Source organism: Drosophila busckii, chromosome 3L (assembly GCF_011750605.1).
Source record: "Drosophila busckii strain San Diego stock center, stock number 13000-0081.31 chromosome 3L, ASM1175060v1, whole genome shotgun sequence".
Lineage (NCBI taxonomy): Eukaryota > Metazoa > Arthropoda > Insecta > Diptera > Drosophilidae > Drosophila > Drosophila busckii.
The window spans coordinates 9,646,080-9,787,418 of NC_046606.1; the positions used below are offsets into that span (position 1 = coordinate 9,646,080).

The 141,339-nt window shown below is 40.0% G+C and overlaps 13 protein-coding genes across 25 annotated transcripts; 2 read left to right on the forward strand and 11 right to left on the reverse strand.

Annotated features, from left to right (window-relative positions):
* Positions 1-34,380: 34,380 nt before the first annotated feature.
* On the reverse strand, positions 34,381-36,522 carry LOC108599192 (probable G-protein coupled receptor Mth-like 8). The gene is made up of 6 exons (XM_017985988.2): positions 35,898-36,522; positions 35,689-35,845; positions 35,314-35,505; positions 35,037-35,255; positions 34,622-34,985; positions 34,381-34,565 (listed from the first exon to the last, which is right to left on the reverse strand). The coding sequence occupies exons 1-6, from the start codon at positions 36,423-36,425 to the stop codon at positions 34,517-34,519; spliced, it is 1,509 nt and encodes a 502-aa protein (XP_017841477.1). The 5' UTR covers positions 36,426-36,522; the 3' UTR covers positions 34,381-34,516.
* A 1,156-nt stretch (positions 36,523-37,678) lies between these two features.
* On the reverse strand, positions 37,679-40,460 carry LOC108598827 (probable G-protein coupled receptor Mth-like 9). The gene is made up of 7 exons (XM_017985579.1): positions 39,335-40,460; positions 39,091-39,282; positions 38,792-39,025; positions 38,583-38,739; positions 38,094-38,297; positions 37,953-38,032; positions 37,679-37,892 (listed from the first exon to the last, which is right to left on the reverse strand). The coding sequence occupies exons 1-7, from the start codon at positions 39,963-39,965 to the stop codon at positions 37,858-37,860; spliced, it is 1,533 nt and encodes a 510-aa protein (XP_017841068.1). The 5' UTR covers positions 39,966-40,460; the 3' UTR covers positions 37,679-37,857.
* Positions 40,461-42,044: 1,584 nt separating this feature from the next.
* LOC108600670 (G-protein coupled receptor Mth2) lies at positions 42,045-51,772 on the reverse strand. Of its 6 annotated transcripts, none has more exons than XM_017988368.1 (6): positions 51,747-51,772; positions 45,051-45,802; positions 44,378-44,993; positions 44,124-44,318; positions 43,047-43,255; positions 42,614-42,705 (listed from the first exon to the last, which is right to left on the reverse strand). In XM_017988368.1, exons 1-5 carry the CDS (start codon positions 51,755-51,757, stop codon positions 43,066-43,068), a joined length of 1,764 nt encoding a protein of 587 aa, XP_017843857.1. In that variant the 5' UTR covers positions 51,758-51,772; the 3' UTR covers positions 42,614-42,705; positions 43,047-43,065. The 6 variants fall into 6 exon arrangements, with proteins under 6 accessions (XP_017843858.1, XP_017843857.1, XP_017843859.1 ...); XM_017988370.2 differs by lacking the exon at positions 51,747-51,772 and adding an exon at positions 49,941-50,585; XM_017988371.1 differs by lacking the exon at positions 51,747-51,772 and adding an exon at positions 50,560-50,573.
* A 1,226-nt stretch (positions 51,773-52,998) lies between these two features.
* Positions 52,999-54,246, reverse strand: LOC108600678. The gene is made up of 5 exons (XM_033293495.1): positions 54,225-54,246; positions 53,809-54,137; positions 53,554-53,752; positions 53,228-53,498; positions 52,999-53,173 (listed from the first exon to the last, which is right to left on the reverse strand). Exons 2-5 carry the CDS (start codon positions 54,106-54,108, stop codon positions 52,999-53,001), a joined length of 945 nt encoding a protein of 314 aa, XP_033149386.1. The 5' UTR covers positions 54,109-54,137; positions 54,225-54,246.
* A 1,347-nt stretch (positions 54,247-55,593) lies between these two features.
* Positions 55,594-56,394, reverse strand: LOC108598121 (odorant receptor 85b-like). Its single transcript, XM_033293583.1, is given in 4 exon segments — positions 55,594-55,861; positions 55,926-55,949; positions 55,951-56,128; positions 56,183-56,394. Coding segments are annotated over 4 exon segments (606 nt in total). The 5' UTR covers positions 56,371-56,394; the 3' UTR covers positions 55,594-55,645.
* Positions 56,395-57,568: 1,174 nt separating this feature from the next.
* On the reverse strand, positions 57,569-60,579 carry LOC108600677 (G-protein coupled receptor Mth-like). Of its 3 annotated transcripts, none has more exons than XM_017988383.2 (10): positions 60,514-60,571; positions 59,675-60,012; positions 59,454-59,613; positions 59,219-59,401; positions 58,902-59,162; positions 58,758-58,840; positions 58,505-58,593; positions 58,244-58,438; positions 58,083-58,191; positions 57,569-57,974 (listed from the first exon to the last, which is right to left on the reverse strand). In XM_017988383.2, exons 1-9 carry the CDS (start codon positions 60,554-60,556, stop codon positions 58,083-58,085), a joined length of 1,461 nt encoding a protein of 486 aa, XP_017843872.1. In that variant the 5' UTR covers positions 60,557-60,571; the 3' UTR covers positions 57,569-57,974. The 3 variants fall into 3 exon arrangements, 2 of the variants coding, with proteins under 2 accessions (XP_017843872.1, XP_017843871.1); XM_017988382.2 differs by having other exon boundaries at positions 57,570-57,974; positions 59,675-60,177; positions 60,514-60,579; XR_001915195.2 differs by lacking the exons at positions 57,569-57,974; positions 58,083-58,191; positions 58,758-58,840 and having other exon boundaries at positions 58,353-58,438; positions 59,675-60,177; positions 60,514-60,579.
* A 342-nt stretch (positions 60,580-60,921) lies between these two features.
* On the reverse strand, positions 60,922-64,062 carry LOC108600676 (G-protein coupled receptor Mth-like). Its single transcript, XM_017988381.1, has 9 exons — positions 63,946-64,062; positions 62,870-63,380; positions 62,646-62,805; positions 62,414-62,590; positions 62,089-62,349; positions 61,956-62,038; positions 61,812-61,900; positions 61,556-61,750; positions 60,922-61,333 (listed from the first exon to the last, which is right to left on the reverse strand). The coding sequence occupies exons 2-9, from the start codon at positions 63,362-63,364 to the stop codon at positions 61,159-61,161; spliced, it is 1,635 nt and encodes a 544-aa protein (XP_017843870.1). The 5' UTR covers positions 63,365-63,380; positions 63,946-64,062; the 3' UTR covers positions 60,922-61,158.
* A 248-nt stretch (positions 64,063-64,310) lies between these two features.
* On the reverse strand, positions 64,311-68,224 carry LOC108601100. Its single transcript, XM_017989015.1, has 5 exons — positions 68,042-68,224; positions 67,497-67,962; positions 65,155-67,439; positions 64,900-65,097; positions 64,311-64,840 (listed from the first exon to the last, which is right to left on the reverse strand). The coding sequence occupies exons 1-5, from the start codon at positions 68,111-68,113 to the stop codon at positions 64,601-64,603; spliced, it is 3,261 nt and encodes a 1,086-aa protein (XP_017844504.1). The 5' UTR covers positions 68,114-68,224; the 3' UTR covers positions 64,311-64,600.
* Positions 68,225-68,458: 234 nt separating this feature from the next.
* Positions 68,459-71,239, forward strand: LOC108601048 (cell division cycle 5-like protein). The gene is made up of 4 exons (XM_017988940.1): positions 68,459-68,548; positions 68,617-68,882; positions 68,939-70,374; positions 70,429-71,239. The coding sequence occupies exons 1-4, from the start codon at positions 68,504-68,506 to the stop codon at positions 71,151-71,153; spliced, it is 2,472 nt and encodes an 823-aa protein (XP_017844429.1). The 5' UTR covers positions 68,459-68,503; the 3' UTR covers positions 71,154-71,239.
* On the reverse strand, positions 71,193-71,706 carry LOC108601049 (RING-box protein 1B). Its single transcript, XM_017988941.2, has one exon. It carries the CDS (start codon positions 71,651-71,653, stop codon positions 71,255-71,257), a length of 399 nt encoding a protein of 132 aa, XP_017844430.1. The 5' UTR covers positions 71,654-71,706; the 3' UTR covers positions 71,193-71,254.
* A 182-nt stretch (positions 71,707-71,888) lies between these two features.
* On the reverse strand, positions 71,889-81,566 carry LOC108600825 (tyrosine-protein phosphatase 1). The gene is made up of 10 exons (XM_017988617.2): positions 81,233-81,566; positions 76,986-77,378; positions 76,319-76,426; positions 75,337-75,429; positions 75,141-75,282; positions 74,232-75,081; positions 73,489-74,174; positions 72,811-73,429; positions 72,573-72,750; positions 71,889-72,508 (listed from the first exon to the last, which is right to left on the reverse strand). The coding sequence occupies exons 2-10, from the start codon at positions 77,133-77,135 to the stop codon at positions 72,419-72,421; spliced, it is 2,916 nt and encodes a 971-aa protein (XP_017844106.1). The 5' UTR covers positions 77,136-77,378; positions 81,233-81,566; the 3' UTR covers positions 71,889-72,418.
* Positions 81,567-81,821: 255 nt separating this feature from the next.
* LOC117134795 (translation machinery-associated protein 7 homolog) lies at positions 81,822-82,474 on the forward strand. The gene has a single exon (XM_033293686.1). The coding sequence runs from the start codon at positions 81,885-81,887 to the stop codon at positions 82,056-82,058; it is 174 nt and encodes a 57-aa protein (XP_033149577.1). The 5' UTR covers positions 81,822-81,884; the 3' UTR covers positions 82,059-82,474.
* Positions 82,475-83,062: 588 nt separating this feature from the next.
* LOC108600797 (protein trachealess) lies at positions 83,063-111,436 on the reverse strand. 6 transcript variants are annotated; one of them, XM_017988572.1, is made up of 12 exons: positions 111,147-111,436; positions 102,071-102,103; positions 101,864-101,911; positions 91,035-91,270; positions 87,974-88,041; positions 87,610-87,883; positions 87,333-87,454; positions 86,979-87,056; positions 86,265-86,458; positions 86,097-86,203; positions 85,890-86,037; positions 83,063-84,757 (listed from the first exon to the last, which is right to left on the reverse strand). In XM_017988572.1, exons 1-12 carry the CDS (start codon positions 111,434-111,436, stop codon positions 83,389-83,391), a joined length of 2,967 nt encoding a protein of 988 aa, XP_017844061.1. In that variant the 3' UTR covers positions 83,063-83,388. The 6 variants fall into 6 exon arrangements, with proteins under 6 accessions (XP_017844061.1, XP_017844062.1, XP_017844064.1 ...); XM_017988573.1 differs by lacking the exon at positions 86,979-87,056 and having other exon boundaries at positions 87,592-87,883; XM_017988575.1 differs by lacking the exons at positions 101,864-101,911; positions 102,071-102,103; positions 111,147-111,436 and adding an exon at positions 94,303-95,373.
* Between the last annotated feature and the right edge of the window lie 29,903 nt (positions 111,437-141,339).

Here is a 141,339-nt window from a genome sequence, read left to right on the forward strand (position 1 = left end):
GAACTGTGAGCAGCAGCAGCAACAGCAACAGCAATTGCAATCACAACTGCCACAGCAGCAGCTAAATAGCAGGTGCAACAGCAGGCGGCGCTTAATGCTTAATGCTAGTTCGTCTGCCACACAATTTGCTGACTTGAGATCCTTGCAACTGCTCGGACTTGCTGCCTGCCACTCTCGGGACGCTGCTCTGTAATTGTTGAAAGCAACGCGCGCCTGTCAGCAGTGCAGACAGCAATTGGCCACAAATAAAAAGGCTAAATACAAGTCGCAAAAGGACATGCTATATATTTTATATAATACATATATTAATATCGATATAAATGCTATTCCTTTTTTGTTTAAATTGCATAATTAATGCAACAATTTAAAGCATAAAACTATGAGGCAACAATTAATAAAGAAAAGGCTGATAGGAAATTCAGAAAGTTAATAGATTATTATAATGTTAATATCAATATAAATGCAAAGCCTTTTTGCTTAAAGCTAATGTCGCCTTTAAATAAAAAAAATGGCAAAAATATATAAATAAAAGGCTAATCGAACTCGAAAAAGGACAAAAGCAGCATTAGCTATGATTATGATGAATATTATTATATTTTATAATTGAATATTATGAGCATAAGTTTAATGTATTTTTGTTTATATTTAACAACAATTTAAAGCATAAATCTAAAAAGCAACAATCAATAAAAAAAAAGCCAAAGCAAAGTTAAGTAAAAAATATAATACAATATATACTATTCATATATGCATTTAATCATATTTTATACATAATTTATTATCAATATAAATGCAAAGCCTACTGGTTGCAATTTCGTCTTTGTTACGGATTTGTTCTCTATACGGAAAATGTCCAAATTGCCAGCACTGCCGCATGTCAGTGTCAAGCAACAGCAACAACAGCAGCTGCCACAACAAGAGCAGCAGCGGCTAAACCAAGATCAGTTGAACAAAACACAAGCAGCTGCGTACGTCAACATTTGTAGCAGTCACACCTGCCACGTGTTGCATCCACGCAACAGCTGCCCAATGATGCTCACAATTCAACAGGGTCTCGCTCTCTGGGGTTGCATTGCAATCCCTTTCAAGGGGCAGCCAAATTACATGACTGCCAGCCTGGCCAATGTTTACCTCCACTTACTTCCACTTTATGTGCCGCTGACAAGCGAACAGAAACACGTACCAGTGTTTTTTTTTTTTAATTTAAATAGACTGCAGGCATACCCTGCAAATTGCGAGATTAGAGCAGCAGCAGCTAAGGAAATAAGCTGGTAGCTGCTGCTGGGCCACACACGAGAGCAATTTTATATTTTTTATTTGTATAAATGTAAGCAATGCAGCAACCTTTGTGGCACTCACATTTGACTGCAGCTTATCTCGCTTCGATTTGTGCAGCAAAACAACAAAATTTCGCGCACCTGCCACAGGTTAATGCAGTCGCTTGTCTCGGCTCAGCTCCTGGCACATCTGTCTACCTGCAGCTGCAAACTGCAATTATGCTCAAGCAAAAGGATGTCGAGCTGGCAATTTCTGCCACTAATGAGCAACAGGACTATTGAGCCTGTGTCTTGGCTGAAATTAAATGAATTTAAATAGTTTGCTGCCAAACTAAACTCAAGTGTTGCCGCATAATTTTTAGAATATTCTGTGGCTGTTTGTGGGGCAGGTTGGGGCTGAGCGGTGGCGCATTCGGTTCAGCTGACTGTGCCGTTGACTGTGACTCATTGAGGTCGTGTGCGAATTTTTGGAATTGCTTTTATTTATTTTCAGCGTGTATTTATGCATTTGTTTTTGTATTTGCGCTGAATGTAAATTTGCTTATTTATTGCGCTGCGGCGACAATAACAAAATAAACTCATCGTTTCACCATTTCGCAGAAGCCGCAACGACAACATTTAAAATCAAAACAAAACAAAATAATTAAAATGAAACACACACAGTGTTTCGATCTTTAAACTGTCAAGTCATGCAACAAACTCAGTTGTAAACAATTGGGCAAACAACTCGATTAGAAACCGCTTGCTAATTAGCCAAGTCTCAATCCGAAGCCTAAACGAAAGTTTTCCGCGAATTTCGCACACTATGAAATGAATACATTTGTTTATATTTCGCGACTTCAACTCAACACAATTGCAAGTGCGACTGATCTGCAATCAAATGTAGCCTCAACTATTTTTATGGCGATAAACAAACCAAAGCAAATCGCAATCAACATACAAATCGTCTAAATATATGAAATGAGTTCAGTTAGGATTTTAACAAAATATCTTGGGCTTAACTAACTTGCAACAAATAACAAAACACTGACTCATGAATGAGCTCACTGCGCGTGAGTTTACATTTCTTGGAAGCAATGTCAATAACCGGCAAGCGAAGCGAGCGTTTAAGCATATTACGCATACGACCGGTAGGCATGGGCAAACTACTACTACACCTACTACATTATGCCAAAGCATGTGCGTATTTATTAACTACCAACTAACTCATCCCACATTCCACACACACTGAGCCAGAGACAGAGGCAGAGGCAGAGACAGAGCATTTGAAATTCTAGCACGTTGCTCTGGCTCTGGCTCTGGCAAGAATGCGACAAAGCATTGACAATACCAATAGTAGGAACAAAGCCAAAATGAAAGAGTCCACAACTCGTTCTAAGATTATTGGCCCCGAAAAGCAAAAGAAACTGCGCAGCAGTGAGTATTTCATCATTAGCTCATGACCAAAAACAAAATTTAAATAAATTTTGCAAAATCAGCCAAGAGACAACACTAAGGGGTTGTAGCCAAAGTTCAATAAAACTTGAAGCACACACACACACACACAAACTCTGTTGTTGTTGTTAACTATTTTTGTCTATGTAATTGAGTTTAAGTCGCAATAGCCCAGTTAAAAGTAGCACGCAGCAGATAGAGAAGAGAAACGAATCGAGTACAACGCCCTTGCCTCAAATGCGAAAATAATAAATACAAGAGTCAGTTGGCTACACAATTTGTTTAACACTCTCTCTCTCTCTGGAGTTTAGTAATATTTTTAATTGTTAGCTTGATTCTGTGGTAATTGCCCAGCCAAATTCCCCAAATGTATCCATAAGTTCGTTTCGCATGCTCGAAGCGTTTTTTTCGCCATAGTTGGTAATGCTTCTGGTACTTTGCGGACTTGTTGAACAGGTTCTTGGAAAGGGGCTTTACTTATTTATGCGTATGTGTGTGTGCGTGTGTGTGAGCAGCTGCCAAAGGGTGTAGCTAGGGGAGGGGCTGGCTTGTTTGGCTGTGAATTGGCAGCTTTTGGCCGAAGACGACATTAAATACACTTTTTGTTTCACTTTACTACGCTGCGTGCTCGAAACTCGCTTTGTTGACTTTCGTGTGCGTTGTTTTTCTTATTATTATTATTTGTTTATTTTACTGTTGTTGTTGTTGTTTTTTTTGGGGGGCTAGTGTCATTAACCCTACACCTGGCGCTGGGAACTCGCCGACGTTTTGTTGTGGTTCTTTCGCTTTTTTTTTCGGGCACGTTTGTTTTGGCTTCACATTCGCAACGTGCCCCATTTGGAGAGCGGATTGGACTACACACATGCCACGCAAAGTGACCACACACTGCTCAATTGGTGGCAAATTCCATAAACGTTCATTTACCCCCCCAAACAATGAGCTGCTGCTCATTCTCTCCCCACTTGCTCTCAAACGCTTTGAGTTACTTTTTGGCGCCCAAGTCAATAAACCCAGCAAAGCAAGCAGCAGCAACAACAACAACAACAAGAGCAATAATAACAAACGAGCGAGTGAAAAGAAAATGAGCAAAACACGAGTCGGCAGCAATAACAACAAGTTAATAAGAACCATAACAATAACAACAGCCAGATTGGTTAATAAGTCATGTAGCCAACACACAACAAAAAACATTTGGCGCCAAAAAATATATTGAGGCAATGAACTTTGACGTTTTGTTCCTTTGCTCAAGCGTGTTAGACGGCACTTTAAGCGAGCAGCAAAAAAAATTCAAAATAAATGGCAAGCAAAAGCTTTAAATATTTCAAAATTGTGTATGCTCTATAAAAAATGAAGCATATCGCATAGATAAATTTAAATGAAGTAAGGCCAAGACATGGGAAAATTTGACTTCCTGTTCATTTTAATTGCTTAGCCAATTTAATTGTCAACAGTTAGATTGTTTACAAATAAAAAAAAAACAATTATGCAAATAAAATGCGATTATTTTTTTGTAATTTTAATGACTTTTTTACGAGCATGTCCTATTCCTGTTACGCTCTGCGATCGCGGCAATTAAAACTTGCACGCATATGCGTCGTATACGTAATTTATTTATACGTGCAGCTTATCTGCTGCCGTTTTTTTTTTTGTTGATTTAATGGGGCATTGGCATTTCCACAAATTGCATAACGCACACAATCAGTTCCCAGACTAAATAATCCAGGGCAAGTTACAGCTCATGATCGTTAAATAAATCAAAGCATAAATATTTAACAAGCAAATGGCAAGAGATCAGTTTATAAATTTAAATAAATACGCATTAAGTAAGCAAATAAATTGTAAAAAATGTATTTATATATATAGTTAAGCATTTGCATGCTAGGCTCGCTTTTCAATGATTTCCTTGCTAATTTTCCTTTGCAACTCAAACTGCGTCGCTCGCAAACTTTCAGGCTCACTTCCTCACATTTTGTAGTTACATGTTTTCTATACCTGAAAATATGACGTGTAGTTTTGCATTCGTAACCCTGACCGCACCCTTCAAAACGCAGCACGAGCTGCTCTCCCACACCCCCTCTCCCCACGCTTCAGCAACTGACGTAAGGGGCGTCGGGCATGGCGTTGTTTTTGTTTTGGTTATCAAAATGAGGTTAACAAACGTTCCCAAGGCCATTTACTACACAGCTCGACGTCGGCTGTAATGCTCATACGCACACACACACAAACAAACACACACATTTACTTGCTCACTCGTTCACTGATTCGCACTTGACATTTACTTTGTAGTAAAAAAGCTCGCGTAAAAACGCCAGCAAAAACAACAAGCAACAAACGACAACAACAACAATAAAAAGCAGGAACAACAACTATTTTGTTGGCGTCGCAGTAGTTTGTTGTTGCTATTTAAAATGGATGCCAGGGCTGGACGTGCGGCGCTTTTTCCGCTGGGCTAGCGAAGTTGCTTGGACTCTGTGTCATTTGTTATTATCGTTGTTTTTATTTTAATGTTTTTGCGCATAGTATATATATTTTTATTTTAATATTTTGTTTCTTGCCATTGTCTTTTATTGTTAGTTTTGCGCGCAGCTCGTAAAAACGAAAAGAGAGGCGCGTGTTTTAATCATATTGGGGGCACGAGCATAAGAACCCCAAGGGGGGTGGGGGCGGTGCATATAACGCGGCGCGTGTAGACAAACTCAAGTGGTTGAGGCGTCTCAAGTGCATAAATATCAACAAAATGCATGCAAGACAGGGGTGTAGTGTAGACCCCCTTGCAAGTTAGTTGCTAAAAAAAATGAAATGCAATAGAACAAATCATAAAAGTTGGCTAGCATTTATATATTTATTGTTAAGTGTGCGCCCCCCTTTTACATGCTCACTACGCCCATGCACGCCCACACACATATGCGCACACACGGCGGCGAGTAAAAGTTACGACCTGCACATGCAGTTCATTTTTCATAGAATTTTTGTTCCTTTTTACAATCTATTTTATAGTTCCGCATACAGTTACACCTAATAGTAAACTTACAGTGCACACGCGCCGTTCTAAATCGTTTGTTTCTCAACAATATTTATGAGCAAAAACTTTTGGACATATGACAGACATCAGCGGCTTGATGACTGCGCTCTAAGCAATATTTCAGTTGAGAATTCAATTCCAAAGCGATAAAGTTATAAACTTTATTACGCAAAGATTAAACTATAATCAGCAAGCGGCATAGCTCGTCATGAACAGAACTTAATCAAGTGAAATCTAGAAATCAAAAACTATACACAGATTAAGCTAAAATTTGACCTTGCACTTAAGCTTGGCAGCATTGTTCAGTTGCTTTCATAACTTTTACTTACATTTGCTAAATTTCATTTCATTTCTTACATTAAATTTTGATGCGCTTTCATTTGTGGCTCGTAAAGTTTTTACTGCTGCTGCTCGTGGCTATAAGTGCAATCCTCGTTGCTATTGTAGTTGCTGCTGCTGCTGCTGGGCATTATCGTTGCGCATACGCCGCGTTGCACACGCTTTTTACAGCTGTCAACAATGTGTCGCTCTCTTGAAGGCTGCGGCGCTGTCATCACCCAATTGGGTAATTTCTATAGCATTAAATGTATTTCAATGTAATAGTCAGTGCTGCTGTTACCTGTTGCGTATACGCAACGTATGACTGACAAAGTCTTCAGTGCGCGTTAAGTGTCAAGCAAATGTCACGTAGCCGAAAAAGCGCAACAATTCAAACAAGACAAACACACACATTGTAAAAATCGTTTATGACAGCTGCGTGGAAAAATGAGGAAAATCCCAAGCGTACTCAAAGTCCTCCAGCAACTGCAATTGAATCATCAACCAAGCTATGGTCACAAAGACAGCGACAGCGACCCGCATCCTTTCGCTTCTCGACTACGACCATGTGACAGCAATTAACACCAAAGCCAAAATGGAGACGAAACTGCAGACGCTACAATCAAGGCTGACTGGCTGCCTGCCTGGCTGACTGGCTGGTTGGCTGGCTGGCTGGTTGGCTCGCTGGCGGGTGTGAAGCATTTTATGGCTGTTGGGGCACATTTAGTGGCAGCAGCCCCACGTTCATTGCTGCAACGTGCAACGTGTTGTGCTCTTGCCTGCGGAAATTGAATTTGCGACAATCTCCGCAGCTCGTTGGTTGCACTCACACCCAGCACCATCCCATCCCAGCTGAGCTGTCACTTAATGTGGCACATTTGTGCAATTGTCAAGCGGTTTACACGCACTGCCTACTGCGGTGCCAACTGATCCATTTTGGCTGCAACTTTGTTGCATTTTCCGAGTAATTGGTCAACATGCCACCCCCCGCCCCAGCCCACTCATAACTGACAGCTCTGGCACTTTCCCGGTATTTTGGCAGCTTGAGAAAATGTATTTATTGTTTTTATTTTGACGCGACACATCAGCTGTCAATGCAGGCCCCGTAGACAAGAAAAACTCGGATGTCATCTTTTATCATCGTCCCAACCCGGAAGTCTCAATGCCTGACACGCCAGCCCGAGCCCCAGCCCCAGCTCCAGACCCAGAAGAGGGAAAATGTTTTGTGACTTTTTTCTAATTGTCGGCATTTTGGGGAAAAGCATTCACATCTATTTCGGAAAATGCGCTGTTAAGTGGGGAGATTTTCAGAATTGCACTAAAGCTGTAAACAGATACTTAAGGGCGAACTACAAATTGTTGTTTTTTAAAGAGAAGCATGTGCATTAAAAATATATAAAGCTGAAATATGCTGTAGGAAATGCAGTTAACGAAATCTAAATTTATTTATTTAAGCAATGAACAGTCGATGGTAAAACAAAATTGTTACAAACATTATGCAATATTAAATTAAAATCATTAAGTTGTAGTAGTTTATATATTGTAAGCAAGTTACTTTAATAAATAATTTATGTGAGTATGTAAATGAACTTTAGCTGCTGATTTTGTCAGACTTGGTCACTTGTCAGCCACAACATTAAGATTGATTTTACTTAGCTTGCTCTATTGACTGTATTAATTAATTATTTTAGACGTAGTAATGATAAATACATGTCTGAGCTCAATTGACATTGGGTTCAACATTAAGTTGTTTCAATGCAAATAATAATTTGGGCAGCAGCTAATTGTTTTCTAAGATTGATTGCAATGCAAGTTGATTGACTTACAAGTGCACACGGATATACTAAATTAATAGTTAGTCTATAGAGTTGAGTGTAAAAATGTTAATTAGAATAAAAATGTAATACAGCTAAGCTTTGCATTATTTGTTAATAAATAAAATTTTAGCTCAATTAGTCAAACTATTTAAAAACCAATTTTAAATAATCTAAAATCTTCATATTTATATACAATTATTTTCATTTATTAATTTCTCAAAAAGTGCCGCACTATCTTTCAATTATTTTACAGCATTTAGTTATTGGGAAAGCCCAAAATAATTGTACTCTAATCATTAGTTCAACATTCAATAAAAATTATCTAATTAGCAATGATTACATTTGCTAATCATTATTCAACAGATATGCTATCAATTAGTCACTGTACAAATGTTCTTATGTACATAGCAATAAATAAGTATGTGATGTGGACTTGTTTACTAATTACAAAAATATTTATTTCTAAACTTATATATCACGTAATCCTCTCCGACATGCACTTCGCTTGGCTTGGACTCGTGATAGCGGCTTAAGTTACTGATTTGGTTTTTTCCCCAGATGACTTTTGTTTTGACTTGCAGCTTTACGAATTTCCCAGAATCTTGTCGCACATTTATTTTTATACTGTTTGAACAAAAATAACAATTTGGCTGAAAAATAAATGAAAACTACACAAATATATAAAAACACATGTACATCGTATGCGACGAGAAATAATATTTGCATTCATCAAATGAATTGGGGGCTTTACCTGCCAGCTCATTGATAAAGAATTTCATTTCATGGGTATGTAAGGCCATTAAACAAAAACAACAACAACAACAAAAGATTCACTGAGCGCAATAATAAAAACAAACTACATTTAAGTATAAATTGGCATTGGAAATGGTTGGAGACGTGCTTTAAACTGTTGTTGATTGTTGTTGTTGTTGTTGTTTCGATTGTTGTTGTCGCATTAATGGCCTTGGCTAATAAACCGTTATGCAATGTGCCAAAGTAGATAACAAAACAGAATAGCGAGATGCCAATAAACAAAAACGAAAACTGCAAAAAAAAAAAACTGTAACTAAAGCAAAGTTGAGCTTTGGACCCTTTGGAAATAAAAACGAACTCGTTGAGTTTTTGGTTAAATGCCAAATCATATGCCCAAAGAAAATGATGATGAAATTCTTATCAACTCAGGCATATCGCTCAGCTAACCCCCAGATTCTAAGAAAGGCTTTCTATGAGTTAATTTACAGTTGTTTCACTTCTCTATCAACTTTTGTCAGTGTACTATTTATGGATGATTATTTTTTCCATTGTCGTTGGGGACATTCTTTATTTTTTTTGTTATGTTTTTTGTTGTTTTTTGTCTCAGGGTTGTTTTTTTGATTGATTTCTTTTAGTGCTTTGTGTTTTGTGCGCGCAAGTGGCAATAAATATTCAAATGATTTTGTTTATAATAAACTAGCAGTAACTTGGGCAGGGCTATGAGTAAAGTTCTAGCGCAAACTTATGTGCAATACCCAGGCCCGGTATGGGGTATATCTTATCGAGCCCCCAACCCCAACACCCTTTATGGCCCAGTCATACCCCGTGGATCTGTAGCTGATAGTTATGAGCTCATTTCACGTTTTGCTGCTGCTGCCGCTTGTATTCAAATCATATCACATTTTTGTCGTCGTTTATAAATAGAGATAACGCTACCTTTACATGTGCCACGCCCTCTCGCAAGCGCACCCAGTCGTAGTCGTGGGATGGGATGGCATTGTTTTTATTGCGTCGTTTGTTGTTCATCAATGGCAATTAAAGTGGAATATGCGGAGGAGTACAAACATACACATAATTATCGATGGGGTCCACGCTATCACCTCAATTCTGTGAAAAATGGGGCGGGGTTCATTCAACTTTTGTAGCAGATTGAAACAGAAAGAAACTAGAATTGTTTATTTTGATTTGTGGTGCAGCAAGAATAGAGCACATGAAACAGATGACAGTCAAGGAACGTGGAAGGGGGAACAAGAACAAGAGACAAAAACAAAAGCAGGGTGCGCACACCTTGCTGCGTGGGGGGGACTATCGCGTATTGGAGTACGAAAGAGATAGAGATAGTGACAGAAAGCGCGCCAATAAACTTTACATTTCTAATTTTATGAACTCGTGATGGAATGGCATAGAAATGGGAAACCTGAGGGGGGGCGCGCGCTTAGAATTGATCAATTTACAAAACGGAACGTGAAAGCAACCAACAATAACAATAACAAAAATACAAATACATATACACTCGCGTACAGTTTACAACAAAAAACAACAAAAACCAGACGTCCACAGCGACGACGACGGCAGCGGTTTGTAACGGACAGGAGTAGGGAGAGGCAAAATGCCAGCAAAAACAGAGAATGAGATAGATACAAAAACAAAAGAGAGCCCGCAATGTTACGAATGTGTACACAAAGATAAGAGAGCAAAAGCGCAAAAGATACTTTTGCCATTCCGCTTCATTCCGCTTGGAACAGCGGCACTGGCACTAAAGAGCAACCACAAAATGAACGCATACGTTCCACAATTCATCGGAGAGCGTGCTCTTTTGAAATACAGCGCGCTCTTTGCGTGCCAATGCCAACTGTACTCATGAGTTTGACCCGCCCTCCCCGACTCGCCGCTGACATAAAAACCCCCGCGTTCAACATTCAACGGATCAAAATAAATCGTAAATAATTTTGTTTTCCTTCTACTTCGTTGTGCGGCGGCAGCGGCAGCGACGCTGTTGTCTCTCTCGCTGTCGCTGTCTCTGTCTACTACGCCATGGCCGTCTTTGTTGAATGAATGGAATGGTTGAGGAGCAACTGCACGCGCGTGTGTGTGTGTGTGTTTGCATCTGTGTATGGAGAGAGAGAGAACGAAGTGATGGCGCTGCCGCTGCTGCTGCGGGTTGTTGTTGTCGTAGTATGCAGTAGTATTTGAGTATTTATTTAGTCGCTTCTCTCTGCCTTTCTGAAATCCGATAAGCAGCGTGCGAGCGAGACAAAAGAATAACAAACAATTATAATTTGTGTGCGTGCGAAGCATCTCTCTCACTCACGCTCTCGCGCGCGCTCTCTCGCTCTCTGCTTGGTGTGTAGCGTGTAGCGTAGTTGTGTGTGTATCTGTGTGTGCGGAATGGGAATTTCACAACAGCCGCAGCAGTAATTTTACAACGCTAAATTGTTGGTGTCTGGCGGGTGAGCGGGCGGGCGAGCGGGGGTTGTCGGTCGGTTGTTTTGGTCGGCAGGGAAAGCAGCGGGTCTGGCGGTGGCAAGACGAATGTGTGCGCGTGTAAAAGGTCTCGTAACGAAAGGCGAAATAAAAACAAAACACTGAGAGAGCTAGAAGAAGCACATAACTGAAACTGTTGACGACCGATTTACTATTGTTGTTGTTGTTGCTCTCGTTCTTCTCGTTGTTGTTGTTGTGCAGATTGCATTACATCGTTGATGCTTTTGTTGTTGTTGCTGTTTCTGTGAAGTGCGTGCGGGCGAGCAGGCGATAAGCTGTATAGATGTTTTGGAATTGAAATCACAACTGTTAGATATGCAGCATTGATAATACTTAGTCCTTTTTAAATATACATATGTATTTTTTTGTTAGACTTAGACAATATGAACTGTAAAAACTATCAAATTTATTTATCATTTATTTATTTGTGCATAATGTAAACTTGGCTTTTTACTTATCGCACATCTTCAAGTATAAAACTGAATTGCTTGATGCACTTTATTTAAATCACTGAAGTATGCAACGTTTTTCATTTTTCCAGGGCTAGCAAAAGTGTCGTTTTTGATTAAAAAGATAATTAATTAATTTATTTGTATATTCCAAATTAGAATTCAATGCAAAAATTTAAGCTTTGTTGTTTTTCTTGTTAAATTATGGGTTTGATTTAAGAAAAAAATAATTAATTAGGTCAGCAGAAAAGACTTTTTAGTCATAAATTGGTACAAAATTATCTGGTTCTAGAATGTTTTATGTTTAAAAAATAAAAGTGATTTTTTGACGAGTTATAAATTTATCACATGTCATTTGGCTAACAATAAGTAACAGCATTTTAAGCTTTGATATTTAACTTTGAGCATCTATAGCAAGATAAGTTATGCTTATGCTTATGTTAAACTTAATAAAATTGAGTTTTTAGATGTTTTTATTTATAATAATTATACGTTGTGTTTCAAAGCCAGAATCAACAGCAACAATTGTTGTTACCAATAATAGAATTCAATTATTTAATTGAATATTTTTGAAGCGCTTTAAACAGATCATCAAGAGCTCATAAACTTTCAAACTTAATTGAGCGATTGCAACATGGCTAGAAAAACAAACTGATAGCATAAATTAATGTATAAATGTTATACTAGAAAGTAGAGTAAGAAATAGAAAGTAAATTACAAGAATATAATGTATTCCCCTAGATATTTGCTTCCACCCCTGCTAAACGAAAATCCATTTTGTTGCGCTCTAATTTCCCAACATCGATTCCCGTTGCTTACTGCATTAATCCCCATGATGGATGCGCCCCAGGTGTTAACACTAATCCCAGCAGTGCCAGAGTCGCTCCAGTCGACTCGAGTCAGTGGGGCAGGTGAGCGGCATCTGAGGCAAATGCCGCGCGCGCTATTTCGTCTCAATCAAAGCAAACGTGATCGGTTAGTGTCCACATCAATATGAAGTGTTCGTCTGTCTGCGCGGCGGCAAGTTGGTTAGAAGGTGGAGGAACAGCCGCCCCGCCCTCGCCGCCCTAAATTGCGTACGTGACAGTCATTGCGTGCGGCTGTCGGCTGTTGAAGTTGCTCGCTGCATTTTCATTATCATGTAAACAAAGCGATAACTCAGCCTGTCGACAGCCAGCCAGCCAAACAGACAGACAGACAGAGCAACAGCAACAGCAACAGCAACAACAATGACTACAGTTGGTTATTATTGACTTAGCCAATGCAAGGTGTCCAGGCTTCAGCTCCAGCTTGAACAGTCTTGAATTATTAACTACGCACACACGTGAGCATGAGCATGTGTGTGTCCTTCAGCTCCTTCTGCTCCACAGCCACACACACACTCGCTAAACGATCGTTTAGCACTGGAATTCGGAATTCTGAATGCCCCGCGACCTTTTGTCTGAGTTATGAGACATCCGTTGATTTATGACATTGAATGCTTGCTTAGATTTCCGATGATATCTTCACACCGCTTCAGCTGTGGTGCTGGTGGCTACCAGTAGGGGAACTACATAAGTCTTCCTCGCCCAGGCAATTGAAATTGTCATGCATACGCTTAAGTTGTTTGTCTTTCACATGCTTCTCCAATAAATTGTACGAGTGTCGCGTTGTTTTTTTCTTTGGAATATTAAGTTACGTTTCAGGGTTCAGAGCGTGAAAGCCGAACGCTAATATTTTAATCTAAGCGCCAGAAGTCACAAATAATTCACTCGTAGTTGTAAATAAATAAAGCTTAGATTCCAAGACAAATTGTAATTTATTCACTTTTGAAATATGACATAAATACATGCTTACTGTTTGAATTTATTTCCAATTTATGCTATGATTAGATATAAATAATAGTGATGTTATCATTTTAAAATACACAAATTTCAAGACAAATGGAATAGTTTGTACTACAAGAGTTAAGTATTTAAATTTAAATTAATAAATAATTTAATGCTGATATATGTAAATATTTATGGCTTCCAATTTATTTGAATATTCAACGGATAACACTGAACAATAGGATGAAAAACGGATGAGACACTGGATACAAAATATTTCATACAAATTAAATTCTTTTAAGAATTCGTATAAATAAATATTGTTGAGTTGTTATTTTTTTTTAATTATTTTTGCTTAATTTCTGATAATTCTGCTTGCGAATTTTTAAGATTGCTCCAAGTTTTATGATAATTTATTTTATATATACATAAATAAATAGTTTAAGTTATAAAACTTTTCCCTAAAATAAATGTAAAATGCAAATTTAACTCAAGTCAACTGGCAATTAATTATTTATTTATTGTGGCAATGCAAATAAAACAAACTTTAGTACGCAATGTTTCGCAATTATTATCGGCGTCGACGTCGGCGTCAGCGTCAGCGTCATGATCATTAGTTGCTGTCAATGGCCACCTGGCTGCCCACCTGGCCATTGTAGCGCCGCCGCCGCACACAGGCAAAGGAAAGTGTAAGTCCAAGTTGCAACTGCCACAACAGGAGGCAGCTCCACCGTCTGCCCCGCGCGCCTCTCGCGCCTCAGAGCAAATTTTATATGTAGAGCGAATTTATGTACTCAGCATTTGCATAAAACTAATTTTGCCAATGCGAGCAAAACTTAGCTGGCAAATACTCACACTCATGTCCACGCCCCAAGCCCCCGCACCACCCCCAGTCACCAAGCCAGCGACAAGGCTTACATAACTGGCCGCCGCCATCCAGAGAGAGTGAGAGAGAGAGGCGGGGAGCAGACCGGCAACACGACTGCGTGATAACGCCGGATCTGTTTGCACTAGGTGTTTGTTTCCCCTGCCCCCCATCCACCGCTCTTCACCTCTTTCTCTAGCTGCCTGCTCTCTAACTCATTCAAGCTGTTTTTCGAAAATGGATTAGCGTGGGTTCACATGAACCGACCAAATGTTTGGGTTTCATAAAATCTGACATGTTGCCCCACTTTCCCCCGCTCCGCTCCACAAGCATTTTTGCCACTGTCTGCTTCATTTGTCCACGTTGGCGTGAATAAATATGAAGCCCCCAGACGCAAACAGCGCTTTGGTATTAGCTTTGTGTTTTCTTATACACTTTGCACCCACAAATGCCAAAGGGTAGCTGCAAGTAGAGCAGGCAATACCAAATTTATGTTTCTATTTAATTACTTTTAACTGCTTATACCAGTTTGATAGCCAAAGTGTGTCTCAAGTTGGTTGCATCCACTTTTAGCTATGCGCTTGTCTTTTTTTTATTGCTCTGTTTACAAAAGTTCCCGCCAAAAGCGCGAAATTTTTGCAACGTTGCTGGCGACAGTTTGACAAAAAGTCGTTGCACGTGCTCCGCCGCAGATGCCACATTTGCTTAGTCTCAGTCCCGTTCCCATTCCCATTCCCGTTGCCGTTCCCGCTCCCGTTCCCCTGGCTGCTGGTGCCTGCACCAAGTGTCGCCGACTTCGATGTCAACTTACGACAACCGCCTCGAACGGGCATTTTCAATTAAGAGCAAGGCCAGATACGGCGGCTTCCCAAGTGGGCTGAGGGTTGGGGAGGGTCCAACCTGGCGCTGTTGCCGTAACCCGACACCCAGCGGCGAGGCCATTGCCTGTGTATCCAACTCAGCTCAGTTGTTGCTCCGTTGCCTTATCTCTCTGCATTGGGCGCGCAAACCGACAAATGCCGAGTTGCAGTTTTTATCGCTCCGAAGCGAAGGCATCCAAAAATATTTGGCAAAGGGATCCGTGGAGGGGGACACCGATTTTGGTTTGTTTGCTTTTGTTTTATGCAGCGCTTTGTTTGTAAACAAGCGAAATGAAGGCAACTTTGCTGATGTCCCATTTTTATATTCATCTCGTTTTATTTTTTTTCGGCTAGACCACATCAGCAGTAACTGATTTTGGATAGTGATGAGAGCGGGGGGGAGAGCAGTGACACTTTTTGTAAGCTCTGCAGACAGTTGGGAAATGCTTAAGCAAAAGGCACAGGCAATTGATCCTCTTACTAAATACAAAAATATATTATTTACACAATATTATTAAATATAGATTAAAGCTGCTTATGTGTATTGTAAATTGATTTGATATTCAGCTATTCAGTATTTTATTTGCTTAGTTTTAAGGCTCTTGCCTCATCTATAAAAATCTTCAGGTTTGTGTGAGTGAAAAACCCTTGCAAATAGATTTTTCCCACACATCTATTGATTGCATATTATTTATGGAGCAAAGTTGCCCTTAATTTTCAGTTGCCATTTTTTTTTTTTTGGGGCTACCTCGATCCGAAATTGCGACGTGCGTGGAAATTCAATGCAAATTCACATTTTATTAGCCCAGCTGCTTCAGCTTGTTGTCCTCCCACTACTTGTTCGACTGTCGCTGGTTTTTATATTTATTTATTTTTGATTTGAGTGCCAGCGGCAACAGCCACAGCATCCAGTTCAGCTCGGCGCAGAGTTATCTTTGTGCCTACGACACGGACGCGACTCGAACGGGGGCAAGAACTATAAATTTAATGCCGTGGCAGAAGCCTCGACTTTGAAACGATTTGTTACGCATTTCGTGTCAACTATGAATAAAATATTGGAGCAACTCAAAGCCACAGAAAAAACAGAGAGACACACACAAGGGATGAGGCATAGAAAAGAAAAAAAAAAAACAAAAGGCTACTAAAAAACTTTCAATGAACATTTATCAAACTAGGACGCATAATTTACATTTTATTAAAAAATTGCTTCGAATGGGGATAGATGGCGAATATATCAGCGTTCGGTTATGTGGGGATGAGCAATGAGCTATGCGCATTATAACTGATGTAAGTAATAACATTAGCTGATATGTTAGATTAATAAGCGCACTGATTATGATAAAAGTTTACACACTTATAAGCCAAGTAATGGTTTCGAAGCTTCGCTTGGCTAATATGCCTCACACTTTTTACTGTAGCGCATGCAGACTGAGCTAAGTATGTCCTTGTTACAGTTCTGACGCGACAGGCCCACAAATCAACCGAAACAGATCGAAACAAAAGTTTACAGCAAGAAAAAAGAAAAGGGAGCATGTTGAATGAAATTCCAGCCCAGCTTACCCCATACCCGAAATTTTCTTGTACTTTGCCAACCCACTTGCGGTCACTTTCAATAGCTTGTTAGGCAGGACCCCCCCCCCCCCCCCACCGATTGACTTTTCTTTGCGTTTTATGAATGGCAGCCAGCTTAGATTTGGGTAGCTGAAAACTTTGTCCTTACCCCCCCCCCACTCACCGATGTGAGTGTCTCCGGTAGTCGTCAGCACGAAAAATGAAAACGCATGGGCACGAAATTTCCGCTTCCGTTTCCCGTTGGCTGTCAAAGTGGCCCAGAGTCGAGACTACGCCAATACATGCGTAAAATGTGTCGGATACGCATGGGAAGTGGGCAGGGTGGGACACGAAAAGTGTGTGTGACAAACTGGACAAAAAATAAAGAAGCAGCCATGGGCATGGGCATGGGTACATCTCTTTGTTCGGCGTTCGGCGCACGCCATTCAAGTGCGGAAACGGAAGCAGTTCCAAAGCACACAGGACACAGCGCCACAATCCAAACACAATAAGCGCTTCATAAACGCCATTTTTCAGCAACGTCAAGGATAAACACACACACACACACATACTGAGATAAACACGCACCGCAGTCAGCGTCTGAAATTGGGTCAAGTTTGTCAGAGTGTGTGTGCGCTTTATAAACGGGACACAGTTTTTTCCACTTGAGACAGACAACGAGCCAACAGCATGCACTACAATGAAGAAGGGAATCCTCACACTCACACACACACACACACACACACACACGTATGCGAGGCGACTTTTCTTGTTAGCCATGTCGAGGCCAAGCAGTTGCCAATGCCACTTGGGCTGCTTGGGCTCGGGTAATGGGTTTGTTGTTTGCTCTGCTCCGCTCCGCCCCGCCAGACCACGCCCACTTATAGCCAAGCACTCTCGGCTGTCTGTTCATCATTTGGCAGGATATTCAACGCTTTGTCCTCGCCTGTCAATGCGCCTGTCGCAGGCCTCGTGTGAATCATGCCTTGTTTTCACAGTTGACAATTTTCTTTAAATAATTGCCCAAGCGCCAGCAGCAGCAGCAGCAGCTCCAACAACAACAGCAGCAAGGAATTCAGCAAGGAGACAAGATAAGAGCGATCAGCTTAATGCAATCTCAATTTGCTTTTTAAACTGAACACTCAGCTGGGCAGCACAGATTTTTATTTTAAGCTGCAGAATTTCAATGTAGAGTATGCGCTGATCTTAAGTCCAAGCTGCATATTTAAATCAGGCTCATAATAAATTTGCAAATTCCTAGTATTCAACTAGAATTAGAATTCAAAAAATGCATTCTGTTTGAATTAAATCAGGTTAATGCACTTAAAATAAAAGTGCAAATTGCATTTTAAAAAATAAATTAACTGAAAATCAAAATTAATCTATAAGAATGCATCTACACGTAATTAAAATTCAAATTGGAAGAAAATTAATTCAAAAATATCTAAATTCGAAATAAATTATTCAGTCGAATCATTAGTTTGAATGCTTGCCTTTATTTTATATTAATTATATTATTATTTTATATTTATTTATATTAATATTTAATTTCAGATTTTGTTGTATATTATTTTAAAAATATACGCATAATATAAATTTCAAAAATGGTGCAATTCAAATTGAATGTTTAAATTTCGCAATTGAATATTCGGTTTCGATTCAGATTCAAACACTCCCCCCTTTAAATTCATGTTTGACTATTGGCAACTCTCATGTTGATTGCGATGCACTAAATGATAAGTGGATAGCAGCGCAGGGTTTGGGTTTTGGTGGGGGGCAAAGTTCGCGGCAGTACCTTACAGCATTACAGTTTTTGATTGTTTTCTTTGTATGTGTATGTGTGTGTGTGTGTGTGTGAGTTGCTGAATGTCTGCTAAAATTGTTTATTGAAGTGAATTTGAGAGGAAAATTGCTTTATATTAAATGAAAAGGTCGACGCATTTGGCGTTATGGTAAAGAGACGTTACTAGCAGGCAAGTAAAATAAGATTTCATAGAACAACGCTAGAGGGGGTGGGGGTGGCAGTTCCAAGGGGTTGACAGGTGGGTGGGTGTGGCCTGCGTATAGTTTGCATTTGCTTTTGATGTCTAAGTGCTGTCGTTGTCGTTGTCTACGACTGCCCTAGAGGGAATACGACTTTAAGAGCAAACCACCCACCCCCATCCACACCCATCCACACTCATCACAATCATTTTTCATAATTGCTATGATACAGCAGCGATTTCTAGTAATTGAAATGGTGTGAGAGCGTGAGAAATGAAATGAAAAGAGATTGAAGTTTGGTCTGATTGCAATAGAGAGAACGATAGAAATATAGAAAGAGAGAGAATAACAAAATTTACATTTGCTAAAGCATTAATTTAATTTAAAACCAGCCTTTAATTATTTACTACACTTTAATTCTTTATATTAATTTTTTACTTAGAAACTTGCATTGTTGCATTTTTTGTGCTGGCAGCTTTTCAATATTTAAACAACACTCTACACTTCAGCTAACATTGTCTTGTGTTCCGCTCTCTTTCTCCCTTCTCCCTCTCTGTCTCTCTCTAGTTTTGTTGCTGCTCTTTATTCCTTTCGCAGTGCTGTGTAAATATTTTTTAATGCAAATAAAAGATAAGCTTGAAATTGTCTGTAACGACCTCAAAACTCCCACTAGACACTTCATTCGTCTATATCTCGCTACTCTATCGCTGTTCTCCCCTCCTCGCTCTCTCTCTCTCTCTTTCTGTGTCAGCGGCATGACGTTGCACTTTTACTTGCTGGTGCACAACACAAAATAATATAATGTAAACGTAAATCAAGATAAAATAATCGCAGCTCTAAAACGAATCGAGCGTAAGACATGCAACCCTAGCCTCCCTCCCATACCCTAACGATGGCAACCCTACTAAAAGGGGGCACCTGCAGGCAATCTGCTGTCTCTCTCTCGCTCACTGTGTCTTTCTTTTTTTTCGTCGTCGGCATCATAAAACCTTTTTATGATATGCAGTCAAAAGCCAAAGCCAAACAAGAAGTCAACTTGTAATCTTTATTGCAGATAATGTCAAATCCATCCAACAGCCCCCAGCTCGTCGCTGGGTGGATGGTTCGGTGGGTGGGTCGCCTGTCCGGCGCACGCACTGCACAGAGTTACTCAAAGCAACATAATCAGCAGCAGACAACAACAACAGCAACAACAATAAGAAAAAGAGAAATATAAATAAGTAAGAAACTGTTACGATAGCTTATCACCTCTATATATAAAACTCACGGACAAATTCCTCGAACCCAACCAATTGATTTCCGACCTGACTTCTCAATGAATTTCTTCACACATGTCGAACAGCCCTTACATGAATGTGTGTGTGTGTGTGCTAAGACTAACTTTAGTAGCCTTGCGCATTCATAAAGCTGATAGCAGAGCTCATACAAACAGTTATTTTAATGAATGATACAATTGCATTAGGCTAAAGTGTATTGAAATTAAGATTTAGGCAGTTAGATAAAGAAATGTAATAACAGCAGAATTTTAAATTAAATTATTAGAGCTGAATTTATTTAATTCTAACTTGGCTAGCACATGTAGAAAAGTCTAACTAAAAACTCAGTCAAAACAAAAAAACTAAACTTATGATGATTACATACTTACATATGTATGAATGTGTGTGTGTGTGTGTGCCCATTTGCATTTAAATTCAGGCGGGCATTCAATGAATTTTTAAAGCGCAATTTTAATCAATAGCTACATACTTTATTTATAAACAAACAATTTGAACGCATAGGCATAGGCGTAGCTAACACATAATTTAGGGGGCTTACTTTTTTGAAAACTATACGATTCTGACTTACATTCAAAGCTTTCAATTAAAAACATGTGAGCAGAGTTGGTTTTGTATCATAAATTGTTCAACAATATTTTAATTAATAAACTAAAATAGGGAGCGTTTATTTTAAATTTCATGAGCCTAAAAACGCAAAACATTTGACTGAAATAATTTTGTTTGACTGAGTTACAGCTTTAAGTTTGAAATCAAAATGAATATCAATTGGCAGCTCAGGCGTTTTAGTCAATAAAATTCAATCAATTCTGAAAAATTTATGCTTAAAACAAATTTGCATTATTAAATTTCAATATATACATTTTTTTTAATTTTTTAAAATTAAAGCAACATATTTGATAAAAATATCGCACATCTTTATATTTGCAAATTTAAATGCAGTTTTATCTAGAAATGTCTTACGAGCCTAACAAGGCATAAAACTCTAAGATCTGACACCATTTGGATAAGTGACAGCTTTTCAAAGCTTTATATGAAAAATGAACTTAATTGTTTACTATTTTGTCAACAATTTGGCTATAACTTATTTAGAATTGCAGCTCATAGTAAATTCGCAGAATTTTAACTTAAATTTTGAGCATCTAGGGGGGGTCTGCCTGTTACCTGGGCTACGCCTATGCGCGCAGAGCCTAAGCTAAGCTAAAATAACCGCACATGCTTGCCACTAATGCCACCCCGCGACTCTCGCAACGCTCTGCCCACAGGACTAACCAATGCTAGCGACCTGTTTTGACATTGTAGTTGTAGTCTGTGGTCCTGTTGCCTGTTGTCTGCTGCTGCCCATGCTCCCAGACATGTCATAATCAGCAACAATGTAAAGTGTTACAACTGGTAAGTTGGTTGGGGGGAGTTCGAGAGTCACAAGTATTGCTCCCATGTGTAACACAAAGGACACAACAACAACAAGCAGCAGCAGAAGAAGAGGAGCGACGCACACAAACTGTCAGCATTAAAAGCGCTTTAAGCCAAAAGCCAAAAAAAAACAACAAAAATAATAACAAAAACGATAACAAAAACAGCTTTTACATAATCGTTTGCCATAGCATATCAATAAAATTAGCATAACGAGTGGAGACGACGACCAGCTTTAACTCAAATCTACCGCAAGCTTGTAACGGTAAGCTTAATGCATATCAATGCTAAAGTAGCCACACCCCCCCACCCACCACCCAATCAACTCAGCAGCGACAACATCCTTTGGCTTATTCAGCTGACAGCTGTCGCTGGGAAAATGTCAGCATTTCTGACTGCCAGATTTTCATTGTTGTTGCTCCTGCTCCTGCTCTCGCTCTCGCTCCTGTTGTTGTTGCTGTTATTGGCGTCCAATTCGCGTTTTTGAAGTCTGCAGTCTGCTCTGCACGCCGGTCGCCCATCGTTGACAGTTGAAAGCGCAATTGCAATGTGCACCCACCCACACCCCCTGCTCCATCAAGTTGGCATATTAGAGCCACTGGCGGCAGTTTGACAGACCTAAAGTCCCGTGAGCTTGCTGCTCAGCATTTTGGGACAGCGCGCAGTTGAACGTTGAACGCTGCGCTCTCATTAATCGAAAATTCGCGCCAAAGTTGACGCTACGCACGCCGCCCCACCAGCCCATCAGCCCACCATGCCACATGCCGCTCCACCATGCCACAAGCACAACAGTGAAATTCCAACAGGCCTCGTTCCAGTCCAACCGACCCCAAACCAAACCAACGCAGCCACACAAAGAAAACAGCAAAGCCAATCGATATTTTCCCACAACACATTTTCCCTTTTCTCTTGCACAACAATTTTCATGCTGCTGCTGCGCGGGAAATCGTAGAGCAGCGCCGACCACCCGCTCGTTTCAGATTCCACAACATTCCTGGACCCCACCACAAAACACAATCCTGCAGGACTCAGGATGCGTTGTAAGCAGCAGCAGCAGCAGCTTCTACTCTTGTCGCCATTGCTGAACGCCGGCCACTTTGATTCGGTCTGCGACCATGTAACTGTAACTGTAACTGTAAATGTAACGGTGAACAGGCAGCAATGTGAGCACTGTGATGTGCTGTGAATATTCGCCCATCCAAATTTTCATTTGTTTCTTCGATCCTGTTTCAATTTCAACTAAAATAATGTTTTTTCATTCGTTACGTCAATTCTACAATATCGTATTATGTAATGTATTTAAAATATTAACAATATATGTAAATATTATTTTTAGACATTATTTTGGTTTTCTCATAGATGCATAAGAAGTTAGTTATTAGTTAGTTAGCTGGTTAAATTAATTTAATCAAATGAAATTATAGCAAAAATAAACATATGAAATTTAAATTTAAAATAATAACTCTGCTGATTAAAAGAAATAAAAATTTAAAAACATATTTAATCAACAGCACAAATAGCAAATAAAAACTTTACTTTACTAAATATTAATATAAGAAATTAAAGCAAAAATAAACTTTACATACGTTTGAATTCTATGCAAATTATTAAAAATTTTCATATTTATTCTCACTGCTTTTTGTACAAAGTTGCAACTAACTCAACTAAATTCACTTAGGACAACATTCAAAGTTATCAAAGTTAAAGGCTGTAATATTGATCTGATGGACATGGGCGCAGCACTCAACGGGGTGGGGGAAGGGGGATGTGCCAAGCATAAACATTATTGCTTACAATGTTTATTACGATATACGTTGTAGTTACTAACGATTCATTCATAAAGAGTTTTGGTCAGTTACATGGGTGTAAAATAGTCGGTGGATTTACCTTTGCGTTTGCTGAGCGCCGTGCAAGTTGCAAGTATATCTAGTAATTATATTGAGGCATAAATTTTCGGCGCTAAGCCGAGTGCCAACTGCCATGTGCCGAAAAGTAATTTGGAGTTTGGAGCGAAAAGAGTTGAGGGCGTGGAGCGCAGCAGAGTTCAATGGAGCTGAGTGCAATGCCCTGCTTACAACTCTCAGACAGACGGACGAACGGACTGACAGCGACGCTCTTGTTGTCGTCTGTGCGCCTGTCTTGGTACTTATCAGAGTAGCCAAAAATTCAACCCCCAAAAAGGATGAAGCAACGCCAGCAGAGACGAAAAAAAAAGGGCGCCCAAAAATTTTGTGTGTGCAGACAACTAAAAGCTTTCATGAGAAACTGCGAGCGAGAAAGCGAGAGAAAGCGTAGAAAGCGGAGCATGCAGGGTGGCCACTGATGATTAGGGCAGATGTCGAGCAAGCAACTCCTTTGTGTGTGAGCGACAGAGACAGAACGAGACGAGCAGCAGCAGCAGCAGCTTTGGGTGGATGCTCACTTTGGGTGTCGCACTCTGCCCACAGCTCTGCAGCTGCAGCAGACGTCTTTATGGCCAACGCCGTTGTTTTCCACGCTCGTCGCTGACTGTACTTTAGTCTGTCCTGCTGCTGCTGCTGCTGTTGCGCCTTAGCCTGGGCAACTTTCTGTTGCTTGCAGCTGGCCAACTGGTCCAACAATTGATTTGCAAAAATGCCTCTGGCCTGTTGCCGTGACACTTAATCCCCCAGCTCGTCTTTATTGAGGCGCCAGGCTTGGAGAGAGAGATATCACCAATTACTTAGCTACAATATCCAGCGGCGTTGTCAGTGGCAACTCTGCCAGCAATTAACACAGCCGCTTGGCTCGAAGAACAAAAGCCAGATAGATCATTAATAAGTTGCTCGCCAGCGAAAATTTGCAGCTTAAATATTTGCGCTGTGGCAACAAACTGTGTGACTAGCAAACATGAAACGTGCCCCAGCGCCAAACCGCAAAAAGAGTCCTTGCCTTTGATGAAAAAGGGTTCTCAGGCGAAAAACAAAAAGTAAGAAAATATTTTAAAAAAAAGTAGCAGAACAGCTTGTCAAATGATGCGCGCGCGTTTTGCATGTCAAAGCGTGCTAATAGCACATGAAGGCTTAAGGCTCGGTTCGGCTCGGGTCGAAGAGGTCCTGTCGAGAGTCGATAGCTGTTGAGCCCCTTTGAGCAGTTTGCGTTGACACTTGACTTTAAATTGAGCACCTCAGCACTCAGTCACCCAGCCCCGCCCCCACCCACTGGCTGCTGTCGCCAGCATCATAAATATGAATTACGTGTAGAAAAATTCTTTTTGTGCCACAAAGCTCAGAAATTTGCTCAAAAGTTTAATGCAATTTATACTTTTATTTTTTATTTTTTGGTTTTTCTTCAGCTGCTGCTGCTTTTGCTTGGGTTTTTTGTAGTGCAAACAAAGGCCAGGATTTAGCCAGGACAAAGTTTAGCAGCCGCTTAGCTTACAAAATGGCGGTGAGCTGGCGCATTTAGAGGCACGCCACGTTCCTGCCACAACCCACAACAAGACTTAGCCTGCCTGCCTGCCCAGGTGGCCAATACAAAACTGCAGTTTTGGAAGCTTATGAACTGGCGCATTAACTTTGATGAGACTTTTATTGCAGCGCGAGCGCAATGGCTAACCAGAGAGCAAAAGAGAGCGCCGAGGGGGGCAGCTCTAAGCACTCAACCGCGCTAACAACAACAACCACAGCCGAACCATTGTAAAAACAACAACACCATGAGCAACTCACTGAAGCGCCTTGACAGTCTTGACTGAAGTTGCAAACTGTAAGCTGCATGCAAATGCCTGCATCTCATATAAAAGCAATCAACATAAGAGATCAGCGTCCAGAGTCTGGTGTACACCTCCATTCCGCCTCGACTCATCAAATATGCAGCACTTGGCCAAATAGTTCAAACGCTTGACAGCGACGACTACATCAGATATTTAGTTACAGCAATATATTGAAGCATAAAGCTGAAACACACAAAGTTTGCTCTGCTTAAATATGTAGACAATGGGAGATTGCCAATTTTTTAAAAGTTACAATTGACATTATAATACTAAATTAAATATAAAATGTATGTAAATTGAAAGCCCTGACTGATTTTAAAACTACAAAGATTTTGCTTATTTATGTATGCAAAATGAATTAATATGTTAAGTACTTAAAAAATATTTTAAAGATAAAAAATATAATCAAATAAAATAATTAACTATTAATTAATTCAAAATATGTTAATGTGTCGCGCATTTTAGCTACAGTATTGGAAAATTTACTATTAATAAAACAAATCTGTCTGAAATATCCAAACAACAACTTACCTATATATATATTAGTATTGCCAAGCAATATCATATGATTAAATGTTCAACATTACCAACCTAAGCTATATTTAAAATTAATTTTTTTTAAATTGCTTGTGGCAAGTAAATGAAAATCTCGTAAGATTCTGTATTAATTATATTAATTATGATTGAATATTGTTATATTCTGAGCTTTCCTTGCTCTATAATTTATCATTTATAAATTATAGCTTATAAATCAGCAAAATTCTTGCATTTATATAAACCACAGATAAAAGATATTTGTAGCAAAAAACCATAATAAGTTTTATAGAAGTTAAAAAAAATATCTGCGACAATTTTCATGAGTAAAACTGACAGCAATTGGAATTTTTAATACCAATTGTTTCTCTATCACTTATACATTTTACTGATACTAAATGCTACATAATGTAAACATAATTATATACATTTTATTAGCATTAAGCTGAATCAGAAATATAACGAATATCTTATGGATTTATATTGCGTCAGTCTGCAGCAATAAAATCAAAGCGAGTTTAATGAAAACATTCACTAAATGAGTGTTCCCAGAAGAAATATAGCGCCAATGAATGTTGTTGGCCGTTGCATTTAAGCTTAATAAGTTTATAAATTTAAATTGAAAGCGTAGAGCGCCAAAAAAATGCGAAAAAAAAGAAAAAGTTGAGGCGGTCAATGACTTGATTGAACGATTGCAGCTTCCTTTGCAACCCTCAGTGACCAAAGCGTATCTCTGATTCACTCCAGACTCACACAGACACAGACATAGCCTAAACAAAGATATGTATGTGTGTGTGCATAAAAAACATGCAACACGACAACATTTTTGTTAATGCGACGCGCGGCAAAACTTTTGTCATGTTTTTTCATATTTTTCTTGATTTCTTTTATTTTTTTGGGGCTCTTGTTGTTGACTAATTTAGTGAGCGGAGTTCAATGTATTTCATAAATTTTCGACTAAGCGCTCAAGGACAATGCTGCGTTTCAAATAAACAAGCTGAAGTGTAGTGCAGCCAACTATGGAATACACTTTGGCAAGAGAAGAGCAGCAGCAACTTAGACAGAGAGTGGGCGATGGATGGCAGGGAACGTCTAATTGATTTGCTTTGATGAATGTTACATGCTTGAGTGCAAGTTTGATATACCCTATACTATAGCAAAGTGTATAAAAACAAACTCGCTATACAAACGTATTCGAGTGTGTGTGAATTTATTGAAAAGTGCAGAAGAATTGAACCCCAAAATGTGCTTTGGCGCGATCGTTGACTTTGAAGCGGCGATGAGGCTCATCTCGAGCGGAAGTCATAACGGTCAATCGGCAAGAAGAAGCAGCAAAAGAAGAAGAAGCAACAGAGAGACACAAACTGCGGCCATGCTGCAAGTTTAGTGATTTATGTTTGTGTATCGTCGTCTCAGGCAGCTGGACTAGGGACTAGGAGGAGAAGGCCCAAGAGCTGCTGCTGTTGGTGGTGCTGCTAGCGGTGGTGGGTGAGAGCAACTTAGCACCCGGTTGCGGTTGTGTTTCTGCTTCGCTTAGCGCCGTCTCATTGGGCGTCTGCTCGCTTTATGATCATTCGGCTGAAACACTATGCCCCACTTGAGTTCCCCCCGGCACTTTCTGCGGCTGCTTCCCCTGCCTCCCCTGCCTCCCCTGGCTGCTTGCGAATTTCATTGAGCGTCGAGTGTATCGGCAATCAGTAATTAATGGCTTTGTCAGTTTGCCCAAAGTCTCCACACAGCAGTGTGTATATAATTTTTTGTTTTCTTTTTATTTTTTTTTGCATTTTGCATTTTGTCTGCGATCCTCAAGCCAAGAGTTTCAACTTCTTGCCCCGCGATCAAATGCTGGAATTTTGTTGATAGCGCCGCCAAAAACATCCTGCTCTTGTGTTGTTGTTGTTGTTGTTGTTGTTGGACTGGCTATGTCTGCCTGCATTGTTGTTGTAGCCTCAATTGTGTTTGGCATTTTGCAAACGTCTGCACGTCTGCATATCTGACTCTGACTGCGGCTGGGGCCACAGACTGCGACGGCGACGGCGACGGTGACTGCGAGTGGGGAGCGGCTTTGGCGGTTCGAGAGACAGAGACAGAGAGAGAAAGATACGCTAAAGCATTTGCTTGCTATTTTTAATGTTGACACGTTTGAAGATCATTGACTTGCCTTGCCTTGCCTTGCCTTGCGAGGCGCAACAAACAGTAGACGGTCAATGTCCACTTGCTAAGCAGCCAATGTGCTTGGGCTGGGAGGGCGGGCGGTAGGCAGGTAGTGGGGGAATTGGGGCAGGGGTTGTCTCTCAGCTAAAGGGCATGGGTGCAATGGGGAAATGGCAATTTGAATTATGCGCACAATGTGTTTACAGTCTGTGGTTCCTTTCCTGGTGCGATGACAGGAGCAGTCCAGGAATCGCGCCAACCCAAGCAATTGCGCATCGATAGATCAGAGCAGCGCTCCCCAGATCACAACTTGCTTATAGAGATGTCTGTGAATGTAAAGAATGATGTTATTTCAAGTAATTAAGCGAAGAGAAGGAGGGGAGTGCTTTGAACTTCATAGATACTTCTTCATATAAATAAACTAAGCAACGTCTTGGATTTCAATTAATTCATATTTGTACTTTAATTTTCAACCATTTTGTTTACTTTTATGGTTAAAGATAATTTTAAAGGCAGTTGAGCTTTTGATATAACTTTAAACAAAATACACGAAAGTTTTTCCCCACGTTCTTACTGGATTTCAATTAATAATTTAGTTAAATTCTTATCAACTTTGTTTGGGGTAACACTTAAAAGAAATTTAAAAAGCAATTTTTATTGACTTATATAATAAAATTATACCAAATATATTTGAATAAATTTCAAAGTGCCTTTGATTTCAATTAATAAATGTTTGTACTTCAATTATCAACAACTTTGTTTACTTTTATAGTTAAAGACAATTTAATTGGACGATTTCTACTTCTACTATAACAAAAAGCATACACAACCACTTACTTCATATTAAATTAATTAAAATATGTACTGTATTTCAATTAACTTATATTATAGTATTTAATTCAATTTTCAACAACTTTGTTTAATGTAACATTTAGTAATTTAATAAGCAATTCTAGTGTATCAAAATAATAGAAAATGTATAAATGCTTGCCCTATTTACTTAGTCGTAAATAAAAAGAAGTTAATTGGGATTAATATTTGGATTATATATATATAAAAGATTGCTCACCCCTTATTTAATATTAAATCAAGTGGAAACTGCCTTAGCTTTCAATTAATAATTATTATATTTAATTAAATTTTGTAGCAACTTTGCTGTAACATTTCAAGGTAATTCACTTGGTTTATATATAAGGATTATACAAAATATTTTGGTTGCTCTCCACTTATTTACGCTAATCATTCTGGCCAAACAATTAGCCAGAGTTTTGACTGTTGCCGCAAAATCTGCGGCTCTGGCTGGGCTTTTACTTTGGGACTAAAGCACTGACAGCTTGACATGATGCACAACGCCTGTCATAAATCTCACCTGGGCTGGCTGTGCCGGCACTTGAGAGAGGGGCACGCCGACGTGGCTGGCTGCTGATGCTTCTTGGTGGTCAAAAGGAGCTCAAAGAAAAGTGCAAATCACTTCATTACGACAACTCTTACTCTCTCAAGTCTGAAGTCTGACTTTGAGTCTCTGTCTCTGTCTCTGTCTCCGACTGTGACTGTGACTGAGACTGTGACGGTGCATGCAACATTGTTGCGCAAGTCGCAAGTCTGCTGCACATCATTTGGCATTAATGGTGCCCCAAGCACAAACACAAACACAAATAGCAACAACAACAACAATGGACAACGTTTGCTCTGACCCGCAAAAAGTTCGGAATTTCTGCAGATCGCTGAGGAGTCAAGCGCGGGCATCGCAGGTTCAAGTCAGGCGAGCGTCTGGGCCTGCACTCTTTAGCTGGAAAGCAAAGAAACAAAATGCATACATATATATTTAAAAAAAAAAAAAAAATGTCGTCGGCGTCGTCTTCATTCTCTGATGTGTTCAGATATGCGCTTTGCAACATTGTTGCATGGGAATAAAGCAAGTTGCAAGCTGCAGAGGCTGCTGCTGTTCCTCGAGCTTCGCTTTAGTTGTGTGGGTATTTTAATTGAGTGCCACATGGCTAGATCGCGATTGCGCACTCTCTGAATGGATTATATGCCTTTATAATGATCACATTATGAGCAATTTTCGTTAAAGATCAATGGCCAGCCAGGCAGCTTTGCTGTAATTTTAATTGCTCGCATAATTTCCACAGTTGAAGCGATTATGCCGCATTGTCATAGAAAGCAAAACAAGAAGAGAAAAAAAAGAGCAGAGAAAACGCCACACACACAACAGAAATTCAGCCAACAAAACGGCCAAGGCAATGGCCAACAAAATTGTGTTAAGTATTTACACGCGCGTTGGCCATAAATGACAGTTAAGAGTTGAGGGCTTAATGGTTGCTCTACCAACCAAACAGATCTAAACAATCCGAGAGTCGAGATGTCGACTCTGCAGCTGTTTCATATAAATCTAAAAAGGAATTACAATTATCTTTTGTGCTGGTGAAATTGTCTAAGCAAATTTCAATTAAATTAAAATGCCTTTTGCACTCGGATAGTTTCCAGTACCAGGTTATAGAGCATTCCGCAGATTTTATGCGCCCAACGAGTTGAAACCAATGAGCGAACGCAACATTTAAGCCAAGCACGAAATAAATCTCAAGAGTCACACACACACACATGCACACACATGAACACCCAGAAGTATTAAAAACAAACAACGACCACAACAAATCATAAGCAACAACTTGTGAAAAATAAATTGAAAGAGATACTGCGCATAGAGCGAACATGTTGCCACAATGGACGAGACAAAGTCATATATACATTTCATTATTAAAGCAAAGGTGTCATTGCAGGTGAGAAATGGGAGCAGCTGCGTACCAAAACAAAGGTTCAAGCTAAACTACGCACCTTGCTCTGTAAGAAGCTAAAGCTGGACGCAGACAACTTTTAAATGCACTTTGACTAGCGAATCAAAAGAGATAATTAGAAAGTTGTAAATGGCAAAAGCTAGAGAACAATATAATCTTTCATTTCAATTTCTTATGCATCGGCAAAATATAATATAATAACTAAAGGTGGGCAGCACTAGCAACTAAGGCCATCAACTCCTTTAGCGTAGTAAGTTCGATTTATTTAACTTTGTAAGTATCCAAGCCTAGTGTATATATTTTATGGGGAAGATATCGTACAAACTTGCACACAACTTTAGAATACCCCTATGCATTCTATAAAAAATATATATCAAAGTGTATATAATAAATGTATAATAAATAAAATGTCGCCGTACAAATTCTATGGATTAATCTCATAGAGAGAACTTTTACATTTTATACATATGTATAAATATAATAAAAGTGGATATATTTATTATTGTACTTTCTAGCTACGAATAATTTATTTATTACTCAGCACTGGCAATAAATAACTAATGGATATTTGTTTAATACAAATTCTAAATTTTGTATTATGAACAGCCGAACTGGCGCTCATAAATCAGTATCTGATTAGTTGTTGGGCAACTGAGAAATAATGAAACACTCGCTATTAACATTGTTGAGGATCGTAAGCTCTGTTATCGCCATGACATTCCTAAACCCCAAGGCCCTGCCCCACTCAGCCCACAGCGCCCAACCAACACCCCAATTCACGTCAGTTGCAGGCAGTTGCACAAGTAAACAATTACCTAAAAAAAAAAAAACAAAAAACAAACAACAAATGCCATTTTGTTTGCCTACGTTATGGGGGCCGCGTTTTCATGAATGAATTTATGATTGTGCCCAGAGGGCCGTCGTTTTGGGCCTGGGCCTGGGCCGCCCGCTGCTGCTGCTGCTGTTGTGGCTCGGCATTGTTTTTGTTTTTAGACTTATTATCAAACACGCACACACATTTACACAAGCGCAACTAACAATTTGACTTATTTTGTGCTTAATTTTGTCGTCACACACCCACAACACCCAAAGCTTGGACCTGCCATACACTTGGGCAAATAAACATTGAGCCAGGGTAGCTTGGAGATAAGCATTAAATAAAATATGCGTATCTTTGCAAGCGCAACAAAGCGTATCTAACAGCTGAGCGCATCCACTTTTAACGGACTGCTGTCTCTTATTTTTGTTGATTCATAAATTATAAAACTTCACCACGTATTCAAACGTTTCTTTTATATTCGTTTGCTGTTGTTGTTGGAACTCTGTTCAATTGCTCGTCGAGCATTTATACACATAAATTATGTCAGGTTATAAATTCTCCTCGAAAAAATTGTTTAATTATAAATTATTTATTGCATTTGATATGCGTGCCGTGCCACGCATTTCAATCAACAGTAGCTACAATCTTTAGCTCACGCTAGTGCTAAACAAGTCATTAGGACCAACCGGAAATGCTACTAATTGTAAGTGCTGCCTTCCCACGTTACCAAATCGAGCGGAACCACAAACTTATCTAACCCACTACTGAACACAAAAGTAACCAAAACTTTTAAATGCCTCTGACAGCTGCTTAGCATTTTTAACTAATGGGTAAACCACGGATCCAAATTCAGTTGTGAAGAACACTTGCCATGAGAAAGTTTCAGTCAACCCAATTATAAGCAAAGATATAAATATTTGATGGCTGATAAAACGAATTAGTTGAGCAATACAAAAGAGTAAGACTAAAACGCAACGTTTAATATACGGAAGTGAACTTAAAGTGCTGATTTAAAATTTCTAGAATTTTCTTCAAGACTTGAACTTGTATAAAAATGTTAGCGCTATATGCTTTGTATTTAATATTGCTGAATAATTTTTTATTAACTAGCGTTTGTAATTTCCAAACACAAGCTCTCAACTCTACTTACACCTTTCGATATTTGCTGGCTGATAAAACGAATTAGTTAAACGATACAATTTAAAGAGTAAGATCTAAACACAAAACTTAAAATACGGAAGTGAACTATGTTTAAAAATTTCTTTATTCTTTATATACAATTAGGTTAATGATTTAAAGTTTATATCTTTTCATTCAAATGCTGCAATTCCCACTTACTCCTTTCGCTCATATATAGCGTTGCCCATTAGGAGCAACTAAAACGGCAACTGCTACTTAAATGTGCCATAAAAATAAAACATGAACCTGCTTTAATTAATAGTTTAGCTCGCTGCAATGCCAATGCCTCAGTTGACAAATAAAAATCATGGCTGGGGGCATGTGGGGGGCATGTGTATAAAAATTTCCAATCAAAGCAAGCTCAAGCTTTGTGCGCTACGTACCCATTAGAGAGTAATGCAGGCGTGCAGTCGTGTGGCCGTTGGGGCGTTTGGGGCGTGGCTGCAGCTAAAAAGCAGAGCTAGCCATTTAATGGCTTGTCTAATATCCTTTAACTGCCGTCAAGCCATTAAAAAGCATAAAGTCATTTAGTAATTAATTTTCATGTTGTGTCCCCTGGCCATGGGTGCTCAAGCTTAAGCTCTGGACCGCCCCGCTCCAGAATGGGGCGCGGCTCTTTAAGCAATACGTGGGTATTAAACCACCACAAGAGCATGCCGGCTGTGGTGCTGCTCCTGCTGCTCCTGCTGCTGCTGTTGCTGCCTCTGCTTTCAAACTGTAAAACAACATTTTGCATTTTTGCCTCGTTTGGCAAGTGCCAGGCGTAGTCTCCTACTCCTCTATACTATATACATATATGTATGTGTGTGTTTGTGTGTATGTGCACTTTGAAAAACGCGCCAAACATGTCCTACCTCGCATAAGTTTCCAGTGCGCACGTCAGGATGCCGCTGGCGTTGGTCAGAATGCAACGTAGCGAACGATGCCGCCAATGCTTTCATTCCAGCTTCCAATACTACGAATTTTTACTACGTTTTATCGATCCAAAAGTTGTTGTTTATGTACACACACACGCACACACATACATATATATCCTGAGAGTGTATCCTGTGAATACACACAACGCAGCTGGCTGCTGTACGCCCAGTCAAAAGAGCAGAGCAGAGCCGAAGAGCCATGGACTTCTATGAAATTGGAGCCGACGAGCAGGCGAGTGGGTGGAAGTGGTTGGGAGTGGGTGCTCTGCCACATCAAAAGAGCACTGAGCGGGATGCTGGCGCTCTCGTTTCACTTTCCACTTGATTCCTTGCGCTTGACAGCCAAACAGAGCAACTGTGGGCGGCCAATTGGGCGTTGGGCGTTGGGCGCTGGGCGTTGGGAGTGTGGGCTTGGTGCTTGGTGTTGGGTTAGCAATGTAATTGTGGATGCTGCACTGCATGCACAGGCTGAAAGTGGCGATGGGACTGAGTTTGTAGATGCGCCTGGCATTCCCTTGCGGCTGCCACATGCTCGGTCTCTCACTCTAACCCTCTCTCTATCTCACTCTCTTTTTTGCTCTATTGCTGCAGCGCTCTGGAGTGAAGTCGCGCGTCGTTCATTGACCTCTGATGTCAAACAAAATCGGCGTGCACTTATTATATGGCGCTATGGGTTGGGAGTTGAAGTTCCCATACGCTAAATGCAGTGTCCAGCAACCAACGTGGGTATGTATTGTTTACATTTTGAGCTCAGCTTGTTACATGCAAAATTTAAATATGAATATTTTCAAAGTTGTTTAGTCGATCGTTCAACAATTCGGTCGCGAATAACACAGATTTTTATAGGAATTTTTTGCATTCTGCAAGCGAAATGCGCACAAAAAAACGAGTGACGGAAAAAATAAGAAACGGCTTTCATTTGAATTTTCAAATTTGCCGCCAACGGCGAGCCAACAGTTTCTTTATTTTGTTCGTTATGCACTGCTTGCACGCACTGCTTGGATGATACGTGCTTACTTTTGGTATATACTGTATTTACAACTGCTTAGGCGCCTAATTTAAATTTGAAAGCAGCTCGCTCAGTAGACTGACGACATTGGCACCGAATTTTCGCAAGTGTCTTCATCACTGCAATAAATTTACATAAATAATTAAAATACTGAAATTGACTATAGGCTACTTACTTATTATATTCAATGCGACGCAAACAGTTTTGTATCTGTTGATTTTTTCCAATGAGCGCATAGAGAGCTGCGAATCCATGAAAAGCTGTGCAGATGCAAACGGCATAATTCAAATGCGACTTCTCTCCGCGATAATAATTGAGCGCAAATGAACTCACAAAGACGAACCAAGTGAGTCCAGTGTAGGTGAAAAATTTCCAAAACGAATTGAGGCGATTGCGTTCCATGGACTCGAAACTCTTTTCTGCCTCCAGATCGGGCTCATCGCTTATGCAGATTAGCGTGAGTATATAGAAGAAGCAGTTGATGGCACAGGCAATAAAGATGGGTGCATAGAAGTAAATCATAATGCTCCAGTTGCGAGCTAGAAGAAAAGATGCTGAGAAATTACACATACGCCATGTTGTTAACTTACGATCGAACCAACAAGTGTCGGCGCCAAAGACCAGCCTGGACTTGTGATAGCTAAAGCCTACAAAGAAAGACCAGCCTATGGCTATAAGTACAATAGGTCCAAGAATCATCCAGAACATGAGCTTAGTGAGCACGACGCCTTGAAAGCTCAGAAACAATTTAAACGATATGAAGCTCAATATATAAAAGGAGAGCACCAGAAACAGCAAAGTGAAGCTGGCTGCAAATCAATCAATAAATTAAGCATTAAAATTTATAAATATTAAGGTAACACATACGTAGAATGCGACAGGCGGCTGTTGACAGATTGGCCGGATTGTGAAGCGTCAGATGCGCCAGCAGGGCATAGCCAAAGATAACACAAATGGTGTAGGCCTTGATGGCAACGCCATAGAACGAATTACGCATACCCGAGCAGAGCAAGTGCACGACCAGCACTATAAACATGGATATGATGGAGATGAGCAGACCTGTAAGCAGTTAGCAAAATGCTTAAACACATGGCTACCAGTTTTAGTTTGATCTCCTCAATTTGCTGCTAACGAGCTGCCAATCAAACGCTTAAGCACCCGAAGCGCGAAAAGTCAAACGATTATTTTTATTACAATAACAAAAACATTTCGCGTGTATGATGCTTATTAAAAATAACTTACATATAGCATAGGTCCATTCGCGTACGCCCAATGAAAAGCGCAACTTCTCGGGTGCGCAGGCCAAGGGCTGCCAGCTCCAGCTGCGGTCAGACGCTAGTATCGGGGTAAAGCAATAGTGCTTGGTAAACAGCAGTTGGGCATGAATAATGGAACCATTCTGCATGAATAAATATGAGTATTTAATATGAGCAATTGGGCAAGGGGCCTACCTCGTATAGAGTCCAGTTCAAGTACTGCTCATCCTTGGTGACCGCATTCATTTGCTTACAGGGCGCTTCAATGTGGACGCTAAACTGCGCCGTCTGCTCCAGCTGCAGCTGTGTGCCATTGCTTAGCTCAACAGTCATGTGATTATGACCAGGCGGCTGTGGCTCAACCAATGCCGAAACGCAGGCGTGTTGATGAAGATCATAGAACTGCTCCGGTGGGCAGCAGAAGCGCACGCAGGGCTTTTGCTTGCAGATACACGCACGCAGATGCGTTGGAGCCGGCACGCGTATGCCATTCTCTATGACAAAGTCATAGGCTGTGACCAGCTCCTTGGGTATGACCATCCAGTTGTGCACATAGCTGCTGTTCATGGAACTGTCCATGGCATAGCTGCCTGTGATGTTGATCGTATCGATGAAGGCGCACGGATGACGCCCCTCCTCATGTAAATAAAAGCTGCACGTGCAGCGCTGACTCACTGAACAAATGACGCCCAACGCCAGCAGCCAAAATTGTGCCAAAGACATGATCTCTGCAGTTGGAGGCGTTAAACGATTTCACATACAGTTCCAATGTTTATGTTGTTTGCGAAATAATAGAAACAATACACACACGCACACAACTGTAAACACAAAGCACTTGATGATGTCTCGGGAGGCGCCGCCACAGATCATCCGCACCTGGCGCAGGTTAAACTTGAACTGTGAATTTATTTCCAAAACCAAATGCGCATGGAACGAAACGGAATATCCCGGCGGCAACCACACTGACACACATATTGCGGCTGGCCTTTTGTTTATAACAAAAACGCAGACAAATTAAATAGACAAAATTATTGGCCAAGGCATAGCGAACTGCAGACTACACTACGCTGCTCCTTTTCGTAATGTTACAAGCGCATAAAAAGCAAAGATAATGAACTCATGGGCGTAGCCAGCAGCAGGAAATGTAGGCCAACCCTTTCAATTAATTCAAGAACTGTTGAGTCCAACACTTCTATCTATAAATTTTTGACATTAAAGAACATTTAATTTGAAATATTTAGCTTAATCAACTTTAAATACGTTTTTGTAATTAATTATAAAAAGAATAGAAAATATGTTAGTTTAAATGAAATAAATAAATGTAAATCGATTTTTGTTATTAAAATTCTATAATTCTTTTAAGACAATTTTTATTACAGTCTTTTATAATTTTTATGTTACGCCAATGGATCATTGTAAAAATTGAATAAGAATAAACGGAAAATATAATGACCATGCCTTAAGAAATGTTTAATTTAATTTAAGTAGTTTATTGGCATTATCTTAGATGTATTTATTTACTTTAATAAATATATTTATATTTGAGCTTCACTGTAGCGAGTAGCGTCTTTGCAATTCGTTAAACTTGTCTAGAACTTGCGAATATGCTAAAGAACTAAAATAAGCTGCAAGCTTTATAGACATGAGGTCGTCAGCTAGGCAATATACAGCTCTCTCAATTGCGTCATTAACGGCACATTTGTTGCGTGCCACTTGACCAGGTGTTTGGGCCGTTCTGAGCCATTTGATGATTGTTTTTGTTGTGCATGTTCTTTAGTTTCTTTGCTGCTATACGTCATAAAAAAATATATAAAAAATGAATAACATTTTTATATTGATCAAAGTTAATGCAGTCGAAAATGTTAAAGAGTTTAATTAGATGCATGCTCTGATATTTAATAGCAGCGATAAATAAACTCAAATGAATTCATTTGCTTTAAAGTGCCATAAAATCGCAACTACAAAATGATTTAATATGCATTTCCCTCCGACATTTATTGCTCTGATTGTTTTGCTTTGCAAACTTAACTAAACGAAGCAAGGCAGCTTTTGTTTTAAATAATAATGCTATATAGTATAACGAGTCTTAATAGTGCACTAATTAAGTAAAATACGTCATATATAAAAAGTATACGCAGTGTAGACCACAGTTCAATTACAGTGATGTCACGGTTGACTTGTAGGGCGAGTCTATGGAAAAACGTTGGCATTATAATTAAAAACTGTGACTGCAGCTTGAGCTTTACTCACCCGGCGATTTGAGATCACCCTTCTCATCGAATTTATAAACACGCGCATTGATAATGCTCAAGTCAGTCTGACTGGATTCGCTGCAAGCACAAAATTTGAATTAAACTGGCTAAGCTTAAGCGTTTAACTTAAGATACTTACACATTAATGGCCCACCAGGAGCGCACATGCAAATTCTTGCCGAGCAGCAGCAAAAATCCAGCTATGGCCAGGCCGAGTATGCAGATGCCGCTCCAGAAATCAATGATGATGAAATGCTCACGCATGCGCGCCATGATGCAGACAATCATCTCACGTGTCCACACGGAGAAGACGCCAATTAAATAGGCTGTGAAGGCGTAAAAACTGCAAAAACAAAATAAAAATCAAATGTTAGTTGCAGTTGAAGATCTCCGAAGAGCAACTGATCTTTGCTTTACCATTTACTTGCCAAAGATCTGATCTGATCGGTTTTTTTGTAAAAAATGCAAAAGGCAGACAAATTAATTTTTCAAAAATTTATGACACTTAAGTAAATTAAAGAGTATCACGTTTTTAATTTAAATTCTAAACTCCCTCAATTGTCAGATTAGAACATTTATTTTTCCAACTACTGTTCATGTGTGTTAAGCGAGTGACTACTGTACTTACTGCGTCTTCATGATGCGCAGCTGTGTGCCCAGCACATATTGCGTATCCTCTGGCAGTTTGTAGATGGAGAAATAGGCTTTGAGACTGCAGCACAGGCTGAAGATCAGCAGCAGCATAATCGGCCCATAGTAGTAAATGAATATGCCCCAAAGTCTCACTGTTGAATAAATCAATTAATATAAGCAAGTTATTGTATGCAAAGCACTTACAATCGAACCAGCAGTAGTCTTCGCCTATGCCTGGCTTTAGGTGCTTAGGCAGCTGCGAGTCCTGCGCAAAGGATACAAGAAAACGCAGAGCAATCACGCAGAGCAGGGCAATGAAGTAGCTCAATTTGCGCACCCAGCTGCGTATGGAGACGAGACGGAACTTGAGCAGAAAGTCAAAGCTGCAGATGGCCAGGTAGACAAAGGATAACATAATACAGAAATAGGCGAGGAAACCTGTGAAGGCAACAAGCATGAGCATGAGTGAAGGCAAACAATGGATTGGAGTAAGGAGTAGTTACCAATATTGCGGCAGGCTTCGTGGGAAAGATTCATGGGATTCTTGAGCGACAAATAGACGAGCAGGGCGTAGCCCACAATGACAGTGAGCAGATAGTAAATGATGAGCTGGCCATAGTGACTCTTGCGTGCTTCCTTAATGGAGCCCAGCAGCGATAGTATAAATATATTGATCAATATAGCAATAATGCTGCCTGCAATACAAACATTAATCAATAAATAATATAGTATAATAGTTAAACTTACATATGGCATAGATCCAAACTCTGTAGCCTCGCTGAAAGCGTTCGCAGTTGAGAGGCGTTAGCTGCCACGCCTTTTTGTGCTCCAGCAGCGTAAAGCAGTACTCATCCGTGCTCCAGAGCCGCTCATCGCGTGCCAGGCTGCCATTCTCATGCAGATCCCATTGCCAGAAGCTGTCGTGCTTCTTGTCCACGAACTTGTTGCGACATCCGAGCTCAGTGCGCACTACAAAGTGATCGCTGATCTTCACCTGCGACACGCTGCGATTGCTGTGGGTGAGCTCAATGTGTGCCACTTGATGGGACAGCGCGGGCTTGCTGCAGTTCCAGCTCTCCGTGTTGAACACCAGCTCGCCAGGGCAGCACATGCTAATGCAGGGCTTCAGCAAACAGACGCAGCCGCGCAAATGCTTCGCTGCGCGATACTCAACGCCATCGATCACCTTGAAGTTGTACTCGGCGATGAGATTTGGCGGCACCAACACGCCTGCGTAGGAGTAGGAGCCATCCTTGAGGCGCAGACCATCGGTTATGTTTACAGTGTCTGCAAAGTTGCAGGGAAATTTTCCACTCGCTGTCTCACTTTTTGTGCCTGTGCTTAGCATAAAGCCAACGATCAGTAGTGACGCCCACATGTTGAGATTTTGCTAATTGTTCAATTAAACACCGTTGCGGCTGTAAAATCGCGGTTTGTTTGCTTTTAGTTGGTTGTTGGCTATGGTAATTGTTTTGGCTTTCAACTTAATTCTGCACGCCTGACGTCACGGCGACGTCGGCGTTGGCGTTAGCGTCGACGCTTGCGCAGCTCGAGAATTAAATAAATAAACACTGGGCGAGACGCGATCCGACCACAATCCGATGCTGTCCCAGCGTTTTGGGCGACACACACACACGCACACCAAGAACAACAACAACAACAATCGAATAACAAAAAATTGACAACGACAATGGATAAACGACGCTGACGAAGTCTAAAAACGGCTATGATTGCGACAACAATTCCAACAGAAATAAGTTTAGCAACAGCAGCAGCGTCCGCGGTAGTTAACTCTACTCTTCACTCTCTCTCTCTCTCTCTCTCTTTGGTTCTCTCTGTGTCGCATAAAGTGCCGGCTAGCCGCAAAGCACAACCATGCCGGGCGAGAATAAAAAACAGACTAACTGATTAGTCAGTTCAAATCAGTCGCCAGACCCCAGAACTCAGAGCACCTGGGTACCAAGTCTCACAACGCTTTCGATTGTGTGTCGAATTGGAATCTCCTCATTCAAAATTCACGCTGTTGGTAAGCTCAGCAACAGCAACAATAAGCACACAATCTTGTATTGAATGCCCACCCAACTAGATATGAGCGCGTGACTGAGATCGTCTGCCAAGTGCCGCTTTTGAAATGCCTCAAATTTTATGTTAACACTTAGCTTACAAGAGCTTAGCAATGACACACACCAAAAGCTTTTAGCCAAGACACAAATTGATGAATACAGTAGAGGCAAACGAATTTTGCTCAATGTGTACAGCGCGTATTTATATACAAATTTAAAATCATTAATGCAATGCAATCGAACTGCGAAATTAAATTTATAGCTAAATATTCGTTTAACTAAATTGCTACAGAACATTTCTAGTAAAGTACAAAAGTTCTTACAGCTGCAAAGAGTTTCTCTTTCATAAATATTTTCACTTTGAATAAATTTAATTTATATAGTTTCTTTTAATATGTTATTGATTTAAAAACTTTTTTCGCAACTTATTTTAAAATATATATGCTTATGTATATATTTTTTTGAATAACTTTGTTATTATTATTTATATTAAACGCTTGTTTTATTGAAAAGCGTTGTTGGCTTCTAAGGCAAGAATATTCTAAGTCGCTAAATATATAGCACAGGAGCATATCCTATTGAACAGAATTACACACTTAAGTTAGAAAGTAATACTATTGATTATGAAACCAATTTAATTTTATTATCGTTTCAGTAATTTTTACTTGAACCAAAGAATCTTTAAAGCCCAGTCTTCAAGCTATTTCCAAATTCATTAAACTTATTTTTAAATACATAGAGCTTAACAACGTCAACAGATTGAAATTATTGATTATTATTATTCAATTGCAATTTGTTTACAGTGTATTTAAGCACCCGACCCCAATCACACCCTACAGAGCTATAAGTGTCCACGCTTGCTGCCTTAACTCCCAACCACCCACACTTGTAATCTGCTCTCCCCGTTCTTCCCGAGTGAGAGCTGCTTGTGTCTTTCGTTCGAATGCACTCGATCGCTTTCGCTGCTGCGATTGAACCTAAGCGTCGCTGCTTATCTTACTGGAAGCTTACTGGCTTATCAGCCAGCCTCCCACTCATTTAAGCAAGTTGGTTCACTTGCTGTGAGGGCATCGCTGCTCAAGTCTTTCGTTTGCATGCGCTCGATCGTTATGAGCTAAGCGAAGGCGTCACTGCTTTGTTGTTGATGTAACGTTCCATGTGGGTGGTAACTGCGTTTTCAATTTATACACAAAGTATATACAAAAGAGGAATCAAAATTCTATATTGCACATCAGAGAATATTTTTTAAGTATTATTTTATCTAAACTTAATGATGGCTAAGGCAATAAAAAATACAAATTTGTAAGCTACTGCTTTAGGTATGCACTTTAGTTTTAATAGTACTATTAGCAATAAAAAAAAGTACATAAATTTCTTTGGCGTTTTTTATTTCATTGAAATTTACATAAACAATTTTTTGTAATTTTTGATATACATATATCCAAATACGCATGCGTGTGCGCTTAACAATTATTAATATAAATTAATACGTATTTTGTTGCTGGTTTAAAGTTAATCAAGCAAATTGATCTGTTGGCAGATTACAAGCTCAGCGTCATGTTTGGATAACAGCTATGGGTAATCCCTAGCGATGACGTATAGTGCATTTTAATAGGCTTATTTGACTTAACAGATTACAGTTTAATACGTGTGTGTGTGTGTGTGTTTGCCACGATAATCACTTACTTAGATAGTAAACAATAAACACATACAGACAGATATGCATATGCTTTGTATATGGTATAGATATAGATGTAGATATAGTGTCTTTTTTAAGTCTACGATATATAATATGGCTGCTGGGAGGTTCACCAGGCTATTCGATGCTGGACACGACGCAGTGGCGTCATCAGGGACTAGAACTAGAACCGCGTGGGCACGCTTCAGCGGAAACTTGTGGTGTGCTGCTGCTGCTGTTGATCCAAGGGGGAGGAGACCAGAGGCTTCTCCACCGCACTCTTCTCCTGCAGCGACAGATTGGCCACACTGCTGGACGTGGTCTTGGTCGAGTACTGGCTCTGCCGTTGATTGCTGCCCTCACGTGCGCTCGAGCATCTAATGGGGGGAGCAGAAAGCAAATTGATTAGTTGATGGGCACTATCGATTGATAACACATAGAGCACCGATAAGCACCCATAAATTAGTAGATAGAGTAATGAGCATGCAAAATAGTTGGGTGAGAGTTAGCAGGAAAACCAAATGATTTGATTCGGCGAAATCAGTTCGAGTTAAAACTGATTGAATTGATTAACATGCGATTGCCAGTCATATAACATAGATAGCGATAGTGAGGTCAACATATAAATGAGCAGTTAGTTCGCTGTACTTATTAGTGGGCATAACTATTGTTCTTGTTAATCACAGGCAAACTACTCGCCGTCTGGCCGGCGTTTTACCTTTTGAGATTTGTTTAAATTATTTTTTTGGATTGGCTTTGCCATTGCTGATGGCGGCCGCCGCTGCTGCTGGTGGTTTTAAGCCATGGCTAAGGTTGACCGACGTCTTCATTTTTAACTTATCCTGCTGTGCACTGCTGTCCGTTGTTGTGGAGTTGGTCGAACTCGAGTTCGATTGACTCGAACCGGGCGACTTTTGCTTGAAGAGTCTTCGTTGTGGTTGAACGAGTAGAACGATAACGAGTTGTTGGTACATTTAACATTACAGTTATATATATATATATGCTATATATGTAGATTTTAAATATCACTGGGCTTAGTATAGACATAACATTAGTTGGACAGTTTTGTTGTTCGTTATTAGGCTCGGTTACTGGACGAATTAAGTTAGCCTCGATTTTGTACGTTTTGTTTTATGTTTTGTGTGTGTGTTTCAAACTGCAGCACCTCAAATGTTGACGGCTGCAATTTGTATGTTGGGCTTAGTATCTTGATTTGAGCTTGGGTTACAATTTGGCTGAACGCGTGTACTGTTCGTAATGTTGATGTTGCGGTTCTTTAGCGCAAGCGATACCGAAAGCAGTCTGACAACGAAATACAAGAGAATAATTTGATATATATACAAGCAAAATTCTTCATTTTATGCATAGGCTGCAAATTTTCCTACAGTGCATGCAGAGAGACAACAACAACTGGCTGTTAGTTGATCACATTATACAACACTGAAAATGTTGCATACTAACGGTAAACGAGAACCCTAGACATTATGCGAGTGCAGCGCGCTGTTGTTGGAGTTGGAAAACGCATTGCGTATGACAACGAGCTTGCGAATCTGATTGGAGGCATCCATAAAGCGCTGCTTCATGGAGTAGCTGCTGCCCCCCATTGTGACGCTCTCCGTTTGGCGCAGACTGCGCACGCGTATGGTTCTAATTATAGATTGATATGGGATAGTTCAACAAATACAAAGTAAGTGCGTATGCTTGACTGCTGGGGGACTTACACAGTTATGAACTTACGTATAGCAACAATATACAAAGTGACTCACTCCAATGTTTATTTAGCACAGACACTTACCTGTTCGTTATCAGGTGCTTGACCTTCTTCTTCAGCACAAAGAGCATAAAGATAAGAAAGCCTTGCATGGCATTGCACAGATCCGAGACGTAGAAGATCTTGGAAACCTGCTTGTCGGTGCCCACAAAGTACGACAGAATCTCCAGAATCCAAGTGACGCCCATGATCAAAAACAGTCGCAAGAACAGTCCAAATCTGCGAAAACAGTTAACAGCTTAGCAGCTATGTTGTCAATTGATAAATGTAACGCTTACTTGTCCTTTTCGGTACGCAAATTCTTGGTGCTATCCTCCCTTGCAATAATCCTTGCCATTTCGCGCTGCACTCCGTGTATCTTGATGGCCGTCATGACAAACATCACCGTATTGGCCACAATAATAATCAATATGGGTCCAAAGAAGTAAATCATGGCCGACCAACTCTTCATGTCCAGCCAGCAGTACAGACCGCTACCTATGCCAGGCTTGAGATAATCGGGCACATCGGTATACTCCTGCACAAACATGGTGAAGATGAGAAATACCAGCGCAGAGCCCCAGGAGTACAGCGAGTAGAGCAGAAAGCGCTTCTTCTCCTGAAAGCGATTGATGCCGCGTGTGCCGCGGAAATTGTGCCACAGATCGAAGCTGATGACATTCAGCCAGAAGAAGGCCGCCATGAAGAAGAAGTAGGCGGTGTAGCCAAACATCTTACAGGTCATGCCATACGGATCCATGTTTTTCACCAACACCAGACCGCACAGCAGTGAGTAGCCAAAGGACAAGCCAAACAGATAAGAGACCAAGGACTTGCCATGCTGATTACGCAGCTCCGGCACCAGCAAATAGACGGCAATGGTCAACAGCATAAAAGGTACGGAGAACAGCATAGCTGCAGCCAAGAAATCCAATTAAAAATCTCTTTACGTTTATCAATTTGCAAGCTTACCAAAACCGTTGATGATCTTCACTGTGGAATCTTCATTGAGCGTATCACAGTTTGCCGGATTGATGGCGTAAAACAAATCCGTGCTGTTGACTTTGGTGGGCACCAGACAGAACTCGTTCTTATATATAAACACCTTGTCATCATCTCGGAACATTGTGCCATTCTCGAATATCCAGTACTTATCGTAGTCGTTGACCTCCGGCGCCAGCGAATACATTTCCGTGCAGGGCCTAAAGCTTTGCACCACAAACTGCTTATAGATGTCGACGCTTTCCACGCTGCCGTTCCTCAGCGTCACATTTATCATGGGCTCGGGCCACGCCTGTTGCGTATTGTTGTCCTTAACGCAGCGATTCTTGGAATAGATTTCGCCCCAGGGACAACACATGTTGATGCAAGGCTTCAGTTCGCAGATGCAGCCTCGCTTATGCGGTGCCACATCATAGCGATCGCCCAGATTCTTGTACACATAGTCATAGGTGCCTACATAATGGCTGGGTATGATTACACCCGCGTACTCATAGCTGCCATTGGGAAAACTGGTGGAATTCGTTAGATCCACAGTATCGAAGAAACTGCAGCGCGTGTGTAGTCCATTCCGTTCATGATAGCGCTCCTCATTGAACGCGTAGACGCCAAAGGAGTTGCCGGGCAATAGGCGAAAGACAACCAGGCAGACGACTGCGCATAGCGTAAAGCCGCAGTAGACGGGTCCACTGTGCGGCTGCATTTTCAAATGCATTTTTTTTGCACTGCAAGTAAAATAAACAAAAATTATTATACCATATGCTTGGCTAAGAGTAGATTTAGATAGTTGAGTAAATATTGAAAATTATTCTAACAGAGTTTATATATAGAGCATGGGCATAGCCAAGAGGTCAGCTAGGGGAGGCCATCCGAATCTCATTATATATTTTTAATTACCTAATTTAAATGATTGCTCACACATTTAATGAACAACAGATAAGAAACGACTGGATTGGATTATTTGGAAAATATTTTTTTATTCTTTAATTTGAATTTGACTAAAGGGAATCACCCAAAATATTAAAGTAATGACGTTTAGTTATTAGCATTAAGCACTAATTAATTTCAAAAATTTCTTTCATTTTAAATTTTATTAGCTTTCTGAGCTACAAATATTACGTTCCTTTTTTTTAGAATACAAAATTACAATTATTAAGCCCAATTTTCATCACTTAGGGAGGCGCCAAAAATGTAAATGTAAAGTAAATTAATGCTTGGACAGCTTAACCAGTTGTTAGTTAATTAGGACAACAGGTCCTTCGGGTGATGTATGCCGTCACATTGAGCTGCGGCAAACAATAGCGACACATGGAGCGGCAATGTACGTCATGTAGCGTCTACGGCGCCACCCGGGGGCATTAATCATTTCATATATATTTAAGTATGTCTATAGACATGGCACACGCACTGCACATTCATGAATTTGTCTCTGTTAAATTGGCATTTAGTGCCGTTATGTTTGTCAACAGCCAATCCATCCCAATAGCAAACTCTCGTGCGCAGTTTAATTTTTTTTATCGCCACTGTTGCGTCAGTTTAGTTTGTCGTATAAACAACTCCCACTTTTGCGGGCTAATGTGCCTGCCATAAATTTATAGACAATGCAAAAACAAAAAACTAAACTAAACATATTTCGCGGAACCCAATACCAAATGCTGCTACTCCACTTAACCCAGTGGCAATCCCAGAATAATTTGCTTATCGACTGACCACATAGAGTGGCTGGGGGTGGGGGAGGGGGGAGCCTAACTCATCGATCGCTAAGCATTTGTTTGCTTAGTAATAGATGCTGGCGGTGAGAGGTTTGTCGCGTGGGCTAAGCATAAAATTTATTAGCCCAATAAGTAAACATTAAGTATACGCAAGTATTTGCAGTAATTAAAATAATTAATCGGAGCACATTTGCTAGTATTCCCAATGCTGCCATTGCGAGCAATCAAAACAATAAAATCGCCCCGCAAACAACACAAACACATTTGAAAATAATTCAAATACGCAGAAAAAAAATCCAAATGCTATAAATTTGATTTATACCCGCATCTTTAATTTACGCCTGCCAGCGAGCTGTTTGTGTGGATAAGTGTAATAATAATTTTAAGCATTAGAAACAGCTTCGAGATCGATTTACAACTGAATCACAAGCAACTTGAGCAACTTTTAAATGAATCACAATTAAATTAAATACATGTTAGTAAGGTGTGGCGCGAAAGATTTGCAAATCATCTGTCGATGGTGAAAAAGTTTACACGGAGTAAAAGCAAAAGCCGTAGAACTTGCTTCAGTTGTGCTATGATTATTTCCTTTGATTGTAGATAAGATAAAGCTGAGGTGTTGCTTTAATGATAGACAAAGAGTATTCAACACTTAATTGTTACTGAGCGCTGTTTAGTCTAAATACAACACATGTTTATATTCAGATTTATGGAATATTTAATGTGTAATTAATTTGGCAACGCTGACAGCTGCAGATGGGCAATTAATTGTTTGCTTCCGTTTGACAATATACCAAAATTTATTTATGTTCCAGCACTGATAGCGCCCCACAGAGTTAACTGCTCGAGCCTGTTGTGATTCATAGTTTTTAGCACCTACAAACAAATATCTAGCATAATGGGCAGACACTATCAGATGTTCGTTGAGTGCTCCCTAATGGCAGCGCATTTAAATAATTATGCTTGCTAAAGTGCAGAGAGAGCCGCGTCAAAGAGTTATCAAACGCGGCTACTGATAAAGCGCGTACGTATACTTAACGGGGCGTATACTTAATATTGTATATTCAGCACATGCTTTGCAACAAACGCGGCACACATTTTAATTAAAATTACACCGACATTGTTTATATCCAAATAGGTTTATGACTTACACGGAAGTTAAGTATTCAAACATGAATAAAATTTGCAACGAATAAAGTTTTTAATATTTTTTTTTGCTGCTGGCGGTGTCGCAATAATGGAGAGACAGAGAGAGAGCGAGAGAGCGCGCATTGAACGTCATCATCAATGTGAATTGCGAATTGTGCATATTGTGAATTGTGTTGTTGTTGTTGTTGGAGGTCGTTTATCAGTACGCAGCATTGGTCATAACAAAAAACCAAAATAAACTAATTGCGGTCGCCAACAGTCAAAAGACAGCGAACTTGAACTGAAAAAATATAAAGAAATTCACCACAAAAGGCTGCGGTGAGTTAGATAAACATCATCACCTCAGAAGGGTGCGCATGAATGTCTTGATTATTTTCCAAATCAACAATAGATATATGCTTGGCCGCATGGCTTTAGCTTTCAAAGTGATTTTTATTCAAACTAATGTGTGAGATTCCCCGCATGGATGTTTGTGTATTCTAATTATGGGTTTGTTGTTGCTGCTGCGTGTGAAAATTCCATAAATATATGTATGGAAATTATATTTAGCTCTATTCAGCCGTAGCATAGTTAGACACGTGCCCTCCCGGGGCCCAGCCCAAAAAAAGATTAAATGTTTTAATTTATACATTTATTAATAGAAAATAAAACAGTATAATTATCAAAACAAATTATACGCTGAAAATAAATAATGCATAAATAAATCCCCCACAATATAAAAGAGAGAGAGCAGATAACTCTTGAACTTCAGCAAATTATTTAAAATTATGCAAATTCTTTTTAAATTAAAAGAGCTTACGTTATTCAAAAAACTACATAAATAATTCATAGAATTTCTTCTAGTTTTAATTAGATTTAAAAAGAATTCATTAGAAAGTTGCGGCTACATAGTTGAGCCATAAATTATATTGCTAATCACTAATGTTCTAAAACAATGCACATAGAAACTAAATGTCGCAGACATTTTTATTTTTACTAGATTAATGTAAAATTCTATTAAAAGTTGTGGCTTACTTAGAAACATCAACAAACATTTGTGTATAATAAATCATGATAATAATTTAATTGTGCATGTTTTCATTTCCAGCAAACTATAGTTCTGCTTAATGCTATAGCTGAATCTAGTGATAGTAAATGTCAAAGTAATTGCAATTAGCTAATTAAACTACAATTCAATTGCGCTTATCAAGCAAATGCACATGGCAACCAGCACAGGAACTCCCACCTGCGTGATAAACACAACTGAAATGCCACAAATTGCCATTCCAGACTGCTTATATATCATATTATACATATATGTATATAATGTGGCTTATTTACAAACAATGCGACGTGTCAAATGGCAGCGCATCAAACTAATTTTAATGCCAAGTCGTGCATTCTATGCGAATAATTCTCAGAGCCCAATTCCGAATACTTTGAAATAAACAAGGCAAACATATAAACAAAATAAGAAAATGATTTCAACAATTGCCTGGCCAAATGTACAAACTGTAAACAATTTGAATAGGAAGAAGAGTTGAGAGCGTTGCGCCAAGTTGATGAGCGGCAATCGGACTGGAAGCTATCACATTCAAGGTGAACTCGTCTGCTCATGAATTGGTTGGAGGACAAGGGACAACATACACACACACATGTGTGTCTGTTCAATTGATGAAGCGATGACGCAAAGTGCAACAAGTGTTTGATTTTAGCTTTGTCACACTCTTAGCGCACAGAACGGAAACGTTAATTAGCCAGCTAATATTATATTTAAGCTTTGAGCACACAAGTTGATTTGTTAGTTTAAATACTCTAACTAATTTACGGCTCGTAAAAATTTATAAGTGCCACAAGCATTTTATTTTTAACTATAGACCCTATTCTAATTAGAGCACACATCTGTCAACGATTAAGAAATATTTTATTTATATATATTGTGAGCAGCACTTAAGTTGATTTGGCGACGCTTACAAAGAGTTTGTTAGAAAATATGTGTTCAGTCTTATCTTTTTGCACTTACCCACTATGTCGATATATATAAAAATTATTTGCTTAGTATATAGCACAATATTTGCTTCAATCAAGTTATTTGTTCTGCTCAAAGTTATTTGTTGTTAATTTCTTGACACTTTAGGAATAAAATATTTCACACAAAATCCCCATTTTTTGTTGTTCGTAACTCCGCCGCATGCAAAGCAGCTCAACAGGTAAACGCCATTGTTTTATGGGTTCTCTTGAAAACGTTTGCCGACTTGCAATTTTGATTTAGCCTTGTTTTTATTTAGCAGGAAAGATTGCACAAACTGGATTTACGCTTTACACAAATTTGCATTGCTTAATTACTATTTATGCAAAATAATAAACACGTCTCTCACTTGAAGAAAAAAACTCCGTCACAGCAACATTAAAAATCACACACAACCATTGGGAGCCTGCTGGGAATTCCCAAGCAACAATTCGATCTGGTAAAGTTACACTCTGGGGCTGGGGCTGGGAGCAACCGGTTAGGCGCGTCTGATCAATTAAAATAGCAAAAACGTCTACACGCTATAATTTATTAATTAGTTATCAACTAACTCTTGTTTTGCCACACTATCAATTCAACGCTTTTCTCTATTTTAACTTTATGCCGCGCTCACCTTCCGTCAACCGCGACGCTTACGAACCAACTGAGCAAGAGCAAAAGCCCCAAGAGCACGCCCACGAATGGAGACACTGATAAACAAACTGTACGCAACAGTCGCTGTTAACGTTAACAGCCGCTGTTAATGCGTGAAGAAGTCGCTGAGCGGTAATCGTCAAGTTTAAATGTAAACAAACAATGCCAATGGTTCATGTGGAATAACTACCTGGCTCTCAATCAAATTAGTGCCCTCAGGGCAGCGATTGAGAGCTGAGATTCCAAGTGCCAAATGCCTTTTGCTCTATTGCATTGTTTAACAAATTAATTGACTTTAATTAGCCAGCTAAGGCTTAACATTAACAGCAAAGTGTGATCACGAGCAACACATGGAAGAGTGTGGACAAAGCGGACGGACATATGAAACAGCTGTGCATCTTATTAAATTGTTTTATGCAAATTTGTTTTGTTTTGAGCATGAACTCCAACTAGTTTGACTGACTTAAAGTGTCACGTAGGGAGTTTCAAAAATATGCTCAGGTTGATTAAATTTTAACTGTTTGGCGACTACGTGTCAAATGTCAGCTTTTGTCACACCATAAATAAAAAAATATTAAATGCTTTAAGGCTAAGTACTGTCAATATTCAGGTGGCCTGATCTGCTTAATCGATATCAAAATGGGCGCCGCACAATTGACAATAATTGGTTTTTTGGCTTTGAAAATAATTTGCATTTAAATTTGTATATACACATGTGTATATATTGTATAAATTGATTTTAATAAGCCCATCAAGTGTCGTTAACGACTGAAACATGCGCGTCTTGGCGGATCAGGGAGCGGATACTTGTCCATGGTATTCCCGATTTACATATATGCAGCTATATATGTGCGTATCTCCACTATATATACGATTTGACATTGTCGCAGACGAAAAGTTCACAAAACTGGTTTCATTTAGCATTGAATTTTAAGTGCCGGCAAGTACATAAGTACAAGTTTGTAAGTAGATTGTCAAAGATTCAATAAATACGCAAACCACAAAAAAAATATTAAGAAACAACAGCGAAGAGTCAACAACAACAACAACTACATAACTGCTCGTGGGCAGTCACACTTTAATCAGCAAAAGACAGAAAAGAGAGACAGGCAATCAAGGCACCAAAGGCAAAGCTTGAAGCTGATGCCAAAACAGCTGATTTCTTACCTTGGGTACATCTCTTTCTTCACTTGCAGAAGTATTCAAAACATTTGTTACATTTACAGCTAGCTCTTCTATTCTTCTGTCCCACTTGCACACACCAACGCACTTAGTAAATTATCTTAAGCAAATTTGTGTATTTAACTATTTGGAATTAACCACACCATACAATTTCACTCAGTTTATCGTTACGAACTCTCACGACCAAATACAAATTTGATTATCTTTGCAGTGCATAAGGTTGAAGCTTTAAATTTAACGTCTTTTTGCCTAATTAATTTTTGCTTGTGGTTTTGTTTACTTGTTTGTTTTAAACATACTCGGTTCTGCAGCCTTAACATCAACTCTGTTAGTTAACAGCAGTGCTCAAAAGCTTTTGTACAGAAAGCTTTCACGCAGTACAGTAGACATTCGGGGTGTGTTTTGCATTTAAAAATGTTTTATGGTCAGTTGTGAGAAATGTATTAACAAGCACATAAATGACTTAATACGGTATAAATTATTATAATATTTATAAAATTATTAAACACATAAATTTTTTATAATTTATAATTGAATTGCATACTTTGAAAATAAAGTTAGTAAAAAGAAACACAGTCCGTCTTTCTACTTTCAGATGAACGAATATATTTAAGAAAAAAATGCAATTTTAAATACTGGAACTATTCTCATTGGAACTATTCTTATATTCGACATGTCTGAGCTGTTCGATAATTATAAAAAAAAGAACTGCTAATCATTGTTATTTGCAATAATCAAAAAACATATCATAATTAACGTTGAATTCCATTCTATACAAATAGAATACTGTATAATATTATAGTAAATTGGTAAGTTATGAAAACATGCATATTGCGAGTCTGCTGTTGATTTTATTAAATGTGCTGCTCCACAATTAGTGAACATTCCCCCATTGAACTTAATTAATTCATTTCATTTAATTATTATGAGGCTGGTGGAATTTTTATGTGCGAGTGTACATTTGACGTAGAACTGCTACAATGGAGTAGGACTTGCTCATAATATATGTGAAACTTGGAATAGTTAGGCCCATGAAACCACCAGCGGTGAAGAGAAAAGGACGCTGCGCATTTATCATAACTATAAGCAGAGTTTGTTTGCACTTCTTATCGAGTGGATGCCAATTGCAGCCAAAAGCAGAAGTTGGTAGAGTTTTGCTCTGTAAATAAATGAAAAAATGAAATTTAATATTTCTTTAAGCTTTTGTATAAATCACCTCCTAAAAACACAAAGTGTATCAACAAACTGACACAATTAAGCAAAGTAGAGAGAGCAGTAGATCCATAATAACCGAGCTCTTTGATCCATCACCCACCAGCACTTGAAACGCTGTCATGGCCACGATTACAACTGATGAGACAAACTGCAGCATGACAGGCAAACTATAAATGCGCTCCACCTTTTGGCGCAAACTAAAAGATATAATATTAGCAATAATTAAATAGAAAGTAGTGCAGTTGCCTTACACAATCAGTTCGCAGTGGTATTTAACAATGGAGACCAACCAACTGTAAGGATCCACTTTAGTGTTGTTGAGTTCGTCGAAGGACAGGTTGAGCACTTTGAGATGCATGCAAATGTGGCCCATAAGCAATACGTTGAGATAGTCCACAGTTGTAGTACATAACGCCAGAAGAGCAACTGATATTCCCATATAGAAATATTGTACAGTGGGTGACAAAAAGTCTGGTATGCGCACTCTGTAGGGAAAGCGATCACCAGCCAAGCCGTCTGGAACTAATGATACGCAATAATTTCAAGACTCAACGATTAGCTTTTATTACAAACTTACAGAAAAGCACCCAAACCAGGCCCATTATACCCGGCAGTAGCACCAGGTGAAAATACATAAGCATTACCATCTTGCCTTTCATCTCAGATTTTAAAAAAGTGTGCACCTGTTTTTCGGATAGAACAGCTTCTCGAGTTATAGCGCTTAGCTTAGCAACAATATCCTTTAGGCTATCATAGTGGTAGTACGTATTTATCACCTAGATTACCAATTATGCTTTATATATTTTTAGTGGATTTCCAGCTTATAGTATACCTTCAGTATGTAGGCCACATGTGTGAGTGACAAGACCACATTTTGTGTCATTAAGTCCACATTGGTCCAAACGAAGCACAGATCATATAACTCAAATCCAACATAGCAGAAGAGCGCAAACTGCACACAGAATCCAAGTAGTAGTATCCAGTATTTCTGTAGACGCGTCTCCTTCTTCAGGCCCGTTAGAGGCAACCCAACCAAATGTGCCAGCCATAAATTCAATTCTATTGAACCAAGTCTACCAACTGCTGCGTTTGAGGGCAGAATGCGTTGAGCTCTTTGTATAAACTTTTCCATTTCTCAATGGAGCAGCATTCTCGCCATGTCTTTTATACGAAACAAATAAATATTGCGTGAGCTATGCGCCAGCCCACAATTTAAATAAGTTATTATTCAAAGTGTGAAGTGATTACCAATTATTCCTAAGAATAAGAGTGTTTATTACTGCATTATAATACCCTTTCATGCGTTTGGTTCACATTGAAACTTGTGCAATATAATAAAAGCAATGGGTATCTTTAAGTGGTGCAATTATTTAAGCAGCTCGAGTTTGTTTGGAATTTAATATTGCCTGCTGCCTCGCAAATCGATTTACGCCCACAATTTTTAAAGAATTTATTTAAAATTTAGCACACTCTCAATCGATGCCAAACATTTTATTTCATTTCATTTTTGTCTTAACTAGAGGTGAGTGCTTTGAAGGCTTTTACAAAAGCATAATTAACTTTTCCAGTGCTTCTTACACGCTCCTAGACACAGCCCAATAGTGTAATAATATATTTCGTGTATATAATTTAGATAAGCATATGGTTAACATTAACAAAGTGTTAATTTGGTGACTCCCTACACATTACTTGAACTAATTTATTTATATATACAACTATAACATTCAAGCTAATAGCTACACGTGATGTAACCAGTCGCGCCTGTCGTACAAATTAAAAAAATGTACATCTAGTTAATTTTAATTTAGTGCATTAATTATTTAAAGACACTGCACAAGTTTTAATTAATTTTAAGCATTGTAAATATATTGTCTCCATTTTTTTAACTTTTTCTCTATCCGATTGTCTTGCCCATGCTCTGCTTGCAAGGCCCAGACATTAACACATACGCACAAACAGGCTATAGCTATAAATAGTTAGTGATCATTTTCTTCAAAAAAACAAGTAGATGCATTAAAGTTGGGCGCATGCAACTTTTATATACACTTTGACAAGGGCATCGCAGCGAACACTCGCACGCACTCACAAACACATACACACAAAACGGCCAACGCGTCACAGCTCGTTGGCGATGTGGCGTCAGCAGCGACGCTGCTGCGATGTTCGTATGGCGCATCAGCAAGCGCACCCCGTTGTCTATATTTAAAATTTTAATGCGAATAATTCCTAAGTTATATACCCGATCGTCTTGAACTGTGGAAAACATGACAAAGCTTATATGTGATTTATTTTAGAGTTTTCCAGATTTTTTGTGTTTGATAATTAGTATCAAAGATCATTGTTCTTATCAGTAAAAAAAATACCAGTTGCTTTAATTTGCTCAGAAAATTACTCAGCAGTAAACAGAAATATATAAAAGCTGATTGCTTATAAATATTGAACTGGAACATATAACAGGTAACATAAAATAATAAGTATATTTTGTATAATATTTTATATAATATAATAATTTGTCTAAATTTATTTAGAAATGCATCTCTTTGTTTTCTGTGTAATTTGTGAGTATGCAGTTTGTATTAGTTAAAGAGCTGCTCCACAATTAGTGAACATTCCCCCATTGAACTTAATTAATTAATTTTCATTTAATTACTATAAGGCTGGTGGAATTTTTATGTGCGAGTATACATTTGACGTAGAACTGCTACAATGGAGTAGGACTTGCTCATAATATATGTGAAACTTGGAATGCTTAGGCCCATGAAACCACCAGCGGTGAAGAGAAAAGGACGCTGCGCATTTATCATAACTATAAGCAGAGTTTGTTTGCACTTCTTATCGAGTGGATGCCAATTGCAGCCAAAAGCAGAAGTTGGTAGAGTTTTGCTCTGTCAATAAATGAAAAAATTGAAATTTAGCGTAGATTCGTTTAATGCTTTTTGTTCTAATCACCTGCTCAAACACATCATTTGCCAAACCAACAGTATAAGAACAATTGGCAGAGCACGCAGCAGAGCAGTAGATCCATAATAACCGAGCTCTTTGATCCATCACCCACCAGCACTTGAAACGCTGTCATGGCCACGATTACAACTGATGAGACAAACTGCAGCATGACAGGCAAACTATAAATGCGCTCCACCTTTTGGCGCAAACTAAAAGATATAATATTAGCAATAATTAAATAGAAAGTAGTGCAGTTGCCTTACACAATCAGTTCGCAGTGGTATTTAACAATGGAGACCAACCAACTGTACGGATCCACTTTAGTGTTCTTGAGTTCGTCGAAGGACAGGTTGAGCACTTTGAGATGCATGCAAATGTGGCCCATAAGCAATACGTTGAGATAGTCGATAGTTGTAATACAAAGCGCCAAAAGAGCAAGTCCTACTCCCATATAGATATGTTGTACAGTGGGTGGCAAAAAGTCTGGTATGCGCACTCTGTATGGAAAGCGATGACCAGCGAAGTCGTCTGGAACTAAAGATACGCAATATTTTTGAGATTCACCGATTACCCTTTATTAAAACTTACATAAGAGCACCAAAGTCAGGCCCATAATGCCCGGCAGTAGCACCAGATTAAAATATAAAAGCATTACCATCTTGCCCTTCATCTCAAATTTTAGAAAAGTATTAACTTGCTTTTTGGATAAAACGGTTTCTCGAGTTATAGCGCTTAGCTTAGCAACAATATCCTTTAGGCTATCATAGTGGTAGTACGTATTTATCACCTAGATTACCAATTATGCTTTATATATTTTTAGTGGATTTCCAGCTTATAGTACCTTCAGTATGTAGGCAAAATGCGTCAGTGATATGACCACATTTTGCGTCATCAAATCCACATTATGCCAATAGAAGCATAGATCGTATAACTGAAATCCCAAATAACAGAGAAGCGCAAACTGAACACATAGTCCATATAGTAATACCCAGTATTTCTGTAGACGCGTCTCCTTCTTCAGGCCTGTTAGAGGCAACCCGACCAAATGTGCCAGCCATAAATTTAATTCTATTGAACCAAGTCTACCAACTGCTGCGTTTGAGGGCAGAATGCGTTGAGCTCTTTGTATAAACTTTTCCATTTCTGAATGGAGGACTATTCGGGTTATGTCTTTTATAGGAAATATTGTGTGACGTATGATATAAATAACTTATTATTGTTTAAATGGCTGGTGGATACCAGAGACAAGACAGCATTTTAATACCCTTTCTTAAGTTTTGTTCAAATTTAAATGTTTGCAATAGAACTATAGAGCAAAAGTGATTTGGCAGATCGAATTTATTTGGAATTGTAAACTATCTCCTCACTCAAAGTTGAATTTACGCCCATTATTCTTAAAAAATTTATTTCAAATTTAAAATGATCGATGCGAAAAATTTGATTTCTGTTTTGTTTTGTTTTAACTTGAGGTGAATGCTTCAAGTTAGAAAAGATAATACGTTCATGAATTCTGCCCAATGGGGTAATAATATAGTTCGTGTATATAATTTAGTTAGGTATATGGTTGACTTGAATAAAATGTTAATTTGGGTACTGCCCTCACATTATTTGAAGTAATTTATTTATACAAGATATATACTTATATTATAACATTCAAGTTAAAACTCTACTCATGATGTAACGTGCGCCTGTCGCCAGAACAGCATTTTATTTCTAAGGTAAGTTTATTGGTACTAGGTTTACTATAAACTCCTTTCGCAAAACTGTAGGGGTTAAAATATTGAGTTGATACAACGTTAAAGTTTAATTGATTAAAAAATTGTTCATTACGTTAATTTTAGTCTAGTGATTTAAATATTATAAAATAGTACAATACAAGTTACATTTTAGTTTGTTATAAATAATATATTCTCCATTTTTTTTAGCTGTCATCAGTTTCGATACGTTTGCGCTGTCAGATTGTCTTACCCATGGACGGCTTTCATGGATTTATCTAACCCTTTTGTAAGCACAACTTTTCTAGTAGCTTGGTTATTGAAATTAGGTTGAAGTTGCCTAAAATTTAATTACGACAAAAGCAAGTATTAGCAATGTGCACACTATCTTCAATGATAGAGTTTTATTCATACGAAAAATCTGTAGCAAAATATGTAAGAACTTTACCTAATTTAATATCCTTGGACCGATATTCCTTGCACCAGTGTTTCTTTCTTGCAATGCAATTTCTTCTTCGCAGTTTTCGCCATCATCAGTCGATTCTATACCCCGAATACTTAAACAAAAAATCCATTTAGAAATGTAGAGGACTTTCCTTAAAAACTTACCGTTCCGTAATTAGCTTAATAACGCTGGGCTTGAGCACAAAAATAATGAATATTATAATTCCTTGGGCATAATTGATATAGTCAAAGCACAAAAACACTGTGGAAAGTACTCCAATGTCCTGGGTTAAATAACCAAATATTTCCAGAGTCCAAGTTATGCCCATAATAACGAAAAGACGCACAAACAGGCTATAGCTATAAAAAATAAAATAGTTAGGGATATTTTCGTTCAAGCGATAAATTTTAAAATTGTTTAAGTACTTTTGCTTATAAGAATTGAGATGCCGCTGTTGGTCCTGCCCAGCCTGAACTTCATGATTCTTTTTTGTAGTTTTAATAATAAGACGTGCCTGTAATAAATAACTTTATGTAGTTATCCTAAAACATTTGTAGCATTCGTAGATTATTTGAAAATAAAATTTGCTGCCATAAATTTTGGATAAGCAATCAAGCATTTGAAATAAATAGAATTCTTCTGAATTAGCAACATGAAAAATAGTTGAGGATGTATTACCGTAAGAATGAACATAGTTATATTAAATATGAGCTGAAGTGACATGGGTCCATAGAGATAGATCATAGCAGACCAATCGTGAGCTGTTAATGTTCATAGATCAGATTTAAAAATGATTCAATGGGTATTATCAAAAGGGAATACTTTTAACCCAACAACTGTATATCGCAACTCCAGGCACTAACTGTTCTTCATTTTCTGCATCCAGTACTTTATCCATTGTAATAACAATAACAGTTAATAGCGCAGCCACGCCCCAAGCATAGAGACTGTATTTTCGGAACCTCGAGATCTGCGTAGTTCGCTGAGCGTTGTTGTTCTTTCTGTAGAAAGTAAGCCACAAATCAAAGCATATAACTGTGAGCCAAAGGAATCCTGACGTTACCGAGTAGTAACCGGCATAACCTAAATAAAGCTATGCATTAATAGAATGTTTAAAGTAACTATAGTTAAGATCTTACCTATTATCATACAGTTATTATGAGGCCAGTTTGTTTTCCATAGGTCGGCGATTAAAAATATATATGCCATTGTAAGACACAACATATAGCATATAAAGCATTTACCGTGTAAATCACGTAGCTTTGACAGTGAGAGATATACGACGATAGTTAAAATCAATCCAATAATTGTTAATATCATTACTACAAAAAAATTAAATTTACTGTCTAAATATATAAATATATAAATACTTACAAATGCTTTTTGACCAAAGTCCCTTCTGTTCGTCCATGCAATTGTGTGGCACTAGCATAACTTGCATCTCCTTATCGGGTGATTCTATTGCATGAGGCTGTAGACAGTATTCATGCTTAAACAACATCTGATTATCAAAGTGGCGTAACAGGGTTCCATTCTGCAATAAAGTAGTATTTTGATAAATTTCTTTATATAGCAAATATATTTGTTATTCAAACCTCAAATAGAGTCCAGCCATGATCTTCAACATTCGCAGCATCAAGATAAAAATGGTCTGAGCAAGGCACAGGCAAACTATCTTGAACAACAAACTCATCCAGTACATGCTTTCTCACCATTTGCCCATCAGCTTGGGTTACATTAATAAACGGATCAAAGTCAGTCGCTGCCTTAATATCTCCACTGCATTTGCGTTCGCCATCCACAAGCCTGAGGTTTCTATGGCAACAGAATCGCACACAGCTTCTCAGCCTGCAGGCACAACCTCTCACATGGTTTGGTACTGAGCTTGTCTCCCCATCCGCAAGAATCTCGTAGTCATATTCACCGGTTAGCTCTGCGGGGATGAGCACATGTTCATACAAATATGAACCATTTGGAAACTTTTTACTCGCCGTTAGGTCAACCGTATCGAAGTAATCACAATCGGATATCTCGCCATGGCCGAATGTTATATATAAAAGTACAATCCACAATTCTCTACGAATCATTTAATTATAAACTAAATATATACATTGATTATTATTATTTAAATTTAGGTAAATATCGAAAAAAAAAATACGCCCACCATTGCTTACGAATTGGCAAAATACATATGTACATAAGGTATTTACCATATAAGTCATTCGGCTTTCTTATGTTCACATGTTTTCCATTAAATACTGTACAAAATGCGTCATCACTTATTTACAGTAAATCATCAAAATCAGTAAGAGTTTTTAAAAATATAAAGCAGTATATTTTTATACCAAAAATTGAATAATATTTTATTAAGTCTTAAGTATTTAAGCTCTTAACTTGATGTTAGTTACTTTATTTTGTTTTTTAGTACACTCACTCGGTTGGTTCCTCTCTTGCTTGAAGTCTGATACAGTCTGCATGCATTGAACTTTGCTTCAGAGAGTCTCACAGAATATGACAACAAAATAAGTATACAAATGTAAGCTAATAAAGAGAGCTTACAAAGACGGCGGTCTGTTTTCATAAACAGGGGGAACATCAAAAAAATACTAAAAAGTATAAATAGAAACCATGGGCTTCATAATGTAATGTTATGAATACAGAGAGGCAATGATTGTCTAATCCCCCTACCTACGCCCTTGAACGTTCTCGTCGAAGAGATCCACATGAGCGTCTGTATGTATACGCAATCACGTATACGATCGACAAACAAGTTCTCTTAATATTAGGCTAGTAAGCAAAAAAGATCCCACACAGGAGCTTGAGGCATACGCATCCCTTGTGTACGTGTTTTGTTTTATTCTGCAGTTTTTAATCAGCTTAAATAGATAAATACAAATAGTAATTTGTTTAAGTTATAAATTCGTGGAATAATAAATATTATATGGCATTTCTCTTAAATCGCAGTTGCGCTTTGTTGCTCCAATCAACAGCAATATAAATTAATTTTATTTTATTGCTGCTAATTCGAGCTTAAGCCGCAATATTAATGCATATTCGGTTCGGTTCGTACATATTCGGTTCAAAGCTCGGAATTGGCAGAGCAATCAGAATGAGTCTCGTTAGCATTGGATAAATACTTATTATTCACCACTCGCAATGACTTTATATCTTTACGGCTGCTATAACGACTACTAGCCGATGTATATACCGTCTTCGACCACGGATCTTGCTTATTAATTTTCCTTTGACGAATTCTGCAAACAAAAAGGCTTTGATTAATTCATGGTATTTTGTAAAAGGAGGCAAGTTGGCATATTTCCACCGAAAGAAGAACACTTCTTCTTCAATAATGAACAAAGAGCCTGAAGAACTCAACAACTGGAACTTAAATAAAATTAAATCTGACATTACAATATATAATATTTGTCTTATTTAAAATAATAAAAAAAGTTTCGAGAATGTAAAATTGCACTTACCGATCTGAGATTAGTTTCAAGACACTGCGCTTGAGTACAAACATAACGAATATAATAATTCCTTGGGAAAAATTTATATAATCGAAGAAATTAAATATTTTGGACAGAACTCCATAGTTTTGAGATAAATATGAGAATATCTCAAAGGTCCACGTAACACCCATGACAACAAAGAGGCGCACAAACAAGCCATAACTAAAAATAAAAATAAAGTTATGTATAAATAAAAAATATAAATACGATAATCTTGTCTTACGTCTGTTTATCAGAGTTGAGTTTTTGTTGACGCTCCTGACGCAGTGCAAAGCTTCGTATCTCCTTCCTTACTCCCACAATTCGTACTGCCTGCATTCAAAATTTTATTTCTTAGCGGAAAATGAAATATATTAGCATACAATACCGTCAAAATAAACATCGTTACATTAAAAATGATTTGTAGTGACATGGGTCCATAGAAATATATCATTGCAGACCAATCCTCAGCTGTTAATGATTTAAGTTAGTAATTAATAGTTATAAAAATTAGACACTACTTTTTATCCAACAACTATAAAGTCCTGATCCAGGTAAGTACTGCAAGTGTTGCTCATTATTTTTATCCAAAACATTATCCATGATGACGACAATTATAGTAAACAGCGATGCGATGCCCCAAGCATAGATGCTATAGATTCTAAACTTAAATCCTAGTGTATGAACGTTGAAGCTTCTATCACAGAAACTGTTCCACAAGTCAAAGCTAACGACTGTCAGCCAAAGAAATCCCGACATTACTGCAAAGTATCCCACATAACCTAGATAAGATATAAGTTTTTCAGTTTTTCATGTTGAGAAATTGTATTTTAAAATATTACTAACCATTGAGCTTGCAATTATTTTCCATCATCTTCCACATATCCAAGAGCACTGCAGAATAAGCGACTAGCAGACAAAATAAATAGCATGTCAGACAATAACCATGCAGGTTTCGTAGTTTTGGTAGAGACAGATATACGACGGAGGTTAAAACCAGTCCAATCAATGTAAAGCAACACACTGAAAATAGTCAAATCAATTGAGAATTAAATTTCTTGACTATAATTCTACTTACATATTGTTTTGCCCCATAGGCCTTTCGGTTGTTGCATGCAATTGTGTGGCACTAGCATAACTTGCATCTCCTCACTGGGTGTTTCTATCGTATGCGGCTGTAGACAGTAATCCTGCTTGGACAACATGCGATTGTCAATGTGTCGTAGTAGGGATCCATTCTGAAATAAATTTTCCACTAAAAAGTAAATTTATTGCTACAGCAGATATATGTGGTATTCCAACCTCAAATAAAGTCCAGTCATTATCTTTATTATTCAGATTATCTAGATAGAAATGCGCTGAGCAAGGCACTGGCAAACTTTCCTGCACAACAAACTCATCCAGCACATGCTTTCTCACCATTTGGCCATCAGCTTGGGTTACATTAATAAACGGATCAAAGTCAGTCGCTGCCTTAATATCTCCACTGCATTTGCGTTCGCCATCCACAAGCCTGAGGTTTCTATGGCAACAGAATCGCACACAGCTTCGCAGCCTGCAGGCACAACCTCTCACATGGTTTGGTACTGAACTTGTATCCCCATCCGAAAGAATCTCGTAGTCATATTCTGCAGTTAGCTCTGAAGGGATGAGCATATGTTCAAACAAGTAGGAGCCATTTGGAAACTTTGTGCTCGTGGACAAGTCAACTGTATCGAAGTAATCACATCCAGGTATATCTGCTCTAGCTATGCCCATGCATGACAATGATAGCAGCACTGCTTTTATAGTTTTCATTCTTAAATTTGTTCAGCTTTGAAAATGCAATAAGATAAATTATAAGATATTTAAAGTGCGCACTTATTTATGCAATGAATGTTATTGAATGAAGAAAAATTGCATTTACTTTTTTATTGTGAGTAATATTGCTCAGAGTAAAGAATTTAGACTTTATTTACACTTAAGATAATTGTTGCACATGTTAATATCTGGAAATATTGTATATCTTTCAAGATGCTTAATAAATACTATACACTGCCTGTTATAATTATAAACAAAAGTATGTGTCACACAAGGTTCAGCCTTGTTGATAAGTTCATCTGAATACTTCAATATGTATTATGTATGTTACTAGGGCGTATCCACAATTTCAGTTTTATGCGAATTAAAACAAATTATGCAGCTTCAGATAAGATTACGTTAATAAACATATTTGTATTAAGTGTTAAGGTGTTAAGATAAATATTACAAATTTTATTGAAATAAAAGGATCAAGTCACAAAACCAAACTTAGTTACGGTCGGTACACTAAATGTACTAAAAATAGATTTTATATACTATATATGTATATCGTACATATATTATAATAAAAACATTACTTATTTTGTGCAAGCCCGTTAGCTTATCCGCGAATACCGTCGCGCTGGGGATTATACGAAAGACTGCTTGAATTTCTCACTCTGAACTCAGCTGATTAAATATTTTAAAACTAGCATTATTCCTACCAACATCGTTTTCTGTCGTGTTTGAAATGAGATTAAAAGTAATTTAAAAATATATTTATATTTTATATATTTATACTTAAATGAATCTGTTGATGTTTGGCTTGAAGAATTTAAAAGTTTATTTCTTATTTTAATATTAAAACAATTCAAGTACCTAAGTTTAAAATATATGTATTTTGTTTTTGTTGGCATACAGAACATTCATAATTTTAATTATATATACAAAATAACAACACCAGATTTACAAATGTATGTACACTAACAAAAAATAACGCTATTTGGTAAATCGAAGTTGATAAACTATAAAAACAACACTGCGGAACTAGCCGCAGCAGAAACTATCTTTTAAAACTGAACAATGACACTCATTGGGCTTAGCTTATGAAAGGACGATAAAGTTCTTATGTACTCATAGTTTTGGTATAGAAATCTCTACAGTGCGCATTTGAAATAGCGGCAACGTGTACTTAGCCTAAGCTTAGCTTAATTTATAGTTAGTATATACAATGTATTTGTAAGCTAGTAAGCTCTAAGCATTGAGAGCATTCTCTAGCGGCATTAACACTTTGCCAGTCTGATCCAAGCCTGTGGAATGTGCTAGCAACAGATTGCTTTTGACTTTAATCTTGGACGATTCGATGGCTGGCGCTTCGTGCTTGGCCTGATGAACCAGCAGCAGGCCGCGATTAATGCTCGAAAAATTGCACACATTACATTTGTGAATGATGGTGGACAGCTCCTGCTCCGGATGGCGTTTCTCCAGATGTATCTGTAAATTAAAAATATTTGATCAATTCTTCAGCAATGATCGAAATAAATTCAACTCACCCGATAAGCTGTGCTCTGTATGGCACGAAAGTCGCAGTGCGGACAGGCGTAGCGCTTGGACTCACGATGCGTGGCCAGGTGACGACGAAAGGCGTTATGATCGTTGGCCTCGTGCTCACATTTGTCGCACTTGAAGCGCTTCTGATCCTGGTGACTGCGCATGTGCAGCTTCAAGCTGCTCTTGGAGCTAAAGACGCGCTGCCAATAAAAATAAAGTTACTGAACGAATTCGGCGAAGATGATAAACAAACTCACTTGACAGTTGCTGCACTGCGGCTGCTCGTTGCGCTGCTTGCAGAGATGTTCGCGCAGCGTTTTGCGCTGCTTGAAGGCAGCGCCGCAGTCGTCACAACGATGCACTGCTATGCTGGAGTCCAGCTGGGGCTTGGGCATGCCCAGACCCTGTGTGCGATGCAGTCGGCGATGATTCTTTAGCTGCTTGGTGTTCTTAAAGCCTTTGCCACACTGCTCGCACTTGTAGTTGCGCTCCTCGGAGTGAATCTTGGCGTGCGTGTTCACCAGACGCGAGTATATGGGCGTCTTGAAGCTGCACAGCTGACAGCAGTAGAGCTCCATGTCAATCTCGTGTGTGCGCCAAAGATGCGTATGCAGGCAATTCCAGTTGCTGAACTGCGTCGACTTGCACTCGGGACAGATCATGGGCTGCGCTGAGCCCAAGGCGCCATTGTGACAGCGACTGTGATACTCCAAAGTTGAAGGCGATCTGAAGCGGAACATGCAACCGTCTATGGTGCACTTGCCAGCCTCTGGTACTTGGCTGACACTTTGGTTTGATCGCTTAGCTTGACCTGTGGACTGCCTGGCGCCATAAGGTCGTCCACGCACAGAAGTGCGACGCACTGTTTCCTCCGCCTGCACAGCTGCCTGTGTTGCATCCGCAACGGCGGGCAGCAAATTGTTGGCCACATAAATTCGTGCGGGCTTGCCATCGCCAGTAGTTGCTGCCGCAGCAGCTGGAGCAACAGCTGAAGCAGCCTCAGCAGCCAATGGTACTAGTGGTGGCACCGGCAAGCTGCTCAGGCTGCCTTCAGTGGACGAGACACTGGCAGCAACTGGTGATGTTGGCAATAGCGTAGGCACAGCCGCTTCTGTGCTTGCTGCTGATGACGTATAAAGTTGCGCAAAGTCCTTGATCAGTAGATCATCGGAGCAACTCGGCAGCTCCAGCTGAACAGCAGGCTGCTCGGTTTCGGCCACCGTCATGCTTTCGGTTACTGTCTCCTCCATCCAGGGCCAGCATTCCAAGTTCTGCGCCAGATCATAGCCATCGTCATAGCCAACCGACGGAGCTGGCACTGGTGTGGGCTGTACCGCTTGCAGTGACACTTGCTGCTGCTCAAAGTTCACTAAGCCCGACTCTAACACTGCAGTCGTAGCGCTGATGGGCAACTCCATGGACAGTGGCTCACGATGTGGCACAATGAGATGCTCCACTTCGTTGCGGTTCATTAGATTCAGCTCATCCACAGTGCGCAGATGCAGCGTGCCACGCTGTGGCGCCTTTAGTATGTCCACATTCTTAATAAAGATCTTTTGCTTGGATGAGCTCGAGCCCGTTTGAGCGGTGCTGGGCAGAAAACTCTCCAGCTGCGTGCTGAGCTCATGCGCAGGCACTGGCGCCAGCTCGCTCAGCTGCTGTGCGCTGCTGACAATTATTGCATGCTCAGCTGGCGGAGGTGTCGGCTCTGTGACCAGCTGTACGCCATTGTCAAAGTCCACGCCAAAGTCCAAGTCCAAAGCGCTGAAAGTGTTGCTGCTGCCAACGGCGCCAGCGCCATTGAGTACAGCATCAAAGCTGAAGGGCTCGTTACACATGTTGGCCAAGGGCGCAAGTGTGGGCTCAAAGCCTGGCAATGCACCCACCGATCCTGTGGGAGTGAGCAGCGCATCCGCATTGAAAACCTCAGTTGGACCTGTGACGCTGGAGACGGGCGCAGCAAAGCCCATATCGGGCAGCAGCATTGGCTCCTTCAATATGTCCACGTTGCGTATATAAATCTTGGGCTGTCGTGGCTTTTCTGGCTGCACCTCCAGCAAATTGTTGTGCACCATTAGCGGAGGAAGTGCCTGATCTGCCACTGTCGCAGTGGGCAGCTGAAAGTCATAGGGCAGCAGCGCTGGTTCCCTAAGCACATCGACGCTCTTGATGGATATTTTTTGACCTACTGGCTTCAGGCTAGACGTCACTGTATTGGCTGGCTCAACAGCACTTACATCGTCTAGCAGATCAAGTATGCTGCCCGCACTGCCGTCCACGGGTGAGGACAGCATAGGCAGGAAGTCTGGCAGCTGACTGACATCCTGCTCGCGATGCGGCTCCCGCAGACAGTCGACGTTTTTGATAAATATGCGACTTTTTGGCACTTGCGGCGCCAGCTGCTGTGGGCGCTTGGCGGCGCCCTCGCTGGACTTGTCGGGCATGGTACGCAACAGTGTGGAAATCTCTTGCTGTTCCAGCTGATGATCCGTGCTAAGATGCAAATGCAACACATCCATGTGATAGAAAACATTGGCACAGCCTACAAACAACAGTTGGGTTAATCTTCAAACGAATTTATCTATTATTGCATAATTACCCGGACACTGTAACCTTTGTTGGGTGTCCACACCGAAGCAGCTGCTCATGTGATTTTGCGTTTTTAGCTGACAGAGGCTCAGAAACGGACAATTGGGACATTTGTTGAGCGGCAGTTCGGTGCTGCCATCAGTGCTCATGGGCTTGGCTGTTGGCGGCGTGGGCGTGGCATTGGTGCGCTCTTTTGCCGCCGCTTCAGCCAGCTCGGACTTGATGAGCTCTGCCTCCGATTTGATTTCGGCTGTCTTGCGTCGAAAGCCATTGCGATAGCTTCTGTTCGGTTCGCACTGTTGCTGCAAGTCCGTTGTGTGTATCTGGACAAAGGGTATGCAACTGGCTTCAACTATTGCCGACGTCGACGTTGTTGTGGGCAACGACAAAAGCGCCTGATCATCCTCAAAGAAACCGCCAAAGCTGTCGTGTAAGGTGGACGTGGGCGTGCATAGCGACAGTTCTGTATGCGGCAGCTAAACAATTGCAATAACAACAACAATCACAAAGGGCGGCTCAGCATTATTTTGCTGCAATGAGTAGGTTAATGCTCACCTGATTGCCCACTGTGCTATAAAAGCTAGAGAACGCCACATCCACGTCTGCCTCGTTCATATTGTACAGCATTTGATAAGGTCTATTGTTGCATCTTGCAATTCCGCATTACATTTCGCCAACAAATAAAAGCATTAAAATCTGATTTGATATCAAATGCAAGGTCTGCACACTTAGCTTTTTTCCCGTTAAATACGTATCTATTTGCAGACACGTCATTGCCAGATGTAAATATCAAAACATAAGCAAAGCACAGCTGACCGATAACAAACAAGTGCGAGCAGTGTGGCAATAAAAAATTGCACTAAGTGCGAGTGAAACAAAAACTATCGAACATGCTCTCCGGCAAATGTACAGTGTTGTTAAGTGCGCGATTTTAATTGCAGCGGCTTACACTATTTTTTTTTATTGCCACAAATTTGCTCCATTTTAAAGTGAAATTAAATAATATAAAATAGCAACATGCCGCGAATAATGATCAAAGGCGGCGTCTGGCGCAACACTGAGGTGGGTTTGCTAACATTGCACTTTCATTTAACATATATTAACTAAAACACGCGTTTTGGTAAACGTAGGATGAGATTCTCAAGGCGGCGGTAATGAAATATGGCAAAAATCAATGGAGTCGTATTGCTTCATTGCTGCATCGCAAATCCGCCAAACAGTGCAAGGCACGTTGGTATGAATGGCTGGACCCGAGCATCAAGAAGACGGAATGGTCCCGCGAGGAAGACGAGAAGCTGCTACACTTGGCCAAGCTGATGCCGACACAATGGCGCACAATAGCGCCAATTATTGGACGCACGGCAGCTCAATGCTTGGAGCGCTATGAATATTTGCTGTAAGTATTGCATGTGATGTTGTAAAGTATAAATAATTAATATGGCTGTTCAATAGTGACCAGGCGCAGCGCAAGGAAGATGGCGAGGATACCATGGACGACCCGCGCAAGCTAAAGCCGGGTGAAATTGATCCCAATCCAGAGACAAAGCCGGCGCGCCCGGATCCCAAAGATATGGACGAAGACGAGCTGGAAATGTTGTCCGAGGCACGTGCGCGTCTGGCCAATACCCAAGGCAAGAAGGCCAAGCGCAAAGCGCGTGAGAAGCAGTTGGAAGAGGCGCGTCGTCTGGCTACACTGCAGAAGCGTCGCGAGCTGCGTGCTGCCGGCATTGGCAGTGGCAATCGGAAACGCATCAAAGGCATTGACTACAATGCGGAGATACCCTTTGAAAAGCGCCCGGCGTTGGGCTTCTACGACACAGCCGAAGAGCATCTGCAGAAGAAGGAGCCAGACTTCAATAAAATGCGCCAACAGGATCTGGATGGTGAGCTGCGTTCCGAGAAGGAGGAGCGCGAGCGTAAGCGTGACAAGCAGAAGCTCAAGCAGCGCAAGGAGAACGAAGTGCCCACGGCAATGCTGCAGAATGCGGAACCGGAACGCAAGCGCTCCAAGCTAGTGCTACCCACGCCACAGATTTCGGATCAGGAGCTGCAGCAGGTGGTTAAGCTGGGACGCGCTAGTGAAATGGCCAAAGAAATCGCTGGCGAAAGTGGCATAGAGACCACAGATGCGCTGCTGGCGGACTACTCCATAACGCCCCAAATTGCTGCCACTCCGCGTACGCCAGCGCCCTACACAGATCGCATAATGCAGGAGGCGCAGAATATGATGGCGCTCACCCACACAGAGACGCCACTTAAGGGCGGCATCAATACGCCACTACATAATCCGGACTTTTCGGGCGTTCTACCCAAAGCGGCAGCTATTGCTACGCCCAACACAGTGATTGCCACGCCCTTCCGCACGCAACGCGAAGGCGGCGGTGCCACACCATCTGGTTTCCTAACACCCGCCTCGGGAGCCTTGGTGCCCGTGGCCAAGACAGGCGCAGCTGGCAGCACTCCCGCCAATGTGCGCGACAAGCTGAGCATCAATGCGGAGGAGAACATGGGCGTCACTGAGACGCCAGCGCTGTACAAGAACTACCAGAAGCAAGTAAAGTCCACGCTACGCGAAGGTTTGTCCACGCTGCCGGCGCCAAGGAACGACTACGAGATTGTGGTGCCGGAGCAGGATGACAGTGAACCGATGGAAACAGATGCTGCACCCGCCATCGAAGATCAAGCCGATGTGGATGCACGCGTGCTGGCCGAACAGGAAGCCCAACGCAAGCGCGAACTGGCCAAGCGTTCCCAAGTCATACAACGCAGTCTGCCGCGTCCCATTGAAGTCAACACCAAGATACTGCGACCACAGGCGGAGAAGCAAAATCTCACCGAGCAGCAGCAGGCGGAGGAGCTAATAAAGCATGAGATGATTACCATGCAGCGTGAGTAAACTTGTCTACTAAAGAAGATCAATTTCTAAAGTTTGTTTCTTATAGTTTACGATTCTGTGCGAGATCCGGTGCCTGGTCAGTCACAGCAGAAGCTAGAGCAGCTGCAGAGCTACTTCAAGGCCAATCCTTATGAGGAGATCTCTGAGCAGGAGCTAGCGGATGCTAAGCAAATGCTTGCTGAAGAAATGGAAGTAGTCAGAGAGCGCATGGCGCATGGCGAGCTGCCGCTGGATGTCTACGCTCAGGTGTGGCAGGAGTGCCTTGGCCAGGTGCTCTATTTGCCATCGCAGCATCGCTATACACGCGCTAATTTGGCCAGCAAGAAGGATCGTTTGGAGTCGGCGGAGAAACGCCTGGAGACGAATCGACGCCACATGGCCAAGGAGGCCAAGCGCTGTGGCAAAATTGAAAAGAAGCTAAAGATACTCACAGGCGGTTACCAGGCGCGAGCACTGGTGCTCATGAAGCAGCTGCAGGAAACCTATGCGCAAATTGAACAGAACTCTGTGTCGCTCTCCACGTTCAAGTTCTTGAGCTTGCAGGAGGCGGTTGCAGTGCCGCGACGCCTTGATGCGCTGCAAGAGGATGTGCGTCGGCAGATGGAGCGTGAGAAGGAGCTGCAGCAAAGGTATGCAGATCTGGCCCAGCAGCGGGACTCGCTCTACGAACAGATTGAACTGCATGGAGGTGAGCTTCCCTCGCTGCCGTCGCCAGCGGCGTCGTCGTCGCAACAGCCGACCACCGAGTCGACCGAATCAGATGAATCCTAGAGAGACACACACACACACACACACAAATAGAGTTAATGCATTAAACATGTACTTTGCCCAAAATATTTAATATATGCTACAAAAAAACAGAAATGATTTCTTTAATGTCCGTATTTTTGATAGACCCACTCCTTGTTGTCCAGCGGACAGACGTGACGCGTCTTTAGCCAACGCGCTATGCAGTGATAGTGAAAGGCATGATTGCACTCGCCCCAGGCCACAGTGCACTCATCCTTGTTGGCATTGGGATCAGCCTGGCACTCGATGCACAAGTTCATGATATGATTGCGACAGATGGCGCAATTGTCCACAGCCACATCCCAGCACCAGTTTGCATGCGCCACCCACTTCTTAACCGTAAAGCGCTCCTCTTTCTTCGGCCCGCTGCTTGAGGCTACATTATCATCATTGAACTCCTCAATGTCGTGGAAGTCCTCTGTCTCCTCCACATCGACAAGCTCTTCGGTGGACACTTCGGCTGCTTTGCTATTGGCTTCCATTTTAGGGCAATTTTACAATTGATTTAAATACTAATAATTTATATGTATAAAATGTTGTGACTTTAAAAGAAAATAAAGCTATGCCTAAGCAAAGTAAATCAATTGAATTTACATTTTTAGCAACTGATCCTTTGCCAACATTATTCCCGCATATAAGCAACAACAATTGGAATTACATATTTATTTATTTGCAGTTTTCATCATATATAATATGTATATATGTTTTAAATTTGGTGCTAAAATACTAACAGTTTTTAATTCTCTTTTTTTTTCAATTACTTAGAATTTATTAACGAATCGCTTCGCTGCTCTATATAGTAAATAAATATGCAGTTGATCTTAAACGCAATGCGCATTTTCCGTTTTTGTATACATCATGATTTTTAGGTAGTTTTGTTCTTTAGAATATATGTTTTTATTTTGTAAATTTTAGAATTGATTCCTTGGAGTTTTCAGCAGCACTTGCGTGGATTATTGCCCATATGCGATATACAATTAGAAGACATAAATACATACAGAGACACAATAGTGATAATAATAATAATAATCATAATGATATACATAATGGTGAAGCATACATTATAGCTACTAAGAATATAAACTAACAATAAGATTGGGGTTTGCATTTTAAATATAAGTATATGTATCATAATTGTTTGATAAAGATTGAGAGTAACCGCAGGCGTCAACTTAGAGACGGCATATAGATATAGAGTAGGGAAGATTTGTATTTAGATTGTCCGCTAATAGAACTTGGAGGGGGAGCTAATCATCATCGTCGTTGATGGCCGCACTGCTGCGCGAGATCTTCATATAAGCAGCGCAAATACATTCGCAAACAAAGCGATATTGGCTCTGGAAAGGAAAAGATGAGACATTAATAGGAGAGCTTGAGTTGGAGTAGCAACTGGCCACTTACCACATTCTGAACCATGCAGGCGCGCTGGTCACGCATGGTGCGCACAATGTCCAGCGGATAGACAGGCTCGCGTGCCTCCATAAGCGCTAGCGCCGTATCCATAAGTATGAGCACACCAGTGCGTCCAATGCCAGCTGAGCAATGCACAATGACAGGCGGATTGGCGGCACTTATGCATCTGTCAAAATATAACAAATTAGTAACTGATCGCTTGACTATTTGGGCTCTTCCAACTTACTGATGCACGCTGGTGGACACCGGCGTTTCGTCTTCGGGCGTGGCGCCATTGCTGGCTGCACACTTGCGCTCGCTCATGAGTCCCAAATTGTCATCCGCATCGGCGTCCAGCAGTCGCACCTGCTTTAGGCTCTCCTCGATTTCCTGCAGCAGCGTGCGATTGCGTGCGGCACGCACACGCTCCGTAAACTCCAAAAACAAATTGGGATCGGAGGGCACACAGTGATCTGGCCAGGCCAGGTATTGCATGTGATGTATGTGGCGCTGCTCGTGCTTGTCGCGCAGCACAAACTCGCGAAAGACAAAGCTGCCCGTCTCGTCGGGCTTCTCGCTGAGACAGCGCACAGAGAAGCCATCGCCCAGCTGCAGCTCCTCACCGGTGACAGGCCAGTACTGGTGGCACTTCTGGCGGCCCGCCTCCATGACCGTGGTGAGCATAACCAGCAGATGGCTGCTCTCCTGCTGCACCATGCGCCAAAAGTCGGTTGTTGTGCTGGCAAGCGGTCCCTGCGTGGCTATATAGCGATTCACCACGCCGCCAGGTATTTCCATATTGACATAGTTGGCATTGATATAGTCGCCAGTCAGCGAGTTCACCAACGAGACACGTGTGCAGTCATCTAAAGAGCAAACAAATGTGTTAATCTATGAGAGATGCAATGGAATTATGGCCACTTACATGGAGATATATCGCGATAACGATTCTTGGGCGCATTTGCCGGCTTACGCGCCTCTGTGATAGCCAGCTCCGGATTCTTGCGATACATGAGCTCGTACTGCGCCAGCAGCGCACCTGAGGCGAGGCCATCACTCAACAGCAGCAGACTCTGTGTGAAGAGCGCATCGCCGTCAAGCAGATTCGAGTGCGAGCCAATCTCATCGCTCTCGGGCACGTACTGATAAAGCGGCTCCTCCTCCAGCAGCAGTGGGGCGCAGCGCTTGGGACGCACTGTGAGCAGCAGCTCACCACTCGCCTGATTACGGCAATCGCGTATCATGGCCACCACCTGCTCGTGTCGCAGTCCAAGCGTGCTGTGCCCATTGATCATGACGACTTCGTCGCCCTCGCAGACACGCGGCGTGCAGCGATCTGCAGGCGTATGCGGCACCACCTTGGACACCTGCACGGGCAGTCCCAGATCAACGCCGCCCTTCACATTGAAGCCATAGCGGCCCTGATCATCGGCTAACAAGCGCATGGTAATCAAATCGCTGCCACTGTCTGGCTGCTGCTGACCCACTGCATCCGCTATGGTCGTGGGCAGCAGCAGCGGACTGTGCTGGCCCGAGCTATACGCCGGCGGCATAGGCGAAGGCGTGCCCGAGTCAAAGCGGCGCGTGCACTGCTCAATGAAGCCAACATCGCTGCAAAGTTTGTTGCATTAATATAAATTTATATATTTCAATATCCGAGGGACTTACAGTTGTATATCGTACTCATCGCTGTGCTGCTCCCAGGCCTTGCGCGGCATGGCGTCGGCCTGCTTGGACGTCACCTTGGACGTGTCATGTGGACGGCTCGTTTTCGTTATGGTCAGTATGGTGGACGGCTTGCCGTTGTGCGAGGCGGCGCTGTCGGATCCGCTGCCGCCCGTGCCATTCTGCAGCTGATGATGTGCACCATCGAGGGAGTTGCTTGCTCCGCCCTCGGAGGCAAGCAGCCGCTTGCTGGGCGAGCGCACAAACACCTTGTGTATGCGTCCGCGCTGCTTGGACTCCTGCACCGCCTGCAGCTCCGTGCGCCCCGAATAGTAAAACTTGCTGCCCAAGCTAATGTTGAGGAAGCGCGACAGGCGATGTGGACGCTTCAGTCGGAAGAAGCTGTGATGCTCCACGCAGCTCTTCCACAGCGCCTTGGCATGTTTGTGGCTGCTCATGCCGAAGCCCAGCAGCGTGTCGTAGCTTTCGCTGGGCTCGCGTCGCAGTTGTATGAAGAAATCCTTGCGCTTGAACGACACCTTGACCATCTTGCTCCAGGAGAACGTATTAATGCGCAAGCCATGCTGAAACACCAGCAATCCTATGGCTGACACGCCCAGCTGCAGCTCCTTGCCATTCGAATCGGTGGCTGGATGCAAATCGATGCCATATAGCTCCAGTCGCTTGCCATGCTCCAGATAATTATATTCCGCGTCTGCGGGCAGCTGACCACGATGCAGCTTGTGCAGCTCGCAGACTTTACGCTCTGCCTCCGGTGATTGATCCGCCAGCAGCTGCAGATTGCTCAAATAACCCGGCTGATGCTCCACGGCATTGAAGTCGCCTAATTCCGCTGCAAATACGAAAGTCAATTAACAATCATCAAAGCAATTTAATCCAGTGTACACTTACACTGCACGGTGTAGCTGGCAAGCAGGCACTGGGTGTTGCTGGAGCAGGGCAGTTGGCCAAGCAAGATGTTGCGCTTTATCTGCAGATAGAACTGATAGCGTGTGAACTCCTCCTGCAAACGGCTGGGATCGCTTACATAGAACTAAAAGCAAAGTTAATTAGTTTATTGTTTTATTTAGCAATTGAGTATACGCACCTTAACCCTAAACTCTAATAATGGAACGGCATCGTGGTCAAGCGAGACGCTGCTGCATTGCTTCTTGAATTGCTTTTGAGCGTCGACCCATCTCTGCAAAGTTGCAAATAACAATAATTAATCACATGCTTAAATAATATATTTTAATGTAAACTAAAGTTAATGGTAATAAACTCTTCCACAAACTTTTCTTCTTGCAGGGCTCTAAAATATGTTGCATCGTTTTGATGGCAGAGCTTGATAGTCTAACTTGTTGTTCTTATATTAACAAATTTGAAAAGCATATTAATTGCAACTATAAAAAATAAACAAATAAAATACAATAGTCTTTAATATTTGGTCAAACCAGATCAATAGTTGGATGCTAGTAAACATATTTAAAATATTTATTATAATATAATTCTCGCAGCACGTGGACTCGCCAACAGTCCGTACAGAACAGACCTGCCAGCCTCCCACACACTCACACATGTAAGCTGCTCTTCGCTCAATTGCTAGTGAGAACTAAAGTTCGTACGCGCTCGATCGCGAGCGATATCAACGCTGCTTTGTCGCTTAGAGAGCGCTCAATGTGCATCGTACGTTGTGGGTGGGTTGGGTGTTATTTTGTCTGCGTTAAGCGATATATGTAAGCAGGTAGAAACTAAGTAGGAGCTGACTCTCTTAACTTAGCTAAACATCAACAACAACATTGAAGCTACGCTCGAAGGCGCAAGATTGTATTAAATATTGAATTTGAGTCATTAAATAAGATATTCCTTTTTGAAAAATCGAGTTGTTGTTTATTTTAGATAGGGATGTGTTTAATTTTATATTGTAAACAATTCAATAAAATGTTTCTGAGCATTACTTTTGCATTAATTCAGTACTTCAAATGCTTAAATACAAATTGTTTGTAATAAAACTCAATAAAAATTTAAAGTTGATTGAAACGTTGTATCTGAAAACGATCAATTATTGACTAACTAGTTTATTTACTTACCACAACATCGCCGGGTTTCTGTGGAAATAAAAGGCCAAAATAGTCCCTTTCGGATAGTTCGAGATATTGAAAGACCTGATCTAAGAGCTCAGCGCCTTTCGCACGTTTCTACAAAGCAAATGGAATTAAATACAATTATGTCAAAGTTGTATATGAAATTATAATGCTAATGCTTTCTATTTTCTTCAGTTGAATTGCGCATTTTTAACTCGTATGTTGATTGTTTTGTCATAGCAAATTGATAATAAAAGTCATATAAACAGATTTCGTGCACGCCATTATCTTTATGCCGATCTTTGTAAAGAGAAACGTGAAAAATGAATATAATATACAAAAAAATAAACAAAGACAAGTGCGTGTCTGGCTGTGAGTTGTTTGTCTGTCTGTCTGTTTGTCTGTGGCTGTTGAGACGCCCCCAGATGAAAGTGAGATTTAAATTGAGATGCACATTTCTCATTACAATTTTCAAGTGCGAAAGTAAACAATGATTAATAAATGTACGTAACGCACGACAAAGCTACTGACTTTCTATAGTTGGGGGTCTTTGCTTTTTAAACAAAAGCAAAAGTTGCTATAAATATGCGCATTTGAAATGCGAATTAAGGAGGCGCAAATTATTGATTCGACTGGAAGTTGCAGTTTTGGCTGTGGGGCTGTGGCAGCTCACCTCAATCCGAAAGGTGTGCGTGATGTCATCTAGGAATAGTACGGTGACGCATTGCTGCCGCTGTTGTTTCTTATCGCGCGCCAGTTCTGAGCTGCCTCCGCGTAAACGATAGTTTCTGCTTAGGTTGCTCAAACGGAACCGTTCAAACATGGTCGAGCTCCATATTGCCCCCAATAATAGTTGCTACGAATATATATCTTTATATATGTGTATATTTAATTCTTTTGTGTTGAGTCCTTTTGTTGGCTGGCAGTTGATTGTTGCTGTTTATTCGATAAAATGGCAAGACTTTGACTTTGGACGCGTCGTTCACGTTTTATGGCTAAGACTTTGGATGGATGCACTGCTCGACAAAATTGTGTCTAGCTGAGTTGGCTCGTAGCGGCTTGATTGCTGTAATAAAAGCAGAATTAGTTAAAGTATATTTAAATTATATTGATTAAATAATATTTATTTTTGTTAACATTTTTCCTTATGTCGATGTGGTAAATAATAACTATTATATATACATCTATTATCCATAATTTATTTCTGATAGTTTGGACTTTTCGCAATAATTTTTAGAGCAAACAGTAAAATAATAAATCCATTTACACAATTACATATCAAGTTTAATGATTTATTAATCAACCATTCAATATACTGTAGCCTTTTGTTAAACCATACCCCATATAATTCGTCGATGTTTTTTCTTAGATTTATATCATCCCTTCATAGCTGTTAAAAGTGTTGAAAACATTGGTCTAAAGATCTCTCGCTGTGTAGCATATTATCACGCACTAACAACTACGAAACACAGACTGAAGCATAAATATATTGACAAGTGTAAGGTGACTAACTTTGTCATTGTCTCTTATTGACTTCCTTTCTTTCTTTCAGTTGCGACTGCTGCATTGAAACGCATACAAATACAAATAAAAATACAAGCACGCAGCAGAGATTAAGAACGTAGATACATTTGTATCTATACGTAAGCATGTAACTGTAGTAATGTAAAATAATTCGTTGATGATTGATGCGCTGTATATAATTGGCTTAAACTAAATACTTTGCTAAGTACTACGAATCGCTTTAAAACACGATCAGTTGGATATATATATTTAATATATATATATATATATATATATATATATATATATATTTGTTTAACCAGGCCAAAGTCATTAAGCAGCGTTTTCTTTGTTTTCTGCGCTGTCATTGCGAATTTAAAACAAAGCAGCTGAAGCGTTTAATGGGAATTTCATTTTTTTTAATAACTAAGCAAACAATATTAATTCCTAATAATACAAAACACACAGGCAAGGTCAATACTTTACCAACAACTGACGCTTCTTAGAGATATCAATAGCTTGGTCACATTTCTATACATTTATGCAATTTGTTAACTAATATAATTTGTTGCTATACATAGAGACAGCGACACAAGCCGACACTTTGTTTGTACATGTGATAGATAAAGATATTTTTGCTTTCTGTGCTATATATTAATACACAATTTCCGGCTGGCTGGCAGTCGGTTGAAATAAATTCGCAAGAACTAAGTCGAAGGGGAAAATCCAATTGCATGAAAAAGTTCTGCGCAATATTGTTAAACGTTTCACACAACATTTTAAATTGTCACCAATACAAATTCACATACTAAAAATATATATTTAGTTGCTATATATGGAGCAACTATTTTATTTGGTGTTAGGTTAGAGCAATTTACAGGCCAATCTCATTACCAAATGTTTGCTCTTTTTTTGTAGGCTAAGCTGATTAGGCAGCTGTTGTACTTGGAGGGAGCTTGGGGTTATCAACAGACCCATGCAAATTTGTTAGACATACAAAGCAAATTTGCTCCGCTCGCTCTCTCTCTCACTCGGTCTAGAGCGCGTTTCCAGTTTGTAATGGGTCGATAATTTTGTAGATTGTGTGTGCATGTTCAACAGGTTGAAAGAACAACAGTCAACAGTGGAAACGAGGTTACGTCATTTGTTATATGACGCCCACACGCCCATGGCGTTGCCAATTGCCGAGTTTTTACTTTAGGGAACCAACTGGGGACTGGGGCTGGCCATATTTGAACGGAAGCCTTATAGACACATGTGTGTTGTGGCTACGGCTTTTATATTACGCCGCTGCACAGACGAGTGTGTTCCCTTTATGGCCAATGCAAGTCGAAGCTTGTTGAGGCCAAACGAGCAAGAGGGGAAGAGTGTGAGAGAGAGAGCGAGGCAGCTGCTCAGCTTGCAGCTTTTGATTGAAAACGAAATGAACAACAAATAAAAACAAAACTCAGCTGTCCGGTTTTTATTGTTTAATTACACACACACACATGCAAGTAAACATGCATTGGCCTGGCAACGTATAAAGGTTTTCTTAGTTCGTTGACCGATATTCGGATGCTACCTATGCCCCCTTCCCCTTTCGTTTCACCTTTCTCTTCAAAACTGCAAAATTGGTTCACAGTGCAAAAAAATGAATTTACATATGTTGCGCTCTGTATATGTCAATACATATATATACATATGTATATGTTTTTGAATACAATTTGCAATTTGCTTTTGTTTGTTTGCAGCGCAATGTTGAGAGTTTCCGTTGCGGATTTACATTGGTGCAAAAGTCATGAATGGAGGACATTTAAGCAGCTTGACTTTCTTTGCTTTAATGTAAATAGCACTTGAATCAGTGTGCAGCTTATGTTTTCTTTCTACTTTTGCTCGCGTGACCCGCTGAGGGAGAAATGGCAGCATAAGCGAAAATAAAAAAGACAATTCGCTTACTGATGCTGAATGGAGCTGCAAGCGTAGATTATAAAGGGGGGAGAGAGAGGGAGGTGACTTTGCTGATGACATGAAACCGGTTGGAGAAATTGGCCAGCTAGTTGAGCTGCAACGTTTAAAACTGAACTTTTGAGCACTTGGGGACAGACGACAGACAGACTAACCCAAGATAATAATAAAAGAGATGCTGATGACTCAAAGCTGATAATGGAAACCAAGGTAGGCAGACATCTGCCGATAAACAAAGCGAGTGCTTTGCAATTTGTTTGTTTATATTCCAACTGAGAGCTATTGAAACCACAGGCGTTGAACTTGTTAGGCAAGGAAACGTAATATGAAACGGAAAACCACATAGAGTAAAGCAGGGAGGGAGCAAGGGGTAGCTAGAGAACCTAGCAACAAGCGTTTGATTTTTTGTTAGACACAGCTGCCCCACTCAATTGCAAGTGGGGCACATCACTCAAAATTGTTTCTAAGGCAATCTCTAATTTAAAGCCATAAGCTGGACAAAACATCGATTTCAATTTTAAAAGCTCAGACGCAGCAGTTGGGGGCGGGCGGACCGAGCCCGTAATAGCATTGGAAATGCAATTGAATTTGTCGTGCTGGCGACGCATCAATAATGTTGCGTCTCATTGCATTTGCATTTGTTTGGTTTTATGTGTGTACTTTAACCGTTATGTGCCGTCAGGGTTGCTATGTGGGCCAGGGCTTGGTTGCATGGTTGGAGAGGAGCAGGGGGCATGCTTATCGCTGTTTGCCTTTTAATTTTTATTGCTGCTGACGGCGCAGCGCGCACCCCGACGAAGCGAACAAATTCTTATGCTATTTTCGTGTTCATATTTCACATGCAGCAACAACAACAACAAGCACAGCAGATTGAGCAGCAGCCCCCAGGCCAAGTACGCGAGTAAAGAGACCCAAGCTGCCAGCCCCGGGCGGCACACGCTCATACTAACACACACACACACATATATATTGAACAAGCGCTGTTTTTTTTTCATTTAGTTTACGCTACGTTTGTTGTGGTTTTCTTAATGCTCAGTGCTTTCTTCATTTAACTGTTAACGTTAAACGCAAATTAATCTACTCGGGCCTACTGGTCACTGAGCATAGAAATCTGTAATTTATTAAACCATTTTCCAACACAATACAATATTCAATGATTAATTGAATTCACATACATACATGTGTGTGTGTGTGTGTGTTTGTGTTTTATGCTTGAAATACAAAAACAAAGAGTACAAGTACTTCTCTTCTTTCTCTTTCTTCTTTTCTACCATCAGCTCATCATCTGAAAGATGTTCTTGTGTAGGCGGCATTCAACTGAAGAGCGCTTGTGAGCGAGAGAGGGAGAGGAAGAGTGTGTACAGCAGGAAGAGGGAATAATAATAATAATAATCTAAGGGCACGGACAGCACACACACACACAAGCATACACACTCACACACACAAGGAAAAGAGTTTAAGCTGCGGGCTCACCTTATGTTTTTAACATTTGTAGTTTCCTTGCACAAGAGGAACTTGCTTCAGTCGCCAGCAAAAACAAACACGTAACTTCTAACGCATTAAAAATGTGTTAAATGCAAAACAAAACATTCACAAAACACCGACGAACGCAAAGATTGAGATACACGGGGCCGTGAATTGAAAATTACGAGAACACAAGAAAAATGCCGGAAACTACGTAAAGTTATAGGACTTTGCTGTTGATATTAAAGTTAGTCTAAGGGTGCACACATTTATGCAATGTTTGCTGATATTTTTAGCAATTTGTACACTTGAAAATTAAAGAAAACTAATAAAAACAACAAAAGCAGATTAATTGCACACCGAGCCGAACAGAAATTATACCGAAACTGGCAAGTATCATCCAGAAAAGCGTGCGAGCTGGAGGTGGAAAATGGGCGATTGTCGACACTATCGAGCGTGCGCGATAGTTATTGCAAAGCATCGATAAGATAGCGCTCGAACATGTTGCAAGCATATTAAACTGAGCAGTTTGTAGGCGGGAGATTTGAATAAAGCTTAATGTTTAAATTCAGTAGGCTTTGAATTAGCTTGAACATAGACTTGTGCACAACTTACATAAAAATTTAAGTAATATTTAATTTATTTAACATAAAAGCAAAAAATGTCCAGTCGCGAAGGTGGCAAAAAGAAACCGCTAAAAGCGCCCAAGAAAGTGCCAAGGGAAATGGACGAACAGGAGTTGGCTTACAGGCAGAAGCTAAAAGAGCAAGAAAAGGCTTTGGATGCGGCTAAGCAAAAGGCAGGACTGAAGAATGCCAAAATGGGTGGAAAATAAGCCAAGGCCATATCGGACATAAAGCAAACAGACAGTGCATATTGTAACTCTCTTTTCTTTTGGCAATAAATTGGGATAAGTTCCTATTATGCAGTAGAATGATGATTAATTGTCAGTGGTCAGTCTGCGGTCAGCCCATGGGGTTCGCTTAAAAAGCCATCAAATAAATGTGACATCTCTCATATCCCACCCGAAGGGCTGGGAAAAAAAACGACCTCAAACGGTAAACGGGATGTGTAACAAATGCGGTAAATTGGTTTTTTATGCGATTTTTATGTTAATCAAAAACTGATGCGTTTCTGTCAGTTTGTGACATGTGCCGATGTATATTATATTAATCAAGGCTAATCTGATCTGAGCCCACAATTATTGGCCTTATATTAAATCAAGTTGAAGCCGCTTTGTTTTTTAATATACATATTTATTTATATTTTTAATTTAGGCGCAAAACATAACACAAAAACATTACCATAACTCTTAGAGATAATACTTATTTATATCGTTTGCTGTATTTTCTTTAAGTTAAACTAATTGAATTTGTTCTTAAGTATAAATAAAAAAAGTAAATGTTGTGAGTTTGAGAGCTAGAGCGTAATCGTAATCTAGAAGAGGAAGCATTTGATATGTTGTAAAAATGTTAATTATATTGTATATTAATTATATTTTTATAAGCATACAAGTTATTTATAAAAATGTAGAGTTAATTTTAAATAATTAATAACAATTAGATATTGTGGAGTTAGCATTTTGATTTTTAGACGAGTTTTTTCTTAATTTTCATAGTTTTGTTTTTGTTTCATAAAATGTTATGTGCGTAATATTTAATTGTTTATTTATTTATTTGTTGGCACACTATACAAGTCTTATGCAAAAGTTTCGTAGCTATATTAAGTATGCATTTAAATTAAATTAGGGATTGCAAATATGCCGAGTATTTTTTGTTTTTTTCATATAATTTCAATGGGGTTGAGTGTTTTGTTTATATTTGTTCTAATTTACAAGCTTACAAATTATTTAACAACATTAAATGTTTTAACATGAGACAAATTTTTCAAATTAATTTCAAACAATAGGCGCGCTATTTGCTCTTAGAATATGCATTGCAAATCGGTTGAAAGTTTAAATTTCTGTTTTAAGTGAGGTTATGTACAATTTTAGGTATTCAGGGATTACCCTTGCGTGCGCTGAAGAACATGCGCGCCACTTTGCCCAAGGCGCCAACAAAGTCCCAACGATCTTGATGTGGTTGCTGCTGCTGCTGCTGATGTTGCTGCTGCTGCTGATGTTGCTGTTGCTGCTGGAGTTGGCAAGCGGGCAGCGCTGGCGGAGCCTAGGAGGGAGTGGAGTACCAGCCGCTGGCGGGGCTGCCCTTGTGGTACAGATGGAAGCTCGAGTGCGGCGCAAAGTACTGCGGCTGGTCGAGATTGCTGTAGGTGACGCCGCCCTCGGTGGTGGTGGCGGCATGTCCAGCATGCGGATGCATTGCAGCCGAATAGGCTTGCGGCTTAAGCGGCAGCGCTGTGGGCGCTGAGCCATCCACAGGCGTGGCATATTGTCCACGCAGTGGATCAGCGTAGTCGTAGCCACCATTGCTGCTGACCACCAGACCAGGCGGCGCAGCATTGGGCGGCGCCTTTACCGAATTGTTGCTGTCGCGCGGCGAGACGGAGCTGGGCGGCGTCATGGCATTGTGGTAGTCAATGGAGCTGTGATAGCCGCCATAGGTAGACACCAGATTGGTGAAGGCGTCCGCTGAGCTGACGCTCTTCTGGCCACCCGCTGCTGCCGCCGAGTGCAGCTGCAGATATTGATTTTCATAGCTGGATTCGCTGCCAGGCGGCGTGGGCAGCGGTCCGCCCTGCTGCTCGCCATAGAAAACTCCCGCGCCCGTTGGAGTCTGACGCGCTGTGGCGCGTATGACGCTCTCGCGATTCGCGTAGATCTGACGCAGCAGCGCTGTGGCCGGCATAGGCGGTGGCTGCTGATAGGGCGTGCCAATCCATTGGATGGTGCTGCTCTTCTCGTTCAGATCATGTTGCTCCTGCTGCTGCTGCTGTTGCTGCTTGATGAGCGCATCGGCGCTAAAGTCCGTGCTGGGCTGATTGTTGTTGTTGGCTGTGGGCGAGGGCAGATGCTTGGACATGGCGTGCTCCAGATCCTTGACAGCCGAATCAGCGGCAGGCTGCTCATCCACTATCGAGGGCAGGCGGCTACGCGGCTGAGCGCCATCTCTAGCCTCCATGCTGGGCAACTTGCTCAGCGGCTGCTGCTGTTGCTCCGCCTGCTCCTCTGCCTGCTGCGCTGCCTTGCTCTTGCGCTTCCGCTTCGTGCTGCTGCTGCTGGGCGTAGGCGTAGGCACGGGCGTGGCCACAGTCGTTGGCATCACGCCATCCACCTCCACGCCCAGTGGCGTTGGACTGTCCTTAATCAGCGCCAGACTGTTCAGCTGATTACCATGCGTGGCATTGGCGCTGCGTCCGCGTCCACGTTGCGAATGTCCGTCGCCATCTGTCTTGGGTGAATTGAGTCCCAGCTTCATGTCGCCACTGAGATGCGGATTGCCATCAGTGTTGGCATCGCCGCCAGGCGAACCGCTGCCGCTGCTCTTGTCATTGCCCAGACCTTCCTCGTTCTTAATGCTGTCCACGCTGGGCTCCAGCTGACAGCAATCCAGAATGAGATTCTCGTTCTCACGATTGCTGCAAATACATAAAAGGATTAAATGGATTTAAAAAAAGGCAAGAAAGTGTTTACGACTGATCTAACTAATATTCAAATTTATATTTAAGATTATTGTTGCGTATGAATCGATAGCTTTGTTATATCGATAGCTGCTAATTAACAACTTTGGCTAATGCTCATTACATAATTGCGCCTTACTGATCACTACAGATGACACTTGAGTTATTCACCGTTAAAATTCTAAGCAGACTACGCGCGGGAAGCTGTTCTTTTTTTTCGCCACTAAAATTTGTGTTTTAATTAGCATTATCAAGTGTAAAATTGTGAGCAATCTGTTTAATTAACTTAATATAAGATAATGCACATGTGTAGCTATGTATTAAGTTATAAATTCGCGTAATTGCAACTATTTAATATTTTCTTAGTGCAATGCGCGCTCTTTTTCTCTTAAGCTAGGCGCGTTCGTTACCAAGCCTTTGTATTTCCTTTTTTATGTGAGTTTCTTATTGTTGAAGTGTCAATATATCAATATGCGAAATGTAACTTATTTTATTGCGCAAAAAGTGTAACTAATGAGAAATGAATTGGAGAAGCATCCGCTCTCTCTTTTCAAAGCGCAATGCGCCATTTTGATTTTTTAGTGTAAAGTTAACAAGCAAAGTGCTTAATAAAATGAAAGAAGCACAACTTATATGTAAATGTGTACATACAACACAAATACAACAGCAAATCTACATGTGCATGAGCGGTAAGTGTACTGTTTTACTCTTTCTCTTAAGCTAAGTTCAAATTCACCCGCTTGGTGTCGCTTTAAATAATTTGATACGCACTTTAGTTGTGCGCTCTTGCTTTAAGTTCAGCGCGCTCTGTCATAACGGTGCTTGTAGCTCTTGTTGTTGCTGTCAGTTTGAAGCTCAATATTGGTATCTTTTAGCTAAGAGCATGTATGGTATTTTAATATGCGTCGACTGCGACTGTGACTGCGCTGCTGGCGCATTTTCAAAGAGTTTTGTACTGATCGTTTGTAAAAAAATCTCAATTAAATGAGGTTGAGCTTATAAAGAGATCTGAATATATATTTGTAAGATACTGTTTTATTACAAATATCTAACTCTGTTGTTATTATTGTTATTATTTTTCTTTACTCACCTTATAACGTAGTTGACGCAAATAATATTCTGCTCGTCGGCATTCTTGGTGCTGCAGACAACAGTAGCGCAGGTTTGTAGCCAAGTGTAGCCGCCACTCTTGTTCATCAGTCGATAGTAGCCGGTAAGCACCTGTCCCTTTTCAATTACTGCAATGCAATTGAAACTTTAATTGAATTCTTATACATAAGTAAAATATAAAACTTACAATCTGAGTGACTTTTGCGCAGGCGATTAGCGTCCTCGGCATGGCACAGTGAGTACAAACTTTTGTTGACCAGATCCTCGGGCGTATAGTCAAGCAGATCGGACACTCTATGAAAATAGAAATAGCAAATTAATAAAATGTTTAATTAGCTTTAGCGGCAATGCTTACCTTGGCTCACAGTGGGCAACGCGCAGGTCAAAGTTGACGCGTGTGACAAACATGTCGCACTCCAGGCGAATTTCATGCACCGAGGGGGGCGGCAATGCAATTGCTAAGGCGACCATGCCCAGCAGAGGCGGCTGCGATTTACGCGTATGCGAGAAAGTGTACTGGGGTCGCAGCTTGCAAAGCAGCAGCACAACCTAAAACGGTACAAAGCAAAGACAAAACTCAATTAGCGCACTCTCTCACTCTCTCTTTCTATCGCGCTCTTTATAAAGTAAAAAGGTTTAATAAGCAACGGCTTGTCGGATTGCATTAAGTGCTGCAGGAGAGAGCGAATTCTAAGAGAAAATTCTAACTGCAATCTCTCTCTTTAATGCAAGCTGACAAAAGCTTATTGCTTTTGACTGAGCGGTTGTAATAATGATGATGATTGTTGTTCTTGTTGTTGTTGTGGTGCAGTTGAGAGAGATGAAGCTGAGTTTGCCTGCGCTGGGGGCCGCGCTTTATTCGATACTGATCAATCTAAAATCAGTTTAGCATTGCCTTACGCAGCTTAATAATGTGGCCGAAAATTTGTAAATTATAAAAAGGTGAGCAGCGCTCCTTAATAAATCATAAACTAACTAGTAAGTAGTTGTAGTTGATTTGATAAATTTGTAAATTTTAATTTCAATCAATTCCTTGCGTTTTGTTGTACTGATTTCAATTGATACGTACCGAATAGTTCGAGGCCGGATTCTTAACATTTTTACCATTGTTATTGTTACCGTTGCAATTGCTCGTTGCATCGCTGGCCTGTAGATAAGCAGTGGATGGGATGGTAATACGTATACATAATGGACAGAAAGATGCTTACAAGCTTACAGCCAAACTAGGTTAGTCTACATGCCCTACAACGCCCCAGCCCAGAACCCACCCAAACAAATAAAACAAATCAAAGGTTAGCAGCACTACAATACATACAAAAGAAATCAAAAAGAAAACACAACGACAAATGTGGAGAAACAAAAATAAAATGTGAATAGGAGTACAACTAAAGCTAGCTTAGACTATGAGGGCGTGGAAGCTTACCCGATAGCCGGAGGATTTGAAGTGACAGCCACGTTTAGTCAGCGTGGACTTCATGCGCACACAGAAGCTGCGATCGTAGCCCTTGTAGCCACTCGTCGATGCCTGCGTCATGGAAGCAGCAACTGCAAGCAGAACAAACATAGAGAATTTATAAATCTTTACTTGCACTTTAGCAATTAATTAATTAAATGTGTAAATTAAACCGCCCAGCGCCTTGACAAACTGTTCGACGCAATCGACAACTCGGACTCGGACTCACCATCAGGATTGTTCGTACCATGTGTGCCGCTGCCATCATCGGAAGCGCCCGATGTGGGCGATGCGAGCCCAGCGGCGCCGCTGCCGCTGCCACTGCCCGCACCGCTGGTGCCGCTCGTCAAGCTCAGTCCCAGCTGATCGGCGATTTCCGCATGATCCGCCTGGTGTATATAATCGAATATGCTGCTGCCCGTCATCTCCACCTGCGACAGGCCCAAATAGATGGACACCGTTTCCGATATATACAGGAAGCGGCCATCCGCTGCCACAGCCAAAGCGAAACCGTCCAGCGACTAAAAGTTGAAAAGAGTTAAACACATTTGCATAATGGCTGACAGCACTCTAGCTGTCTCGCTCGCACTCAACTGATTAAGCGCACTTACCTGCAAGATGTGGGTGCCCTGATGTTGCTCGAACAAATCAACAGCGGGACTGCGTCGAATGGCTGCACCTGGAATTGAGATAATGCAAATGGTTAATACATAAATATATTAGAATCATAAATTAGTGGCAAAGCTGCTAATAAAGTTAAGTTTAATAGGCAATCCTCAATCCTCATTATGTGATGAAATTAAAGCAACAAATTTATGCTTTATTATCAATAATATTGTCTTCAATTATTTGTTTGTTTTTATCAACATTATGTGAAATTATATTCATTTAATTTAGGACGCTAGTTAAGTTCTCATTTATTTATGACTCTGCAGAAAAATGTTTAATAATTTGAACCGCAGCCGCAGTGTCATAAATATTCGCAGTGTTCAATATTTTCTCAGCTGATGCTCACTCGCCGCATATTTATTTAATTCAATTATAGAATTTTATGATTATGGGCCACAGCAAAGGGCCGAAGCAACCCCCAGACTGACCAACATCAGCTCATAACTCGCACAAGTGCAAATCGCTTTAGTCCACGCCACTCCCCCTACTCCTACGCCCACTCATGGCCTTTGTATGGCAAATCCCCAGCGGTTTCCAATGCTGGCGCGCTAAGTTGGCAAACAGTTTCCGCTTCCGCTGGCCATATGTGTCGTCCAGAGTGGGAGTGTGAGTGGGTGGCTGGCTGGCTGGGCAGACTGTGGCTTTAATGACATTCGCAGCCGCCCAAACAAAAACATCATCCTCAATAATTTATATAAATATTTTTTTGTGTGCGTCTTTTTTTTGCTGCGTCTCGAGCTCAGTCTCGGTCTCAGTTCCAGTCTGTGGGTCAAATTGAAGTGCTTTTTATTGCCCGCAGCTTGTTGCTGGCTCTTTTGGGTTTAGTTTCGCATAATAATACAATTCGCTTGAACACTTCGCCCCGCCTCCCGCCCACTCTCTGCCCATACATAACGCCCCATTGATTTTGGATTATTTTTTAGTGCCCTGTTGTACCTTTTTGGCTTTGCCAGCTGCCCATTGCAGTTTACCCATTTGCCTTTAGTCAGTTGCCAGTTGCCAGTTGCCCATTGCTTGGCAGCGACTCGAGTCCAAGCGCTGCTCGCTTGTTTGGCTTTTGGAATGCTTTTGACGTGACAATAACTCGACGTTGACGTGGCCAACAAGCCAGCGATGCATGACGAGCCAATGACTTTAGCTGTTGACACTGTCTGCTAACAAATTTATTGGCAACAATTCAACTCACAACAGTTGCAAAACATTTTTATATACTAGAAATTTAAAGGCGAGTTTGTTTACTGCTCAATTTTAATGTTAGATTAAATTGCGTAAAGCTTAAGCTTTTAAATTTGAATATAAAAAAGACTTTGAAACAAAAACAATTTGATATTGTAGTAGCAACAATTCAAACCTATTTTATAGAATTTAATACTATATTTTTAACTCTTATAAACTTTAAATATGTACTACAAATTAAGACAATTTTAAATAATACTGAAATACAAATTGGGAAGTAAATTAAAAAACAAAAAAGTTGGAATTAGGTCTCTTAACTATTTTTGTCCAATCCATTATAGAGAAATTAACTCATAAGCTTTGAAGATTACAAATTAGTAAGTTTTTTAATTTCTTATAAATAAATAAAAATAAATAAAAAAAAAAGAAAACATGAGCTCCTCTTAACTAAAATTTAGATGCATAATTTACAAGTAAGTCAAGCCAAATCCATTTTAGAAACATTTTATTTTATTTCATTCTTTCTAGATCTCTACTTTCCATTTATTTGGAATATTTTGAAATGATTTTAGTAGCAGAAGTTAAGGTTCTCGATGTTACTGAAGCTTTCTATATAAAACGAATACATCACTCCTCACTCAAGCCCCATTAATTGTTTTTTAATGACTGTCGATAAGCCATTTTAAAGACCTCGATTAGTAAGCCTTATAGGCACATTGACTGCCAGTCAGCCAGTCAGCCAGCCATAGAGCTTAGCCTTCTGAAATGCCCGCGATGACAACTACTGCTATTGAAACTATACTGACAATAAATCCGATCAAGTGACGTGAGCAACGGCAACGTCAACAATAAAAACAAAATGGCCGCGCATGCGCAGTAAATAAAATGAATTTAGCTTAATAGCGATATTTTATGCTAATTTGGTAGCTCTCGAGGCCCCAAAAGCCAAAAGCCCAAAAGCAACAAGAAGCTAACTCTGGGTAAAGAGTTATTTTTATTTTTAAGGTGCGCGCGCATAATTTGTTTAATGTATTTATTTTTTATTATTTGCTGTGCTTTGCTTTTTGCGTTTTGTGTGCCATAGAAATTGTCGAGTTGACAAATTGTTATATTTTGATTTCACTCAACTGCAAACTTTGTTGCCAACTACAAAATGTAGGCAAAGGTGTTTCCTGCTTTCGGTTTTATTGCTCATTCATTTGCATTTGGCTAATGGCGGACAATATGGCCGCCGCCCCCGCCCCCCCGCTCTCGATGCCATCAGCCTATTGTAGAGTCGCAAATGCAAATGAGCATGGAAAAATTTCACTGCACTTACGACTCGAAAAGTACCGTCTGTACCCCCAGTTGACAACAAACTTATGTTGACAACTGTGAATATTTATGCTAAGTGCACTTGAGGATGTAAATGAATGAAATATTTATAAGAAAGCGGAAAGATCTTTATGGTTATGATCAGGGACTTTAATTATGAAAATAAAAAAGGTAACTTTAGCTATGATCAGGGAATAAAACTTTTAGAATTTTAAATACTAATATTTTAGATGAGAATCTATTTTTAAATATTTTTGAATCATTGGAACTCTTACATTTGGCTTTGGTAAATTATATTTTTTAAATTTTTATAAGAAAGAAAATTTTAAAATAGTAAAAACCAAAAAGTAGAATTACAATTTATTACAATTTATTTCAAAATCAATATAAAATTAAAAATTATGTTTTCTGTTTTAGTTTTTCGTCAATCTTCTAAGTTTGTTTTCTAGTTTTTTTTTCTTTCATAACTTTGAGCAGAAGAATGTTTTTTTATATTTTTTTGTTTGTACTCACTTTTAAGTTTGCTGCTGCTGGACGCCTCTCGCGTCCATGGAGGATCGCCGTGTCCGGAAAAGTCTCTCAATTTCAAATAGCTTATGGTCAGTCTTATAATGGAGGCTTTGTCCAGCTGGCTGGTGATGGCCGCCGGCAGCGGCAGCATCTTGGCCAGCTCATAGAACTCGTAGTTCTCCTTGCCGCGTCGCGAGCGCGCAGCGTCCCGAGACTTCTCCTTGCGCAGCTCCAGGATGCTGCAATGACATGAATGAATTGACATATTAGCTACAATAAATATTGATACATAAGCCGTAAGTAGACACTGACTTATGGCAGCAACAAAGATGCAACAAGAGAAGAATAGAGAGGGGGAGACCTGTCGGTCTAGCTGTCAGTCAAAGCGATTTGGCAATTTGTTTTCGCTCCAGCGGCTGCCCACGCTGCATTGTTGTTGATGAAATGGTGTCAAGCCAAGTCCCAACTAATTGCCACACATTTGTCAGTCTTTCAACAGTCGAACAGTGCAACATAATTCTCACACTAGAGGCTAGAGGATCGGCTCTCAATTCAGTTCTTGGCCAACTCATTTTCTATGCACTACAGATTTTCAATTGTGCGCAACCTTTGGACCGCAGCTCAAGTTTTCAAACAGCAGCAGCTCGCAACGTCGCATTTGCGGCAGATACCGACGCTCAGATACGGATTCGAGGCAGTCGCAGCTTTATTTCCCTAAATGCACAAACTTTTCATTCGGCTGCAGTGGCTCAAAGACTTTGCCGCTTTGCCAGTTGGCACTGTGTGGTTTATCAGTGCGCAAGCATCTGGCCATCAGCTTCGTCAGAAACTTGGCTTTAAGCGTTCATAATTTAAGTTTGTTGTCATCTTTGTTGTCGTCGTCGTCGGCGGCTTAAGCCATGTTTTGTTTTTGTAGTGAAATTTCCAAAATGCTCTACAATGTTTTGGGGTCTAAGTGAATAATTTAGAGCTTTGTCTAAAGACTCAAAGCCACATTTAGAGATGATGAGTTGATCATAAATGAGAGAGAGACTTGTGTAGAAACTTCGACTCAAAGTATTAATTTCTAAGACATAATTTAGATTTGAGTGGTCGTCGGTTTGTCTATTAAATTCATGTAGAGACTTTTCTTTTGTTAAATTGACATTCAAAATGACAAAGAAAATTTACTATAAATTATATTTGGTTTAGTTGATATTTTCTTTAAATGTTTATTTTAATTATTAAGCGATTTTTTAATGTTTATGCTTAGATTTGAATAGATTTTAAATGATTTATTTGTAATATTTGAATCAATTAAGATTTAAATAGACTACAGCTTTATAATTGAAGCGTGTTTAACTCTATCTTGACTATTATTTTTTAAGCTATAGCTAAGTTCTCAGTTTATTGTCTCGCTTGTTAGAGTGTTTAGTTGTTCTCCCTACGCTTTTGTCATTTTCTTAGTCAGTTGCTCATTTTGAACATTTTGTGGGCTTTTAAATTTATTTTAATGTCTGTGGGGCATCTGTAAATGTGCTCATCACTCGGCTCGAGAGTCTCGTTCTTTGGTTATGTTTAATTTGAGAGTGAGTGCGGCTTCTGCTTCGGCTCCGCAGCTTTAGTGGGGGGATCGGCTGATGTTTATCTCTCGAACTTGTGTGTTGTGGCATAAAAATATTTTTGATAATTAAAACGAAACCGCTTAGGCAAAAAACCCGTACAACATGCGTCTGCCACGGGCCAAGCCAGTTTTTGGCCTTTTAATTAGTTTTTATTTCAAAGTGCGTTGTGTGTTGAAACTACGCGCGACAAGTTTGTACCTGGGCTTCCAACTAAACGTCTGGGTTAAAAAACCTATTGAAACGAAACTGCTGCTGCTGCGACTGTCTGCAAATTCAATAAAATTGGACACACGTTGCAGAAGTAAAGTAAACTACATTAATCTTTATAGCAATGCCAATATCAACATTAACAAACGGCATTCAAATTAGACTCGAAGACATGACACATTTAAAGATCCCTTAACATTTGTCATGAGCAGCCACAACGTCAAGGTGTCGCCTTGATAAATGATTTCCGAGCGCTTTTTTAATTTGCACAAAATTGCCAAACAGGGGCTGCAATTTGCCAACTAACGGGCGTGTAAATTGCTCGTCATTAGCCAAAATTGCAGGCGCGAGAGCGAAATGAATGAATTGCCACTGTTTTTAACATTAGCTTTCATTTTGAAACATTCAAAGCTGCGTTTTACCTGAAGATTTTCCACTTGATTAATCTGCCGCTGAACTCAATATTGTGTTTATTTTGATTCAAGGCTTATTTGTGGCCTCTAAGCGGATTACATGATCTAAAGATTGTTGCAACTTTTGCGAATTTGCTAATCAAGCGATCAAAATCATGCGATCGACATTAGGGGTCGGGCCAAAAGCAAATGCTACAGATTTTCTTTTTGTTTTCACTTTTGATTCACACACACACACACACAAGAACACAAATGTCAACATAAAAGGATAAGCGGTAATCATTGTTTATGGACTGTGAGAAGTGCCGTTATGTCTTTATCAGTTTGCTTGTTTTGTTTTTAAACAAAACGAACGCAGCGGGATAAGAGCAAATACTAAATTCGTAGAAATTCAGTAAATAAATCTAAATTTTATGATTTAATGTCACGAAAATTGAAAGAAAAAACTCTAAGCAAAGCATTTACTATTATTTTAAAACAAATAGTTACTTAGAGCAATATTTCTAGTTCTAGAAGTAATCAAAACCTTAATATCTTTCGATTTTCTATTATATTTATTATATTATTGAAAAGTATTGCTTACTAATTGTTTGAATTTTTTCTATAAAGCGCTTAAACAATATGAATTTTTATTGAATAAAGTAAGACAGAAATTATCGAAAAATTGCTATCTTTCAAATTGCTTAGCATATCCCAAAATACTTATAATATTAAGCAAAAATCTTGCATTAAAATATTGAGTATAATTGCTTGATTTACTTAGAAGAAAACAGATTTATATATTAGTAAATAATTTATAAAAGTGTCTACTAAAAATCATTTACAATCAGTTAAAGAAATTACTAAAGCTTTCATTTCCCACAAATATCCAGAAGAACTTCTAATTTAAATATCCACAAGCGTTTTTTTAAATATATATTTTTTCCTAGACAGTTTTATGTACATTATACTTTAAGGAACTTTTATTTATCCCAAGTTAGTGCGAAGAATTGAATTATTAGTGTTGAGTGTTTTGTAATTTTGTTCATTTACCCCGTGTCAACTAACCCTGGCTCGATGGGTTGCTGTTGCATGCCCGGAACTCCGGGCTGATGTTGATTTGGCATTTTGTTGTAGGGCATGCCGCAGAGATCCTGCGTGGGCACCATCCAGGAGTGTGTGAATGGCACCGCGGGCATGCCCAGCGAGCTGACCATATGGCCGCCTGGGTGTCCTGGCGTTTGCTGTCGCTGGTAGCCGGCGTAGTCCATGGCCACGGCCTGATAGGGCAACATGATGTTTGCTTTTGATTGATTTGGATTTGGGGTTCAAGGTGGTGATAACACTAAAGACTTAACTAGCACTGGCACATTTTCAAATATTGCACTTAGATTTGGATTTGTTTTGGTTTGCTTGGCACACTGAGATTGGCTATCTCGCTCGCACTTGTGTGCACACTCTGGTTACGACTGGAGGTCAACGACGCATCCTTTTTGGAGCGTGTTGTTGTCTGTGTCTGGCAATTGTAGCACGCGTACGTGTCAGTGGCTGTCTTCAATTATCCTTGGACGCACTCACACACACACACAGAGAGTCACTCACACACACGAACTGCGGCGAACACGCACGGCAGACGGAAAGGCGGAAAAACTAACGTCAATGTCAGTTCGATTGGCATTCAAATTAGCCAAGCAGCAGCCATCGACGCCGACGACTTGACTTGACTTGGCCAGTTAATTCTTTGCCGGGCGGGCACGTCGCTGACGAAATTGCAACTGACTGCCTGACGAAGAGCCGTGCCCGGGAGTATTGAGATTGCGTTTGCGTTTACGGATTTAGGGTACGGGTTCGGGTTTTTTGGACGCGTCGCGGCCTGCAAACAAATGGGCGCCAATTACGCACGCACTGGGGGGCAGACGCATAACACACTCGGCACACAAATACAGAAACCCAAACCGAAACAGATAGAGATACACACGGATACGGATATAGACAGTAGTAGAGTTGCAGAGCCGGGCAGCGTACGTGAAAACTGCAGCCGCATTGATGAAAGTAACGTAAATGAAGAAGAACTTGAATTGCGCGCCAGCCAGCAGCCGAGCAGAGCAGAGCAGAGCAGAGCAGAGCAGAACGGAGATGATGTGTTTACTACGTTGTGTACGTCCGTTGCGGGCGACGAGTACGTGCAGAATAAATTCAGAGTCACGTTCGCGTCACGAACAAAACCAAAGTAAAGCAAAAAGAAACAAAAACGGCAGCGCTGCTGCTCAGCCTCGGCCTAGGGCTGAACCCCCACCCCCGATTCAACACACACAGCAGAGCTAAGCAGCAGCACTCTAAGCTGAGACAGAGAGCGAACAAGAGAGCGCGAGCGTGCTGGCTCGCTCGCTCACTCGCAACAATCGTCACGCACACAATTAGACATTTTTTGGGGGTGACATCTTTGACTTCGACCAACGAACGTGAGCGGCTGCGGCGCCAGCCCCAGCCTGCGTCTCTATCGGTGTGAGCACCTGACTCGCCGCCTGGTCATGTGCAGGGCGCACCAGTAGCATTTTAAGCAGCCTCACGCTCCAATTCGCCGCAAGCTCTGGCTCTCGCTCTCTCGTCGCCGCGGCGGCTCTCGCTCGCATCGTGTGTGTGTGTGTGTGCGTGCAAATGGGCGGGACGTGACTGCCGTCGAATCGGAATCAACATAGCGCGCATACCAAATGAGAGCTCACAATGCGAAAGAGCGAGAGCGCGCGCTAAGAGCGAAGAGCGCCCAGCTCTATAGAGTTCGTGTGTGTGCGTGTGTGTGTGTACGTGCTGGCGTTGTATTGTGAACTGAAACTGGTTTGGATTACGCTCGCGTTCTCTCGCTCGCTCTCGCTCTCCCGCGCACACGAACACTCGCGCTCTCTCGCTCGCTCTTTTATATACTTCGTTGGAGCTGCTGCGTCACGCGCAGCAATTAGTTTACTTCTTTACACATTTGGGAATTTGTTTAGCGGCTCTTTCGCCGTGTTGGCCTCTCGCTCACGCCCCCAACGTGCATGTGTGTGTGCGTGTAAGTGTGCCTGTATTCGTGTTTGTGTGGGAGTTGTGTCTGTTGTGTTGGCTTTTTATGTGTGTTTGTGTATGTGACTGAAATGCCAATGACAAAATGCCAATGGTGGAACAGGCCAAAGCCCGAGCTCGAGAACCCTAATAGGAGCGGGAGTGTCGAGCCTTTCCTGCCTGCCTGCCTGCCTGCCTGCCTGCCTGACAGCGGTACCAGGTACATCTCTCCACCCTCAAACAAATCCCTTTTCTAGCAGCTACAGCAGCGTAGACTCTTTATTATTCCAAGCCCGCACAGACAACACATTGAGTTTTGTATTTTTACTTTTTCTCTCTCCTGGCCTGGCTTTTATGTTTTTATAATAATTTTCAAGCAATTCCAGAAATTGTTTAATTTTATCAATGGCCACACACGGCATGTGAAAGTCTTGGCGGCCATTTTGTTCTGGGTGAAAGTTGAAATTTAATTGCATGTGGCAAAAGAAATGCCAGCATTTGTAAATATGAAGTTCGCTTAGTGTAAATTGAAAATTTAATACGAAGAAATATTTAGGAAAATTTATATTCTGCTTGAGGCTTAACTTAAATTCTTCCTTTTTTAAATTTTGGTTTATCAAGCTCTGCTTTAATATTATTTGTATAATTTCTTGGAACTAATTATTGTTTAGCTTACTTGTATTTATCAGTTTTAGTCTGAGAGAGTCAAAAATATTCAATAGAAAAATTATTAGCTTACTCTTTTTAATTTTGCAATTCGAATGTTCCTTGAATTTTTAGATATTTTTGAATATATCCCATTCAAAAATGTTTCACCTACTTGAAAAATCTTGTGAAATCCTTTTTTTAAATTTTAATATGCCTATTAAATATTTCTATATTTAAATGTTAGGGAATCATGTTAGGAAATCTCTTTAATTCCCTTTCGATTTTCTATGACTGGTTGAGACTCTTTTGGGTTTCTTGCTCACATCCTCGACATTCACATGCAAGAGCAGCAAGCAGTTCCAATTACGTAAGCGCAACGTAAAGCGTAACATAACTGGAACATGTGTAGAGAGACGTGATCGATTTCTTGAGCCCAGTTGCAGAGCTTGATGAGAGCGCAGGAGACAACGGCGAATGGACAGACAGACAGACGGGCGGACGGACAAGTTGGCGTGGCGTGGCGAATTCTCCCACAATTACGCGTCGCTGGCGGCAATTGTGAATTTTAAAAAGGAAACGTGCCAAGTGCCAGACGCGGAACATGGTTACAAGTGAGTCTGAGGTTGCGGCCAAATGGTGGAAAGGGGGTGGGCTGCCTCGCTATGGAGAGTAGGTGAAGGTGTAGACAATGAATGAGGAACTAAAATTCAGCGCCAGTTGCCATAAAAATCGAACGTGAACGTGGCCCGCTTCCGGTTCGCAGTCAGAGCCAATTCCACGTGCAGACAGCGCACAGACCAGACCAGCCACAGACATTGAAATTGGACTGAGAGCGAGTCAGTCACAGTCGCCAGTCACCAGTCAGTGTAGGTCGGAAATTGATGCGTGTGGATGCCAATGCGATGACGATGACGATGGCGATGCCAATGCCTCGAGGACAATGGCCATGGATGTGGACGCATGGAACGTGCAACGATGCGTGCGGGGCGCCGCCTCCGCCTCCGCCTCCAGTTCAGCCATATAAAGGTGCGTGCCGGGCCGAGTGCGTGATGCGGCTGTTGATGGACCTACTATTGGTCATGAGTTTGAGTTTTCATTTCGGTTTCGGTTTCAGTTTCATTTTCCGTTTCTGAAAAATCCAACCAAGCGAGCGACGAGCGTTGAGCGAGCGCCCAACGCACTAAATGTGTATTCCAGTCAGGAGTCCGTCCGTCCCATCGTCCGCCGCAACTGTCTGCCAATTGTTGCGTGAGTTTATGAATGGGCCCAGCCGGGCACGTATGCAAGTGCCTCGCTCTAATCAGTTGCCCGCCCAAAGGCAGCAACGTCTAAAGTCAGTCACATACAGGAAGCAACCCAGAGAGTGAGCGAGAGAGCAAATACATATCCATCACGTTTTCTCGGACATACGAGGCATTCATTTCAAATAGCTTTTTGCTCAAAATCAAAACAAACAAAAAAATGTTTTTGCACTGACCAGCGTAAGATCGATAAATGAATCGATATATACACACACACACACATAAGCGTGTAAAAGGATCCACAGCAAACGGTTCAGTGGCTTAGAGGAAGCAATAAACTAACTGCGATCACTGATCTGTCACAATCTGTCTGCGATTCAGGCCCACAGGAGAAAGCAATAAAACTGACACAGGTGATAAAATAACACAACGAGATGATTCGTTTTTATTTTCTGCTGCCTCCTTCCTCACTTCGAGTAGCAGTGAAATGCGTTTTATCAGCTTGTCGCATCTGTTGTCAGCCTCAAATTTTATGGCTCAGTGAAAGGTACCATAACTGTAAGCAGCAACTGTTACACAATCGAAACACACACACACACGCACACAAAACGATTCATAATTTAGTAAAGAAAGAATTAGAACTAACCACAACACACATAGCAACAATTAAGCAATAAAAAAGAGAAGCTGCCTAGCTTTGGAAATTGGATACAGTCGCAGTCGCAGTCGCGGGAGCAAGATTTTTATCACACTGAGCGTGCTTCTGATGAAATGTTCTCAGCTCCGGGTTTAGCCACAACACTGGGAGTTAATATTCTTGGGATATATAATAAAAAGCAGGGTTAGATTTTATGCTGAATTAGCAGAGAGTAAAGGATTATTATTTATCATAGGGCTGCAGTTAATTTATTACTTTTGAAAGTTTCATTCTTAATAAAATATTTCGTTGAAGCGAAAAAAAATGAATAAGAAAATTATTTTATTTATATTTAAATTGGATTTCATTTAGATTTTATATATCAGGGCTCATTTATGAAAAATGAAAATTTCATTCTATTTAAAATATTTTTTTAAAACATAAATAAGAAGTAAGCAAATAATTTATTTCTAAGCACTGACTAAAAATATTAAAATTACTCAAGCTCACCATTAACCAATATTTTATTTAGATATAATACTGAACTAGTCCAGAGTAGAAGATTATTATGTATATTATAATTCATTATTTTGAACATTACATTCCACATAAAATAAATAAATTTGCTGAAACAAAAATATTAATTAAAAAAATTATTTGATGTCTAAGCACAGACTACAAAATATATAAATTGCTCAATCTAAGTTTTTTATTCTTGACATTTATGCAATTGATTCATTATATCTGCGCTAACATTAAGCTAACATCAATCAACTTCAATTATAATTTGAAACTCTGTAATTTAAGTGTAGCCACACTTTGCTTAATCAATTGAAATTGATCAACAATCATTGACTCTTGGCAACGCCGTTATTCAAGCCATAGATTTTATATGGAAAGGCAAAAACTAAAACGCAAGTATCAAGAGTGACCACTCCCCCTCTCCCAACCCCCTCACCATCAACTCATTGGCTACACTTTTCTGGTATTTTGCAAATAATTCACATGCCAAACCGTAGCCGTCAAACTGTGGCGACACAAACTGCGCAGTTGTGATGAGAATTATTAATGAATTCCATGTATGTATGTGTGTGTGTGTGTAAGTGTGTGTGGTTAATATTCTTGCACCTTCAGTAACTGTGCCGTCGTTACCACCATCGCATCTTTGACTAAGTAAATCTAGTGCAAAACGCGCAGGCGATAATAATGACGTTGAAGATTCAACGAGGCCACACTGAGCACAGTGGAACGACAAGGCAGAAAATGTAGTCAAATATGTTAATTCATAAGCAAAAACATTACTTAAGATAAGGCGGAAGAGTTAGGATAACAAATTAGAGTTAGAAGAAATTTAAATTTAAGCATAAAATTTATTCTTATAAGTTATCAACATTTTTTAAGCCATATACACTAAATATTGGGCTCCGGGGGGGTAAAAAGTAATATTAAAACTACAAGACACACTCGCCACTAAATTTGATGTATTTAACACTTGGCAACTCCGAGATTTTGCGGTTCATACAGACGGAAACTTATTAAAAATGTCCAAAATAAGCTTCATACTAAATTGGATGTCTTTAGCACTTGTCGATTCTGAGATCTTGTGGTTCATACAGACAGACACTGTTCAATCGCGCTGATCGAGAACTGTTTTTGCCTCTCGCATACTTTAGCAAAATGTCAGTGTGCATAAAAACATAAAATCTACACAAAAAACGGCAAGGGTTGGAATAAAAGGTAGCACAGAGAGCCTCCTACTGTTTTAGTCTTGTTCATGCTACAAACAAGTTGAAGCGAGCTGAAAGCGTGTTCAGCAGCAAAGTGCATTCCAAGGATTATTGTTGTTGTTGTTATCGTTTTTGTGCGTTGATATTTAAGAAGCAGAGAGGGTAAGGGGCATATAATTTTTTTTTGTCATTTGCGTTGTTTAATTAATTGCAGAAATCAATTTAAGCAATGCAACTTTACCTCATTGTTGCATTGTTGTTGTTGTTGCTCTCATTGTTGATCGATCGATTCATTGGAATTGGAATTGGGACTGCCACTCACTGGGTGCGTGTACCCTTCACAGTTGGCCTGCCCAGCTGCTAATTGTCAACAAGCCAAGCCGTGGGCTAGCACTCAAGCTCCAAGCTAGAAACATGTACTAGGATTTCAGTTGGCTGGCAATGTGGCATCGTTTGATGAGTGCAACATCTTCCGGCAAGCAGCCAAGCATGGCAAAAAGAGTGTGACAACGCGCGACAGCCTCGAGATAAATCCAATTAGTCTGATATTTGTACTTTTTATGTGAGAATTCCCATTAAAAATGTAAAATGTCATAACAACGAGAACAAGACAACAGACAAACAACAGCAACTGACAGCAGCAGCAACAGCAACAACAACAACAAAGTCTAATCGAAGACTTAATGCGCTTTAAGTTATAGATATAGACATCTATCAATTTATTATATTCTATTGTTGCTTGCTTCGATCTTTGCCAGCTGTTGAGTCCCAAATACTCTAAATTGGGTTGAAATTAAACTAAAATAAGCAAAATTTTTATACAGCTCTATAGTTCCCTCGATTGGAAAATAAATTCGCGATCATATGCAGAAAGTTTAGCTTCTAAAATCTTTTACTTATATTTATATTTCACTAAAACTACGAAAACATTTATTCGAATTTTAATTGCATATTTTCTAAGCTATTTTTAAAATATAATCGAGCAACGCTAATCGTTGCGTTTAGCTCTGAGCACAAACTGAGCCACAAAGCTGGCATGGCCAGACCTTATGGTCGGTGGAGCAGCAGCCAACGGTTTTCTTTAAGCCGCACTTGTACAACTCGACCAAGTCTGGAAGTCTGAAGTATCTCATAGATGCGAGCGACATGCGCCTTTGACGTCTGGCGGCGATGCTGGCGACGTCTTAGCATTGGCATTCAATAATTTTATGCTAACAAATGCGTCGCCAAGTGGCGCTGATCGAGCCGCCAGTTAGTAGCTGCATGAGAGCTGTGGGGTCGCTTCAAGGGAGGCAGGGGAATCGAACTGAATCGTTTACGGTAACATTAACACTTACCGCGCATTCACCGAGGACTGAGCGGCACCGATCTCCTCCATGGACTTTCTGCAAAGAGACAGCAAATCAGAAAATACAGAAACATATACAGAAATGTATTTAGCTGTTGAAGCCTGTTGAATATGCGATTAAGTAAAAACGTTGGCATTTTCTAAATAAATTAAATTAGCCGATAAAATGTGCCAGCTGGCGTGGCAGAAAACTCACCTGTCACCCCAGCAAAGCGCATCCTCGCGATATCTGCAACGAGAAGAAACAAAAGATACAAATTAGGCTTAAGCTTCTTCACTCTCACTCTGTCTCTCTCTCTCTCTCTCTCTCTCTCTCTCTCTCTGATTGGCAAGGTCAACAGGATGTGAAAATCATCTAATAAACAACAATCTGGCGCACAAATTGCAACGCAAGTTGCCACAGAGCTGCGCATTATCGCCGCAGCTTTATAATCAAGTGCAACACACACACACACACACATATTCGCAAAATTTATTGATTTGGCAGCCCCCGCTCCGTTTCGTTTCGTGCCCGCATCTCTCGCTTTGTGTCTACAGCGCCAGACAATTTTCGTCATACTGCTGAACAGACCGTAAATCATTGCCGGCAAATCTTCCTCCCTCCCACCCCTCCCCTCACTCAATGTTTGGCTTGTTTCGATCGAAATTCGCGCATTTATTGACCCTAAATTCGATCGCAACGCATCGCGCAACGGTTTTCAATTCCGAAGGGTACCAAATGGACTTCGACGCGCCAATGGGCAATTATCAAAATTGTAATAATATTCATAAGTTTCAGCTTGCTGCTTCTTTTTCTTCGGAGAGTTTGTTAGTCGTAGGTCAAGTTCAAATATAAATAATTATAGATCGTATATACCCAGAGTGATAGCTAACAGCGGAAGTAATTGGCAAAAGCTTGAGGCAAAGGTAGATTTGAGTGCTTAAATGAAAAACTATTGATGAACGGCCCGCATATTCAAAAGTCAAAACTAATTAGTTGGCAATTTTAATTTAAAAAAAATTAAAATTTTAATATAGTTTTTTTTGGAAATCCATTGATATTTATTTGAATTACTATTGTAATTTATATAATTTAGCTAAAAGTTTAGTTTTTCAATTCTCAATGCCTCTCTCACTTTGTTATTACTCTTTTAAATATTACTAGCTAAAAGTCTTGAATCATTTAAAACGTTTTAATTGCTAAAATTGATTGCTTTCTGTTTTTCTAAAAGCAACCAATTTGTATATGGGTTTATTCTTCTGCATCAAACTCTGTAGTCTGAATTTATTATCTATTGGTTAGCATTGCTTTAGACTACGTTAGTTCTTTATAAATTTAATTGAATTTAGTTATAAATTCAGAGAGTAGAGATTAGCTGTAATTTAGTTATTGAATTTGTTATTTGATTTAAATTAAACTGGCTCTAATATTAAATTCAGAGAGTTAAGAATAGAGTAAGCTGTAATAATTATTTACAAATTTAAATTCAGCTTGTGCTAACTCAGAGAATTTAGAGTGTAAATAAATAAATTTAATTGTAAATTCAGAAAGTACAGATTAACTGCAATATAGTTATTGAATTATTTATTTGATTTGAATTAAACAGACTCTATTATTGAAATAAGTTGTAGTCGTGAGTTAAAATGTCAGAGTTAGAGCTTCAAATTCAGCTTCTACTTTTCGCTTTAGTGCAATTTAAATGGACTTTAAATTTGAGTTAATAATTTAATAAAAATAACTGTTTATGCAAGTTTTTGTATTCGTCCATATGCAGTATGTTGTGTTTAATATTTTTAACTATTGCTATTGACTGTCGTTAATGTTTATGACCATGTTGAACGTTGTCAGAGCTCCATTTGTGCCTCAGCATCTTGGGCCTGTAGGACACGTGTTCTCCCTCAACAAGTGATCAATCTGGGGAATGGGGAATACGAATTGCTGGCATAGCAAGCACAGTGGCTGCTATTTTTAAGAGTTGCAGACCAGGGCTGGGGGGACAACTCAAACAATGAGTTGTCATTGTCGCTCTAGAGACAAAATAACTAAACAGCAGCAAGAAGAAGCAAAGAGTTCAGTGAAAACGCTGATAATAACAGATAATTGTGTAGAACATGGCCCAACTATTTTGCCACAACCAACGACCAAGACTGCGGCAAGTAGTAGAGCCCGGCCTATGAGTATTTTTGCTGGCAGCCACAAATCAAAGCCTCATCAGCGTTATAAAGTTCAAGTGATCGATACGCGATTCCTGACTCTGCAGCTCGATCGCTTCAATTGTGGGCTTTGCTTTTTGCCACATCGCTGGCTCGCTGGCTCGGTGGTTCGGTGGTGGTTTGGTGGCTCTCTTTGCGCTGCAGCGTTGTCGTTGTCGTCACTTTGATTGCGTTTCGTGCCCAATTAGTCTCAGAGCACTTGAGTGCGTAAAAACTTGTACCGCACCATAAATAAAGTGGCATAAGGAAAACAGGAGCCACCACAGCCAGAGAACAGAGAGCAGCGACCGTCGTCGACAACGTCGTCATCATCATCATCATCGACATCATCGACGACAACGAGACGTTGTCGCCAAGACGCAACAGCAGAGACGCCGCTATGTCAATATATGGCGCTGCATTGGAGGGCCTCGCCTCGCCTCTTCGAGTGGCAGTTGAAATTACATAAGGGCTGCAACTATTAAGAGCTTGGCAACCACAGTCGAAGTCGCAGTCGCAGCCGCAACCACAGCCGCCCAAAGTGGCCATAATTATGGAACATATTTCATAATAATAAGGTGTGTAATCTTCACATTTAACTAGGCAACAAAATTTGCGTCCAATTAAAAGACACGCCCACAAATAGCTGTTGCGCCTACTTTACAAGGCATAGCTGATTAACTAAAAATTGAAGCACAGCTCAAATGTAATTTAAAGTAATGAATATTGTAAGCTAGGTCTAAAAATTAAAAACTAGAGCTAACAATAACACTGGGAAACAAATTCAGAACTATTTACTACTTAGCGAATCTGTAGATTTAGCGAATATGATTAAAAATATGATGAAGTAATGTTTCGAAGAAAAAATACTAAATATTTCTTTAACATATATTTTAATATTTTAGGAGAAAAATTTGTCAAAATCAAAGACTGTTCAATAATCCTTAATTTGTATACAAATCATTAAACAATTAAAGCTTTGCTGATCGAGTTATAAATCAATTCGTTGAAGCATCTGTTAAAGTTGTTGCAAATAATATTGAAAATCCATAAAAAATAATATTTTTGAAAATAATTTAATTCGTACACGTGTTTGAGAAGTTCATATTTGAATGCATATTTATGCTACATTTATTTTATTTGATTTTAGCTTAGCATATATTTAGTTTGAAATATAAATTTCAAATAAAAACTAAAGCTTCTATTCGATTGTAGCTTATATTAAATATTAGCTATATTTTTTTTGCAATTTGTAACCACTGTGGAACCTTCAGCTTTGTTGTTGGCTTGCAGCGATGATCGCGCTGCTTAAAAGATCAACAGCTCGCATTTATTTTTGAATGATGCTGTCAAAGCACCCAAAGCGATTTGCGGTCGGACACTGATCGCACGCGCGCGCTTTTGTTGACAGGCCTAAGCCCAACTCGAAGCCAAGCTGAGGAAGCTGATCTATCATTATTGATTGTGCCCAAAAGAGATGCTGGCTGGGCTGTAATGTCGCGTCGCTGGGGCACTTTGTGGCCGCCACCACTTGCGGTAGCCGTGAACAATTATTTATATTAAAGCGAAATACGCCAGCGCGCCTTGGAGCCCACAGAAGTAACTACTAGATGAGCAGGAGCTGAGCTGGGGCCATTGGGGCTCGATAAATTGGTAGCTTGTCGGTTCGGTCTTTGCCTCATATTGGGGCGTTTATTTCTGCTTAATTTTATTTTAACAATTTTGTTGTATATATATATATATATATATTGCTGCTGCTGCTTTTTTTGCTTCCTTTTTAAAGTAATTTGTTGTTGTTGTTTTTGGTTTTTGATTTCTTGGCCTTAATATCAAATTTTCGCTCTAAATTCCGCTGATCAATGATTGCCTTTGCCTTCGTCCATACCCAGAGTCTCTGCCTGCCCGATCGGCCGGCCAAGTCATTGACTGACGAACTGCTGTTCGAACTGATCGACTTGATCGCCGCCTGTCTTCTTACCGACCTTGTGTTGTTGCTTTGGCTGTTGCTGCTGCTGCTGCTGCTGCTGCTGCCTCTTTTTGCTGTCTGCTCGCCAGGGATTCCAACAATTTCGAAACTGCTCATACATATTTATAAGATGGCAAAAGTTTGCGAAAAGCGTAAAGCTTCCAATACACTAAAGTTTCGGGTATGAGCATTTTGTCGAAATCAACTTAATGAGCGACTCGGCATACTTAGCTTATCTTAAATAGATCTGAGTGCACTTCAATGGCAAAAACCGCAGCACATAATTAGCAATTTCGATTTACAACTTGCTCTAGTGTATTCGAAGTCGCCGCTGCGTTTTATCTCAATTATTTGATCGGCAGTTGGATCGGATATTTTAAGCAACTCGGCTGATAAGTTTCGAATGTGCGTTTCAGCGATTTATGAATCGACGTTAATCATTGGCATTTGGTATTCCGCACAGGGATTTGTACTTTTGCACTTTGGGTGTGTTGCAGTTAGAAAAAGTGCAACAGCAACCAGTAAAAGCAACTGCCAGGTGCTTAGGGTTCGACCAAGGGCCTGCCCCTCAGTTTATGCGTATGTGTGTGTGTGTGTGTGCCGTTTAATCATTGTTATTGTAACATGGCATGAATTTCAATTAATTTTACGCGCTACCTCAAGACACTGCAGCAACTATAACAAGTGGGTAGGTGGGTTGGTTGCTTGGCTGGTGGGGTGGGGTGTGGGGTGTAGCAGTAGCTGGCGTTGATGAAATTGTTGGCTCACTTTGAATTTGCCGGCAGCAAGGACATCAGCCAAGTATGTGTCTGTGTGTACGTGGCTCTGTGTGTGTGTGTGTGTGTAATAGCTTTATGCCTGGCGGCTGTGTGAACATCAAGCTCATCAAGCAGCGGCAACTGCAACACAAACAACAACAACAAGCGGCTGCTGCTGTCGCTGCTGTTGCCAAAGCTGTAATTTACTCTACTTGTAGCTGCAACCAGTCTGGAGTCTTGAGTCTGTGTCTTGGCTGGCCCGCGGCGCAGTGGGTGGAGCACCACTGGCTGGCTTACAGAGATCTGTCGGCAAACTCAATTTCCAAGTGCAGCGACTTTGTCCTGCGCGCTCTCTCAAGTGTTGCGCTTCATTTACATAATTTAATTGAATGTGACGTGGGCTGTGCCGCGTTTGGTGGGCGAGGCTTTAGCTGTAGCTGTCGCTATAGCTGAAGCTGCTGCAAGTGTAGCCGGTAATGCATTAGGGTGGAGCTCTTATAACACCTTAGCAAACGATCAATGGCAATGGGACAGAGTTGCGAGCAAAGTTCTGACAGCGAAAGTAACGTAAACTGATTTACCATTAGTAGAAATCAAAAAGTTCGTCAATGGCACAAATAATATTAAGTTCGAAAGCTATGAACAAAATTAGATTAAATTCAGTTTATAAGCTGCTTCTTTTTCGAATTCTGAATTTATCAGTTTTAATAAACTGACAATATTTTAAAGTAATTAAATAAATTAAAGTTTTCCGAATGTATTTTTTATACAATCGTTCCAGTAAAATATTTCTACTTAATTAAAGCAAAATTGCTCAAGGATAGAACCTACTTAATTATACCCATATTGATATTAATCCAACTTTTGTTGGGTTTGAGTGTTTGATTATTTCAAAATTAATTTTAAAAAATTCTATAAGCAAAGCTATATTATTTCTAAATTTCAAGATTAATTTTGAAGAGTCTTATCTATCAAAAATTATATAGAAATACTTAATATTTAAGTGTCTTGCTTGTTGCCTAGAGCTATCAATAATTATAAGAGACAAGTGTATCGACAGCGCTGTCAGCATAAAATCTTAATTATTATCTTGACTGGCAGTAAGCCAGGCATTTAGCTCTTCTGGCCAGATACACATATGGGCATTTATATATAGTATGTTATGTCTGCTCATTCCCATCATCAAGCACTGGGGTTAACTCCCCGGTTGCCGCCCTCGAAACCTCATTCCGCAAGCTTCTCTCTCTCACTCTGTCCCTCTCGCTCTCTCACTCTCTTAACAATAATCGCAATCATAATCTGCTGCATTTTATTTCATTTTCTCGCGTTGAGAAGTTGAGTTTTGAGTTTTGTTGCTTTAGCCTTTGTTCGGTTTTCATTTTGCTCTTTATGCTTTGCAGCAATTTCTTAATGGCCGACCTGCACTACTCCCCCTATTCCCGTTCGGAGTCCCACTTGGCCACACGGCAACAGCAACGGCAGCGGCAACGAAATCCCAGCGAAGCCAAATGCAACTCTCCACCAATCACGTTCCATATATAAATTGTGAAAATGATGGTTTTTCGCCCGGCCAGGATGGGTAGAGAGTGGAGACGACCTCGAAACCGCAAAGCTGCTGCTGACCAGGGGGGTCCGGGATGGGTTCGGGCTGGGTCTAGGCAGAACCGTGGAAAATTGTGGCGGCGATCGCTTTGCGGAATGAAAATGTGGTTCGTGCTGCTGGCACAAAGCTCTTGGCTCTTGGCTCATGGCTCTGGCCAGCGGCTTAATGAAAAACTCAAATGTCTGCGCAATTTTCCAGTTAGATCACATACATATTTATTTCTCTTTTTGTTTTCTTAGTGCCCTGCATTTTGGTGAGTGTAATTTTTAATATGCAGCTTTAACGAATTGCAGTAAAAAGAAAAATTGCACACAAAATAAAATGAAAATAATGGGAAAAAATACTAAAATGAAATTGAGGCGGCCAAGCCAGAGAGACCGACGGGGGGCTCTCTCGACAATCACAGTTTAGATTTCTGCTGTTTCTGCTGTCGACTCTTCTCGACTCCACTCGCTTCACTCGTCTGTTCTGCTGGCTCAATTCGTTGCTTGTTGCTTTTAATATTACTTTGCCGTTTTCGTATGTCTTCGCCAAGGTAATAACTCAGGTGATTATAGTAATTATGCGTTCTGACGCGATCCGGCCACGGATAACGCTATTTCGATATAATTGAAAAATGCTGATAGACGCTGATTGTGTGTGAGTCCGACGCTGAGACTCTCCGACTGACTAACTGTCCAGCGTTCTCCCTCTCGCTTCTTCTTCTCTCTCACTCTTTTGGACGCCTGGTAGCTCCAGCAGCTTTGTTACGGTCCTGGCCCTGACGCTAATGGACGCGCCACCAATCACAGTTCATGAATTACATCGCCATCGCCATATTGTTGTGGGAATGTCTTTAATGCGATTCTCCACTCTTCTGTTGCTTCTTCTTCTTCTGCTGCTGCTGCTTCGTCTAGGGCGGCAAAAGGTTCTTTGATGCCGATTTCATTTTTCGATATTGAAAATAACCATGCATTACCCAGAGGTTGAAGTTGATGCAGCTTCAGACAGACTCCAGAGTCCGACTTCAAAAGAGAGAGAGTCTCGTGTCGAGAAGTTCAACTTATCATCTCGTGACAATCTCCACCTCCCCACCAGCTGCTCCTTTCCATTCGACTCGACGACTTTGTTGCACTTTTCGGTCGAAAGTGTTATTGTCACGTAAATTCAATTAGTTTAATTATGAGTTTCATCGATGTTGGCACCTCTGTAACGGACCTGTAACGGCCTCTGGCCAGCCCCTTTTTCAATCGCCTAACTCGCAGTTCGGCTCTTGTCGAAATTATTTTTTGTAATTTTCAAATTAAATCACATTGCTCAAATTTCAGCTTTAGCTTTTTTTTGGCTTATTACGGCTCACTACAAATTGCTTTTTTTGTTTTTGGACTGATTTAATTTGTGGTGGATTATTTTTGTGGGTGCATTAAATTGGTAGTTACGCTGCCAAATGAAATGAGATTGTCTAGTTAACTCTAGTCCAATGAAATTAACGTAAAATTAAATATGGAAGCTTAAATTTAATTAAAGCTGACTAACTCAGTTTGAAAGCTTTAAATGGTCAATAGCCAGAGCTAGTTAATCAAAGCTGATATCAGCTTAAAACCCCCTTTCTGCCAAAATTGGCAATCAAAAAATGATTCACTCAGCGGAAGATCATTACAGAAAATAAAACATTTTCTTGGGCTACGCTACTACTAATTCCATTAGGCCAGTTAATTGCTATTGTTAATAGCAAAAGCTTGCTTAATGTCATTAGATGAAACTTAAATTAAGCATTTAATTAATATATAAATTAGGATATTATAGTAACGTTTGATCTGATCATTCTAGAGCGATGTATTAAGTCTTAAATAAGTATTTTGAAACTTAAACAAAACAGATCATACAGCTGCTCTATATTTCAAAGCGATATTTACAGCTGATTCTATATAGTTTATATATATTATATATATCGTAGAATGTTTAAAACTGATTGCTTTCTGATGTTTTACTAATGTCGAAATTAAAAGGTACACATAGCTGTGGTATGACATCAAACAAAATCTATGGTTAAGAAACCAAAATTCTATAATCAATCCTTGGTTCAAGCTTTTGCAGTTTCGAAAATATTACATATAATAATATAAATATAATATTTGATTATATTAAATTTAAATTTTATTTGAGTTGCTGTTGCTATTTATAAAATAAATGAAGTATAATAATTTATTATATTAAATTTAAATTCATTTCTAATTTGAGCTGCATAAAATATCAAATATTGTCAAATATTTAATTTAAATGCAAAACTAATTTTTTTCTGACAGCAATGCATGTTACTCATTCAAATCGTTGTGTCTACTTGTCATGCTGACTAAATTTAGCTTCTTGGTATTTTAGCTTTATTAAAATTAAGTAATTTTTTGCACCCTGCACCCTAAAGGGTTTTTGTCTGCTTAGGTGCTGCATCCCTTTCAAATTCATCAATTATAAGCCAATCCATTTGCAATTTACGCTCGTTTGTCTGGCTGTGGTTTGGGGGCAAAACACTGGAATAGCTCGACGCATGCCCCGGCTGTGGTCTCCGGAGCACGCATTGCTCCATTATGTAAAAGTGTTTAAGTGGCATATTTTGCTATTTGCAACGAGCGGTGGCAGGTGAGCGAGCAGCTCATGCAGCGCCAATGGCAGAACAATTTGAATACGGCAACGCCCACTGAAAAGTTCAGCACAGGCGACAAACTACAGCACGAGCTAATCAAATGCACCTGTGTGTGTGTGTGTGTGTGTTGCATGTGCAACGCTCGTTATTTACCTATAGTAGGGAAATCCTTGTGGCACATGCAAATCCATGGGCATGCCACCGCTGGCGGCAGTCAAATGATGATGCGCCGAGTGATGATGATGGGAATGGGAATGGGTATGCGAGTGCGGATGGTGATGATGACCATGGTGCATGGGATGTGTGTGATGAGCGGCGGCCACGTTCTGGACATGCGCCGCAGCCGCTGCAGCGACAAATCCGGCGTCCGATGCCATCGTATGATGATGACCCAGCACAGCGGCCCAGGGGGAGGCGACGAACCCGCTGCTATGGTGCTCCATGCTAAACTCGGCACTCACTATATCACACTATATCTATATCTATATCTATATATATATATATATCTGTATATATATGCAAGAGCTTTATATATCTCTCTCTCACTCGCTCTCTCTCTCTCTATTTTTGCTATTTATCTTTGATTTTGATGTTGCACACACTGGCACTGGCCAAGATGGCGGCCATTATTTACCGTTAACGCGCATGGCCGAGCCAAATGGCAATCTAGGGGGCCGCAAGGACGCGAATCGAAACGACAAAAACGAACCGACGGCGAATTCGCGCCGCGCGCACATCAAAAACGAAAAAAACTGTAAAATTCGCAACGTGCAGCAAAAATTTCGCGAGCCGACGGTTCACACAGTTGACACAGAGCAGAGCAGTCTGCAGTAGAACGAGCTCCAAGCTGCAGCAGGCTGCGTTTCGTCCTGGCGTGTGGACTCGTTCGACTCTTTGTTCGGCTCTTTGTGGGTTTTGCCAGCAATTCGCACACAATTCGCTTTTGGTCCGCGTTCACCTCTGCACGGCACGAAAATTGGCGATAAACTATCGCCTCGCATCAGGAAACATGGTCGCTTGGTTTGTGCTTGGACCTCGCTTGCCAGCCAGCTCGCTTGGTTGGCTGCCATCATCATCATCATCATCGTCGTCGTCAACATCAGCTGCTGCTCTGCCGGCGTCGGCTGCTGCGCTGCGTTGTTGCATCGGCAAAACGAGTCAAGCTCTGGTTGCTGCTGCTGTTGCTGTTGTTGTTGTTGTTGCTGCTGCACTGCAAATGGTGGTGGAGCAGGTTTTCGTCAAAGCCCCCAGAGTGAGCACAAACAGCCTCGGAGAGCAATCGAGCCAGGCCCGACCCGCAGCGCAGCAACAGCAACAAAAGCAAAAACAACAACAACAACAACATCATCATCATCATCCCAGCATCCAACTTGAGCACAGGCGCTTTGTCTTTTTGGCTTTGTTTATTGTTTTTGCGCTTTTGCTGCCTTTTTGCCAAGCAAAGTGTTGCACAAATCGGCAGACACTCTCCCAGCCACAGCAACTTGCCTCAGAGCAGCAACAAAAACAACACTTGCCACATGTTTATGGCAATACAAACAACAGCAACAACAACAACAGCAACAACAACTGAGCAGCAGCCACAGCAGCTTAATCGCGTTCGCAGCTTTTCACTCACTTTGCCCCTTCCTGCGGCTCGACCTGTCCTTGGGCTGCTTCAGGTAGCAGCAGCCTGTACAGGCGCAGGCAGCATCCTCTGGAGATTTTCGAGATGTTGCAGCATTGAGTTGTGTGCTACGCTCTGCGTCATACGCAAGGCGATAAGGATGCCTACTGGGGACTCATTTGCCCGATTGCGGTTGCTGCTCTTTTTTCTCAGTTCTCAGCTCTGTTTGGTTTGCTGGGAATTGTTACTAAATTGCAGTTTAAAAGCTCATTGGAGATATGAATTAATGCATTTAATTAAAACAAACAACACACATTTATTTATTGAATTTAATGTCGCATCTATTATTTGAAATTCCCATCGCTTTGCAGTCGCCAGCATAAAAAAATTCATTTAAATTCATAAACAATACAATCGACATGCAAAGTTAGCAACTCCAAAGTCTAATCCGACTCTCGTTGCTCGTTGCTGACAACTTAGTTAAATAAGGCGCCACCTGTCAAGTGATTTTCAATAAAAATAAATTCGTGATTACACGACAATATCAGCGAACGAACGAAAATCGCAGATCACAGCAACAACAACAACAAGAACAACAAAAGACTCCCACGGGGAACGTTTGCGTCTTAGCCTCGAGTCTGCCTGCGCATACAGCAGCTGGCTCTGGCTCTGGGCTCTCTTGGGCTACTTGGCACGGCAATCGCACACGACTTGGCCAACGAGCTCCAGAATCCTGTGCACACACACACAGAAACAGACAAAGTCGAAGTCGAAACTTCTGAATCGCAATCGTGCAGGGTCAACATCAATACTAAATGTTTTTGTTGTTGCTCCATTCGTCCGCCCGTCTGTCTGTCTGTCTGTCTGTCTGTCTGTCTAGGCTTGTTTACAGTGTGCAAAAATCATTTAGACAAGTTGACAAAAGCTCGTTTGGAACGTGAGTAACATGATTTGGCCTGCGGCTCAAAATGCGATTGCTACGTTGACTGCGACGCGACTGCGCTGCTTGCTTGCATTTGGAATTGCTGCTCAGTCCGTTGGCCAGTGCGCTCGGCTCGGCTTGGCTTGGGTTCGGTTCACTAAACGCTAAAGTCTTAATTCTAAACATGGCAAATGTACTTGGAGCGTGCTGCTGTTGCCGCTGCCGTTGCCATCGCTCCTGCTGTGCCACAGAGCACAAAATGAGGCCTTGCCCCCAAGCATCCAAATCGTTGCTGACCTTTCATTGTGCGACTTCTGAGACGACGAGAGTGCCGCTGAATGAATATTATATGTTATATTATATCTAACTGCACTTAGCTGCACGTGAGACAAAATGAATTCAATAAAATATATGAAGGAAAACTAAAGGGCGCAATATTATAAATTTAGTTGCACTAGTATATGCCAACTAATGTAATTAAATTAAACAAATATTTGATTGCTAGAGTTTTGTAATATGAAAAACAAAGCTTAAGCTATATGCATACATATATATCGGTGTATTAATGCTGACGTATATATAGATAAAGACGTAGATGAGCGCAAAATAGAGTTACGAGCTTACAAAAAATCAAACCTGTAAGAAATGAATGCTAAGATATATTTTTATGAAGGGTTTACCCTTATAGTGAAAAAAATAAACAAATTTAAAGGTATAATTATTTTTTAGTTATTATATTACATAAATTAAAACTGAAAGATAGTTTTTAATTTGAATTTTATGATTTATATCTTGATATATTTATTTTTAATTTTAATATTACTTGTTTTTCTATATTTAAATTTTAATTTTTTCAATCATTTTTATTTATTTATTTATATAACTGTTGGCTTAAAGTTAAAACTTAAGCTTCAGGGGAAGCAGCCTTAGCTAATGGGGCTTTCGGCTAGGAATGTGAGGATTTACCTAGTGTTGGGTGACTTATCCTACTTATTTACATATTTGCATATTTACATTTTAACTTAACATATATGTTTCCATTTATTTGCTTGTCATTTATTGACTGTTTATCATAGTAATCTTTCTAGTTTGGCTTTCTTGAAAAATTCTAAAAAATGAATTTAAATAGTTAAACCAATTTTGAAAACATTGCATATAGCGTATAAATTTATATTACATATTTTCATTAGTTTCTTGCAATTTAGTGATTATTAGTTTTTCAGCATTAGTGTCTTTGTTTGCTCATTGTGCATTTAAAAACTAAAATTATATACTTTTGCTGTCTGTTGTTTATAATTAAGAATTTTTACATTTTCAGTTTAGAAATTTATTTATTTCGGCAGCTGTAATTAAATTAGTATATGTAGGTAAAGTTAAAGCTCGTACTTCCCGTTTTATTGTTACAAACAAATCTGTGAACTAATACGAGAGTCTCCGACAAACTTTAAATATTGAGCTGGAGAAGATGCAGCAAAGTTGGCATTGGGTTATTTGCTGGCAAGTTTTGTTCAGCATCTTGTGGCACGTGATGAGCATACGGATGTGGCAACTACTGGACAGCCAAGAGCTTTCGCAGCAGCAGCAGGATTACAGTTTTCCATGGACGGCGCACGGGCTTTTCCTGACAAACTGTTAACTTGGCTTGCTGACTCGCTTGGCTGTCTATTGATTTTCTCTAAAGTTTAATGAAATTTCGCTGGCTAATTTGTAAACTTTAAGAAAACTATGCGCGCACTTGATTTATGCACCTGTCGCTTGACAGCTTTATCTTTGGGATCACAATGTGTGGTGGAGACCTTCGCTGGGTGTTGTTGCCACTTGATTGATTCGCTGAAAGTCGAATGAAAATTCAAAATGGAAAAAACAAAAGTCGACAAAACAAACAAATAACTCCGAGAGTCGTCGTCGCGGCTTTAACGACCTAACCGTTGGATTGCCAGCCCAACGTGCTCAACATATTAAATAGCAATGGCTAAGTACTCAGTAGTTCCAAGTCCAGAGTCGAACAGTCGAACAGTTGGGCCTACAATTTTTTGGTAGTTGCTGTTGTGCATTTAAAGCGCACACCTGACGGTCCCGCCGGGGGCCTCGAGATTGAAACTGGTGACTCCGACTGGCAGTTCGTAGAATTGTCGATATTTATGAGTGTGGATTTTTTACGTTTCATTTGAATTTGCATAACTGGGTGAGTGACGTTCCATACATGCTTAATTTCAAATCAAAAAATAACTTTCCAAAAAACGCAGCCGCGACTTTAATCTTGCCAACTGACTTTGCAGGATTCTCTGCAGGCGGAAACTCCTAACAGGAGTTTGATGATGCGGCACCTTGATATTGATTTCCTGCTCCCAAAGTCTCTTGCGCTGATGAGTACGTGACCAGCATGAAAAGCAAGTTGACCGACCACAAGGCAAGCCCCAATCAGCAGCGCTCTGGTCAACGCACAGTCTCCGGGCTGGAGGCTCTGGGCTTGAGGCCTTCAGCTGTTTGTTGTATGCAAAAGTCGCGCTCGTGGAACGTGTGAACAGTTTTTAGCAATTAACTAAGGCGCGCTCAAGACAGGCAGCCAGCAAGTTCTTAAACAACAGTTCGCTCTCTCTCGCTCTCACTTTGTTGCCTCATTGAGGCGGCATGCGGCGTCATGCAGTCTGGTCGGGCCATTGTCGATGGCTAAATGCAGAGCGGCGTGCGCCAAAGCCAAACATTCATCCTAATTGGCGTTCAATCTTTGTGGCCGCCTTCGATTTGCATGCACGCAATGCTGTCATCTCCCAGTGTGTGCCTGAATTCTAGCACAGTGGGACCAATAACCAAAAACTAGAATCAAAATATTGGGTCTTAAATCTTAGGTCTGCACTTTGTACAATTTGTAAAATGCATTGAGGCTAATGTCAGCTGAATTAAAGCAAGATTATTTATTTACAAGATTAATTATTATACAAACTAATGTAACAACTAAAAGTGGTGGGTGCTAGTTACTAAGGTCATCGACTCGACAGTTAACTAGATGCTACTTAGTATGTTATTATAGTCTAAAAATTTAATTAATAATTTAACGTTATTATGGGAGGTGAGAAGCGAGGTGGGTTGGATCTGGCTAAAATGCTGGATCCTCGAGTTGCTAAGTTGTGGGCAGGTATCTAAAGTGTGTTGCGTTGATACTTCTTCTCCGCATTTGGAGCAACTGGGTGTGGGTTTGCCTTTTAGCAGGTGCTCATGGGTTATGGTGGTACGCCCGGTTCTGAGACGGTTCAATAAATAAATGTGAAATTAAAAAACTGAACTTGAATTGAATTTAGATAATCGCATATTAACGTATTTCCTATCAATATAGGAACCAGTCAATATAGTTGGAAACAGTCAAGGTTCAAAACAGTAAAAATCAACGACTTTTGCTACTTTGACTGCAGCATTTTTAACACTGATTAATACAAGAAATCTGAAATAGAAATATTTGCGTAAGAAAAACTTTTCCTAATTTAATTCCAATTTTATTTCAATTTATGCATTACAACTTCTTTAAAGTAAAATCGTTATCATGCTCTGCGGTGTATAGAAATTAATTATTTAAAATTTTATTTAGTATTAATTTCTCGCAAGTTGTTTATAGTTTTTGTACCACTGTGCGTTGTCTTGTAACAGTTGCAGATGATGCTCAAATGCAATGTGTGTAATGCTTGCGCAACTAATTAACATTTTTAATGGTGAATCCTTGTAAGCTGTTTGCACTGGGGAAATCTTTAAGCAGCAGCCAGACCCGCCCCAAGCCGCAAGCCGCAGCCAAACGCGCAGCCTTGCACGTCCTTAAATTGAAAATCTTAGTGTTTATTTTTTTAAGGATTTTCTACTGGCAAAAGTCAAATGTTTTTGTTGTTGCTTCTTGACTTTTTGTTGTTGTTTAATTTTGATACATGCCCCGCCTGATAATTTATGCGACTTGGCTGCAGTTTCCGCTTTGCATGAGAGACTTGCCGACGGCGCTTTTGATTTAGGGTTGTCATATGCTCGTAAAGCGGACGCGCTTTTTGTAGATAAACGATCTGCTAAGCGGCAACTTGAAGAGCCGCGCAGCGAAGCTTCTGACCCGCCTAACTCACTTGCCTCAGCCTGAGCTGTGGCTAAGCATCAGCAGCTCTGATCTTGTGCTCATTGTGAGAGCTAAAAGGTTGCGGTTGCTGTTTTGTAATAGAGAAATATATCACTCGACGTAATACTATTTGGACAGGGCCACACTTATCGCTGCACACAATCGCAGTGTCGAGTCCTGTGCGTGTCCTTGAGACCCAGGTTATTTACAGTTAGAGATTCACTTTCTAGTGAAAGCAAATGGAAGGCCAATAATGTCATAAATTTCATAAAGTGTCAAAAAGAACACCTGAGAACAGCTAGAGAGCATTGTCTATAGGGGCGTTTGCGCCTTATCCGAAAACAATCATAATGGCTGCTGGGCTGGGAAATCAGTTAAGATAAAAGACTGTACAAATTTTGATTTTTAAGAAACTTCTGCACTGTAGTTGGCGTTAATAATTTGATGTAATTTTATTTGCTGCGTTTGTCTCATACGTAAATATTATTGCTTCATCCTTTTCTCTGCAGTTCAATGACCAACTGGACACTCCTTCGCCACATACCTGTTAATAATTCATGAATGTTTTATGTATTTTGTCCAGCGCCGCAAATAAAGTGCAGAAGCAATTTCCATTTTATTTTTATGATCGATGAAATTCCCAGTTCGAACATTCGAGGTATTGCTGCTGCTGCTGATGTTGTTGTTGTTGTTATTGTTGTGGTGGTCATCACACAACTGTGAATGTCCAATAACAATAAACAAGCGGCAGAAACCACCCACCAAGCTGCTTATCGAATCAACCCTTAGGTTAACTTCAGTTGGGAACTTTACTTTGCCTTTGATAGAAATCGAATACACTTTAAACTAAAGCCCACTTAATATACAACGCAAACGTTTCTAAGTTTGCTAGCAATTTAATAGTCAGCTATACATAAACACTAATTGAGTTATTAAAAGATTCTTTTAATTTTTCGTGCGCTTGTAGCGCTCGCAGGCTTAATTCAATCAAACGGGTTCGGTATTGTGTAAACATTTTGGTTGCTTGGGTGGGGAGGGGGCGGGTAAGGTTCTCTCTGTGCACTGGCGCCGTGTTAATTAAAATGCAATCAGCGTCACGAATACTAATGAAATATATTCGCAACGAGTACTTGTACCTTGTATGTAGATGCGAATAACTCAATTTGTCATATTGCCAGTCGAGGAGTCGTCGTCGCAGTCGCCGCCGCTGTCGCTGTCGCAGTCACCACTAACATAAGCAACAGTAGCTGCTGTCAGTTGAACGATTAAATTAACACAAGCTCACGTAATTTTAATCCTTTTTGTTTCAATTTATCAATTAAAGTCAAAGGAATTCAATGCAGAGTGTTGCTTACCCCACAATTAAAAATTTCATAAAACCCTTTAGTACTGTTTGGTATCAATTGTTGATTTTGTTGGTGTTTTCATCTATGCAGTGAGTTCAGCAACGTTTGATATTTTAAATTTATAGCAAACATACGTATTCAATGAATTTCACAAAGTCAAGGGAATTCACTTATTCAGTGTTTCTGATCCCACAATTAAAAGATCTAATAAACCCTTTAGTATTAATGAAATATCAATTGTTGATTTTGTTGTTGATTTTGTATATGTATGAAAAACAATCAGTAAATTCAGCAATGCTTGGAATTCGAATTCCATTCCATTGTAATTTGAGTTTATTTTGCATGTTGGCGAACTTATTGGTGATTGGTAAAGCAAACGATTTGAATTTTTTAATACCTATGATATCCCTATTTTAATTTCACCAATATTTTATACGTGCAGTAATCATTGGTGTAAGCGTTGGTGAAGTATAGTATTAACTAGTGAGCTGTACAGCAGAAAAAGTTCATATCATATAAAAAGTATTTCCTTAATCAACTGCCAATACTTTCAACAATATTGTTGGTGTTTAGATTTGCCAAGTTTACTTTGCCCCGCCTGCCCGTCTCTCGCTTCATTAGGCGGCGTTTCATGAAGCGTTTGTGGCCTGCGGCGCTTGAGGCTGCTGCTGCCCAGGAAGCAAATTACCTTCACTTGTCTGCACAGTTCGTTGCCGCTGGCAGTTCACATATGAGTTTAGGATGAGGTCAAGGGTCACGCTCTGCAGCAATAGCAATCAAATTGTCTCAAATTGAAGCGAGCTGTCAAATTGTGGCCCATAATCTGGCTAATCTATTGCAGCAACCAGCTAAAAAAAAAAAGTGAGACAAGTAAAAAATCTGCTCTGTTTTCTCTAGAGATAAGCCGAGAGCCGAGCTCGTTATGCATTCTTGAGGCGTCTCACATCAAAAAACAAACATCAAAGTAAACCCGGTTGGCGGATTTGCTCAACATATGCAAATTTTGAAGAAGCACAAACTTTTGCCCTTTTACTTGCAGAGACTTACCTGCTACAGTTGGCGGCGTAATTCAGTGTACCTGGTTCACTTTAAGTACGCTTTATACAATCGTAAATCATGGCTTAAAGCTATTGTAAAAATTATTTACTTATGGGGCCAGGGCAGCACGATTTCCATATTATGTGAACAATTTGCAAGAAGTTGAGCAATAAAACTAATCTAGCATCTAAATGACCTCAGACACGGTCCACTGACTTTTGTTGGCCACTGTCCCCCAAGAGAGAGAGAGAGAGACAGGGAAAACCGCAAGCCAAACCGAAAATATATTCACAGCAGCTACAAATCAGTGTTGGGGCTACCAAATAAATATATTGGCCAAGATTTTAGACAAATGCTGCGGGCCAGCAGACAAACCATTTAAATTAATTATTTATCAGCTGAGCAAATTTACAAGAACATTATGCAGTCTGCTCTGCGGCGATATTTATGAGCAGCGCCAGCTAAAATAATTCGTTTTCCTTCAATATTTTGTCAAATATTTGAGCAGCTTGTGGTTATTTAAGATGCCCGCCCCGCCCCCTCTACGCTTTTTGACCATTAGTTGTGTTTTTACTTTCGTCACTACTGCTGCGTACTCTGGGGAACTCTTTGGGAGTGACTTCGTCAACTCGTCACGCACTCTCTGCCCTTTCTCTCTGTTGAAGAAGTTGACGCTTTATGACCTGCCTCGTCCCCTTAGTGCTGAGTGTGCGCAAATTTCTAATTGAAGCGCTAGGCGACATGTGAGAAAACCGAAAAAGATATAAAGCCACCAAAAGGCCAACCAAGATATAAAGATACAAAAAGCCATCTCAGTTGCAAGTCGAGAGCCAAGAAACGCAATTTACTTGCCATTATGCATTACAGGTAACATTCTCTTAATGGTCTTTGGCTTTTAAGGAAAATAATATGAGAAGTTTGAGAGCAAAGGTCATAATAAATATGTCTGGCTAGATAAGTTTCTATAAATGAAACTAAGACAGAAATATGTTTACTAAAAATCTGCTTGAGGTTTATTTAAAGCCAAACTTAATATAATCTTTGAGCTTATATTTATTTTCTGGAAAACACAAATCTATTTAGGTGCTTAGTAAATAGCGAAAAGATAAATAATTCTTCAGTAATTATAGTTTTTAGTTTATAAAATCTAAATATATTTTTTTACCATGTAATTTTTTACACTTAAATTGAGTACTGCTCTTATTTTTATATTTTCATGCAATATTTGTTTTAAATTCTCATATAAAAGTTATCTGTCTCATATCGTTTGATAAATGTCGATAACCCTAAATAATATTGAAGCACTTGCGGCATATTTGAGGGCTGTTCGCCCATCAAGGACATATGTCCCGATGCATGTATCTAACAAGCTATCTATAAGAAAAAAAAAAACCCTCACCCACACACACACATTTAAAACAACAGCAGTTGTCGATTGGGAACGGAACAAGCCGATTACAATACCCAAGCCCAAGCCCCGAAGCAGCAAACAAAAAAAAATGTATATTGGTGTGAAATATTATGCGAATTTTGTAGGCAGTGCGACTGTGATTTGGTTTTATGTTTTACAAATTTTAAAATGTTTTCACGGTGGCTGCGGGCATGTCAATAAACAACAACTGTCACCAATTTCCGCCAAGCAAAAAAAAAAAATAAAATAAATAAAAAGCAAAGCGACGCGAGTGTGCGAAATTGTTGCAAATTTATCAAGTGAGCAGCAACAAAAACCCCCAAGCATTCGGATTTGGCTTTGAATCGCAGCTAGTTGACAATTTCACGGCGTATTATAGAGTTTTGCAATTTTTTGGAAACGCGCTCGAGATATTTAAATAAAACTGCAATTTGTCTGCTTGGCAGCGAATCTCAAAATCGTACCCGAGGCAATGTTAATTTGATGTTATGTGATTATTAACGTTTACCGCTAAGTCTAAAAAATACTCAGAGAACTGGGTTAGGGGTAGGTGTATCAAAAAAATATAAACAGAGAGAGAGAGAGAGAGAGCGCAGACATTTGTTGGTTTTTATTAGATTTCTACACGTTACGTTCCAAATGTGAGAAATACTTTGTAAGTGCAGTTGAAAATGTAATTATATTGTTGTTGAAATGTACGTGAAATGTTGTTAAAAATATTTTAACAGCAAAAGTTGTGACATTAAAAGAGCAGTAAAGCAACAAAATCTCTGATTTGTCTGCAAACTGTAAAACAATAAAAAAAAAACGACACACGGTAATGATTTCCCATTTGAGATAAGGTGCGTTAAAAAGTAACGTAAAACATTTCGTGCCACTGAAATAGATCAGGCCAAGCTAACTGACTGACTGACTGACCGAAACTTGAAGCTGATCTCGTTTAGATTTGATTTTGTTGTGGAAAATTAACGAAATTTTATGAGCACTTCGATGTGGAGAGCTCAAGTCGTTTGAAACTTTTGAAAGTGCGACATAGCTTGCATTACTTGATTTCCCACTCTTCATTGTATGTACAACAAATTACAACGAATTAGAACTGTAAACTGTAAACATTGCTGTCCATATTTGTCCTAGAATTGCTTTAGTTGGCTCTGGCTCTGTCTTAACTCGGCACTAACCCATTCGCATTAACTAAAAACTTTGCCTTAACTAGCAAACTTTATGCTATGCTGCAGAAGAAGTCATAATTTTCAAGCTAAAGACTTTAGCTGCTGCTGCTGCTGCTTCTGGTGCTTCTGGTGTTGTTGCTGCTTCTCATAGAGACTTTATGAAAAAATACGAAGTATTAAAATCATAAATCTAATTGGAAATGCGCGTCACGTGCGCGGAACGTTAGTCTCTGTCTCTGCCAAAGGAGCTGCCGCCATCGACGATGTCTACGAACGTTGCATGCAACGCTCAAGTGCGTATGTGTGTGTGTGTGTGTTTCTGTTTGTGTGTGCCCCACCCCATGTAAGGCTATCAAAGCAAGCTCGCTCGCACTTTAATTTTAGCAAAGAATTTTACTTAAAAAGATTAACATTTTCTATGCAAAAATAGAAGAAAAAACTACTGTCTGTATTTATAGCCATGAATCGTGAGATTACCCGATTCAAGCGACAGCGGCGTAGAGTTTTGAAATATTCATGATATAAGGCCATGCTGATGAGCAACAGGACAATAAAACAATAAAGCTCTCGAGTAGCAACGACCATAAAAATATTTAATGCAAAGCGAAGTGAAGCCAAGTTGTCATGCCAATGACAATTGCTTAGCTCCAAACAGCGCATTGCCCCCATTGCACCCGCAGCTCCCCAAATAAGTCTCCAAAGACATATGGGCGGGTGCTGCCATAAATTCGTTTGGCGTCGTCCTGGCATCCTGCTTGCCACTGCGGTTGCTTTATGAGCGCTCCGCCTCGCTCTCTGCCCCGCCAGCTTGTTCAATTATGCAGCGAAATGTTTTATATGCTCCGGAGTGCATAATTTCTACCAAAGGATGCGTGTGCCGCCTCTTGGAAGCTTTGGAATCCTCTCCGACGCTCGCTCCCCAAGTTACTTTAGTTGATTAGTGTGGAGGAGAGTACCTGATGAATAAGTAAGCAACATATTATCACAAGCCGAATCGCAGTTCCCAACTACAACTCAGTCTCGAATTGACATCGAAACCTTTTTGGTGGTTTTTATTTTTGGGTTGCGGCAATTGTTTGATCCACAGACAAATTACCGTTCGGCACCGAGCGTAAGTAGGAAGACAAACAAAGCAAAAATACAATTGAGGTAAATAGCTATTCAAATTAAGTTGCCCCAAGCATACGCCGGTTACATATTAAAGAGTTACGACCTACAGAGGTTTGCGTTGGGGTTTCTTTGTTGAGGAAAGAGTGTCGAAAAAGAATTGTCTTCCAAAAGGAATTTTTAGTTATTAAAATCAGTAAGACGAGTAACTCTTCCAAAAAGTTACTGTAATAAGATTATTGAAGCTATTCATAGAAACAGTAATCTTTTCATGAAAGTATATAAAATATAAAGTATAAAATTGTTCTGTTTTTTTTAGATTTTTCTTCAAAGGTTAATCAAATATTAATGTCAGCAACAATGATAATCACATAATTTTATTTTATTTAATCTATTCAACCCTATTGTTATATATTGTTTTATCCACTCAAATCAGTAAGTTCAGTAAGTCTTAATACTAAAAAAAGAATAAGGTAGTGACTCAATTCTCAAGTGATTCAATTCTTAAGTATTAAGTTATATTTATATTATCTAATCTAATCTTGACCTAGCTTCTCATAATTATCTAAGTCTTATATGAAGCGAAACAAAAACTCGAATGTTAGGATACATATTTATATAGCCTATCGCTCTCTCTTTCTGTCTCTTTCTCGGTCACCTTTTTTGGCAAAATGGCAGACTTTGTTTGTCATTAACAGCAATAGAGCAGCCTGTGCTGTGGCCGCCGCCAACGACGACGACGTCGGACGACTCCCTCTCAATAACAGTAACAATTTGAGCAGTAACGAAAACAACAGCAGCGTGGCTACCGACGCAGTAATCAGTCACATCGAGCATCGACTTTCCAAGTGAATGGGCGGGACGTGACCGAGCTTTATACAAACTTACACACACATATGCACAAGTATATAACAGTTTGTGTATATATAGTGAGCGCTCCGTTCCATTTGTATATAGAGGTAAGTACATATGTACACAAACTTTGTATTCTATTTGCTTATGTAAAATGAAGTCTCTCCAATTGTCTCTCGATATGCTGCTGCTGCTCCTTGTTCGCTTATTTACTTGCTTTGCTGTCTTCTCTATGTGCATGTCTGAATTTTTCTTGGTTTTTGAAATGTGACTGAAATTTTAATGCCAAATGCGCTCTCTGGCTGTTTAGCAGCCTCGCGGAGAGCGACATGTTTGTAGTTTTGTTGTCTCTGCTGTTTCGAGCAGGAGTTGGAGTAGGGGCGTGGCAACATATATCTGCATATGTATATTTATTATGTTTATTTCATTTGTTTAATAATAAAGCAAGCATTTATTAATGATTAAGCAGGGGCTGACTCAGTCAATGACGCACGTTTCAATTTCAGGGACGACTAAAAAGAAAGCTTGACACATTCGTCAATGCGAAATCGATGATGGCCATGGTTCCACATGATTTCAATTTCATGCATAGCTAATGAAGTGCACGCTCCGAAAGTTACACATATGTCGTCGGAATGGCATGAGACGCATCAATTTAAGAAAAACTCTTGAAAAGCGTGAAAAGTTTACATGCCAAGGAACTCCTTGTTGTTGCTCTCGATGTGGCGACACGGAAAAATGCGACAACATTTATAATTTGCATGCACTCCGAGCCAATTTTCTTCAGCTTAAGCATTTGCATAGTTGGAGCGGAGCGGGGTAAACTTTTTAATGAGATTTAATGGCGCCGCTGGGAGCGTGAGGCACAGGAGCAGCAGCAGCAGAGCAGTAGCCACTCTGTAAGTGAGCATTAAATCATTTGCATGCGGATAAGGAGTTGAGCCTTGCGAGCCCGAGGTGCGCCCAGGTATCGAGTTACCAAAAAGTGCCAAACATAAATCTTTCCCTCAGCGATAAGCGAAAAGTATTCAAAATGAATTATGAAAGCAGCGGCCTCGGGGGCAAACGCCGGGGATCAGAGATTGCCGTTGCCTGTCCTGTCCGGGCGTCACATGCGAAATTCATCATTTCGTAATTAGAGCGAAGCTGCTGCTCCGAAGCTTTCTGACCGACTTTCCTCCTCCAGTGGTCACAAGTGTTAATAATGGCAACATTTTGTGCTTTGGGGGCTCGTATGTGGTTTGCGCTGCGGTAAATGAAATTAAATTGTCCTTTTTCATTCTGATGCATATCAGAGGATGCTGGAGGACAACATTGACAATAAATTAATATTAGCGCGCGTCCAACAGCAGCAGCAGCTACAAGGAAGAGGAGAGAGAACCACCCTCGGGCCGGGCTAAACTAATAAACCATATGGAGATGGAGCGCCAACGCATGTTGCGTGTATGAGAGAGTGTGTGCGAGCGAGATAGCGCACAACTAATGTGAGACTGGTGTCAGTTTGCTGTCATTGTACTTTGCAGTGTGGGGGAGAGATGAGCAAACTTCAGTGTCAGTCAATTGTGCAAACAAAGCGCATTCAGTTGATGAGCGGAACCTGCTCTGTGGCTAATTGAGCAACAACAACAGCTTAAAGAGTGGGAGTGAGCACACTTATGAATTAACCGTTGATTGTACTTGCATTTCACTCGCATAAAGACTTAGGTAAGCAGCAATGTCCAATTGAGCGCAAATAATAAATTAACCGTTGCTCGCACTCAACTAAAGCAAGAAATTCGTGAAATGAGCGCAAGCAACTGAGCGAAATTAACCGTTGCTTTACTTGCACTTCACTCAACTAGAACAAGAAATTCGTCAAATGAGCGTTTGCATATGAACGCAACTTGTGAATTAACCGTTGCATCTTACATTTCACTCACCGCATTCGTCAAATGCGGGATTTGCTTATAAAGCAATTCATAAATTAACCGTTGCCTGTACTATTCGTCAAATGAGTGCAAGTGAGCGCAGCTAAGCTGAAGAGAGGGCACAACTTATAAATTAACCGTTGCTTATACTAATTCGTCCAATAAGAGTTTGCATGTGAGCGCAACTTAGCTGGAGAGCGGGGTCAGTTTTGTTTCTGATACGTTTAGCGCCCACAAGAAATGGCGCTCACGCTCTCTTAGGTGCCAGCAGCTAATAAAGTGTGCAAATCCAAAAGCAGATGCGTGTGTGTGTGTGTTGAATTACTCAACTCTCTTGTTCTCTTAGAGTTTGGGTAATTGTAGCCATTCAAAATATGCCAGCAGAAGCAAAGGGCAGTCGGTGAATGTCAGTCGACGGCAGTGCGTGAGCCAGAGGAACATTTAATGATACACATAAATGTGTGTGTTCGTGTGTGTGTGTGTTTGTATAGCCACGGCACACTCACATTTGTACACAGATAATCACTGCCGCCTGCCCGCTTTGGCTTTGCCACTCCCCCAACCACTGTCAGTGTCATTTAAAAGGCTTTGTTGAAACAATTTCATGCATTATTCATTACACGGCCTCACATACACAATTTTCCTCATTTGGCTTTTCCCCCCCAAAAAAAAAAAAAATGAAAGAAAAGAAAATTAAGTCTGTGTATAGTAAGTAAAAATTTAATAAAGAAAAATTTCATTCCGCTGTCTAGTTAAGCGCAGGACTAACGAACTTCCTGCTTGCGCTGCATTAATTGGCCTGCTAGAGTGAGACAGCGATAGGCTTAAGCCTGGTCAAGCTGCTGGTCACCACCACCTCCTCCTCCTTCTGCTGTGTGCAATTAATGCTGCTGTTGAATTTCGTTTATCGATATTAGAGCTCAGCATTTATTGATAGGTTAACGTTATGGTCTCAGCAGTTTCTTATTGCTCTCGGCATCGTCTTCATTTTCTAGTTATCTGCACATTTGGCCATTCTGCTGACTCTTATTGCCACTTGGCAACAATCTCTGCATTCTGATGTGCATTTGCTCCTTGCAGGTAACGTCCTCGTTCTGTATGTGTGTCCTGTGATTTCTATCACACATTGTTGACAGCAGCGAGAAACAATTTCCAAGCACAATAGAGAAAAGCCAGCCAAGTGTCGAATCAGTCGCAATCGCATTGCAAATGGTAAATGGACGAAATGGGAAATAGAAAATGGAAAAATGCTGTAACACGTGCAGTCGAGTCGAGTCGACTCCTGGCTACCAAATTTGTTGGGTGCAAACATTAATTTTATGTTTGTTAATTTCTTTTATTTTCTACATTTTTTTTCGCTGCTCGACTATTTCACGCGCATTTGCATAAATTCCAAGGCGTTTCAGGCCTGCGGAAAATGCACGGCAAACGAAATGAAAATATCCAACAATTGTAGAAAAATTGCGTTAAATTTATCGTCTGTGAAGGCAGCAAATAAAAAACGCAAAAAAGGCTCAAAATTAGTTCAACTAACCAACCCCCCCACCCCAGCAGGCTACACCCCATGCCAAAGCAACCCTTTTGTAAATTCTAAAAAAACGAAAAACTCGAGCACATATGTTGCCTCTAGATGTGGCACTTGAATTTTTGAAGAGCGGAGGGAGTGTGTTGTGGGCAACACTTGTAGCTGCGAATAAATCTTCTTCCATTTCGATTTAAAATGTAGCAGGCAGGTCGAGCTGTCGAAGATTTATGGGCCACATTGTCGAACTGTTCGATTACAAGCCATAATAGAAGTTAAACCCTAAAAGGCTCTCAAAACGCATATGCGAACATAAATCTTTGGCCATCTAATCAATATTATGACTTGTCAAATTATTGTGTACTCAAGTCAGCTCACCCCCCATCTCCAGCTCATCTTTAAAGGATTGCCAGGCCAGGACGACTCCCCGGGGCAACATTTTTTTGCTTAAAGAACTTTCCAGCAACTTGCACTTGGCCAATGGCCAATTAATGCTAATTTGGTTAACCCTTTCAGTTGCGAATCGTTTAACCTGCAACATTTGTTGTTTAATTAGCGCAACGCAGCACATTTTTATGACTCCCCCAACCCCCCATCAGCAATCGCTAGCATAACTATAAGATTCAGCCCTCGTTGAGTTGGCTGCAATATTTGATTGATAGCCCAAGTCCAGCCAGATTATGTAAATCTCTTTGACCTTTGGCTCTGAGCCCTACAGCAAGTGTGCAGAATTGCAAAATTATGAAAATTGGCAACTGGCCGAAACGACGAGCCATTTATCAATTGCCGGGCGGGGGTTGTTTTTGTTAATGAAAACATGTGTCAGCAATAAAATGATAATCATGATTTACATCCGAGCATCATCTTCGATATGATTGCAAATCGAACGTGATCAATTTGCAAATTCTTTTTAATTGCATACAGCTGAAAGACATTAATGAGCGTACCTATCTTAATTTATGGCCCAAAAAGACTGTCAACGCCTGCTGATTGAATCAACAAGCCAACAACACGCGCCCAACAGTATAAAGTACAAAGGGCAGCGAGCCCAACCCTTAAAACTGAAACCACTAATTCATGGCATTAGTGCGAAATTAAATTATTGTTTACACACTCTGCAAATTATGCAAAAACCTGTACATAGCGCCAGCTAACCGAAGGGAGCGCAGCAGACACTCAAAGGGTTGATATTTATCTATGGAAAAGCTGTAAAAACTTTTTGCTGGTTTGGCATTCATTAGCATTGACTTTGCCGATTGTGATTGGATTGACAAATTAAATAAGTTTATTTACATACACATGAGCTAATCAATTCAAAGCCGCATTGTAGCTACATTATGTGAATATTAAAGAAGTGCTTTTCATTAAAATAATAGATCCATGTTTAATAGTTTACTTTAAGTATGAATTTCTATGCTTAGTGCTCTTAGTCTATGTTGCAAGACTTCAATATCGTAAAAATTGTAAGCAATAAATATCTAAAATATTTCAGATGTTGCTAAATTTTTCAATAATATTAGTCGAATAATTAAATGCAAAAATCAGACGTTACAAGTATTGAACTTTTAAATAATCCTAATGCTTATGCATTTTTGTTATCAATTTCAATTGAGTATGAATTATACTTTTCTTGAAAGACGAACTCTCCTTGATATTTTTTTGCTTAGTATACTTAATTTATTATAACTTAGGCTAATGTTATTGGCAATAACTGATTGTGTATATTAAGTACGACTCTTAAGCGAAACAGTTTGAGTTATTTTTTCTATATTTTCCATGATACATAACTAAGATATTTAGGCTAATGCGAGCAACAGACATTGAACTTAAAAAAATTCTAAAATGTTTTATCAATATCAACATTTTACATTCTTGTGGCTTATGAAGTTGAAATCGAACTCTCTGGTATTTTTCTTAGTTTACTCTATTTATATTAAGTTAGGCTATTGTTATTTCCTTTAAAAATGTATATTATTATTTCATATTATGACTATATTGCTATGCTATCAAAAATATTCTGTTATTTCTTAGAGCTGTTGTTATTATATTTTAGCTTAGCCTGAAGGCCTTTGTTGCTCTGGCTATACTTAATTCTAGGCTACAATTAAAATAAATAAATAACTATTTTAGCTTATAGTAGTCATTTTTGAACTTGTATATCAATTTTGATGGTATAGTGGAGTTTTTAAAATGTATTCCATAGCAGTTTAAATTTAAGTATTCATTCACAAGTTTATTCCAGCTTATTATCGATAAGTATAAACATTTTAGATACAGTAAAGTAAATTTTAAATAATACTTTATTAACAATATCTTATCTACTGCCTCTCAATGCATTCAATTGAGTTTGCTTCATTTAAAGAAACTTCCATTCAAGCCAAGCGCATTATCATTCATCTCTTTCTCCAATTAACTACCTACGTCTCTGGATTTAGCACTGACTTTTTAGAGCCCATAAAGTTGCGAGACATGCTTATCAAAGTGTTTTGTTTGCAGTTTTTAATTTACTGCAATTTGGCTGCCAAATCAAACGGCGATAAGCAGCGCATAAAACTTGAGACTGAGACTCGAGTTCCACTGTGGGTGCCATGTGTGCGCAAACAAACTAAGCCCAAGTGCAATAATTCAGTCACCCAGTCACCCACTCACCCCCTCACGCTCTCTGCTGCGCTAGCATTTGGATTTATTTTTTAAAATGCCGCAGGGATCGATTATTACCGTTCAAATTCGCATAAAACGTGCGAGTTGCCAAAACGATTTTAAACTCGAGCATACGACAATGCACGAAATTGTAAAGAAAGAAAGATGGGGGGCACATACATATGTGACGCACTGTACTGTATTTTGGGGGTAGGCAATAATTTAAGGAATTTCAACTCAATTCAAAGTCGCATACAAACGAAATTCTCAGCGATTTCGCGATATGAATCTCAATAAAAATGCATTTAAAATGTTGACAAAGGATCTGCGAGCCTCTGTTACACTTCATTTGAACAATTGCGTCAAGGGGGTGGCCCAAGCAATTGCAGAGAATTTTGCACGCCATTTGGCAGTAACTTAGCCACAGCTGAGCTCAAAGCGCAATTCTCATAAATTTAGAATGCTTTTGTCGAATATTATTTAAATTACTAATTTGAAATAAATTGCAGCAAGACAAGTAAATAATGCAGTACACTGTTATTAATATAGTAGTAGCTTTGTATTGTTAATATTTTGACAGTCATAAGAAGTGTCTCATGCTGTGTGTACATCATTTACTGTTAGGTTTCCACAGAAAGGTCAAACCTTGTGCACAATAATGTCATAAATTTCATTAAATGTCAAGACACCTGCCCAAGCAGTGGGCACTACCTGCGCCCGAGTCGCTTGACAGGGAACAAAAACTCAGTTTATTAGTGTAGCCGGTGGTGGCTGCTCCAAGTGCTTTGGGCACATTTGCGATGCAGTTTTGTGGTGCGATGACAACATCAAAGTCTTGACTGAGACAATTCGAAAACTTGTTTCGTTCGCTTGCTGCTTGGGGTAATTATGTTGAACAATGAGCAACAATTCCAGTTGATGCAGTTCCAATTAGTCACATTACACGACAAAAGGCAAAAACATGTTCCACACTATAAATGGTCAATAGAATGAAACAACCCACGACGAGCAGCAGCCAAAGCGAAGCTCTAATGCATAAACAAAATATGAAAGTCAAGCCATCAGTCTAAGCCATATTTAAACTATGGTACTTAATTTAATATAGTGCAGCTGTCAAGTTTATAAATCTTTGGTACTTGATTGACAGCGTTGCAGTTTCAACGCTAATTGAACGCAATTAAAAAGGAAATTAAAATTTAAATTACAGTCACTACGCGGAGAGTGCTCTAGGCACGTGTCCATCACTGCAGGCCAGTTTTAGACATGACTGCGCGCTATCCTTATTAGGACTTGAGACAAGGCGTTTGGCTTATAAGGACACATAGCTGGAATTCTATTTTAATTTACGCCAAAGCTAAAAACTTTGAGCTCTTTGTTTACCCAAACTATTCTTGGAAATCGTATCTCGTAGTTAAAGCACTTCCTTTATATGCTCGTTTCCGTTTCAACATCGATCTACCTGTACTCAAATTTCTTACGAATGAAGCCATCTACACACCCAAGCAATTAACAAGTCTGTAGCCCCCAGTTGTTGTTGTTGTTCTCGTTGATGATAATGACAGCCATGATGTTGATTTCAATCTTGGCGCAGCACGCGCTCTGAATTTTGTTCACCTACTGTTTAGAAATAACAACAAAGTTTTCATTCACTTGTCTACAGATTTTAATTCACGCCCGCTCCTTGCTGCGTCTTTTTCGGTTTTGTTTCTCTTAATTTCTATCTCAAATTCTGTTTCATTTTTATTTTTGAAGAGATGCTATCACTTTCATAGCAAATAGCGTGTCGCTGCACGTGCTTTCAATATTAAGCAGCCTCACACTTTTATGAATGAAACTTGAAAATATTTCAGCTACTTAGTTCCTAAATTCAACTGAATAATCGAAACACAAAACCTATCGATATCTTATGTGATATATGCCCTCATAGCTGGGGAGGGTTTCTACTGCTAGTCTCAAGGCCAGTTACACTTACTTTTGCTTATTTGCTATGATTTATTACTGCAAATAAATTGAGCTCCCTGCGAGTGTGAGTTTTGCTTGGTTTATTTCACGCTCTAATTTTTTTTGATAAAGCCCACTTCATGTCTGGTAGCAGATGGAAAGTTGCTTGCAACATTTGCCACACGCATTATTTCTGCATAATTTTCCAATATTTTATATGACAGCCATAAAAATTGTCAGCACAATTAGAAACAGGTTGCAAATTATGCCTAAGGGCACTTGTTTCAATACAATAAGTAATCTTTAGTATTTGCAATGCTACAGAAAGTCAAAATGATTTATTTCAAAAATTAGGCAGATATAGAAACATGTAGAATCTAACGAAAGCTTTAATTAAGACCTGACATTGATCTTAAGTCTGTTGAACTTATCTTGAACTTGAACTTAACTTCAACTTAAATCTGTTTTCAATGCAGAGCCCTCAGATTTTTTTTTAAGCAATGGACTCTAACTTATTTAACTATTAATAATTGATACTAACCCAGAGCTGATTAAGATTTTGGGTTTTTCCTAGTCTTTGCAACAAATGGTCTTAGCACTTGAAGCTTAAATAATTCAATAATTCATTTTAAATAAATGTTTTAATAATTTTCTTTTACCGTCGACCATTCATAGTTGACATTAAATAAATTAATATATATAAATATATATTTATGACATTTATTATTACAGATGCAGAGTTAATTTTTATAGTTGTTAGTGTTTATAGTTTCATAGTAGACATTAAATAAATTAATATATAAATATATATTTATGACATTTATTAGTTACAGATCCAGAGTTAATTTTTAATTTATATTTTAGGCATATTAACTTTTTGAATTGAATATATCACAAATATAAATTTCACAATATAAATATATATTTCCCAATAGTATATTTAATTTTAAATATTTTTGTAATCCTTTTCTTTTATCGTCGATTTTTTAAGCTCAGCTACTTTCTAGAATGAATATTTCCTGCTTTCTTATAAGTAAAACATTATATACTTAACGATAAGCCTAAGCTGCTTTTTAAGAAGATTATTTCATGCTTTCTTATACAATAACAACCCATAATATAGCATATTTCATCATCTAAAATCTCTGTTTCTTTTTTTTTATAGCAACTCAAAACTGCAAATGCTGCTAATCAAGTTGAGCGAAAGGGTTCAGCGCGTGTCCTGGCATATTAGCAGTGCGTTCTATTGTGCTCTGGGGTACGCTTTTCATTTGGCCAAATGCTCGGAACCATAAGTCATCTTGGGCCCCAGGAAAGCGAGCGCAGGTCATTTGTTATGTGTGGACCATGACGAAAGTGTCGCCCAGTGGACATATGTGGAATTGGAATTGGGTGAGCCAATATTTGTGTGCTCTATGTGCTGGGGGATGTTATGAGCATGGGGGGATGCACTTGTTTTGCTTTTTCTTTGACAAATGATGCGCGCTGGAATCAAACTCTGCGATTTATCAAGAGTCAAAAATTATAAATAGAGAAAATATTTGGCAATGCTCGCATATCTTTTAAAATTAATGGATGCGATTTGAAGCTAAGCAGAGTCCTTTGGTTGAATGCACCTTAGACGTGTGTGTGTGTGTGTGTGTGTGTGTGTGAGTGTGTTGGGGTGCAGCAGCTGTTTGGTGGTCTCTGTATCGATTTTCACTCAGACGCCGTCGCAAACGTGACAAGCATTTGCAATTGTGATAAGAACACTTTTGAAGCGGAGAGCGCATCTCTCTCAAATGTCGCTGCTAAAGTTCAAAGTGTGCCAAAAAATACAAAAAAATTAGTTAGTAATTATTTGGCTTTACTTTCGTTGCGACTTTAAGTGCAAGCGAACTAGCGTCAAGCCGTCTGGTCTGATCTGGGTCTGGCTGTGGCTCCTGCTCTCTGCTGCTCTGTTGCTTAGCCGGCATCCAGCTGTGAGCTCTGAGCTTAAGTGCGGACATGCTGCGAACATTTATCTTAATTGCCATTCAATTGGGGACACCGCGGACAGCAGCGAATTCAATTTGCATACACACGCGATGTCTGTCGGCAGCTGAAGCCAAAGCCAAAGCCAAAGTGGCTTGAGTCTCTGCTCTTGGCCTGGTCGTGTGTCTGCCAAATTCCATGCACACAGCTTCTGTTGCAGCTACTGCTGTTGCTCTTGTTGTTGTTGTTGCTGCAATCACCGATGCTCAATGTTTGTGCAACTAATTAACATTTTTAATGGGCAATTCTTGTTGGCATGCCCAACAAATGAAATGGAACAGCTCCTGCTCCAGCTCCAGCTCCAGTCGCTGTCGTTTGATTTAGAGTGCATTTAACATGGATTTTAAGTAATCAAGAATTATGGCTAAAACACTTAATTAAATCAAAGTTTGCGCTTAGATCAAATGACTACGGATTTATATTCTAAGCTATTTAATTACGCTAGGCAAGCAAACAATCAATTTCAACTGATTTAAGCGCGTTAAACACGCGTATCAATAGAAAAGATATTTAAATATTATTGATTATTTATTTTAATTTTTAAAAAATATTTTTCGTTAAGTTTTGCTGTTAATTCAAGTTGCCAGATTGGTTTAAGCTTTTTAATTACATTAGGCAAGCATGCAATATATTTTCTTTTCAATAAATTGAAGCTAGCTAAACGCCAAAATAAATCCTAATAATTTTTAGCCGTCATGGTATTTTTTTTTAATTTTTTAAAATTATTTTTGAGAGGTTTTGTTGAGAATCCAGCATCGAATCACTAATAAATTCAAATAGTTTTAATTTATATGCATAGATTTTGTGCAACAATTGCTTATTTTATAGCTTGAAGTAAATTTTGAAATTTTATGTAGCATATATAATTTTTTTTAAAATTTTTTTAATTTGTGTAGCTTTGTAGATTTAAATTATGCCAAATTTGTTGCTAGTTTATTAAAGCTTTAGCTTTCAACGTTAATGCATTGCACTTGGTGTACATAAAATATGAAACATAAATTCAATAAAAATGTCAAAGCCTCAAAATGTGTGTTGCGCTTAAATTATTCAGTTCTGATTCTTTTCTTCTCTTTTGATTGACGCACACGCGTGTTCACGGATTCGTTTGATTCACATGCAATTTGAGGCAGAAACTGCCAGTTAGGCCAAGTATTATTTTGTGGTGGCAACTGACACGTGCTGTGGGCGGGGGTGTGACTGACGCTATTAGAGTGATATGTGTGGGCGGTGGGCGAAAATATTCATTAGTTGATTTTTTGAGCTCTTGTAGTTTAATAACTTAACTAAATGGCGCGACATTAAGTTGACAAATGTCTTAATAAGCAAAGCAGCGACTTTGTCACGAAAGGAGTTAAAAATGAATTCGTCTGCCTGTCTGTCTGATTCCCCAAAGGAACTTGTTTTTAAGACTAGGCGCTGCAGCTCCGGGATGATGATATCGTCGTCTGAGAGCTACCAAGACGATTCGCCGATTCGCAGCTCGCCCAAGTGTAAGACTATGAATAATAAAAAGGGTTAAATTAGCATTTTCACATTTATTTGAGCGATGACATGCCCAGATACGACTTATTGGAAGGGTTATGTGCCCATGGCCCAGAGATTGGGTTTATTAGCGAGCCAGACGCGGGGCGCGAGCAACGCGTGCGGCGGCAATGATGAGGCGCGTTAGGAAGTCGAAGGAGGGGGGGGTGCGAGTTAAGAAATTGCCAAAGCAATTTCCGATGACACACACATGAAAGGCTCTGGAACTCTGGGGATAATCACCAAGAATACTAAAACCGGAAGCTGAGCATAGTTCAAGTTGAAGGCGTTTAAGCATTGGCGTGAAGAGATTGAACAGATTAGAACAGCAGCAGCATCTACTACAATTGAGATGAACGATGCTATTGTATTTATGAAAAGGGTGTAAGATCTATAATGAGCATTATTTTTATAGTAAATATGGGAGGAAAAGTTAAGATACAGATCTCTTACTCCTGTTAAAGAAATAAGGAATTAAAGCTCATAAAAGTGAATGAGAATATTAAGGAATTAGTTAATATAAAACAGAAAATAAGTATAATGGGTAGAGAAAGGCACAGAAAACAAAATTTTGTATTTCATAATATAAATTTATTTGCAATTATAGCTAACAATAAGAATTAATTGCAGTACAGCAGCCAAAGCATTTGAGGCCTTCAAGCTTTGATAATGCGAATTGAAAATAAAAGTTACTTGCCTATTTTATTTGTAACAGAATAAGAATTAAAATTGTTTTTTAATAAAAATAATTGATACAAAATATTTTTGTATAATTTTTATTTACATAAATCAGCAGCAAAGGGGTAAGCATTTATATATGTAAAAAAATATGCTTTTAATTTCTTAAATTATAAAAAATTATAAAACTTAGAATTATATTATACATATATTATATCTTTCAAACATTATATTATATATATATCTTTGTATTCTATAATAAATATATTAAAGTAAAAGCTACTTGGTGATTCTTAGATATAAATTTAATTTTTTCTTTCAACTGTGTTTCAAAATATTATAAAACTTACAATCGCTCTACCCACTCGAATTCAACGCTCTGAGTTGTTTTTGTAGACTTCGTTTTGTTGTTGTCCTCGCGTTAAACATGCGCAAAAATGTAAAAAATTTGATTTAATTTATCGAGATACTTTTTGAGCAAAAGACTCACCTGCCTGCCTGGCTGTTAACTTGGCTTGCACACACGCTTTGAGCGTTCGACAAAAGTGGCCCAAACCAAACGGCAGACACACAAAAAGCGCATAAAATATATTTGAGAGTTTTTTGGGATATTTGGACCAGCGCATTCCGCGCATATTTTGCAATTTCAAAATGTTGTCTCCAAATGAAATCAATCAGTCCCCCCAATGTGCCTAACGAGCAAACTAAAAGGTACGCTTTGTCTCTAATAAGTTAAGCCCCAATAAAGTACAAATGGGACACTGATGCTATTTTATTTAATTTGTCACACATGCCACAGCCCAAATGCAAATGCAAATTACACAGGCGAGAGTCGAGAGTCGAGATAAAAGCTCTCTGAGCCATAAAATATGTCATATTTTAACAAAATGTTGCAACCAAAATTACAATAAACCCATTTGCTATGCTTACCCTTTGGGTTTTCATGTGGGACACACACGACTGTGGCAATTAGCCACAAAGAATTAGAAGACAACGCGCTGGAGTCTGCAGCGCAAAACAATTTCAAAAGTTTCATTATCTATTAGAACATAAATGAAGATAGAGAGCGCTACGTAAGTAGCAACAAAGAGAGTTACTCATACTACAAATAATAGTAATTTAATTTGAGTTTAAGCGAAGACTTTACTCTATAGTGAAATTTGAATTTAAACAAAGTCTTTAGTGCATAATATAATAGATTACTATAGCAATAGTTATTATTAAGCTATTAGCCAATTGTATAGCCAATTTAATTGTACCATTATGCGTGTGTGTGTGTGTGTGTGTGTTTGTGTGTGTGTTGGTTTAATTGCTAATTAGAGACACGTCATAAAATAAAGTTGGCCTCGAGCGCAAATCTAGCAATTAGCTCAGACAAATTAGTTTACCGCCCGTTTGGGAGCAGCCTGTGAATTCCCCAAACAAAGTTTGACTAGCCACGCCCACATTTGGTCGCTTGGTCAGCTGCTCCCCTAACTGCATTCAAATAAGTTGCGCAACTTTTGCGTTCAGAGGCAATAAAAAGAATCAAATGCAATTAGCATAAAAAGGAAATTTATTTGTGTTTACAGCTTCGAAAGTAGCACAAAGATTAATGAGATGTTGCACATTCCCCAAAGACACTTGGCCAGGTGTCAAAGTCAAAGAGCACTTAATTGCGCTTGGACTGGGTGGAGGTCCTTATGCTAATAAAATGACAAACTGACGAAACTTATAGAGTGAAAGGCATTTCAACAATTCGCAGTAGTAAATCAGACTTAACTTTTTATTGCTGTCGGCTTAAGGGTAACGCATTGTCATAATTCGAAATTAAATTTATCAGCGGCATAATTAGTGGCTATAAATAAGCATGTGTGCATGTGTGTGTGCTGTGGCCACAAGTGTGAATTATGGCCAAAGGACATAGCTCTGCATATATCGACGCTTGGGCGCTGCGCAAAATTAAATTAAATTGTCCTTTTTCATTTCGATACAGTGGGCACAAAACCTCTGGAGGTTACACACGCACACACACACACACACACTCACACTCGTATCCTCGTCAGCTCCATTAAGCCAATAAAGCATTCGTTTCATTGGATTACATAGCCTCTGATGCAAGCTGGCAGCTGGGCGAGCCTTTGGGGGCGGGGGCGTGGCGTCCGATTACACAAATAGCCCAGCACACAATTTGTGGACATAGCGCAAATAGCAAGTGCAGAATTCAAAGACAGTGCGGCCCACTAATTTGTGCAAATATTTTTACAACAACTGCGGATATATATTTTGCAATATAGTTCGGGTAGTAAATCATTTGGAGAAGTTCAGACGCAGGCGCTACTGATTAACACGCAGGGAAGTTGAGCCTGTGTAATTACAAACTGCCAGTTCCCCCCTCTGTTCGAAGTTCGACTGACTGGCTGCTAGATAATCATTTAATCCTCGAACTATGCAGCGCTATTAAGCGTCTCATACATTATTCATCAGCATAGTTTCTATCTATCATATCTAGATTTAATAATGAACAATCCACTGTTCAGTTCTCCATTTCTCCATTTGGCTTAATTCAAGCAGAAGCGATGTCCTGTCGCTGATTGTGATGGATCAACCAGTTCGATTTGCCACAATTGAGTGACTTTCAATTGAAATCTCTTGGCTTGGCAGCTGCCACGCCCACGCACAAGTCAGTTGCCAAAATCAGTGGCTGTCTTATATATTTAGCCAAGTTTAAGTTGTAGCATCAATTTTGCTTTTTATAGCAGCGTTTTCATTTTTTTTAGTACATATGGTCACACCTTTGTCTGTGCCACATGCCACATGTTACTTGTTTAAACAAAAACCCGCAATCAGCCCACAAATTTGTTGCATTAGTGTGAAATTAAATTATTGTTTACATGCTCGTAATTATGTTTTGAGCAGCGACTTTGCCCTTGCCAGGACCAAGCCAAACACACCCCTTGATTGCAGCCCCTTTTTTTCGACTTTAAATTTGCCGAAGGGTTACGCTGACTTTCACACCCAACTGGCAACTGCTCTGCATTGGCATTGGCATTGGCATTTGCATATGCCTGACCGTAGGTCAATTTCGTATTTAATCGTATTCAATTTCGAGTGGATTTGTTTATAATCCTTGCCGCCAACAGTTAAGCACAAATGTAAACAGTGAAAGCAGCAGCGTGTCCTGCCAACTTTAAAGCGGCAACTTTAAGCTGCTTTGCAACCCTCTGACAAATCGGATTTGCTGCTTTTTGTTGCAAATGCCACTGGGATCGATTATTACCGTTCAAATTCGTATAAAACGTGAGCGTGCCTAGGATGCGACCCTGGAGAGAGAGAGAGAGATTTTTGCAAATCTGTCAATAGAATTCATAGTGTTCCATGTGTGTGTGTGTCTATGTGTGTGTGTCATAACTTAAAGAATTTAGAGAGACAAACTCTCCCCATTGATTTGCTGCGCTATAAAAATGCATTTGAAATTTTCTTTTGTTGCGCTGCACATAGCCAAAGGTTAATGCTCTTTTGATATTCAAGCTGATAAAATTCCTAACAGTTTATTAAAAAACGCAGCTTAGACAATTTAAATGCAAATAGTTAATGCGCTAAAAGTTGTGCTATAAATAAAAAACTAAAATTCAACAGTCGTTTGGAATAACTTTTTCATATATGCATATTTTATATATTTTTATTATATATTAAATATTTGAGCTTCGTAATTAATTTATTTTATATAAAACTGTTAAATCTTTGTGCTCGAATAAAATCCTTTGCCTTTTGTTATTTGCTGAACGCGGCTAAAATAATAAAATTTTGCAATTGGAGCACAACAGTCAGTGAACTGATGCGATGATGTCAACAGTTTGGCTTAAAAGTATTCATATAAATTCCAGTTGTGCTCCACTTGCATGTAATTGCCATAAAGCAAGTGAAGGACACACTCGTAATGAAGCAATTTATATGAAAGTCATGGATTAATAACAGCGCCGAGTTCACCCCCTAAGCTGGGTCAGTTTCAATTAAAGCGAGTGAGCCTAGACAAATGCAAACTAGTCAAGCTCTAATTTAGTTGGCTGAACATCTTTTCTTGGTAATTAACATAGTCAAGTTTGTTGTGTAGCTGATTGACAAAAGATTTGCTTTAGTTGTTAAAGTTCATGGAGCGCGTCATGTTGCAGCTCCAATGAGCAACATTGTGGCAACACTTAAATTTGCATAATCAAAATCAAAAACATCATTTCCATGCCGATTCGACTCTCTCTCACTTTCTCTCTCTATTGTTGCTGGTCTCTTGCCACTGTCAATATGCCTGCCACGCACTTAGCCACTTGGAAGCCGCAGTCGGCTTTTAAAATTATGCAAATTCAATTTGACGACACTTTTCATGGCAGCAGCAACACCCCACCCCACCCCACCCCACCCCACTCAGTGTGCTTGTCAAAGTCCTTGCTCAGTCATAAATTCGAATAACTGTATTAATATAATTGGTGGGTGAGGCGCAGCGAGCGCCTGGGGGCGGTTCTTAAAATTAGATTTACTCGCATTCGAAAAGTTGCCCCCACCCCACCCCCAAGCAGCTGCACCCCCTTGTTGTTGTTTGTTGTCTCAGCCAA

Coding starts and splice junctions, on each gene's coding strand:
- LOC108600677 (XM_017988382.2), bottom strand. CDS start 60,166: ATGATTCGTAGAGAATTGTGGATTGTACTTTTATATATAACATTCGGC. Junction 59,402..59,453: donor ACTTTGGTCAAAAAGCATTT/GTAAGTATTTAT, acceptor ATTTTTTTGTAG/TAATGATATTAACAATTATT. Junction 58,594..58,757: donor TAACTATGTTCATTCTTACG/GTAATACATCCT, acceptor TATTTATTACAG/GCACGTCTTATTATTAAAAC.
- LOC108600678 (XM_033293495.1), bottom strand. CDS start 54,108: ATGGAAAAGTTTATACAAAGAGCTCAACGCATTCTGCCCTCAAACGCA. Junction 53,499..53,553: donor CCTGGTTTGGGTGCTTTTCT/GTAAGTTTGTAA, acceptor GCGTATCATTAG/TTCCAGACGGCTTGGCTGGT. Junction 53,174..53,227: donor TACCACTGCGAACTGATTGT/GTAAGGCAACTG, acceptor TATATCTTTTAG/TTTGCGCCAAAAGGTGGAGC.
- LOC108601048 (XM_017988940.1), top strand. CDS start 68,504: ATGCCGCGAATAATGATCAAAGGCGGCGTCTGGCGCAACACTGAG. Junction 68,549..68,616: donor GCGTCTGGCGCAACACTGAG/GTGGGTTTGCTA, acceptor TGGTAAACGTAG/GATGAGATTCTCAAGGCGGC. Junction 70,375..70,428: donor TGAGATGATTACCATGCAGC/GTGAGTAAACTT, acceptor TGTTTCTTATAG/TTTACGATTCTGTGCGAGAT.
- LOC108601100 (XM_017989015.1), bottom strand. CDS start 68,113: ATGCTGTACAATATGAACGAGGCAGACGTGGATGTGGCGTTCTCTAGC. Junction 67,963..68,041: donor ATAGCACAGTGGGCAATCAG/GTGAGCATTAAC, acceptor GCAATTGTTTAG/CTGCCGCATACAGAACTGTC. Junction 65,098..65,154: donor CGCAGTGCAGCAACTGTCAA/GTGAGTTTGTTT, acceptor TTTTATTGGCAG/CGCGTCTTTAGCTCCAAGAG.
- LOC108598827 (XM_017985579.1), bottom strand. CDS start 39,965: ATGTGGGCGTCACTACTGATCGTTGGCTTTATGCTAAGCACAGGCACA. Junction 39,026..39,090: donor CGAAGCCTGCCGCAATATTG/GTAACTACTCCT, acceptor TTGCCTTCACAG/GTTTCCTCGCCTATTTCTGT. Junction 38,298..38,582: donor CTGCGCATCATGAAGACGCA/GTAAGTACAGTA, acceptor TTGTTTTTGCAG/TTTTTACGCCTTCACAGCCT.
- LOC108601049 (XM_017988941.2), bottom strand. CDS start 71,653: ATGGAAGCCAATAGCAAAGCAGCCGAAGTGTCCACCGAAGAGCTTGTC.
- LOC108600797 (XM_017988572.1), bottom strand. CDS start 111,436: ATGGAGCACCATAGCAGCGGGTTCGTCGCCTCCCCCTGGGCCGCTGTG. Junction 102,104..111,146: donor CAAGGATTTCCCTACTATAG/GTAAATAACGAG, acceptor TTCTCGTTGCAG/ATATCGCGAGGATGCGCTTT. Junction 101,912..102,070: donor GCGCTTTGCTGGGGTGACAG/GTGAGTTTTCTG, acceptor GTCTCTTTGCAG/AAAGTCCATGGAGGAGATCG.
- LOC108600825 (XM_017988617.2), bottom strand. CDS start 77,135: ATGTTTGAACGGTTCCGTTTGAGCAACCTAAGCAGAAACTATCGTTTA. Junction 75,082..75,140: donor TGCCAGCTACACCGTGCAGT/GTAAGTGTACAC, acceptor TCGTATTTGCAG/CGGAATTAGGCGACTTCAAT. Junction 73,430..73,488: donor TTATCGCGATATATCTCCAT/GTAAGTGGCCAT, acceptor TTTGCTCTTTAG/ATGACTGCACACGTGTCTCG.
- LOC108600676 (XM_017988381.1), bottom strand. CDS start 63,364: ATGAAAACTATAAAAGCAGTGCTGCTATCATTGTCATGCATGGGCATA. Junction 61,901..61,955: donor TAACGATGTTTATTTTGACG/GTATTGTATGCT, acceptor TTTTGAATGCAG/GCAGTACGAATTGTGGGAGT. Junction 61,334..61,555: donor TTGAAACTAATCTCAGATCG/GTAAGTGCAATT, acceptor TTTTGTTTGCAG/AATTCGTCAAAGGAAAATTA.
- LOC117134795 (XM_033293686.1), top strand. CDS start 81,885: ATGTCCAGTCGCGAAGGTGGCAAAAAGAAACCGCTAAAAGCGCCCAAG.
- LOC108600670 (XM_017988367.1), bottom strand. CDS start 47,963: ATGTTTGAATACTTAACTTCCGT. Junction 44,319..44,377: donor TTGCGTACCGAAAAGGACAA/GTAAGCGTTACA, acceptor CTGTTTTCGCAG/ATTTGGACTGTTCTTGCGAC. Junction 43,256..44,123: donor AAGCACCTGATAACGAACAG/GTAAGTGTCTGT, acceptor ACCACAACGAAG/ACTCTTCAAGCAAAAGTCGC.
- LOC108599192 (XM_017985988.2), bottom strand. CDS start 36,425: ATGTCTTTGGCACAATTTTGGCTGCTGGCGTTGGGCGTCATTTGTTCA. Junction 35,846..35,897: donor TGAACTGGACTCTATACGAG/GTAGGCCCCTTG, acceptor TTATTCATGCAG/AATGGTTCCATTATTCATGC. Junction 35,256..35,313: donor AGCCGCCTGTCGCATTCTAC/GTATGTGTTACC, acceptor ATTGATTTGCAG/CCAGCTTCACTTTGCTGTTT.